This window comes from Schistocerca gregaria, chromosome 3, assembly GCF_023897955.1.
Source record: "Schistocerca gregaria isolate iqSchGreg1 chromosome 3, iqSchGreg1.2, whole genome shotgun sequence".
Classification (NCBI taxonomy): Eukaryota; Metazoa; Arthropoda; class Insecta; order Orthoptera; family Acrididae; genus Schistocerca; species Schistocerca gregaria.
In genome coordinates, this window is record NC_064922.1 from 857,928,480 (window position 1) to 858,072,658 (window position 144,179).

The window sequence follows — 144,179 nt, forward strand, 5'->3', positions numbered from 1 at the left end:
TGGTGGTTCAGCAGGGAGGTGTACTGCAAAAGCTGGAAGACTTTACTATGAAGCTTTTAGTTGATGCTGGATAATCAGAGGGGGGGGGGGGGATGTCATTAATGCAGTTGCCGTCTTCACAAAGATACAGCGTGACTTTTTCCACCGTGTACAAACTCTAGGGATTGATCGACGACAGGATATGGAGCAAGATAGGTCTGATGAAATTATGTTCAGGAATGCGTGGTTTCAATGCTAGAGACCACTTACTTAATCATACTTTGTTACCGAGACTGCGGTCTAGCACGAGCTGTACCACGCAACCACAGTTACAGTATGTGCTGAAAATGGTTTCCATGTGCCTCAACGCATGCGGGTATGCGCCGTAGCATGCTCTGCCTCACACGTTCCCATCGGCCAGGCTGCATCCGAACAGTGACAAAGGCAGTACGAATAGGCTGCTCTAGTGTCTCCACATCTGGAATGGGGATACTTTTGAGATGGCCCCAGAACCAGAAATTGCACAAGTTGAGATACAGTGAATGAGCAGGCCATGCAATTGAACACCCTTGTCCGATCCGTCAACCAGGGAAGACAAGATTGAGATGCGTCCGGGTGTTAAAGGCGAAGTGCGCTGGAGCACCATCATGTAGCAGCCACATAACCCTTCAAATCGTCAACTGCACTTTCTCCAGCAGTGGAGGCAAAGTCACCTACAAGAAACGCCGATAGTTCCGGCCTGTTAGGAGATGTGGAAGGATACCAAAATATGGTCGCCAGTTATCCTGGCCTACACGTTTCGGCTGCACTGACGCTGATTCGCTGTCACCATACCATGGGGGTGCTGCATACCATCCCACATATGACTGTTATGAAAGTTGAAGATACCACTACGCTTAAGCGTGGCCTCATATGCGAATAGGATGAATGAGACAAATCTCGGAATCGTGGTTGTCTCGTGAAGAAACCAGAGACAGAACTGCTCCCGATGTGGAACGTCTGTCGCTAGTAAGTCCTGCACATGCTGTATGTGATAATGGTAGCAACAGTTGTCATGGAGAATGTTCCACACGGACGTCTGCCTTACCACGTACTGGCGGGCCAACTGCTTTCCACAGTGTTTATCACATTTTCCGTCTAGTCTGGTGTGTGAACACTTCTGGTGCGTCCTTCATGATTTCCTACTTCTTGAAACGGGCTTGTCTCAGACAAACGCGAAACACTGTTGCAAACACGGAATGCTGTGGTTGTTGTCGGCGGGGACAAGGCTCCTTATACAACCTCGCTGCACACCGCCCGTTGACATTTGCCTTTCAGTAAGTAAACACCATGTTGGCAAGTTTTCGATTCGAATATGGAACCACTGTGTACAATGCTGTATCACATCCACTACGAGGTGAGTCAGCAAGAGAACTCAATCAGACACAATAGTATCAAGTACAACGGCAGGAGACAGAGCTAGGGCGTGACGTATGAGAAATAGTACCACCCTCTAGGAGGAAACCGTGCATACTGTAGCTATGACTGCATGATACAGCATGTATTACATTGCAGTCTCTGTTAACAAAGTATGATTGAATAAACGGTCGCTAGCATGGAAACCATGCATTTCCGGACATAAGTTGATCAGATCTTTTATGTTCCATATCCTCTTATCGACAAATCCCTAGAATTCGTACATAGTGGAAAAAGCACCCAGTATAGGTAAAACAGGCAGTGCTACTAGTAAGAATGTGTATATGTGTTGAGGCTTTCCTGACAGACTAATTGTAATCCCCTGCCACTCATTTTTTTTTCTTTATTGTATTTCAATACCCCATCGCGGCGGGCTGGCAGCAGCAAATACACTGCTCTTCAGCCAAAGGCATAGAACATACAATAGAAGACATTTAAAAATAACATTAAAGGAGAAAACATGGTGTACATAGATATAAAAAAGGGGGTAACATTATGGAAGACAATAGACAAAAAAGGGCGGCTGTAAAATGGAGATAAAAAACCATAAAAAAGTAGCACACACAGAAAACCACACACTGGGACAGTTAAAAGAATACAAGGCGCAGTATGACCGGAGTATAAAAGTATCGACGGATGGTGTAGCACATAACAACCACTGACAGTAACAATAAGTACAAGGCCAGCACACAATTAAAATCACACCTCTCGATGCACAGAGGAACAGCACCAAACACAACACTGATGTGGCACACTGATGATGATGATAAACATGGAGGATCTGTCAGGTGCAAAGAGATGAGGGAGAAGGGAAGAAGGGAGGAAGGGGAAGAGAGGACGGGAGATAGGTGGGGGCCGCGGAAAAGAGGGCCAGGGAGGGAGGGATGTGGGAGGGAGAGAGGCGAGGATGGGGTGCAGGGTCTCAGGGGGGGGAGGAGGAAAATCCGCTGTGGGAGAAGGAGGGGAGAGGAAAATGGGGGCCCTGGGGAGGGGGAACAAGGCCAGGTTATAGTTGGAAAGAAGGGTATATGTCACAGCAAAGTTCATCAGCCGGGAGGGGAAGGTGCTGGAAAAAGCCCTGATGAAGGAGATGGACGGTGTGGAGGTGGAGAAAGGGAGGGAGACAGCTATAGAGGTGCGGCAACGGGCGGGAGGTGGAGAGGAAGGAGGAAAGCAGTGAATGGGGGGATCAAGCCTGTGGACAGTGTAAAGGATTCGGAGATGTTGCAGGAAAAGGGGGAGGTGGGGGAAGGGAATGAGTTCATACAGGAGCTGTGTGGGGGAAGGAAGGCGGATACAAAAGGCAAGGCGGAGCACATGGCATAAGGATTTGGAGGGCCCCTGTCACTCTTTATGGCTAATCGTTTTGTGGAATATTTCGAGGAGAAAGCACTACAGTCAGCGGTGTTAAAAACAACATGATTCTGGCGGTATGTGGATGACATCTTTGTAATTTGGCCCCAGGGCACTGCATCATTGGATGCATTTTTCAGCTTCTAAATTCCCGTCATTCCAACATCAAGTTTATGGTCAAGCTTGAGAAAAAGAGCGAACTACCGTGTAGAGAGAAGAGGATGGCAGCTAGAGTCATACTGCGTGCCGTACAGCTACGCTTACAGGCCAACAGGTGTCAGCACCCTGCACAATGAAGTGGTGTGCTTAGGTCGTTGGTCCACAGAGTATGAGCCACATCAGATACATACAGCTTATCTGATGAGCTATGCCATCTCTGTACCATATTCTTACAAAATGGATATTCCATATGGTAGTTTTGCCATGCCTTACACATGCTGCATGTTGAACAACATGAGGAGCTGGAAGAAAGTGAAGAACAAAAAGGGCTAGTCGTCTTGCCATGAGCTCGCGGTGTTTCTTTCCCTTATCCACCCCATCCTTTGTTATGCCCTCCCGGTCTGGATATCCACACCTCCTACCTACTAAAAGTCCCTTCAAATCCTTGAACGCCATGTGCTCCGCCTCGCCTATTGCATCCGTCTCCCATTCCCCACGCAGATCCTTTGAGACTTGATTCCTTTCCTCCATTTCCATCTTTTCCTCGAATGGATATGGATCCTTTACATCTCCCGCAAGCTTGATCCTCCACACCCGCCTGTCTTTCCCACCCCAAACCGCTCCCGCACCTGCACTCTTGCATCCCACCTGCTCTCCACCTTCACACGCTCTACACCCTGCCCAAGGTGGCTCTCACCAACTCCTCCTTTCTGATGATGTTTTCGTTCCATCCATATATCCCTCCTATCGAATCTAATCCTCCTCTTCTCTTCCTTCCCCCTTCTCCTCCAGGGCTCCCTCTCTCCTTCCTCACCTTCCTTCCTCCCTCCCCCTCCTCTCTCCTAGGTTCCCACTCCCTCCCCCTCCTCCCTCCCCCTCCTCCCTCCATGGGCTTCCACACCCAACTCTCCCCTCTCCCCTCCCGTCACCCTCTCTTTCTCCCATTGGATTCTTCCACCCTGCCTGTCTCCTCCCCCCCCCCCCCCCCCCTTGTGTTCAGTGTTCTCAAGGCCGAAGATCATCGCCAGTGTTTTGTGCAACAGTGTTTTTCGTCGTTAGTGTGCATCATTGTTCTCTTCGGTGTGGTCCTTCGTTCAGTGAACAACCGACTGACTTCGTTTGTGTGCTCTGTCAACTTTGCTTATGTGCTCTGTCGACTTTGCTTATGCGTCATGTGCGTTCCACCGAACGCCTCCATCACATTCTTATGTATACCTACTGTTTTTAACATTCTTGTCTATCTGTTTTCATGTCTTCCTGTACGATTTCTGTTATTCTATAGGCCGAGGAGCGGCGTCTGTAAGCCACTACCGCCCCCTTTGTATCAAAGGCAATTACAATAAAGGGAAAAAAACATTTAGTGCCTGGCAAAGGATTCATCGATCCATCGATCCATAGTACAGAAATAGCATTTCTCTACTATTCCACTCTAACAGTGCGTGGGAAAAATGAGCACTTAAATCTTTCTATGCGATTTCTGATTTCTCTTATTTTATCATGACGATGATTTCTCGCTATGTAGGTGGGAACCAACAGATTATTTTCGATTCGAAGGAGAAAGTTGGTGATTGACGTTTCATGAGAAGGTCCTTCTGCAACGAAAAACGCCTTTGTTTTAATGACTGTCACTACAATTCCCGTATCATATCCGTGCCACTCCCTCCCCTATTTCGCGATAATACAAAACGAGCTACCCTTCTTTGGACTTTATCGATGTCCTTCGTCAGTCCTATGTGATGCGGGTCCCACACCGCATAGCAGTACTCCAGAAGAAGGCGGACAAGCGTGGTGTAGGCAGTCTCTCTAGTACGCCTGTTACATTTAAGTGTTCTGCCAATAAATCGCAGGCTTTTGTTTACTTTCCCCACAACATTATCTACCTGATCGTTCCAATTTAAGCTACACGTAATTGTAAATCCTAAGTAGTTAGCTGAATTTACAGCCTTCAGATTTGTGTGACTTATGGCGTAACCGAAATTTAGCGGGTGGCTTTTAGTATTCATGTTGATGATGATGAGGTCCCATACTCCGAGGAGTGTAGGGAACGATGCGGGAGACCCGCAGAGCCGACTAGGCAAGATCCTACCGGAGGTGGTTTGCCTTACTCCGACCGTAATGGGGATGAATGATGATGACGAAGACGACACAACAACACCCAGTCATCTCTAGGCAGGGAAGATCCATGACCCGCCGGGAGTCGAACACGGGACCCCATGCGCGAGAAGCGAGAACGCTACCGCAAGACTACGAGCTGCGGACAGTATTCATGTGGATTTTCATTATTTATACCCAAACGCCTTACCGATGTCTTGTCTAAATCAACTTGCAATTGGTTTTGAGCACCTGATGTCTTCAAGAGATGGTAAATGACATCATCATTTTCAAACAATTTAAGACGGCTTCTCAGATTGTCACATAATTTTTTTCTGCAGAGGAGGAGGTGCAGCAGACGGCCTGTAGCACTTCCTTGGGGAACGCCAGAATTACTTCTGTTTACTCTATGACTTTCCGCCAGCGACTGCGAACTATGATCTATCTGACACAAAATCGCGAATTCAGTCGCACAACCAAGACGATTCTCCACATGCACGCAATTTGACTAGAAGTTGCTTGTGAGGAACGGTGTCGAAAGCCTTGCATATTGCATTGAAGTCAGCGCTAAGTTTTCAGCTTCAGTAAAAATCGCCAATATTGAAGATTTTGCGCTCTTTTAAATTTGGCACCCATTTTTTGTTGCTTCCACGACAGATTTGCGACCCACATTTTGTACCACGGATGGGTCAGTATGCAAGAACCCCCCACTCGCACTAAACCTCCAGAAACTTCTCAGTTTAGCCGGCGAATCCGTGGATGGTGGTATAAGAGGCGTGCAGTACAAATGGCCACACTTTCCCATCAGAGTTTTGCAATAATTAATCCAGTCCGTCCTTGAACTGACTTAGCGAGCCGCCATGTATGATTTCTTCCTACCTTTTATGTGGAAATGCTCTCGTAGTTTTTATGTCTCCTTGTAGAACCGTAGCAGCGTCGTCCGATTCTGAACGTGCAGTAGTACTGTATGTGTTTTACTTAATGAAGCGGGAAGAACTTTTTTGTGCAAATAATTTTAACATGGGTGTGTTTATTTAAGAAACACCATAAAATGAACTTGTTCACACTGATTATAAGCTAACTATTAACAGGACGAGAGCTCGGCCTACTGTAAGAGTAGATCGAAAGGCATCCTATCGACGACTGCCGGCTATGGCCCACAATCTGTAACTTGAGCGTACAATCGGTATGGTTCGTATAAGATCGTACATCTTCGGTTGTGCCAAAGTTATTCATTTATTTATTAATATCAACGTTTCCTGGCATTGTAAAATTACTGAAAGATAGTAAGTATGAGCCGTAGTCTCCTCCTAATGTCTGAGAAGAAAGGCAACTTTCGTTAGGAAATATTTATTAATAACAATTACTTAATTCGCGCCAGATTAAATGTACTTTCCCTAAAATCTCTTTGCTGACGTCACGAGCGATTTCTGCGTCGGCACCTCATCCCACTGGCTCTAAGAGCGCCAAATGCCCTACCGCCTCTGTGAACCAGTTGGCAACCTACCGCTCGCTCCTTACTCTGTACGTGCTGCAGCACTGATCCAGCCACTTCACGTATGTGGAACAGCAAAACTGGAAATAAAGCGAAATGCGCTCTTATCTGCAAATAAGGGTTACCTTACAAGTACCGCTTCTTGTTAATTTACTTGGTATAAAACTCTCAATTGCTGTCGACACTATCTCTTTGAATGTGAGTCACATCCGGTCACTTTACCAACCAAAGTATTACATGTTTGCAAATGACATTATTGTCTTTTACATAAATCATAAGCTACCACTCCTATTTTTTCTTCACATGTGATTGCTATTAAGTACATATGCCATCTCTCTCTCTCTGTCTCTCTCTCTCTCTCTCTCTCTCTCTCTCTCTCTCTATGTCTCTCGCCCACATAAAAATACGTTATAACGCTGTATTTTCATTAATTCTTGTATGCAGTAGGGGTTGTCATGCACATACGGTTTCAGTTTAAATTGAAAATTAATTTTATTTTCTATTGGATTCTTCACTCTAATGCTCAAGTTACTAAAGACTTTTGTGGCGCAATACCTCCATTCTTGGATAGAGTAAGTCGTTTCTTTCTCTACTATTATAATTTTGATTGTCACTGTTGTTTCCGAACAGAGTGCTTGTTGAGAACAAACTTCACATTCCACAAAGGAGTAAATGTCTTGTGGGGCTGCTTTCGATATGCCATATCAAAGAGCGTCTGTGTCTTTTTCTGTTACTTTTAGATCATTCAAGATTACAAGCCCTTTGTCAATGTTCAAAGGACCGAATCAATTGCAGCGTGTCACTTCAAAATTGGCGTATTATTCAGGGTGTTGCAGCGTTCATAGTAGGATATTAAAAACACTCCATCAGGTAGTAATTGTAATTTATTTATTACCTCTTATGTCAATTAATAGTTAAAGGTATGCCATTTACTAATGTGTAATTCATTTCTATTTCGTGGATTACTTTTTGAATATGACTCCTACAAGTGATGCCGTCTCTGCACAACACATTCATCTAGGCTGCGGTGGAAGCTTTCCATAACTCGGCGTAACGTATTCCCTGGGACATTGCCTACGGCACTTCTGATGCGATCCTTAAAGTCAGGAATGGTAGCACAACGTGTTCGGAACACTTCTTGCTTCATGTAGCCCCAAAGGCAAAAGTCTGCACATGAAAGGTAAGGCGAGCGACGTGGCCAGGAAATGTCACCAAAACGGGAATTACCCTACCGGGAAATGTCTCTCGCAAGAAATCCATGCAAATTCTTGCTGTATGGGAGGTCGCTCCTTCTTGTTGAAAGCATAATTGTTCCACATGCTCATCGACCATACCGAATTGTGGAAGAACGAAGTCTTGCATCATCTTTAGGTAGCGTTCGCTGGTGAGAGTTACAGCCACACTGCTGTCATCCTCAAAGAAGTAAGGGCCAAGCAACTTCCACACCACACTGTGAAACGAGAACTGTGCAAGGGCTTGAGCTGCATTCATGCGTGTTTACATCACTCCAATAATTCTGTTTATTCACTGAACCACATTACTTGGAATGAGCTTCATCTGACATCAGGATGGTGTGCAACATTTGTGGATTTTGGTGAAGGAGATCAAGGTTAAGCAGAATGTTTCGCGTGAAACCCAATCGCGATGCCTAATTTACTGAACAATCTGCAACTTATGTGGGTGAAAATGGAGATCTTTGTGCAATATTCTCCTGAATGAGCGATCGGACATATGCACAGTTTGCGTATGGCGACGAGCAGATCTTTTTGGGCTACGCAATAGTGCAGCACAAACATTTTCCACGACTTCTGGTGTCCGCACAGTTCTTTCACTTCTTCCCGGTTTGCCGTTGCAAACAAAACCTGTTGCTCGAAATGCACATACCCACCTCACAATGGTCCGTCCATCTGGAACTTTCCCATGACGTCCCAAGTTGAAATGTTGCCGAAATAGATGCTGTGTAGCAATAACAGAGTCGTTGTTCTTGAAATAACTTTCAACAGCAAAGGCAAGATGCTGTGCACTCCACCGCTCCATATCGCTGTCACACTCAAAATGGCAGCTCATTAGTACACGATTGCGGCACGAGCTGGCGCGCATTCCTGCAGTACGTCATTGTACTACGCAAGTAAAATTACGCTATGAACGCTGTCGCACCCTGTACCGTGATATTAAAACACTCAGTCAGACTTCTTGAAAATATGGTTTGCGGTGTAGTTAACATTTACACCTGCATAATTAAAAAATATTAAAAATAGTATATGTGTGCTGTACTCACGTGTCCACCCAGGTGCAGTCGTCTTTGTAACACGATATTTCGGCAGTGTATCTTGCTTACCAAAAACAGTACGAATAGTAGATTCGCCGAGAAAGCTTAATATTAAAAAAAACAGTTCACGTGTGATATAACAAGACAAAAAACAGGTGTACATTGACGAAACAAGTGAACGGTGCTATGTGCTATTTATTGACGGTAAGAATGTTGGCTGTTTACAGATTGTACAAGTTTCCTTAACTACAGATTCAGCAGATATTTTCTAGGTCTCTTATTAGGCACACAGATACTATTCCACACATGTTCCTAGGATACCAGTATACCTTTTTAAACTCTGTTTCCAAACAACAAGATGTCTGAGTGCTTCATGTCCTTCTCATTTCCTCTGAAGAGATCTGGCTTGGTCAGATTTTATGGCTGGGATATCAGTCGTTGTTTGCATGTACGCCATGTAACCGACATATCCAGCCACCATCGTCGCCCCTACAGCCACTGCATATTTATTCTGAAACAAAAACCTTTTGTTACTTGAAACAGGTACTCATTCACTTGCAGAGGCTTAATTCCACCCATTAAAAATAATAGGGAAGATATAATTATTACAAAAACCATTGTTCTGAAGTTACAAAACACCTGTGTGATCTGTCCTCGACCATTGCTCAAGTCTGTGGCACTCATACCAGATAACACTGACAGGGAAATGTAGCGTGTACAAAGAAGGGACAACTGGAATAGCCGCAGGTTTGTCTGCCTAAGAAGAACGTCGTGGATGTTTTGCGAAACCTAAACTGGCACATGCCCAACGAGAGACATCAACTATTTGGGGAACGCCTTGTTACAAAGTTTCAAGTTCCAGTATTAAGTCAGGCATCTAGAAAGCTTTACATAGTACAGATGCAGGAGTAGAAGTTTTGTAGAACACTGGGACAGCATCTTAGGCCAGAGTTACCAGCTATAATTTCTCAAAAAGTATGAAATGAGTGCTAATTTCCCACTAATTTTACTATGTTGCATTACGTCACATTAGTTGTATTTCCTGGATTCCATGGGAAGGTCTCTCTGGGATATGAAAATTAGTCCAAGAACATATATTAATTTCACGGGTAACAAATGAAATAGGTTTTTTTCCCGTGGGCCAGCTGTGAAGTACCAGACTATTGATTTATAGCTGTGATAACCACTGTAAAGATAATATGGATCTGAAGGTGTGGGATTATAGTCATTACTAAGGTATTTTATCAGTCACTCATTACTTCTTTCATCTCTATCAGTGTTTGTTAAAGCGAAAAATCTCGAGTTGCGTCGTGGTTCGAGGTCCATATTAAATTGTATGTCCTCTTTTAATTGTTTGGGAGAGTTGGTTCCACTGTCAGCGTTGTTGTTGTTGTGGTATTCAGTCCAGAGATTGGTTTGATGCAGCTCTCCATGCTACTCTATCCTGTGCAAGCTTCTTCATCTCCCAGTACCTACTGCAACTTACATCCTTCTGAATCTGTTTAGTGTATTCATCTCTTGGTCTCTCTCTACGGTTTTTACCCCCTACACTGCCCTCCGATACTAAATAGATCCATTGATGCATCAGAATATGTCAACCAAGCGATCCCTTCTTCTAGTCAAGATGTGCCACAAATTTCTCTTCTCCCCAATTCCATTCAATACCTCCTTATTAGTTATGAGATCTACCCATCTGATCTTCAGCATTCTTCTGTAGCACTACATTTCGAAAGTCTCTATTTTCTTCTTCTCTAAACTATTTATCGTCCATTTTTCACTTCCATACATGGCTACACTACATACAAATACTTTCAGAACAATTTCCTGACACTTAAATCTATACTCGATATTAACAAATTTCTCTCCTTCAGAAACGCTTTCCTTGCCATTGCCAGTCTACATTTGATATCCTCTCTACTTCGTCCATCATCAGTTATTTTGCTCCCCAAATAGTAAACCTCATTTATTACTTTAATCGTCTCATTTCCTAATCTAATTTCCTCAGCATTACCCGATTTAATTCGGGTACATTCCAGTATCCTCGTTTTGCTTTTGTTGATGTTCATCTTATATCCTCCTTTCAAGACACTGTCCATTCCGTTCAGCTGCTCTTCCAGGTCCTTTGCTGTCTCTGACAGAATTACAATGTCATCGGCGAACCTCAAAGTTTTTATTTCTTATCCATGGATTTTAATTCCTACTCCGAATTTTTCTTTTGTTTCCTTTACTGCTTGCTCAATATACAGATTGAATAACATCGGGGAGAGGCTACAACCCTGTCTCATTTCATTCCCAACCACTGCTTCCCTTTCATGCCCCTCGATTCTTATAATTGCCATCTGGTTTCTGTACACATTGTAAATAGCATTTCGCTCCCTGTATTTTACCCATGCCACCTTCATAATTTGACACAGAGTATTCCATTCAACATTTTCAAAAGCTTTCTCTAAGTCTACAAATGCTAGGAACATAGGTTTGCCTTTCCTTAATCTATTTTCTAAGATAAGTCGTAGGGTCAGTATTGCTTCACGTGTTCCAACATTTCTACGGAATCCAAACTGATCTTCCCAGAGGTCGGCTTCTACCAGTTTTCGATGTGTCTGTAACGAATTCGTGTTGGTATTTTGCAGCCATGGCTTATTAAACTGATAGGACGGTAATTTTCACATCTTTAAATACCTGCTTTCTTTGGGATCGGAATTATTATATTTTTCTTGAGGTCTGAGGGTATTTCGCCTGTCTCATACATCTTGCTCACCAGATGGTAGAGTTTTGTCAGGGCTGGCTCTTCTAAGGCTATCAGTAGTTCTAATGGAATGTTGTCTACTCGCAGGGCCTTGTTTCGACTTAGGTCTTTCAGTGATCTGTCAAATTCTTTACGCTGTATCATATTTTCCATTTCATTTTCATTCTCAACCATTTCCATAATATTTCCCTCAAGAACATCGCCCTTGCATAGACCCTCTACACACTCCTTCCACCTTTCTGCTTTCCCGTCTTTGTTTAGGACTGGTTTTCCATCTGAGCTCTTGATATTCATACAAGTGGCTCTCTTTTCTCCAAAGGTCTCTTTAATTTTCCTGTACGCAGTACATATGTTACCCCTAGTGATATGTGCCTCTACATCCTTACATTTGTCCTCTAGCCATCCCTGCTTAGCCATTTTGCACTTCCTGTCGATCTCATTTTTGAGACGTTTGTATTCCTTTTTGCCTGCTTCATTTACTGCATTTTTGTATCGTCTCCTTTCATCAATTAAATTCAATATCTCATCTGTTACCCAATGATTTCTATTATCCCTCGTCTTTTTACTTACTTGATCCTCTGCTGCTTTCACTATTTCATCTCTCAAAGCTATCCATTCTTCTTCTACTGCATTTCTTTCACCAATTCTTGTCAATCGTTCCCTAACGCTCTCCCTGAAACTCTCTACAACCTCAGAATCTTTCAATTTATCCAGGTCCTATCTCCTTAAATTCCCACCATTTTGCTGTTTCTTCAGTTTTAATCTACAGTTCATAATCAATAGATTGTGGTCGGAGTCCACCATTATATAATCTGTGTGACACCTTTCAGTATCTCCAGGCTTCTTCCATGTATACAGCCTTCTTTCATGATTCTTAAACCAAGTGTCAGCTATGATTAAGTTATGCTCTATACAAAATTCTACCAGGCGGCTTCCTCTTTCATTCCTTAGCCCCATTCAATATTCACCTAAGGTAAGAAAATATAACCTCTAAGATGGTCATGCAGGCTTATCTCACTAGGGATAAGATTGATACTGCCTACAGGAAAATTAAAGAGACCTATGGAGAAAAGAGAACCACTTGTATGAATATCAAGAGCTCAGATGCAAACCCAGTTAAAACCAAAGAAGGTAAAGCAGAAAGGTGGAAGGAGTATATAGAGGGTCTATACAGGGGCAATGTTCTTGAGGACAATGTTATGGAAATGGAAGAGGATGTAAATGAAGATGAAAAGGGAGATACGATACTGCGTGAAGAGTTTGACAGAGCACTGAAAGACCTGAGTCGAAACAAGGCCCCGGGAGTAGACTAAATTCCATTAGAACTACTGACGGCCTTGGGAGTGCCAGTCCTGACAAAACTCTACTATCTGGTGAGCAAGATGTATGAGACAGGCGAAACACCCTCAGACTTCAAGAAGAATATAATAATTCCAATCACAAAGAAAGCAGGTGTTGACTGATGTGAAAATTACCGAACAATCAGTTTAATAAGCCACAGCTGCAAAATACTAACACGAATTCTATACAGACGAATGGAAAAACTAGTAGAAGCCGACCTCGGGGAAGATCAGTTTGGATTCCGTAGAAATACTGGAACACGCGAGGCAATATTGACCTTACGACTTATCTTAGAAGAAAGATTAAGGAAAGGCCAACCTAAGTTTCTAGCATTTGTAGACTTAGATAAAGCTTTTGACAATGTTGACTGGAATACTCTCTTTCAAATTCTAAAGGTAGCAGGGGTAAAATATAGGGAGCGAAAGGCTATTTACAATTTGTACAGAAACCAGATGGCAATTATAATTGTCGAGGGGCATGAAAGAGAAGCAGTGGTTGGGAAGGAAGTGAGACAGGTTTGTAGCCTCTCCGATGTTGTTCAATCTGTATATTGAGCAAGCAGTAAAGGAAACAAAAGAAAAATTCGGAGTAGGTATTAAAATCCATGAAGAAGAAATAAAAACTTTGAGGTTCACCGATGGAATTGTAATTCTGTCAGAGACAGCAAAGGACTTGGAAGAGCAGTTGAATGGAATGGACAGTGTCTTGAAAGGAGGATATAAGATGAACATCAACAAAAGCAAAACGAGGATAATGGAATGTAGTCGAATTAAATCGGGCGATGATGAAGGAATTAGATTAGGAAATGAGACACTTAAAGTAGTAAAGGAGTTTTGCTATTTGTGGGAGCAAAATAACTGATGATGGTCGAAGTAGAGAGGATATAAAATATAGACTGGCAATGGCAAGGAAAGCGTTTCTGAAGAAGAGAAATTTGTTAACATCGAGTATAAATTTAAGTGTCAGGAAGTCATTTCTGAAAGTATTTGTATTGAGTGTAGCCATGTATGGAAGTGAAACATGGACGATAAATAGTTTGGACAAGGAGAGAATAGAAGCTTTCGAAATGTGGTGCTACAGAAGAATGCTGAAGATTAGATGGATAGATCACATAACTAATGAGGAAGTACTGAATAGGATTGGGGAGAAGAGAAGTTTGTGGCACAACTTGACCAGAAGAAGGGATCGGTTGGTAGGACATTTTCTGAGGCATCAAGGGATCACCAATTTAGTATTGGAGGGCACCATGGAGGGTAAAAATCGTAGAGGGAGACCAAGAGATGAATACACTAAGCAGATTCAGAAGGATGTAGGTTGCAGTAGGTACTGGGAGATGAAGAAGCTTGCACAGGATAGAGTAGCATGGAGAGCTGCATCAAACCAGCCTCAGGACTGAAGACCACAACAACAACAACAAGATAGCCATGTCAAATAAAGCACTGTGATGTTGAAACCAAGCTTCAGGTTAATTACAGCTTTAAGGCACTTGAAATGACGTAACATTACGAAATATACAGATGAGCCAAAACATTATGACCACCTGCTCAACAGTGTGTTGGTCCACTTTTCACAGTATAGCAGCGATTCTGCTTAGCATGGATTGTAAACATCCTTGATAGGTTTCCAGGATTGTATGGCACCAGATGTCTAATTACAGGCCACTAATTGCTGCAAATTACGGGACGGTGGTTTGTGGTCACACAGCTGGCGGCCAAAGTGTGTTCCAATGGGTACAGATCAGAGGCATTTACTGGCTAAGACATCAATGGGAGTTCCCTATCATGCTCCTCAAACAACTGCTTCACGATTCTGGCCTTGCAACAATGACAGTTATCCATCTGGAAGAAGTAATCTCCATCAGAGAAGACTTCAGTCATGAAGAGATGCAGGTGGTCCGCAATAGGATTCACGTAGTTCATTCCTATCATGGTGTTTTCAGTACTACCACAGGTCCTATAGAGGCCCCACACAATGTTCCCCATGGCATAATTCTGCTCTCACCGGACTGAATCTGCGGCCTGGTGCACTTTTCAACCAACCATTCGTATGTAAGGACTCAATCACGGACCTGCTGAAGCAATAAATGCGATTCATTCCACAGGCGACAGGTTTCTATCGACGCACAGTGAAAAGGGACCGATGACAGTAGCAGTCTGGTCCCTCTAATCCCACAAACCAACCAACCAACCACAGTGAAAACTCACTGATGCTGTGCGCGCTGCAGTCGTAACTAACGATGTCATTGGGTCAACACAGGAACACCCATGCGGTTTGTGATGTAGCGCTACGTGTTCAACAATGACCTGTGAGCATTGTTCTCCGAAACACTCGTGCTTGCACCAGCAATGTATACTGTTTCAGCACCGGCCGCCACCGGCACTACGAATAAGGCCAAGTCTACGTCGTCTGCGAAGAAGCCGCGCGCCAAGCCTGCGCACCCGCGCACCTCTGAGATGGTGACGGCCGCCATCAAGAGCCTGAAGGAGCGCGGCGGCTCGTCGCTGCAGGCGATCAAGAAGTACATTGTCGCGCACTACAAGCTGGACGCGGAGAAGCTGGCGCCCTTTATCAAGAAGTACCTCAAGTCGGCCGTCGTGGCTGGCGAGCTGGTGCAGACGAAGGGGAAGGGCGCGTCGGGCTCTTTCAAGCTTGCCTGCCCCGGCGGCGGGGCGGCCGAGGGCGGCAAGGCACGTGGTGGCGGTGCGAAGAAGAAGCGCGCCGCTCCGGCCAGCAAGGAGAAGAAGGGCGCCCGTGCGGCCGGCGCAAAGAAGGCTGGCGGCGTGAAGGCGGCGACCGGTCGGAAGGCGGGCGCCGCCAAGAAGGCGTCTGCGGCGTCGGCCGCTCCCGCGGGTGCGAAGAAGGCGGCTGCGGCCAAGCCGGCCAAGGCCAAGTCGCCGTCGAAGGCGAAGAAGGCCGCCAAGGTTCCGACGAAGAAGCCGAAGGCGCCTCGCCCGAAGACGACGCCGTCTAAGGCGAAGGCTTCGCCCAAGAAGAAGAAGTAAAAGAGGGAGGAAAAGGAAAGGGAAGGGAAGGGTTGGCGCTTGACACCGTCGTCTCGTCCCCCAACCCCCGCCCTGTCGCCTAGTGGCGCGCAACAGAGGCTGTCGCCCCCCCCCCCCCCCCCCTCCCTTATGAGCTATGGATCTTGCTGTTGGTGGGGAGGCTTACGTGCCTCAGCAATAAAGATAGCCGTACCGTAGGTGCAACCACAACGGAACGAGTGGCTCCTGAAGAAGGGCATCAGCCTTCTCAGCAATTGCAGGGGCAACAGCATGGAAGGTTGACTGATCTGGCTTTGTAACATTAACCAAAACGTCCTTGCTGCACTGGTACTGCGAACGGCTGGAAGCAAGAGAAAACTACAGCCGTAATTTTTCCCGAGGGCATGCAGCTTTACTGTATGGTTAAAAGATGATGGCGTCCTCCTGGGTAAAATATTCCGGAGGTAAAATAGTCCCCCATTCGGATCTCCGGGCGGGACTACTCAGGAGGACATCATTATGAGGAGAAAGGAAACTGGCGTTCTATGGATCAGAGCGTGGAATGTCAGATCTGTTAATCGAGCAGGTAGGTTAGAAAATTTAAAAAAGGGAATGGATAGGTTAAAGCTAGATATATTACTGAAGTTCGGTGGCAGGAGGAACAAGACTTCTGGACAGGTGAATACAGGGGTATAAATACAAAATCAAATATGGGTAATGCAGGACTAGGTTTAATAATGAATAGGGGTGTGAGTAAGTTACTACGAACAGCATAGTGAATGCATTTTTGTAGCCAAGATAGATACGAAGTGCACGTCTACCACAAAAGTACAAGTTTATATGTCAACTAGCTCCGCAGATGATGGAGAAATTGAAGAAATGTATGATACGATTAAAGAAATTATTGAGATAGTTCAGGGAAAAGAAAATTTAATAGTCATGGGAGACTGGAATTCGATAGCAGGGAAAGGAAGAGAAGGAAAAGTAGTAGGTGAATATGGACTGGGAGTAAGGAATGAAAGAGGAAGCCGCCTGGTAGAAATTTTGTGCAGAGCGTAACTTAATCATAGCTAACACTTGGTTCAAGAATCATGAAATAATATTGTATACATGGAAGAGACCTGGAGATACTGAAAGATTTCAGGTACGTTGTATGGTGGTAAGACAGAGATTTAGGAACCCGGTTTTGAATTGTAAGACATTTCCAGGGGCAGATGTGGAGTCTGACCACAATTTATTGGTTATGAACTGTAGATTAAAACTGAAGAAACTGCAAATAGGTAGGAATTTAAAGAGATGGGACCTGGAAAACTGAAAGAACCAGAGGTTGTACAGTGTTTCAGAGAGAGTATTAGGGAACAAATGACAAATGCAGGCGAAAGAAATACGCTAGAAGAAGAATGGGTAGCTTTGAGAGCTGAAATAGTGACGTCTGCAGAGGATAAAGAAGGTAAAAAGACGAGGGCTAGTAGAAATACTTCGGTAACAGAAGAGATACTGAATTTATTAGATGAAAGGAGAAAATATAAAAACACAGTAAATGAAGTAGGCGAAAAGAAATACAAACGTCTTAAAAATGAGACTGACAGGAAGTGCAAAATGGCTAAGCTAGGATGGCTAGAGGACAAACGTAAGAAGCTACAGACATACATCACTAGGGGTAAGACAGATACTGCCTACAGATATTAAAGGGACCTTTGGAGGAAAGAGAATCACCTGAATGAATATCAAAGGCTCATATGGAAAACCAGTCCTAAGCAAAGATAGGATATTACAATGAAATAATACCCATAGCTTCATACAGGCGTTGATATAAATCTACAGGGACAGTTGAAAATGTGTGTCTCAACCGGGACTCGAAAGCGGGATCTCCTGCTTACATGGCAGATGCTCTATCCATCTGAGCCAACGAGGGCACAGAGAATAGTGCGACTGTAGGGACTTATCTCTGGCACGCCCACCCGTGAGACCCACATTCCCAACTTATTGTCCCGCACTATAGTCATAGTGCCCCGTGCCCATTATACTCATTACTCGCGCACATCGACTGTATAAGCTCACCGTACAAAACTTAACACACCCTATTAATACAGAGCACTGGTCACGTTGGAGCACTGTAAATGGTGTAGACTGGTCCGAGATAATCATCTGAAGCGTCATCGCTCACGGAAGTCATCACAGCGAAGTAATACAAAGGGGGCCCAAAAGTCCGTAAACATCTAAAAATATACTACACTACTGGCCTTTAAAATTGCTCCACCACGAAGATGACGCGCTACCGACACGATATTTAACCGACAGGAAGAAGGTGCTGTGATATGCAAATGATCCACTTTTCAGAGAATTCACACAAGGTTGGCGCCGGTGGCGACACCTACAACGTGCTGACATGAGGAAAGTTTCGGGCACTGTTTGTGTATCCGCACAGAAGAAGATGGTCAAATGCCCAATGAGCCTTAACTATATATATATATATAGGGTGTTTCAAAAATGACTGGTATATTTGAAACAGCAATAAAAACTAAACGAGCAGCGATAGAAATACACCGTTTGTTGCAATATGCTTGGGACAACAGTACATTTTCAGGCAGTCAAACTTTCGAAATTACAGTAGTTCCAATTGTCAACAACAGATGGCGCTGCGGTCTGGGAAACTCTACAGAACGATATTTTCCACATATCCATCATGCGTAGCAATAATATGGCATAGTCTCGGAATGAAATTACCCGAAACCTTTGACAACGTGTCTGGCGGAATGGCTTCACATGCATATGAGATGTACTGCTTCAGCTGTTCAATTGTTTCTGGATTCTGGCGGTACACCTGGACTTTCAAGTGTCCTCACAGAAAGAAGTCACAGGGATTCATTTCTGGCGAATAGGGAGGCCAATCCACGCCGCCTCCTGTATGTTTCAGATAGCCCAAAGCAATCACACGATCATCCAAATATTCATTCAGGAAATTAAAGACTTCGGCCGTGCGATGTGGCCGGGCACCATCTTGCATAAACCACGAGGTGTTCGCAGTGTCGTCTAAGGCAGTTTGTACCGCCACAAATTCACGAAAAATGTCCAGATAGCGTGATGCAGTAATCGTTTCGGATCTGAAAAAGGGGCCAATAATTCCTTTGGAAGAAATGGCGGCCCAGACCAGTACTTTTTGAGGATGCAGGGACGATGGGACTGCAACATGGGGCTTTTCGGTTCCCCATATGCGCCAGTTCTGTTTATTGACGAAGCCGTCCAGGTAAAAATAAGCTTCATCAGTAAACTAGATGCTGCCCACATGCATATCGCCGTCATCAATCCTGTGCACTATATCGTTAGCGAATGTCTCTCGTGCAGCAATGGTAGCGGCGCTGAGGGGTTGCCACATTTGAATTTTGTATGGATAGAGGTGTAACCCGAGGCTGCTGTTGGATCACCTGCTGCACTAGCTGCGCGTTGCCCTCTGTGGTGGCTGTACGCGGTCGCCCTACCTTTCCAGCACGTTCATCCGTCACGTTCCCAGTCTGTTGAAATTTTTCAAACAGATCCTTTATTGTATCGCTTTTCGGTCCTTTGGTTACATTAAACCTCCGTTGAAAACTTTGTCTTGTTGCAACAACACTGTGTTCTAGGCGGTGGAATTCCAACACCAGAAAAATCCTCTGTTCTAAGGAATAAACCATGTTGTCCACAGCACACTTGCACGTTGTGAACAGCACACGCTTACAGCAGAAAGACGACGTACAGAATGGCACACCCACAGACTGTGTTGTCTTCTATATCTTTCACATCACTTGCAGCACCATCTGTTGTTGAAAATTGGAACTACTGTAATTTCGAAAGTTTGTCTGCCTGAAAATGTACTGTTGTCCCAAGCATATTGCAACAATCGGTGTATTTCTAGCGCTGCTCGTTTAGTTTGTATTGCCGTTTCAAATATACCGGTCATTTTTGAAACACCCTGTATACAGGGTGTTACAAAAAGGTACGGCCAAACTTTCAGGAAACATTCCTCACACACAAATAAAGAAAAGATGTTATGTGGAATGAGTCCGGAAACGCTTAATTTCCATGTTAGAGCTCATTTTAGTTTCGGTACTATATACTGTACTTCCTCTATTCACCGCCAGTTGGCCCAATTGAAGGAAGGTAATGTTGACATCGGTGCTTGTGTTGGCATGCGACTCATTGCTCTACAGTACTAGCATCAAGCACATCAGTACGTAGCACCAAAGGGTAGTGTTCATCACGAACGTGGTTTTGCAGTCAGGACAATGTTTACAAATGCGGAGTTGGCAGATGCCCATTTGATGTATGGATTAGTACGGGGCAATAGCCGTGGCGCGGTACGTTGGTATCGACACAGATTTCCAGATCGAAGGTGTCCCGATAGAAAGACGTTCGGCGTCTTAGGGAGCACGGAACATTCCAGCGTATGACTCGCGACTGGGGAAGACCTAGAACGACGAGGACACCTGCAATGGACGAGGCAATTCTTCGTGCAGTTGACGATAACCCTAATGTCAGCGTCAGAGAAGTGGCTGCTGTACAAGGTAACGTTGACCACGTCACTGTATGGATAGTGCTACGGGAGAACCAGTTGTTTCCGTACCATGTACAGCGTGTGCAGGCACTATCAGCAGCTGATTGGCCTCCACGGGTACACTTCTGCGAATGGTTAATCCAACAATGTGTCAATCCTTATTTCAGTGCAGATGTTCTATTTACGGGTTAGGCTTCATTCCAACGTGATCAAATTGTAAATTTTCACAATCAACATGTGTGGGCTGACGAGAATGTGCACGCAATTGTGCAATCACGTCGTCAACACAAATTTTCTGTGAAAGTTTGGGCAGGCATTGTTGGTGATGTCTTGACTGGGCCACATGTTCTTCCACTTACGCTCAATGGAGCAAGTTATCATGGTTTCATACGGGATACTCTACCTGTGCTGCTAGAACATGTGCCTTTACAAGTACGACACAACATGTGGTTCATGCACGATGGGGCTCCTGCTCATTTCAGTCGACGTGTTCGTACGCTTCTCATCAACAGATTAGGTGACCGATGGATTGGTAGAGGCGGATCAATTCCATGGCCTCCACGCTCTCCTGACCTCAAACCTCTTGAGTTTCATTTATGGGGGCATTTGAAAGCCCTTGTCTACGCAACCCCGGTACCAAATGTAAAGACTCTTCGTGCTCGTATTGTGGGCGGCTGTGATACAATACGCCGTTCTCCAGGGCTGCATCAGCGGATCAGGCATTCCGTGGGACGGAGGGTGGATGCATGTATCCTCGCTAACGGAGGACATTTTGAACATTTCCTGTAACAAAGTGTTTGACGTCACAGTGGTACGTTATGTTGATGTGTGTTTCCCTTCCATGATTAATGTGATTTGAAGAGAAGTAATAAAATGAGCTCCAACATGGAAAGTAAGCGTTTCCGGACACATGGACACATAACATATTTTCTTTCTTTGTGTGTGAGGAATGTTTCCTGAAAGTTTGGCCGTACCTTTTTGTAACACCCTGTATATATATGAAGATCGTATCTGTTCTTTGGACATGATACCATCTTCATATATAAAGATAGGAAAGCAGAAAGGTGGAAGGAGTATATAGACAGTCTACGGATAAACTGGTACAAGACGAACTCCGGGAAGATCAGTTTGGATTCCGTAGAAATGTTGGAACACACGAGGCAATACTGACCCTACGACTTACCTTAGAAAATAGATTAAGGAAAGGCAAACCTACGTTTCTAGCATTTGTAGACTTAGCTTTTGACAATGTTGACTGGAATACTCTCTTTATAATTCTGAAGGTGGTAGGGGTAAAATATAGGGATCAGAAGGCTATTTTAAATTTATACAGAAACTAGATGGCAGTTATAAGAGTAGAGTGGCATGAAAGGGAAGCAGTGGTTGAGAAAGGAGTGAGACAGGGTTGTAGCCTATATCTGATGTTGTTCGATCTGTGTACTAAGCAAGCAGTAAAAGAAACAAAAGAAAAATTTGGAGCAGGAATTAAAATACACGGAGAAGAAATAAAAACTTCGAGGTTTGCCGACGACATTATAATTCTTCCAGAGACAGCAAAGGACCTGGAAAAGCAGTTGAACGAAATGGACAGTGTCTTGAAAGGAGGACATAAGATGAACATCAATCAAATCAAAACGGGGATAATGGAGTATGAAGACAGGTGATGCTGAGGGGATTAGATTAGGAAATGGGACACTTAAAGTAGTAGATGAGTTTTGCTATTTAGGGAGTAAAATAACTGATGATGGTCGAAGTAGAGAAGATATAAAATATAGACTGGCTATGGCGTGGAAAGCGTTTCTGAAGGAGAGAAAGCTGTTAACATCGAGAATAGATTTAAGTGTCAGGAAGTCGTTTCTGAAAGTATTTGTATGGAGTGTAGCCATGTATGGAAGTGAAACATTGACGATAAATAGTTTAGACAAGAAGAGGATAGAAGCTTTTGAAATGTGCTGCTACAGAAGAATGCTGAAGATTAGATGGGTAGATCACATAACTTATGAGGCGGTATTAAATAGAATTGTGGAGAAGACAAATTTTGGCACAACTTCACTAGAAGAAGGGATCGGTTGGTAGGACATGAAATTGTGATTATAATTTAACATTAATGTCACACTTCCTATTTATATAATTTCTTTGAAAAAAGTCGACAGGGAATCTTTTGGGGAGCAAAATAACTGATGATGGTCAAAGTAGAGAGGATATAGAATGTAGACTGGCAATGGCAAGGGAAGAGTTTGTGAAGAAGATTTGAGTGTCAGGAAATCTTTTCTGAAAGTATTTGTATCGAGTGTAGCCATGTATGAACTGAAACATGGACGAGAAATAGTTTCGACAATAAGAGTATAAAAGCTTTCGAAATGTGGTGGTACAGAAGAATGCTCAATATTAGATGGATAGATCACGCAAGTAGTGAGGACGTACTGAATAGAATTGGGGAGAAGAGGAAATTGTGCTACAATCTGACTAAAAGATTCCATTTTTAGCCAAAAACTGAGATGGCATGTATGCCACAAATCGAGCGTTTTTCGACGAACTTTGTTGCGCAATCTTCTCTAAAATTCCAAATAAAATGTTTGATTGACGGTCTGATCTGGGGGCAACAAACTCTGAATGGCATCAAAAAAGCAAATGAGCATCGTTTTGATATTTGATGTGACTTGACGACATTTTTTTCGATGGGGTGATAATGACATCTTCCATTGACTTGAGTGTTGCTTTGTTTCTTGGTCGTAACCACAGCACCATGACTTATTACCAGTAATGACCTTTTACAGAAAATCTGGATCAGTTTCAAGCTGTTCTTATGAGGTACGAAATGTTTCAACTCGACGTTCCTATTGATTGTCAGTCAGAACCCGGGGAACAAACTTGGCAGTCACCCATTTCATTCCCAAAGTTTCCGTTAAAATTCGCTGAACAGAGCTCCAAGATAACCCACTGTGTCTGTGTGCACAAGCTCTGAATTTTTTCAATATTTACGTCGATTTGAGGAAGCTGATGGACGCCCAGAACGAGATTTGTCATTCAATCGACATGTCGCCATTTTTAAATTGAGCAAATCACTCCTACACTCGAGTTTTTCTCGTAGCGTCATCTTAGTAAGCTGTTTTCAACATTAAAACAGATCCACCAGCATTTTTACCGAGTAGAGGACAAAATTTCATAGCTGCACGTTGTTCATTTAAACTTCCTGTCATAAAAAACGGAGCAAGAACAAAACAGCTCTAGCAAAAACAGTCACTGCAAATGAAAAGAACAAGCCAGGTCGTCACAGGCGGCACTGAACTGGCAATGAGTTGCGCTCTACGTGCCTAGCGGCAGAAATACCTACTACACAAGCTCTGCCCACGGCAATATTATACCAGTCTTTGTTTTTTTGGGTATCCCATCGTAAATCTAACATGCAAGCCATTGGCTTTTGAATATTTTACTTTGTAAGTCGAAATATTTAATTAAAATATTTTATATTTTGTAAATGAATTATTTCGAAGGTCAATGTTTAATATGATTCCTCTTCCATCTGTAATGAATATCTACGGCTTTCACATCATCTTTGCCAGACACATGATTTAAGTACAATAGGAGTTGCGTTTCAAATTTGGCAAGGGCCATAAATAACACAAAGTTGTAGCTAAAGGAAACAGAAATAATTAATTTACTTGTTGGATACTGAATGGAAGACTTACTTAATTATGTAAACCTGAAATATTAATTTAACATGATGTATCAAATTTGTCAACAGGCCCAGGATCTTTAAGGAAACTGCTCAACACCTTTCTACAATCAACTGTAATCAAGAACAAGAAAAACTGTATGAATGAAAATTTAGTTGTAGTTCTTCTTCTCAATTATTCCTTAATATGTACATAATATTTGACGTTTTATAAGCAAAAGTACTTAGAACTATAAGTCGTTTTATGGTTACCGAAGAATGAGTAAGGCTACAATCTGACATTGAATAAGTTGTTTAAATAACACCAAATGTAGTTCTTATAGCTAATGCTTCTGACTTCCTAAAATAAGAGGGTTGCCCACAAAACAATGCACCACTCTTTTTTCCCAGCCGAAAACAAAGCTAAAAATGCGAAACGTTTCGTGTATAATTTCCTGCGTTAGCGCGCCAAATTTCCGTCACTTCCGACAGATAGTGCAGCTGCAGGACAGTTTAAAAATGGGTTACAAGCAACGTGCGGTCGTTGAATTTCTCACTGCAGAGAAAGAAAATGTGGGGAATATTCACAAACGCTTGTGCAGAGTCTATGGAGCATCTGCTGTCGACAGAAGTACAGCTAGTCGCTGGGCACGGATGGCGAGGTCATCAGAAGGCATTTCGGCGGAGCTCCAGGATTTGAAACCGTCGGGGAGACCATCCACGGCTGTCACACCTGACATGTTGCAGCGAGCTGATGTTATTCAGGAGGCCAGACGCATTACGACTCGGCGTTTGGAGCTGTAACTGTCAAACAGCAAAGGAAGTGAGGATGCAATTATGCGTACTCTTGGATGTTCAGAAGTGCGTGCAAGGTGGGTCCCGCAGTGTCTAACGATGGATCATAAATCGCACAGAGAAAACATGTGTCTTGATTTGTTGCAACGTTTTGAAGCTGAGAGGGAGGCCCTCTTGTCCCTGATTATAACAGGCTATGAAACCTGGATTCACCATTTTGAGCCCAAAACAAAACTACAGTCGATGGAATGGCGCCATTCACACTCACCATAGAAGAAAAAATTCAAAGCAACTGCTTCCACCAGTAGGGTCATGATCACCGTGTTCTGGGACTGTGAAGGTGTGATTGTCATTGATGTGATGCCAAGAGGCAGTACGATTAATTCAGAAGCGTATCCCAACACATTAACGAAACTCAAGACGTGCTTTCAGCGACTTCGGCGTCACAGCAGGAGATGTTTTGCTGTAACAATATAACGCTTGGCCCCGCACAAGTCTGAGGACTGCTAAACACATCGCAAAACGTGGTTGGACAGTGTTACCCCATTCACCCTACAGCCCTGACCTAGCCCCCTCGGACTTCCAATTGTTTGGGCCGTTAAAGGCTGCCATTCGTGGAAGACATTTTGAGGACGATGAGGAGGTGATTCACACATTGAAGCACTGGCTCTGCCACCAGGAGAAGGGTTGTTACCGACAGGGCATACAGGCCCTGGTGTCGCACTGGAGGAAGGCCATAGATATGTGTAAAAATAGGGTGTGTAGATAAAACACCATTCTATCATTACGTTCAGTAAAGAATTGTTGAAGAAAAAATGCTGTGCATTACTTTCTGATAACCTTCCTATTATCCCTGTAATTAAATTTTCCCGGAAAGGTGATTTTGTAACTTATTTGTAACAGTTAATATGCGAAAAACTAATTTTTTAATCATCTACATCAATAATAATGTGCACTACAAACGTAGCTGATCTAAGGCACAATGATATCAGGTTTCCAATAAGGGTTATGATAACAATATAGTCCCAAACATTAAACGCCATGTACTGTTCCATATTTTAAGTTTATGATTTGTAGAGTTTTATGAGAAGTATCAGTTAGTGGGTATGTGCTAAGTCTTGTCAAAGTGTTATGATTATCCATTTTCCTTGCATATTTTATTGAACTTTTAAAGTGTTTCACTAGTTAAGTTTTCGATAAAGAGTTTGGTCGTAGTGGTAGTACTTTTTGTTCCTATAATTCATGTCCAAAAAATAAATTGCTCTTTTAAAATGCAAGTTGATGATTAAGTATGTGTATCAGGAACGTCATAGGAACCAACTCTGTGGTACAGCACTTGTAATTGGTACAAATTCTGAGTGCTTATTGCTATGCGATTGTTATGGAAGTGATACAGATACAGTAAAAACAATGCACCTACTGTATCGACTATTGTATGGTGCTTTAACATTAACTTCAAATCTAGTTTAGAACACTTTAACGAAATTCCGTTATCATTGCAGTTACTAGCAGTTGTATTGAATTGTTAATATTTCTCTTGAGTCGAACCTATCCCTGAAGGTGTTCCTTCATGAGGGAACGTAATGATTGGATGAATAAAGTTTTGTTGTCATTGGAGACATCTGCTAATAAAAACTGGATTACTTTGTCTCTGCACAGTGTAGCATCCAGCTAGAGTCGTTGCCAAGTTGTATCCAGAATTTGTGAAAGAGTTAGTTGTGTTGTTACCATAATTTATCACAGATCCCTTGATCAGATACATATTTCTGGTGTTTGAGAAAGAGAATGAGTCATTACCAACTATAAAACGGGAAGTATAACATTCATAGAACAACTGTGCTATGTCACTTATATCTTTATCAGAATACTAGACACTGGACTCGCATTCGGGAGGACGACGGTTCAATCCCGCGTCTGGCCAGCCTGATTTAGGTTTTCCGTGATTTCCCGAAATCAGTCCAGACAAATGCCGGGATGATTCCTTTGAAAGGGCACGGCCGGCTTCCTTCCCCGTTCTTCCCTAATCCGATGAGACCGATGACCTCACAGTGTGGTCTCTTCCCCCAAACAATCCAATCCAATCCAGAATACTAGAACATATTCTACGTTCAAAAATTATGACCTACATGGAATAAAATAATTTTCGCTGCGGAAATCAACATGTGTTCTGGAAACAACAATCAGGCAAAACTCAAATTGTGCTCTCAGGGGTAGAGGAAACTAAATGGATTAGGTGGCAATAGACTTTAAAAAATTTGGTCAATATCTCATTGCCGCTTTCTAAAGAAAGTGTGTTACTATAGGATATGCAATCGGATTTATGACTGGATTGAAAATTTTCTGAGTCATTAATGTGAATGACACTGAAGCAATATCTTGTTTGATTTGATCTTCTATTTGGTCCTGTAGATTACACATACAAGGAGTATGTAGAAAAAGTCAAAGAAAACAGTGTATATTAACTTTTTTCGAGAAGTTATGTGAGGTTTAAATGTTATTTAGATAATATTTTAGTTATTATCTTAGTACAATTGGTTGAATATCACTCAAGCTCAGAAAAATAACAGAACACCTTGAACGACTAGACACAGGACGTTCATATTTACAGCACGTATACATTAGTATGTTTAGCAGAAACGATTAGCATTTCAGTCACCTTAGTTCAGCATGTGTTCCGTAGCCTAGCAGGCGCAGCGCCAGCTATGGGTTCAAATGGCTCTGAGCACTATGGAACTTAATATTTGAGGTCATCAGTCCCCTACAACTTAGAACTACTTAAACATAACTAACCTAATGACATCACACACATCCATGTCTTAGGCAGGGTTCAAACCTGCGACCGTAGCGGTCACGCGGCTCCAGATTGAAGCGCCTAGAACGGCTCGGGCACAACGGCCGGTATCCGCTATGGGCACTGATAACTTATTCCATGTGTGATTGCAACGGCGCGTATAAGGCGCACATGGCGTCCTATGGTAAAGCCATCCACGCTGCATTCACCTGGTTCCAAAGTTCATCTGTGGTGGTTGACACTGGGTCACAGAACTGCATCTGCCGTTTCACCATATCCCACACATTTTCAATTGGCGACAAGTCTGGTGATCTGGTGGGTCAATGCAAAAACCTCACATTCTATGACACCAAGAAGGCAACAACATGTGGTCGTGGATTGTCTTGCTGAAAAATTGCGTCCGAGGTGTTGTGCAGAAAGGGTATGGGTACAGGTAGCCGGATGTCATTAATGTAGATCACACTGGCCACAGTGCCTTGGGCATACATCAGCTGTGATTTGTTGTTGCACTCAATAGCACCTCAAATCATAAGGCCTTGAGTTGGCGCTATATTTCTTCTGCGAATGCAGTCACTATGATACCGTATCCCCTGTATGCAGGGGACCAAAATGCAGCCATCATTTTTCGAACAAACAGAACCTGGATTCGGCCATTCCTGTCCCCGCTGACGTCATTCCATACACCACTGCCGTCTAGCATGTTTCTACACATTCGTCAAATGAACACTATTGGCCATTAAAATTGCTACACTACGAAGATGACGTGTTACAGACGCGATATTTAACCGACAAGAAGAAGATGCTATGATATAAAACTGATTAACTTTTCAGAGCATTCACACAAGGTTGGAGCCGGTGGTAACACCTACAACGTGCTGACATGAGGAAAGTTTCCAACCGACTTCTCATACACAAACAGCAGTTGACCGGCGTTGCCTGGTGAAACGTTGTTGTGATGCCTCGTGTAAGGAGGACAAATGCGCACCGTCACGTTTCCGACTTTGATAAAGGTCGGATTGTAGCCTATTGCGATTGCGGTTTATAGTATAGCGACAATGCTGCTCGCGTAGATCGAGAGCCAATGACTGTTAGCAGAATATGGAATCGGTGGGTTCAGGAGAGTAATACGGAACGCCGTGCTGGATCCGAACGGCCTCGTATCACTAGCAGTCGAGATGACAGGCATCTTGTCCACATGGTTGTAACGAATCGTGCAGCCACGTCTCGATCCCTGAGTCAACAGATGGGGACGTCTGCAAGACAACAACCATCTGCACGAACAGTTCGACGACGTTTGCAGCAGCAAGGACTATCAGCTCGGAGACCACGGTTGCGGTTACCCTTGAGCGCCTGCGATGGTGTACTCAACGAGGCACCTGGGTGCACGAATGGCAAAACGTTATTTTTTGGGAGGAATCCAGGTTCTGTTTATGGCATCATGATGGTCGAATCCGTGTTTGGCGACATCGCGGTGAACGCACATTGGAAGCGTGTTTTCGTCATCGCCCTACTGGCGTTTCACCCGGCGTGATGGTATGGGGTGCCATTGGTTACACGTCTCGGTCACTTCTTGTTCGCATTGACGGCATTGACGGCACTTTGAACAGTGGAAGATGTGTTACGACCCGTGGCTCTACCCTTCATTCGATTCCTGTGAAACCCTACATTTCAGCAGGATAATGCACGACCGCATGTTGCAGGTCCTGTACGGGTCCTTCTGGATACAGAAAATGTTCGACTTCTGCCGTGGCCAACACACCCTCCAGATTTCTCACCAACTGAAAACATCTGGTCAATGGTGGCCGAACAACTGGCTCGTCACAATACGCCAGTCATTACTCTTAACGAACTGTGGTATCGTGTAGAAGCTGCATGGGCAGCTGTACCTGTACACGCCATCCAAGCTCTGTTTGACTCAATGCCCAGGCTTCTAAAGGCCGTTAGTACGGCCAGAGGTGGTTCTCAGGATCTATGCACCCAAATTGCGTGAAAATTTTATCACATGTCAGTTCCAGTATAATATATTTGTCCAATGAATACCCGTTTCTTCCAGTATAATATATTTGTCCAATGAATACCCGTTTCTTCTTGGTGTAGCGATTTTAATGGCCAGTAGTGTAGGTGGAGAAGTGGACGACATGCATGTAACTAATGCCGTAATAAACGGCGACTTACTGTCACCCCTGAGGATGAACGATGTGTTCCACTGTTGCGCCAGAGTCGAGGAGGACGCAGGTCTGTCCTGCAATGCCATTTGGATGAGGTGTCGACAATTGGTTTTGGGGTTACAGTACAACATCTCCAGGCGCATGTTTGGCTCTGGATGACCACATATCTTCTATCCGTCTCTGTGCAAGCACAACACATTTTATGATAAGTCATACGCAGAGACCAGCAGAACGAAACAGGCGTTTCGAAGGTAAATGTAACGAAGACCGCGAAGTAAACGTGTAATCAAAACACGTCCGGAGGATAGAAAAACTCCTCTAAGGTATTTCCAACAACACAGATTACAAACATAGGCGAGCACCTCTGACGTGTTCTCCCTGTCGATGCTTGTAGGGCTAGGTGGGCATTCCGAACCACCATACTGAAACACTGATACTGGAAATCAATATGTCCAACACAAAGGTGCCCGATATGGTGAGTACGGTGAAAGGAGCAGCTTCAGTTTAGCGGACGCCCATGTTTTAGACTTTCTACGGAAGAGATGTATTGATTTACGGTATCAGTGTGAACACACAAGACTCACTGAGGAGCCTGCAGATGGTATACTGTAAAACCGAAACCGGTTGCGTAAGAATGAAACCAGTAAATACAACTGACTGTGTTACTCTCATTACATATAAGGTGCTGTGACAGCTGCTGTTCCCTGATCCACCAGAAGATGGGCGCTGAACGAAGTTTCTACAGGGGTTCATCGATTTGCTCGCTCCGCATTCGTTCATCTGGATACTTAGAAATTTTATATGAGGTGTTTTTATTAATTTTCTGATAGTTTGCGTCAGAGATGGCCAAGATTTCGGCTCACATTTTCCCCACCGCCATGCCACTACCTCTGAGCGCTAGGAGGGTGAAGAGGGGAAAACAGCGAACACGCCTCGTTTAAATGGCAGTGCGGTTGCACTGCGTGCGACTTGGTTTTATATTTCGCATTTTTCAACAACACAGATCGAAAACAAAACAAGTTTCCACTATTAGTTAATTACTTTTGGAGCGCTGAAGAAAGAATATATTTTTTATCTGCTAGAAATTTCGGAATACGGTTGCCATATAATCGTGACTTTTTTTAGTTTCATAATCGACAAAAGGTCTTTCACACAAATATGTCGATCGAAATAGTGTGAAATTTTTGAAATCACATTATGGAGACTTGGAAATTCCACCTCAGGAAATCAATGTAGACGTCCTGGACAGTTTTAACTTAAAAAGGTTTGTCATTAAAATTGGAATTATCTTGCAGGTCAGTCAGTCAGATCTGCACATGGACAGGGGCGCTTTCAACTGCAACGGCAAACGGTCTGGCAAAGGAGCTCGAAAAACATGGTATCGAAAACAGCTCTAAAACAACTGTAAGATTGGTAACCTTCTCGAAACTGTTGTATAACTATCCTCGTAATACACATAAGACCACAATGAATTCTTCAAACCACGCACTTCCCTTACTGTCAATGAGCTAAGAGTACTGGACTGTCTTTGACAGAATGTGTCCCTTCTACGACGCCGATTTCTTTTTAAATACATCCCCATCAAAATAAAAAGAAATACCTCGCAATGATTCACTGTGCGCAATGTATTGAACTATATGAAATAAAATCGTCACAACTTCTGAATGGTTTGCGTTAGGACTTTCAAACTGCACTGTTGGCCGCGGGGCATGACGGGAATTTGTATACGCATATGGTTTGGTTTAGCGACGAAGACCACTTTTATTTGGATGGCTTCCTCAGTAAGCAAAATTGGCGCATTTGGGGGACTGAGAACCAGCTTTTCGCGGCCGAGAAGTCTCTTCACCTTCAATGGTTGACAGTGTGGTGTGCAATGTCCAGTCACGGAATAATCGGTGCGATATTCCTTGATGGCAAGGTGACTACCGAACGGTACGTGAAGGTTTTGGAAGATGACTTCATCCCCATTATCCAGAGTGACCCTGATTTCGACAAGAAATGGGGTTCATGCAACACGGAGCTTGACGCCATGCAGGAGAATGTCTGATGTCCTGGAGGAGCACTTAAGGTATCGCATTCTGGCTCTGAGGTACACAGAGGCCACTGGCATGGGCCTCGATTGGCTGCAAAATTCCCCGGATCTCAACATATGCAATTTCTTTTTGTGGGGCTATATTAAAGATAAGGTGTAGAGCAGTAACTCCAAAACCATTGCTGAGCTGAAAACAGCCATTCAGGAGGACAACGGCAGCATAGATGTTCCGACGCCGGCCGCGGTGGCCGAGCGGTTGTAGGTGCTTCAGTCCGCAACCGTTTGACTGCTACGGTCGCAGGTTCGATTTCTGCCTCAGGCATGGATGTGTGTGATGTCCTTAGGTTGGTTAGGTTTAAGTAGTTCTAAGTTCTAGGAGACTGATAACCTCAAAAAATGGCTCTGAGCACTATGGGACTTAACTTCTGAGGTCATCAGTCCCCTAGAACTTAGAACTACTTAAACCTAACTAACCTAAGAACATCACACACATCCATGCCCGAGGCAGGATTCGAACCTGCGACCGTAGCGGTCGCGCTTCCAGACTGTAGCGCCTAGAATCGCTCGGTCAGCCCGGCCGGCACTGATGACCTCAGAGTCCCATAGTGCTCAGAGCCATTTAAACCATTTTTGATGTTCCGACACTTCAGTGGGTGATGCAGAATCTCGCTATTCGTCTGCTCCACATCATCGCCAATGTTGGCACGCATATCAAACATGTCATAACCTACATCCGAATATCTGTAGTGAAGTTTACATGTTGAATAAAGTGTGTACACGCCATAGTTTGTAATTAATTTCCTTTTCTCATGTAGTTCAATAATTGTCACCCTGTACATTCAAGTCCACTTCAAACGCAAGATTTCCAATCAATCCCAGATGTTCTAATTTTTGTTCCTGCAGTCCTTTTTCCTTCATAAATCCAACAATAGCGAGTGCGGAATCGAAAAATCGTTCCACATATGCTCCTTGATTTAACCAAAGTACTTTGTGGTAACTTACGAAGTCTCAATACGCTTCGCTCAATTCCACTAAAAACTGATGCAGCTCACAATGGAATAATCGGTGCGTCTACAAAACTTTTACTGTTTGCACCACCAATTTCTTCAAGTGCTCTATGCCTGCAAATTTAACACAAAGTTAACAAACCCAACACAAATTCTTTCTGCATGATACTGCAATGCCGTTTCATAGCAAATTAGAAGTAACTGTCGCTTATGCAAAATTGAGAATTCTCGTCCCTCTCTTTTGTAATTCCCATTCATTTTAAAGGATTGTGCCGATAGATTGCTGGCTGCCTCATTTTGTGCAAACAACTACTGGACCAGTGAACGTCCTTCATGCCACGAAAAAGTTACAAAAGGTAAACAGTACTGACACCACGATTCCGTCGAACTCAAGAGAGTTGCGCCGAACGAAGAATGCCGCACCGCAATGTCAAATGAACTGTCTCGCTGCTCCGGGTACTTCCGAGAAGGGCCTTGGCTCGCCCGACTACCAGAGGACTTATGCTATCCACGTTTGTGGTGATTTTGTTTTCCTATTTGTCTCACTTTTTGTGTTTTTACATTGCTATTTTTTTTCATAATACATACACTTTGCATTTCTGGTGACAGATGTTAAGGATTCAAAATATTACTTGTAATTTAACTTTTAAGTTTATATCACCCTTCTATTGTACACGAGGGTTCCCCTCTTTCACGCATGACATTCTAATCTCAGTAGCTAACCACTCTTTCCTCCCTCTTGAGGTTAGTTTGATTTTAATTAGTATTTGGGGGAGTCATGCTTTAAAGTGTCCGAGAAATAAGTTCAGGGATTGAAATTCTCTTCTAGTATGTCTACCTGGCAAACTTCCTCCCATTCTTACTATTATAAACTATTTCTAACCATACTGCCACGCGGGATTAGACGAGCGGTCTAAGGCGCTGCAATCGTGGACTGTGCGGCTGGTCCCGGCAGAGGTTCGAGTCCTCCCTCGGGTATGGGTGTGTGTGTGTTTGTCCTTAGTATAATTTAGGTTAAGTAGTGTGTAAGCTTAGGTACTGGTGACCTTAGCACTTAAGTCCCATAAGATTTCACACGCATTTGAGCATTTTTTCTAACCATACTCGGAGATTCAGATTTTATTTCTCTAACGTGTTTAACTTGGGTGTGGCCATTTAGTGTTTTCTTCTGGGAAGTTTTAGGGTTGTCATTTCACTGCCATGGTCGGACAGACCATCTATTGCTGCCCTTATTTTTATTTCACTTTAACATGTTGAGTCCATGAACAGGTTATCAATACTAGTCGTGCTGCGACCATCTAATTTAGGTGCGAATGACGCCTTAAGGAGCAAGTTGAAAGCGTACAATATTATTTACAAAATATTAATCACTGTTCTTACTTGAAAGAAAGTTAATGTGAAAATCTCCACAAACAATAAACATGCTTTGTTCCTATAAAATTTGTGAAAAACTGTTTCCAGCTGGAAAAGAAACATTGGAATATTTCCTGCAAATGCCCTGTAAACTGTTATAATTAAGAGGGCTCAGTTTACAGGTCTAATTTGACAGTACGGCATTCAAAATTTTCGGGCGTGCAGCTGGTCGTCGCTTTCTATAATGCACGACGTTTCGTCTGGACACTTGCAGATATCTTGAGGTGAGCTGTCGAAGCCTTCAACGACTCACCTGAAGACGTCTGCCGGGTTTGCAGAAGAAAAATCGTGCGTGGTAGAAAACGACGACCAACTGAAATCACGAAGTGTCATCGAGTTTTGAATACGCCGGGAAAATTTCATGGCTAATGTTCAAAATGTCGTCTAGTGCACTATTGAGTTGAATCTACCAACTTTTACCTCTTGAGTGCTGTGGACGTAATTGATCCTAATCTTTTTCTTAAATTTTCCCTATGGCAATAAGCACCAGTTCCATAACTATTTAAATGTATCTGATTAGTTTATGTAGCTTCCATACGACGTTTAGTTAATCAAATCACATCAGTAGTTGTTGCTGCTACGTCAGCTGCTTTATGAAGAGTAAGCAAAAGTTTTCCTTTTTATTTAAAAGTCTTATTATACAGGGTGATTCAAAAAGAATACCACAACTTTAGGAATTTAAAACTCTGCAACGACAAAAGGCAGAGCTAAGCACTATCTGTCGGCGAATTAAGGGACCTATAAAGTTTCATTTAGTTGTACATTTGTTCGCTTGAGGCGCTGTTGACTAGGCGTCAGCGTCAGTTGATACTAAGATGGCGACCGCTCAACAGAAAGCTTTTTGTGTTATTGAGTACGGCAGAAGTGAATCGAGGACAGTTGTTCAGCGTGCATTTCGAACGAAGTATGGTGTTAAACCTCCTGATAGGTGGTGTATTAAACGTTGGTATAAACAGTTTACAGAGAATGGATGTTTGTGCAAAGGGAAAAGTTCTGGACGGCCGAGAACGAGTGATCAAAATGTAGCACGCATCCAGCAAGCATTTGTTCGCAGCCCAGGAAAATCGACTCACAGAGCTAGCAGAGAGCTGCAAATTCCACAATCAACTTTATGGAGAGTCCTACGAAAAAGGTTAGTTATGAAACCTTATCGTCTGAAATTGGTTCAAGCACTGTCTGCAGCTGATAAGACTAAAAGAATCGATTTCTGTGATTTTATCCTTGCTCAAATGGAAACAGATGAATCTTTCGTTTCAAAGATTGTGTTTAGTGATGAAGCAACTTTCCACACTAACGGGAAAGTCAACCGTCACAATGTCTGTATATGGGGCACTGAGAATCCGCTGGAAACAACTCAGTATGAACGTGACTCGCCTAAGGTGAACATTTTCTGTGCCATTTCAGCCAATAAAGTTTTTGGTCCCTTTTTCTTCGAAGGTGCTACTGTAACTGGACTACAGTATCTGGAGATGTTAGAGAATTGGCTGTTCCCTCAGCTCGAACAAGAAGCACAACAATTCATATTTCAGCAGGATGGAGCGCCACCACATTGGCACTTATCTGTCCGTAACTACCTGAACGTCAACTACCCGAGGCGATGGATCGGCTGCCAGGCAGCCCGTGACAGAGCACTTCATCACTGGCCTCCAAGAAGCCCTGATCTTACCCCCTACGATTTTCTCTTATGGAGGTATGTTAAGGATATGGTGTTTCGGCCACCCCTCCCAGCCATCATTGATGATTTGAAACGAGAAATAACAGCAGTTATCCAAACTGTTATGCCTGATATGCTACAGATAGTGTGGAACGAGTTGGAGTATCGGGTTGATATTGCTCGAGTGTCTGGAGGGGGCCATATTGAACATCTCTGAACTTGTTTTTGAGTGAAAAAAAAACCTTTTTAAATACTCTTTGTAATTATGTATAACAGAAGGTTATATTATGTTTCTTTCATTAAATACACATTTTTAAAGTTGTGGTATTCTTTTTGAATCACCCTGTATTCTGGTGAATTATTTTTTTTAAAAAATATAGATTATCTATCGAGTTATTGATATTTTCCTTACTTTTAGGTTTTATAATACCGAAATTATTTTTAGAACTATTGATTTGTTCTTGACTTTTATATTTGATTGCGGCAAAGTTTTTATCAAAACGGGTTATATTTTCAGAATCAATTCTGACTCTGCATGAAGTGCGCTCTGATTTGAAAGTTCGTGGCAGACTGAAACCGTGCGCTGGACCGTATCTTTAACTTGGGACCTTTGGCTCTCGGAACCAAGTGCTGCACCAACTCACGATCCGTCCCCACAGCTTTACTTCTACCAGTACCTCATCTCCTGCCTCCCAAACTTCACAATTCTCCTGCATGCCTTGCGGGACTAGCACTCTTGGAAGAATGGACATTGCGGAAACATTCTGGAAACAATACCCTACGCTGTAGCTAAGCCAAGTCTTCTCAATATCCTTTCATACATAAGTGCTAGTCCCGCAAGGTACGAAGGTGAGTCAAATGAAAACCTTAAATTTGTAATAACAAATCGACATTTCGCGCCATTATCCTGTAAGTTGGTAAGCGTTCTACAAACAGCGTGGAGAATGGCCTGTAGGTGGTAGCATAGTGCAGATGATCACATACCGTCGTAGTATCAGTATAAAGATGGCCGCCCCACTTGCGATTTGCACCAGGAAAGAAAAGCGTTTTGTTATTTGGTTTTTGCTTAGTGAAGGTGTGAAACATATTGAAATTCATCGACGAATGAAAGTTCAGTACGATGACGCATGTTTGTCACAGCAGCAAGTCAAGAAATGGAGTAGGAAGTTCGCAAATGGTGTGACTTCAGTGGAAGTGCTCCTCGTCCAACGAGTTGTGACTCCACAGAACACTGCATCAGTTGAAGCCATAGTGAAGGAAAACCGCAGAGTAACGCAGCATGTTTACATATTAGTCATGGGTCACCACACCACATTATGCATGATGTGCTCCAGTTTCACAAAGTGTCTGCAAGATGTGTGGCAGGGCAGCTGACTCCTAAAATGAAAGAATGACATGTTGATGCTTGTGAAGAACTTCTTCGGCGCTCTGAACGAGAAGGTGATGGCTTCCTTGCAAGAATCGTTACTGGGGACGAAACCTGGGTTCACTTCCACCATCTGGAAATGAAGAGAGCGAGCAAGGAATGGCGCCATTCCTCATCACCAAAACCAAGGAAGTTTCGAACAGAACCATCAGCAGGGAAGGTTATGCTGACTCTCTTTTGGGACGAAAAAGGCATCATTTTGGAGCATTAAATGCGTAGAGGGTCACTGTCACCAGTGCCTCATATACAGATCTCCTAAAAAATCATCTGCAGCCTACAATCAAATCAAAGAGACATGGATTGCGTCAGCGGGTGTCCTTTTGCAGCATGACAATACAAGGCCCACACTGCACGTACAACAGGTGCAACAATCAGAGACCTTCATTTTGAGCGTCTTCCTCATTCACCATACTCACCAGACCTTGCCCCAAGTGATTTACATGTGTTTGGACCACTCAGAGACACAGTGGGAGGAAAGAAGTTCTGTTCTGATGAAGAGGTACACCACGTGGTGTATGAGTGGTTGCGCGGACTACAAAAATAATTTTTTTCTAAAGGAATTTATGCAATTCTTAAGCGCTGGTGGACTTGCATAGAGCGTGGGGGAGATTGTGTTGAAAAGTAACACTTATGCGCAATAAATAATATTTAAAAAATTATTTATGGTTTTCATTTGACTCACCCTCGTATGTAGGAGAACTTTCGTGAAGTTTGGAAGATAGGAGATGAGGTACTGGCGGAAGTAAAGCAGTGAATGCTCAGTTGCTCTTGGATAGCTCATTCGGTAGAACACATGTCCGTAGAAGGCAAAAATTCCTGTTTCGAGTCACGTTTCGGCACAAAGATAGAAAAGTTTGTCTGAGGGAGTTGCTGCAGCGTATACGCAGCTTAGCATGACTTCGATGCTTGTATATAGGCACTGGCATGTGGACAAGGGATTAGTGTGACATCTACATCTACATGACTACTCTGCAATTCACATTTAAGTGCTTGGCAGAGGGTTCATCGAACCACAATCATACTATCTCTCTACTATTCCACTCCCGAACAGCGAGCGGGAAAAACGAACACCTAAACCTTTCTGTTCGAGCTCTGATTTCTCTTATTTTATTTTGATGATCATTCCTACCTATGTAGGTTGGGCTCAACAAAATATTTTCGCATTCGGAAGAGAAAGTTGGTGACTGAAATTTCGTAAAAAGGTCTCGCCGCGACGAAAAACGTCTATGCTGTAATGACTTCCATCCCAACTCGTGTATCATATCTGCCACACTCTCTCCCCTATAACGTGATAATACAAAACGAGCTGCCCTTTTTTGCACCCTTTCGATGTCCTCCGTCAATCCCACCTGGTAAGGATCCCACACCGCGCAGCAATATTCTAACAGAGGACGAACGAGTGTAGTGTAAGCTGTCTCTTTAGTGGACTTGTTGCATCTTCTAAGTGTCCTGCCAATGAAACGCAACCTTTGGCTCGCCTTCCCGACAATATTATCTATGTGGTCCTTCCAACTGAAGTTGTTCGTAATTTTAACACCCAGGTACTTAGTTGAATTGACAGCCTTGAGAATTGTACTATTTATCGAGTAATCGAATTCCAACGGATTTCTTTTGGAACTCATGTGGATCATCTCACACTTTTCGTTATTTAGCGTCAACTGCCACCTGACACACCATACAGCAATCTTTTCTAAATCGCTTTGCAACTGATACTGGTCTTCGGATGACCTTACTAGACGGTAAATTACAGCATCATCTGCGAACAGTCTAAGAGAACTGCTCAGATTGTCACCCAGGTCATTTACATAGATCAGGTACAGTAGAGGTCCCAGGACGCTTCCTTGGGGAACACCTGATATCACTTCAGTTTTACTCGATGATTTGCCGTCTATTACTACGAACTGCGACCTTCTGACAGGAAATCACGAATCCAGTCGCACAACTGAGACGATACCCCATAGCTCCGCAGCTTGATTAGAAGTCGCTCGTGAGGAACGGTGTCAAAAGCTTTCCGGAAATCTAGAAATACGGAATCAACTTGAGATCCCCTGTCGATAGCGGCCATTACTTCGTCCGAATAAAGAGCTAGCTGCGTTGCACAAGAGCGATGTTTTCTGAAGCCATGCTGATTACGTGTCAATAGATCGTTCCCTTCGAGGTGATTCATAATGTTTGAATACAGTATATGCTCCAAAACCCTACTGCAAACCGACGTCAATGATATCGGTCTGTAGTTAAATGGATTACTCCAACTACTCTTCTTGAACACTGGTGCGACCTGCGCAATTTTCCAATCTGTAGGTACAGATCTATCGGTGAGCGAGCGGTTGTATATGAGTGCTAAGTAGGGATCTATAGTATCAGCGTAATCTGAAAGGAACCTAATCGGTATACAATCTGGACCTGAAGACTTGCCCGTATCAAGCGATTTGAGTTGCTTCGCAACCCCTAAGGTATCTACTTCTAAGAGACTCATGCTAGCAGATGTTCGTGTTTCAAATTCTGGAATATTCCATTCGTCTTCCCTGGTGAAGGAATTTCGGAAAACTGCGTTCAATAACTCCGCTTTAGCGGCACAGTCGTCGATAACAGTACCATCGGCACTGCGCAGCGAAGGTATTGACTGCGTCTTGCCGCTTGTGTACTTTACATACGACCAGAATTTCTTCGGATTTTCTACCAAATTTCGAGACAATGTTTCGTTGTGGAACCTATTAAAGGCATCTCGCATCGAAGTACGTGCCAAATTTCGCGCGTCTGTAAATTTTAGCCCATCTTCGGGATTTCGCGTTCTTCCGAACATCGCATGCTTTTTCCGTTGCCTCTGCAACAGAGTTCGGACCTTTTTTGTGTACCACGGGGGATCCGTTCCATCTCTTACCAATTTATGAGGTATGAATATCTCAATTGCTGTTTCTACTATATCTTTGAATTTGAGCCACATCTCGTCTACATTCGCATAGTCAGTTCGGAAGGAATGGAAATTGTCTTTTAGGAAGGCTTCTAGTGGCACTTTATCCGCTTTTTTAAATAAAATTATTTTGCGTTTGTTTCTGATGGATTTGGAAGAAATGGTATTGAGCCTAGCTACAACGACCTTGTGATCACTAATCCCTGTATCAGTCATGATGCTCTCTATCAGCTCTGGATTGTTTGTGGCTAAGAGGTCAAGTGTGTTTTCGCAGCCATTTACAATTCGCGTGGGTTCGTGGACTAACTGCTCGAAATAATTTTCGGAGAAAGCATTTAGGACAATCTCGGAAGACGTTTTCTGCCTACCACCGGTTTTGAACAAGTATTTTTGCCAACATACCGAGGGTAGGTTGAAGTCCCCACCAACTATAACCGTATGAGTGGGGTATTTATTTGTTACGAGACTCAAACTTTATCTGAACTGTTCCGCAACTGTACGTGCACGTGCACGTGCCCATCGACCTGGGACCGGACCGCAGCGATGGTGAAGGAATTTCGGAAAACTGCATTCAATAACTCCGCTTTAGCAGCACAGTCGTCGATAACAGTACCATCGGCACTGCGCAGCGAAGGTATTGACTGCGTCTTGCCGCTTGTGTACTTTACATACGACCAGAATTTCTTCGGATTTTCTACCAAATTTCGAAATAATTTTCGGAGAAAGCATTTAGGACAATCTCGGAAGACGTTTTCTGTCTACCACCGGTTTTGAACAAGTATTTTTGCCAACATACCGAGGGTAGGTTGAAGTCCCCACCAACTATAACCGTATGAGTGGGGGTATTTATTTGTTACGAGACTCAAACTTTCTCTGAACTGTTCTGCAACTGTATCATCGGAGTCTGGGGGTCGGTAGAAGGAGCCAATTATTAACTTAATTCGGCTGTTAAGTATAACCTCCACCCACTCCAATTCGCACGGAGTATCTACTTCGACTTCATTACAAGATAAACCACTACTGACAGACACAAACACTCCACCACCAATTCTGCCTAATCTATCTTTCCTGAACACCGTCTGAGACTTCGTAAAAATTTCTGCAGAACTTATTTCAGGCTTTAGCCAGCTTTCTGTACCTATAACGATATCAGCTTCTGTGCTTTCTATTAGCGCTTGAAGCTCAGGAAATTTTCCAGCGCAACTACAACAATTTACAACTATAATTCCGACTGTTCCTTGATCCAAGCACGTCTGTAATTGCCAAGCACCCTTTGACATTGCAGCCCATCCCGCACTTTCCCGAGGCCTTCTAACCTAAAAAACCGCCCAGTCCACGCCACACAGCCTCCGCTACCCGTGTAGCCGCCAGCTGAGTGTAGTGAACTCCTGACCTATTCAGCGGAACCCGAAACCCCACCACCCTATGGCGCAAGTCAAGGAATCTGCAGCCAATACGGTCGCAAAACCGTCTGTGCCTCTGATTCAGACCCTCCACCCGGCTCTGCACCAAAGGTCCGCAGTCGGTTCTGTCAACGATGCTGCAGATGGTGAGCTCTGCCTTCATCTCGTAAGCAAGACCGGCAGCCTTCACCAAATCAGATAGCCGCTGGAATCCAGAGAGAATTTCCTCAGATCCAAAGCGACACACGTCATTAGTGCCGACATGTGCCACCACCTCCAGCTGGCTGCACCCTGTGTTCTTCATGGCATTCGGAAGGACCTTTTCCACATCAGGAATGACTCCTCCCGGAATGCACACGGAGTGCACACTGGATTTCTTCCCCTCCTTAGCCGCCGTATCCCTAAGGGGCCCCATTACGCGCCTAACATTGGAGCTCCCAACTACCAGTAAGCCCACCCTCTGCGATTGCCCGGACCTTGAAGGCTGAGAATGATCCTCTGAAACAGGGCAGGCAGCTCCATCTGGCTCAGCCAGAGACAGTGCCTGAAACCGGTTTGTCAGACGCACCGGGGAGGCTTTCTGATCAGCCTCCGGGGACGCCTTTCGCTGCCTGCCACGCCTTGGAACGACCTCCCAATCAACCACAGGCGAGGGCTCAGCCCCACTGCGGGCAGCAACCGGGGCAACCACAGCAGCAGACCGATCTGGGGACAGACGGGACGAGGTTGACATCCCCGTGATACCCAAGTCCGGCTCTCCACAGTGGTGCCCATTGGCAACAGCCTCAAGCTGCGCGACCGAAGTCAGCGCCGATTGCAGCTGTGAGCGAAGGGATGCCAAGTCAGCCCTCATCCGAACACAGCAATCGCAGTCCCTGTCCATTCTAATCGATGTTGAACAACAGTTACTGAAACACGAGTCCGTGCCTAGATAACGCAAGCGAAACACGAAAAGAATGTATCAACTAACGTGTACAAATGCCTAACGACTGCGCTACAATCTGCTGAATTTACGATTACAGTAACTAAAACTCGAAATTGCACCTCCTATACGAAACTCACACACAATTTAAATAAGAATCTACGAAGTAAACATTAAAGCGCGATGCTACAACTGTCAAATACTATAATACGCCCGAAATATATGAATTAAACAATGCAAGTACCCAAAAACACGCAAAGAAATTAATTAAACTATCTAACAAATAAGTAAGCTAGGGTTATACGACTTGCTGCTGCCGCTGCTTATCCAACGGCGGCAGGGAGCACAATGGCTGTGACCAACCGACACTGGCTGTTCAAAACAAAAACAGAAGACAGACGACTACGCGAATTTACACTATTCAGGTACTAAGGCGCGATGCTACAACCCTCAAATACTATAATACGCCCGAAATATATGAATTAAACAATGCAAGTACCCAAAAACACGCAAAGAAATTAATTAAACTATCTAACAAACAAGTGTCTTTCCGATGTGGGTGTGTACTCGTAAATGCGTAAACTATTGCGACGTCATTACCACATGCTTCCAAACAGGACCAACGTGCTGTTATTCTTTACTTGGCTGCTAAAGGACAGACATCGTTATATATCCGTCGGAGAATGAAGATGGTGGTGGTGGTGGTTAGTGTTTAACGTCCCGTCGACAACGAGGTCATTAGAGACGGAGCGCAAGCTCGGGTAAGGAAAGGATTGGGAAGGAAATCGGCCGTGCCCTTTCAAAGGAACCATCCCGTCATTTGCCTGAAACGATTTAGGGAAATCACGGAAAACCTAAATCAGGATGGCCGGAGAGGGAGAATGAAGAATGCGTACGCAATTAAGGCGAAACGTCCGGGAAAATTGCGACAAAGGTTGTTGCTATTTCATGATAACGCCCATCCCCATGTCGCCAATATCGTACCGCAAACATCAACTAATATAGGAGACACACTACCTCCCACACTATAGTCCTGATCGCTTCCCAACCTATTAACACGCCTTCGGTCCCTTAAAGAAGGGCTTAAACAAGCTGTGAAGGGTCGAAGGTTGCTGTGGGACGAGAATGTGCAACAGGCAATTACAGACCTCTTCACCCAGTCGCGCACGGTGTTTTACCTAACGGGTATCTTCAACCGCGTCAGTGGAATCTAAAACGTAGCCTAACGGGCGCCCCGAGGGGTGGAAGGGACCCCCCCCCCCCATCACCTAAATGAAATTAGATACATTAGATACGACCTATCTGTCCTATCTGTCATACAGAGTAATTGAAAGATATTTTGATTTTCGATCATACGATGAAAAAGGAATACGCGCTATCGGGTTAAAAAGGTCTTGGGAGAAATTTAAGCTATTGATATATCGATAGCGTTAGGCTATCACCCATCCATAGTTAAGCCAACCCCAGCTACCGTACATTGTTGGCTTTACTTGAGCTCATTTGTTATTTTGTTAGTCAGTTTGTAACACCATTATCGATTTACGTAGTATATACAGTGTAATTATGCGTATGTAACTATGAAGTTATTGTTCTGTACTAGTTAAGATCTTTGAATGGTCAGAGGGAAAGTGGACGTACATGATGTATACAGGGTGTTACAAAAAGGTACGGCCAAACTATCGGGAAACATTCCTCACACACAAAGAAAGAAAATATGTTATGTGGACATGTGTCCGGAAACGCTTACTTTCCATGTCAGAGCTCATTTTATTACTTCTCTTCAAATCACATTAATCGTGGAATGGAAACACACAGCAACAGAACGTACCAGCGTGACTTCAAACACTTTGTTACAGGAAATGTTCAAAACGTCCTCCGTTAGCGAGGATACATGCATCCACCCTCCGTCCCACGGAATGCCTGATGCGCTGATGCAGCCCTGGAGAACGGCGTATTGTATCACAGCCGCCCACAATACGAGCACGAAGAGTCTCTACATATGGTACCGGGGTTGCGTAGACAACAGCTTTCAAATGCCCCCATAAATGAAAGTCAAGAGGGTTGAGGTCAGAAGATCGTGGAGGCCATGGAATTGGTCCGCCTCTACCAATCCATCGGTCACCGAATCTGTTGTTGAGAAACGTACGAACACTTCGACTGAAATGTGCAGGAGCTCCATCGTGCATGAACCACATGTTGTGTCGTACTTGTAAAGGCACATGTTCTAGCAGCACAGGTAGAGTATCCCGTATGAAATCATGGCGGTGAATCGAGGAAGTACAGTTCATACGGACGAAACTAAAATGAGCTCTAATATGGATATAAGCGTTTCTGGACACACGTCCACATAACATCTTTTCTTTATTTGTGTGTGAGAAATGTTTCCTGAAAGTTTGGCCGTACCTTTTTGTAACATCCTGAATATCGTAAAGATTTAATAATGTTTAAAAATAATGAAACTTTATAAAATATGTATGTTCGTAAAAGAGAAATTATACTTTGAATTCTGGTTCATACATAGGGTAGTTGGATTATACAATGGAAAAGATGTTGGGATCCACCTACGCTACGGAAGGGGCTTGACGCGCAATAAAAGGTGGATTTGGCGGTCAATCTGGCCGGCAAGAGAGAGAGCACTGTACGCAGTCAGTGGCCAGCAGTTTTATAGTCAACACCGTTGGTGCCAAGTTAGGCATTCGGAAGCCGATTTGTGTTGAAATTGCCTCGGATGTGGTTTCGGCTGTAATATGGTGCTCTTGTATTACGGAATGGCTCTAAAATGATTAATACGTAGCCAAGAAGAAATTTGAAAAGAGCCTTAAACAGCAAGAGTTGACACAAAATAGCCGCCAAGTGCTTGCCAACACTATTGCGCCACTGCTCCGCCAACTTCAGGAAATCTGATATGTATCTTAGTATGGACCAGTATGTTGGTGCGTGTACTTATTCAATAATAATTCAAGTGATAAAAAGTGTGTGTGAACCTTGGAATTGTCCTGATCATAAACGGTTTTAGGGTCCTGTCCTAAAAGTACAAAAGACTGAGTATCGAGTTTCTGAATAACCATTGAACTGTTTCTAATTTGAATGTGACAACATTTCAGTATTAAAGTGTATAAATGTTGCTAGTTAAACCCACCTGCTTCACAGGTAATGAAAAAGGCACATAATTTGACTTCCAGGAAATTTGATTTTTCTGTGACTATTATCATGAACTAATTTATGAAGTTTTATTTGAGAATAACATTTGAGTAAATTGCTATATAGTATTGAAATATAAACAAATTAAGTAGTTTAGAAATCCACATTAGTGTAATGCAGTTTGTCTCTGAAATAGTTACAGAATTTGCCTGTAGAGTAAATGACAGTTTATGGATCCCACTACGTTCTTTTCTATTATGAGAAATTTAAAGTAAATATTGCTGTTGCTACAGAAATCTGAAGTATTTTGATAAATGAGAAAGGGTAAGAAAGTGTCTGTACATTGTTATTTATCTGTATTTGTGGTGTTAATTAAACCATGACTATTTCCACGCCCAATTTTATTCTCGTGATGTCTTTGATAATGTTTTAGTGCTGAATTAATTAATGATTGAGATAGTAATTATTTTCAATAGGAGTAAAATGCCATTTATCTTTCTGTGATTGCCAATTTATGCAAATGATAACTACTGCCATACACTGTTCAGTTCGTCTGGTAGTCGTGAGAGTTCGTTGCACTTTACAAAGAGAATATGAATGAAAATCCCTTTCGCAAAATTATATTTAGATTCTTTGAACATAACGTTTCAAATTAGGCTGGTGACCGTTTATTATTTCATACACGAAAACTTTCACTACTTTCTTTATTTCCTAAATTAAAGTCTTTCAGCTTTCTATTAATTGCCATAGCAACGAAATTTATCTTCGATACCCTCTGTCCATTACGTTAAAACACGGTCAAACAATTCAAAATTCCTCACAGAGGGAACGTTTATTGTATGTTAAGGTCATATTTGGCACAAAGTACGTACAGGTGTTACAAGTTCAGTTCTTAATTGTAGTTAAATTTAATGTAAATGCTGCCGTTTATTGCTTGTGTGCTGTTGTGTTGGTTTCTAATTATGAATAACTTTGTAACAAGTAAGGAGAGGATAATCCATTCTGACTCGTCCGCTAACGTTATGGTAGGTTAAAAATATTTACACACTACTAAATAGCCTTACTACCTATCTATATCAGTATAATGTTATCACTGCCATCGTTATTTAGAGATTGACAGGACTTTGGGGTTGCAATATTACAGAGCTGTAAACATCATTACAAATAACATCAAATTAAAATCAGTGCATAAAAATACACTTGAATTTGCCTGTGCCGCCCAAAAATCTCATTCATCAACAAAAATATCGCTCAAACTGCGATGATTGCATTTCTCTCAGTAGAAGCCCAAATAGCACAATATCGATCAATTCGGTCGGTTCAGTTTTTACATGTTGGTATCGCACTTTCAGGCACTGTAGCACAACAAACCGAGAAGAAAAATACTTTTCCCGGATAAATCTTTAATACGCTGAAGCATTGAAACTGCATATTTGCGGAATAAGAAAGCGTAAATAGGAAATCCACCAAATAGGCACTATAGCTTCGGAAACTGTGAAATCGCGCGCACACACAAAGTAAAATACGAGTACATACAGTACGGAAATAAGTAGAGCCATGGCTTCATACGTAATTTTGGTTCTGCTTTTTTTCCGTCAGAGACGTTGTTAAGCAGGGGTGTAAGACGACATCTGATATTGCGGCGAATGAAGCAGTGACATCGCTACTGTTGTTTGAGACGAATATAGGGCTGTTTTAATTCGAATATGTCGCGATTCCATATCGCGATTTCCGAGGGGGAGATACGGCTTGGACCTAACAACAGAACTTAATCCTAGAACATTAAAAGGAGGGTCACTGCTACATTGTTATTATGCCATCGTAAATTTCAATACTCCATATTTAATTCAATACAATTTATAGTTTATGTACTAATTAATTACAATATCTCTATTGGTTAAGATGAACTTGTCGCCGTTCAGCGCCCCAGTACGGGCGCCGTGTCGCTGTGAGGTCAGCTGCTGACACCTGCTGCACCGGCGGCTGGGAAGCCGTCAGTCGCGATGTCCGCTAGGTCCTGTCATGGACGGACCACACACTGTGGGGCCAGGTTTCCGTGAAGTACGGGCGTCAGTCCCCGGCGGCGCCTGTGACCAAGACCGCGCTGCGGCCGGTCCTGCTGGACGTTCTCACTGTAGCTAGTCAGCCATGGTGCCGACCGAACTCGGGCCGACCTCCAGAGCTGAAGTTGACATCTGGCGGCGAACGAATGTTTCCTACGAGCTGGAACAGACTTCCGGAATCGTCAGCTACGAAGATTGAACATTCGGACACGGACCACGCCCGTCCTCAGATCCAAACTGCTTCCTAATAGCTTCTGTCTGTTGCTGCCTGCGCTCCTCTATTTATATCCGGCAGGAGGATGGTTTTCACCTTCGGTGGTAGCTTTTTGTTATGACTCCCGCGGTATATTGCAGCCTAACTTAGCGTGCTGGCCTCACTTCCTCTTACTCACCACTCTCCAGGCTTCGCTCGGCGCTCGGACTGTGTGTGTCCTTGGGTCAGCCTGTTGGTAGCCTGCTGCTGTCAGCAAGGCTATCTGTGCCTGCCTACTTCGCAACGACTTGGTCGCTGGTGTGCCTCTGTTTTGGCATTCTCTAATGGGTGAAGCAATGCTTACTATATGTGGCCGCAACGGATGGTTTCCAGCACCAGAGTGCCTGAACTTCATACACTCCTGGAAATGGAAAAAAGAACACATTGACACCGGTGTGTCAGACCCACCATACTTGCTCCGGACACTGCGAGAGGGCTGTACAAGCAATGATCACACGCACGGCACAACGGACACACCAGGAACCGCGGTGTTGGCCGTCGAATGGCGCTAGCTGCACAGCATTTGTGCACCGCCGCCGTCAGTGTCAGCCAGTTTGCCGCGGCATACGGAGCTCCATTGCAGTCTTTAACACAGGTAGCATGCCGCGACTGTGTGGACGTGAACCGTATGTGCAGTTGACGAACTTTGAGCGAGGGCGTATAGTGGGCATGCGGGAGGCCGGGTGGACGTACCGCCGAATTGCTCAACACGTGGGGCGTGAGGTCTCCACAGTACATCGATGTTGTCGCCAGTGGTCGGCGGAAGGTGCACGTGCCCGTCGACCTGGGACCGGACCGCAGCGATGCACGGATGCACGCCAAGACCGTAGGATCCTACGCAGTGATGTAGGGGACCGCACCGCCACTTCCCAGCAAATTAGGGACACTGTTGCTCCTGGGGTATCGGCGAGGACCATTCGCAACCATCTCCATGAAGCTGGGCTACGGTCCCACACACCGTTAGGCCGTCTACCGCTCACGCCCCAAATCGTGCAGCCCGCCTCCAGTGGTGTCGCGACAGGCGTGAATGGAGGGACGAATGGAGACGTGTCGTCTTCAGCGATGAGAGTCGCTTCTGCCTTGGTGCCAATGATGGTCGTATGCGTGTTTGGTGCCGTGCAGCTGAGCGCCACAATCAGGACTGCATACGACCGAGGCACACAGGGCCAACACCCGGCATCATGGTGTGGGGAGCGATCTCCTACACTGGCCGTACACCTCTGGTGATCGTCGAGGGGACACTGAATAGTGCACGGTACATCCAAACCGTCATCGAACCCATCGTTCCACCATTACTAGACCGGCAAGGGAACTTGCTGTTCCAACAGGACAATGCACGTCCGCATGTATCCCGTGCCACCCAACGTGCTCTAGAAGGTGTAAGTCAACTACCCTGGCCAGCAAGATCTCCGGATCTGTCCCCCATTGAACATGTTTGGGACTGGATGAAGCGTCGTCTCACACGGTCTGCACGTCCAGCATGACCGCTGGTCCAACTGAGGCGCCAGGTGGAAATGGCATGGCAAGCCGTTCCACAGGACTACATCCAGCATCTCTACGATCGTCTCCATGGGAGAATAGCAGCCTGCATTGCTGCGAAAGGTGGATATACACTGTACTAGTGCCGACGTTGTGCATGCTCTGTTGCCTATGTCTATGTGCCTGTGGTTCTGTCAGTGTGATCATGTGATGTATCTGACCCCAGGAATGTGTCAATAAAGTTTCCCCTTCCTGTGACAATGAATTCACGGTGTTCTTATTTCAATTTCCAGGAGTGTAGATGCGAAAGATCGTTCCGTTCACACACAGAACATGGCCAGAATGTGACGGGACGTCAGAGGTGCCATCCCACGATATAGAAGAAAGACCAAACATTTCGCGGGTTCAAAAAATGTTTCAAATGGCTCTGAGCACTATGGGAGTTAACATCTGTGGTCATCAGTCCCCTAGAACTTAGAACTACTTAAACCTAACTAACCTAAGGACATCACACCCATCCATGCTCGAGGCAGGATTCGAACCTGCGACCGTAGCAGTCGCGCGGTTCCGGACTGCGCGCCTAGAACCGCTAGACCACCGCGGCCGGCTATTTCGCGGGTTACCTAGTTGAGTATCGAGGACATAGCCGGAAAGAAATATTACGTCACCTTTTTTTTGTTGAAGCGGGTAAACTTTACCTGTCCAGCTGAATTGTAATGCAATAATTCTTATGAAGAAGGCTGCACGCACGACTAGTGACTGCAAACCCGTGCCTTTTTGGGAAACCGGCGCCATCCATTTCCTCAACATTACAGGTATGTCACAACATCGCTTTACCTGGCACCGTATATTTAGTACATTACACTGAAATTGCTACTTCATGTTTCATTCTCAAAATTTTTTCCTCGTTTGTGTGTTAGCGCATTGAAAATGTGATGATACGAGATGGCTGATTACTTAAGCGTGATGTGCTCCCATTCTGTGTTCTGATTGGATGGGGAGGTCAAGTCTCCTGTGCCCAGGTTGTGTAACAAAAGCACGTCGTACAGCGCAAAATCGACTTCACATTTTCCGAAGCTATCGAGCCGTATTTGGTTGATTTCAGTGCTACAGCCCATTATTTATCTACCCAAGAGACGTCCTTTTTTCTCGGTTTGCTGTGTTACAGTACCTGAAAGTGCAATACCGATATGTGAAAATTCCATTATTTGGTCACCCGGGAGCTACTCAGTTATGAAAACCAGGTCCGATACGGAATGATGGGGAGGGGTTTGTGGAGAGTGGTAGGGCTAAAGCTCGTTCGTTTCTAAAAGACTTTTTCAGGAGTTGCTTGAATTCGTTCGAGTCTACTGCACCCTGCAGCCACCTTTCTCGTTTTCCTGTAGAATCCATTTGCGCTCTTGTAATACTATAGTGACTGAAGCTTTTTAAAATGTTCTGTGATTATCTTCAACTGTAATATTTTTAAGTAGCAGAAACAATGAGATAAAAAAAATATTTAGTTACTACTGCAACAGTACTTATTTTGATTTGGGGAATAGTTATTTTTTCTCGGGCAGACAGTACTCAATTTTAAGGTTAGTTTGAATAGGATTTCGAAAATATGCGTAGTTCACAGATATTTACATTGGAAGATGACTAGCAATCGTCATTTTGTACTATATGTCTGCGCTTAAAGATGGCTCATTCGACTCTTCAAGTTCTACTACAAGTACGATGCTCGACTGTGAAGTGTCTTATTCGTTATGTCCTTCGAACAGTGAATCCAACCGACACAGCTTTAATGTGTTTGTAAATAATCGTCATGCAAACGACAAAGTGTGTCGTACATATTATTATGGATAGATACTAACTCATTTATGAAGTCGCATAGTTTAGAAGTTTAGTTATAATCAACGTGTGAATAAAAGTTAAGATTGTAAAGCTGTAGCTCAAAGTATTTGTGTATACTGTTTTGCACAATTTTGTCATGTGATGACATGGTTGGAGACCATAATTTGTGGCTGGTTGCTGTCTCAACACCATCCACATTTGTATTCTGTTTTGTTTTGTAAACAAATAATCCTTCGCCGTAGTGGCCAGCATGACAAACCCTCCTCATGTGGGCGACACACCTACTGTCAGGTGGTGGGAGAACCAGACCAGAGAGCGCACAACCTCGTAACGCCTGACTCTGAGGTAGCGGTTCCAAGCTGGGAACGGCGACAACGGCCTGGCGTGCGGTGTGATGATGACGCAGCGGTCGGTCGACCGTCGCGTGGCCTTCAGAGCTTGGCCACGGGTTTCCTTTTCTTTTATAAATACACTACTGGCCATTAAAATTACTACACCACGAAGATGACGTGCTACAGACAGGAAAAAGATGGTGTGATATGCAAATGATTAGCTTTTCAGAGCATTCACACAAGGTTGGCAGCGGTGGCAGCACCTACAACGTGCTGACAAGAGGAAAGTTTCCAACCGATTTCTCATACACAAACAGCAGTTGACCGTCGTTGCCTGGTGAAACGTTGTTGTGATGCCTCGTGTAAGGAGGAGAGATGCGTACCGTCACGTTTCCGACTTTGATAAAGGTCGGATTGTAGCCTATCGCGATTTCGGTTTCTCTCATTGCGACAATGCTGCTCACGTTGGTCGAGATCCAATGACTGTTAGCAGAATATCGAATCTGTGGGTTCAGGAGGGTAATACGGAACGCCGTGCTGGATCCCAACGGCCTCGTATCACTAGCAGTCGAGATGACAGGCATCTTGTCTACATGGTTGTAACGAATCGTGCAGCCACGTCTCGATCCCTGAGTCAACGGATGGGGACGTTTGCAAGACAACAACCATCTGCACGAACAGTTCGACGACGTTTGCAGCAGCAAGGACTATCAGCTCGGAGACCATGGCTGCGGTTACACTTGACGCTGCATCACAGACACGAGCGCCTGCCATGGTGTACTCAACGAGGAACCTGGGTGCACGAATGGCAAAACGTCATTTTTTGGGATAAATACAGGTTCTGTTTATGGCATCATGATGGTCGAATCCGTGTTTGGCGACAACACGGTGAATCCACATTAGACGCGTGTATTCGTCATCGCCATACTGGCGTATCACCCAGCATGATGATATGGGGTGCCAGTGGTTACACGTCTCGGTCACCTCTTGTTCGTATTGACGGCACTTTGAACAGTGAACGTTACATTTCAGATGTGTTACGACCCGTGGCTCTACCCTTCATTCGATCCCTGCGAAACCCTACATTTCAGCAGGATAATGCACGACCGCATATTGCAGGTCCTGTAAGGGCCTTTCTGGATACCGAAAATGTTGGACTGCTGCCCTGGGCAGCACATTCTCCAGATCTCTCACCAATTGAAAACGTCTGGTCAATGGTGGCCGAGCAACTAACTCGTCACAATACGACAGTCACTACCATTGATGAACTGTGCTATCGTGTTGAAGCTGCATGGGCAGCTGTACCTGTACACGCCATCCAAACTCTGTTTGACTCAATGCCCAGGCGTAGCAGGGCCGTTATTACGGCCAGAGCTAGTTGTTCTGGGTACTGATTTCTCAGGATCTATGCACCCAAATCGAGTGAAAATGTAATCACATGTCAGTTCTGGTATAATATATTTGTCGAATGAATACCCGTTTATCATCTGCATTTCTTCTTGGTGCGGCAATTTTGATGGCCAATAGTGTAAATTTGATTGTCACAGTTTCAAGTTGACTATCAAAATAATCATTTGAAAAGAAGTTCTTGATAACTTAAGAAAACTGAAAAACATGAAAAATATTTTAAATAAAACCTGAGACTGAACTGAGGAACTTGGGATGCTCTGACGTGCTGAAGGAATTCTGACTTGGTTTCAAATAAGTTGTAATTTTAAATGCAAGAATATAGCAGGGAAAAACAGCTACTGTTTAGAGAGCTTTGAGCCCCATTAACTTTATAAGCTATTCAACCCAATGTTAATATTCTTCTGTTCTGCGATAGTGAACCTCATGTTAGAATACCGAGTTCTGTTTTGATAGCAAAGAGGCAATACATTATGCTAGAGTTTTAATTAGTTTGGCAATAAAGCTCAAGTTATATTGGCAAATAAAGAAACAATGGAAAATTCAGGCTGGAATAACGACAATACCATGAAAAGAATATGTAAAATGGTGGACCATTGATAGTGACCGGGTCAAATATCTCACGAAATAAGCATCAAACGAAAAAACTACAAAGAACGAAACTCGCCTAGCTTGAAGGGGGAAACCAGATGGCGCTATGGTTGGCCCGCTAGATGGCGCTGCCATATGTCAAACGGATATCAACTGAATTTTTAAAAAATAGAAACCCCCATTTTTTATTACATATTCGTGTAGTACGTAAAGAAATATGAATGTTTTAGTTGGACCACTTTTTTCGCTTTGTGATAGATAGCGCTGTAATAGTCACAAACTTATAAGTACGTGGTATCATGTAAGATTCTGCCAGTGCGAACGGTATTTGCTTCGTGATACATTATCCGTGTTAAAATGGACCGCTTACCAACTGCGGAAAAGGTCGATGTCTTGTGATGTATGGCTATTGTGATCAAAATGCCCAACGGGCGTGTGCTATGTATGCTGCTCGGTATCCTGAACGACATCATCCAAATGTCCGGACCGTTCGCCCGATAATTATGTTATTTAAGGATCAGGATGTGTTCAGCCACATGTGAACCGCCATCCACGACCTGCAACAAATGATGATGCCCAAGTAGGTGTTTCAGCTGCTGTCACGGCTAATCCGCATATCAGTAGCAGACAAATTGCGCTTGAATCGGGAATCTCAAAAACGTCGGTGTCGAGAATGCTTCATCAACATCGATTGCACCCGCACCATATTTCTATTCACCAGGAATTGCATGGCTACGACTTTGAACGTCGTGTACAGATCTGCCACTGGGCACAAGAGAAATTACAAGTCGATGGCAGATTTTTTTCACACGTTCTATTTAGCGACGAAGCGTCATTCACCAACAGTGGTAACGTAAACTGGCATAATATTCACTGTAGGGCAACGGAAAATCCACGATGGCTGTGACAAGCGGAACATCAGTGACCTTGGCGGGTTCTACATCTACATCCATACTCCGCAAGCCAACTGACGGTGTGTGGCGGAGGGTACTCTGAGTAAATGTATGGCGCGGCATTATGGGAGGAAGGATAATTGGCCCTCATTTTATCGATGGCCCTCATTTTATCGATTTCCTACGTAATGTTCTACCGATGTCACTACAAGATGTTTCACTGCATGACAGCATGGCGATGTACTTCCAACATGATGGATGTATGGATGTCCGGCACATCGCTCGCGTGCGGTTGAAGCGGTATTGAATAGCATATTTCATGACAGTTGGATTGGTCGTCGAAGCACCATACCATGGCCTGCACGTTCACCGGGTCTGACGTCCCCGGATTTCTTTCTGTGGGGAAAGTTGAAGGATATTTGCTATCGTGATCCACCGACAATGCCTGACAACATGCGTCAGCGCATTGTCCATGCATGTGCGAACATTACTGAAGGCGAACTACTCGCTGTTGACAGGAATGTCGTGATACGTATTGCCAAATGCATTGAGGTTGACGGACATCATTTTGACCATTTAGTGCATTAATGCGGTATTTACAGGTAATCACGCTGTAACATCATGCGTTCTCAGAAATGACAAGTTCACAAAGGTACATGTATCACATTGGAACAACCGAAATAAAATGTTCAAACGTACCTACGTTCTGTATTTTAATTTAAAAAACCTACCTGTTACCAACTGTTCGTCTAAAAGTGTGAGCCATATTTTCGTGACTATTACAACGCCATCTATCACAAAGCGAAAAAAGTGGTCCAACTAAAACATTCATATTGCTTTACGTAATACACGAATATGTAATAAAAAATGGGAGTTTCTATTTTAAAAAACGCAGTTGATATCCGTTTGACCTATGGCAGCGCCATCTAGCGGGCCAACTATAGCGCCACCTGGTTTCCCCCTTCAAGCTAGACAAGTTTCGTTCTTTATAGTTTTTTCGTTTGACGCTTATTTCGTGAGATATTTGACCCGGTCACGATCAATGGACCACCCTTTATATACCTATGGTGTTTCAAAAAGGACTTAACAGCTTCACAAATTTATATAAATTTACTGAAAGAAGGTATAGGTCTGGCTGTAGTGTTATTTTGTAGGGAAACACATCAAGTGTGTTTATCTTAAACTAAAGATTAGGTCTGTGGCTTCCATTGGTTATCCTACAGACACCCCATCGAAAGTCAGTTTCTCCCCAAACTCGCTATAGCATTGCAGGTGTAACTTTCTCAGTGGCGGCGGAAGTTCTTTCTGGAGGTTCAGACAGAGAAGCCAGCACAGGAGGTACAAACGTGACATCCAGTGGTGTCGGGTCTGCTGAACGTGGGGGCCATGCAATTGGCGTATCACGGCCAATCCATTGAGCTGGAAAGCGGTCACTGAGAAAATCCCGGACGTCAGCCAGATAGTGGGGTGGTGCACCACTTTGCATGAAGTAAACATTTCGTTCTTGGTCATCGTCATCAATCTGTGGTAACGGAAACTTTTGTAACGTTGTTTCACTTGCTCACCGACGTCGTCAGATGTGTTTCGACGACATGATGATTCCCCACGTCTTAATGAGCACCCTGATTCTACAAAATATTTACGCCATTCATAAATTGTAGGCCTACTAGGAGGATCTTCAGCGTACTTGGTACGGAAATTACGCTGCTTTCCCCGACTGCGATTCTTCAAACCAAAACACACAGGTTCAGTGAAAGGAGCCATCTTTAACACAACTGCCGCTAGCGCTCCTTACGGCGCGATTCGGTACTAGCCAAGTACGCGAGACAAAACTTGATGTATTTCCCTGCACATTGACACTTCAGTTACCTCTCTAGATACTAATTAATTTATATGATTTTTCAAAGTTGGAAAGTCCTTTTCGAAACATCCTGTATGCTTATGTATTACTGAGAGTACATGTTATACTCCTTTAAGAAAAGCTTTTCTTGCTTCATTTTATAGACCAAATACTATTTGTATGAAGGCCATCCCAAAGCAAACTATGCAGAATAAATGAAAAACTCGAGCCTTTTTAAGGACATCTTTAACAAATGGTAACTCCTTTTCCTTTTACAAAATCCTGGCTAAGTCTTTGGTGGGACAACTGCCTCAATATTCACAGCGATTTTTCCTGATTGACTTACCGAATATAGACTGTACGGCATTCGAACAGAAACTTTTTCATCGCCCTTTGTACATAAATAACATAGCAGATTGTATTTGCGGCGATAGCAGACTTTTCATAGATGCTGCAATGGTGTCGGAGGGAAAGAACAGCAGTAATATCACGTTATATCTTCGACAATTGCCAGCTTAGTAAAAAAAAAAAAAAAAAAAAAAAAAAAAAAAAAAAAAAAAAAAAAAAAAAAAAAAAGACTGCTGACTAGCTCTTAATGGGAAAGATGCAATGTTGTGCACTTCACAAAACGTAAAATCTAACTATCCTTTGATTGTTTTACGGGTCTAATGACTCACAACTAGAGGCACTATTTGGTAATGTTAATGAAATGATACGACCTTATAGGCACCGCTGTAGATAAAGCAAATCGCTGACTACGATTCTTGGGCGGTATTGTGAAACTGTAGTCTGCCTACAAAAGATACTGCGTGTAGATAGTTGTACGGCTTACACTTAAACAATGGTATCTCACTGGACTAGCAGGGAACATTGGGGCAAAACAAGAAGGGGGACGCAAATGGTCACAGCCAGTTCTAAGTGGCGAGAAACAGTTACAGAACTGTTGAGAAATCTCAACTGGTAGATGTACATCTCGACTCTGAACTCTTCACGAAGTGTCTTTCAGGGTAGAAACGTCGGATGTTCGTCAGCTACGTAGGTATTCGTTCTGCTGAAATCGCGAAGATAAAACTGGGCAAATCACAGCCCACTCAGAGGCCTACAAGCATTCATTCTCCTCCCGATCCGTCCGTGAACGGCACTGGAAGACACGTAACATACGAGGCAGTAAGCACTGCTCTCTGCCACGCACTTAGCAGTCATTGGGGGAAACACATGCAGACATAGATACAATGATAAGGGACACGTTAAATATTATTTAATCTATTCACATTTGATTGAGTTTCGTATCTACGAAATGTGTGACAGGAAGATTAACATAGGCCAAAACGTCCTGCCGGTACTGTTTCTGGTTGGAAAGCCATCTATTTAAATATTCTTAATCCTATTTGTGCAATAGAGATGGAACATTTTTCTGACTTTAACCAGCGGCTTGGTGGACAAAAATTGTAGGGGAACAGAGAGATGGGAATGTATACAGCCAATAACTGAGGGATTTAGGTGTAAGTGCCACTCTGGGGTGAAGAGATTTGTGCAGGAGAAGTGGTCTTAGTGCACCGCATCGAACCAGTAACAAGGTTACTGATCAAAAATAGTAGTGTGTTAGTATGTTATGGTCAAAAAGACATCGTTGAAAATTTTACGAGAGTCTTTGTAAAAAATATAGTCTAATATCTATATATGTGTGAAATGTTTACTGGCTGCACATATACGAGAGAATACAAACCCAAGAGTTCAGCGGCCTACCGTCATGTGCTACTAGTGCTGGCACTTAGCTGAGGGCTAGGCAGATTATCATTCCTGCAAAGGGCAGTACCGTGGCTGGCTAATTACGGTTACAACTGATAACTGCTTTGCCTAAAAAATAGACATTTGAGGAAAACGGAGACTGAATTACGTACAATTAATGTAAACAACAAATATCAATGAGTACTAGTGGTAGTAAAAATACTTACAGGTCTAGTTTGACAAGGAGGGGACAGATAGTCAATCGGACGTGGCCTTATAGTGGGAACCATCTCAGCATTTGCCTGAAGTAATCTGAGGACACCACAGAAGACCTGAATCAGTAACGCTGTATGAATACTGGAGCCTCCAACTTTGACCTTAACATAAACACCCGCGCCTCCTGTCGCATATGACACCCGACTCCAAGTGTAGGGTAAGTTAATAAAGGAATAAGTATAGTTATTCATTAACTGTTGGCACAACACATTTTAATTCATTAATGTTATTACATGTTATTCCTGAAACGCAATCAGTGGGGAGGATCACCTTGCTTGTTCTTCACCTTCAAACCTCGGCACAAGATAGGAAACTGCGACTCGCATGTCTTTCTACGCATTCATTCGCGATCTGTATTTTGTATTGATAATTGACAATGCTGAAAAACGTTATCTCAGGTAATTCGAATGCTCCAAAAGGTGTCAAAATTCGTAGGTCCTTGTTACCTACTTGCGGATACTCCTGCTCCATCAAGCTCCAAATTTCATGTCGTGATGCGGAAACGAGCTTCGATTTCAATCTTGAGTCTGAAGAAATATCGATAAATAGCACTTGTTTTTCAGTGGTAAGTGCTGATAGGAGTTTTGTATTGAAAGTATTTTTGATCCAGTAGAGTTGCTCACCTTGTTCTGCCTGGTACTTCAGAAAGTGAGCTCTGTTACATAACCCACAAACAGAGACTTCAGTTCTTGACTCAACTGAAAGTCATTATCTTCTAAAGCCGGGTGAAGAGTATGATGTATTTCTTTACGTCCAATTTGTTCTTGCATAGTAGCAGTTTCTTTATGACGTGATAGGATTTCACAGAAGTAATGTTCTATGTTCTTGACAAAGATGATTGTGTCTCAGGCATTTTTTTTGGTAGATATTTCTAATGCTTTTAATACTGTTGATCATAAGATTCTGCAAATTAAGCTAGAAGCATTGGGAATAAGAGGAATGATTAATGATTGGTTCTGATCATACCTCGCAGATAGGATACGAAGAATGGATTTAACATATATTGTACCTCAAATACGTCTTAAGTTTTAATAAATCAATTATTAGAGGCAATCTGAACAAGGGAAATCTGTTTAAGACAGTGCTGCCTCAATCGGTTTGTCTCTAGTGCACAATACTGTTTTGCAAAGACGTTATTTAATAATGTAAAAGAGCAGTGCTACACTGTTAATTCATTCGTCGCTCTCAGTCGCTGCACACACTATACACGCATTATTCCATAATGTAACATTACACACACTATCGGCGGATGTCAGGATCATAGCGACGATGTCTGGCATCCATTTTGCGTAACGTAACTTCCAATTTCCTAACCTGAAAAGCTGAGTCAGCATCGCCTATAATAAGTGAGATGTTGAGCTCAGAAGGTGGATAAGGTATTAGTATTATAGATTGCATTGCTTGGGGAGTAGGCTTTTCCACAAAATAAACCAAAAGCTAGGAAGAAGCATAGTGTGAAAAGGGTATGTGAAATGCTTTATGTTTCTTTATCGTTATTATGATTCGAATGTCTGAAATTTTCCACCGAACCCCTATAAAGTGTTATCTAAGTAATCTTCACTGAAGATGTACTAACTAAACTGCTTTTTAAGTGAATTTATTTTAGTAATCACTCTGATCTTCGTGGACAATTTATTGTAGAGTTTTATTTCTCGAATATACTGTTTGTAGTTTTATGTTGATTATTTCTTAGTCAATGTAATTTCAGTCGTGGATAGAGCTGTTTGTGCACTATTATCAATGTTATTTTTGATGTGTACAACCTTTTGGTAGTTCAAACTCCAATGTTTTGAACTGATATTTTCAATGAGCTGGATTACTATTTTTGGTTATTATTGTTCTTACCCGTATCTTTATTTCGAAAACTATGTTCATATTTTGTGTATTGTGCATTTCTTCCGCCATAGCTAAGAATTAAGCGTACAGAAGAACTATGTATGTAACTAGAAGACAGTGGCTAAAACAAATTGATGGGAGGATGACAGATCTCTAAGGGCATAACATGCTGATGAAATAGTGTTTGCATCTGTCTTTTTGTATTCAACTGACAATCAATGTTCAGCCCTAGAAATTTTGCTATGTATGGAGATGTCATCTACATTTAATTTAACAGTGTTACTTGCCCTCTTCAAATTGAAATATATGGTATTTATTTTCTTTATGTTCAATGTCACTTTGTTGCATTTGGTCGACCATAAACTTCCTTGATGGTTTCTTTTGCTTTCTATGCAGTGAGTTCTCTTGTTTTCTTTGTGACTGTAATATTGCTGTAAATAGCAAAGAGAATTTTTTCCCCTTGACTAATGCTACTGGGAATACATTGATATATCAGAAACAGTATTGGATCCTAAAATGCTACCACGAGGAACTCTTATGTTAATGTATTTTGTCTCTAATAATTGATTTATTAAAACTTAAGACGTATTTGAGGTACAATGTATGTTAAATCCATTCTTCATATCCTATCTGCGAGGCATGATCAGAACCAATCATTAATCATTCCTCTTATTCCCAATGCTTCTAGCTTAATTTGCAGAATCTTATGATCAACAGTATTAGAAGCATTACAAATATCTACAAAAAAAATGCCTGAGACACAATCATCTTCGTCAAGAGCATAGAACATTACTTCTGTGAAATCCTATCACGTCATAAAGAAACTGCTACTGTTCAATAACAAATTGGACGTAAAGAAATACATCATACTCTTCACCCGACTTTAGAAGATAACGACATTCAGTTGAGTCAAGAATTGAAGTCTATGTTTGTGGATTATTTAACTGAGCTCACTTTCTGAAGCACTAGGCAGAACAAGTTGAGCAACTCTACTGGATCAAAAATACTTTCAATACAGAACTTCCATCAACACTTACCACTGAAAAACAAGAGCAATTTATCGACATTTCTTCACACTCAAGATTGAAATCGATGTTCGTTTCCGCATCACCGCATGGGATTTGGAGCTTGGTGGAGCAGGAGCATCCACAAGTAGGTAACAAGAAGCTACGAATTTTGACACCTTTTGGAGCATTCGAATTACCTGAGATAACGTTTTTCAGCATTGTCAATCATCAATACAAAATACAGATCGCGAATGAATGTGTAGAAAGACATGAGAGTCGCAGTTTCCAATCGCGTCCGAGATTTGAAGGTGAAGAAGAAGCACGGTGATCCTCTACATTGATTGCGTTCCAGGAATAAGATATAATAACATTAATGAATTAAAATGTGTTGTGCTAACAGTTAATGAATAACTATACTTATTCATTTATTAACTTACCCTACACTTGGAGTCGGATGTCATATACGACGGGAGGAGCGAGTGTTTATGCTCAGGTCAGAGAAACCGTGTACCCAAAAAATGTGAAAACTACTGCCCTAACTAATCACATCTAGTTCCTGTATTTGCCATACCATCCGCCACGTCTCCGACAGCTGGAAACTAGCTCCGGAAGAGTCACTACTACAGCCCTTCTTTATTGTTGTCAACTTTCCTCACGTTTGAACCAATAATGAAGTTTAGCCCACGCATGTACTGATTTGATTTGATTCACATTGGTGCCATTCATTTAACTTCAGAGACTTTAATTAAATTCATATATATTTCTTACGGCGGATTAGAATCTTAAAAGAAGTCCAAATCTATGCAAAGCAGCCTGAAATCTAGCTAACGAAAACATTATTCTTAATTTTTTAAAGCCCGATAATTTTGCGACTACTTTAATAAATTTATAAAAAAACTGTAGGTGAAGTCCCATACCTGAGTGTGAATCATCTTGCTACCTTAACAAGTAAACCCACTGAAGAACGGAAAACTGGAAGAAAGTGCAGTATAATGTCCTAGTGAAAAGAGTGAACGAAGGGAGTGCAGATATTTATGGGATGTCCCGTATCGTCCTTAAGAAAACTACCAATGAAATAGCTGACCCAGTAGCCACGACAGTGAACAATTTCGTAGCGACAGGAAACTTCTTGGACTTCTTGAAAGTGGCACACACGCTACCAATTTACAAAATGGGAGAGCTACGTTTAGTGTCAAGTTACTGGCCAATCTCCATCATTCCAGCCCTAGGTCAAGTAATGAAATCTCATATGGAAAACAAGCATCTAGATTACTCTGAGGAAAACAAGTTCTTGCATGATGAACAACACGGTTTTCGAAAAAGGAAGTCCTGAGCTACCGCTGAACTGGATTTATCAACAAAAGTAAATCTGGTATTCTAGGAGAGAGAGTCCGCAGCACTCACATTGTGTGATTTTAGCGCAGAATTTAAGTGCCATCCACAATATGTTACTCACAACGTTGAAATACTATGATGTGGGAGGTGCTATAGTAATTGCTCTTCAGTTACTTAGAAAACACATGGCAGGTTGTTTCAGTCCAAGGAGTAACATCTCAGGAGCATGGCGTGCCACGAGGTTCCGACGTAAACCATTTACTCATTTGTTGTAAATAATCTAAGCCAAAACGTTCGCAGAGTTCAAAATGGTTCAAATGACTCTGAGCACTATGCGACTTAACTTCTGAGGTCATCAGTCGCCTAGAACTTAGCACTAATTAAACCTAACTAAGCTAAGGATATCACACACATCCATGCCCGAGGCAGGATTTGAACCTGCGGCCGTAGCGGTTGCTCGGTTCCAGACTGTAGCGCCTAGAACCGCACGGTCACTCCGGCCGGCTGTTAGCAGTGTCTACTACAGTTTAGCGACGACACCTCTCTTATGGCCAAAGGAAACAATTCTACCCAGGAAGTTCTGGAGTCTGCTGTGCTATTCGGAAACAGCAGACAAGCAGTTGTTAGCACCTCAATTAGACAATGAATTGACATCACTTATTGCCAGTAACTAGGACGCAGAGGAATTATGAGCAAAGTTGAAAAACATTGTAAATCTTGGGCTGGAGAACAATGTGTGTTTTAAGTGGATTAAGGGCGGAAAAAAACACCATCGCTTAACAACGAATTCGGAAAATGCTGAGGAGCCAGGCTGTTGCATTCGCGGTTCAAAAGAGAAAGCGCAAAATTACGACAGTAACTTAGTATTTGATTTTCCCGAGAACCAGAGAAAATTATGGTCCTATGTAAAACCACTGAACGGGCCTGTGGTTTTCATGTAGTCACTTGTTAAACAATCTGGTGAGTCAGCTGAAAATAGCACAACGAAAACCGGTTTTAAATTCCGGGTTTAAGAAATGGATCACGGAGAAGAATCGTACAAACATACCGTCGTTTGAGCAACGAACAGACTCCCGTACAGACAGTACAGTAATAAACATTCCTGGGGTATATAACCAACTGAAAAAATTGAAAACAAGTAGGTTGGCAAATCTGGACGGAATCCCAATTCGATTTTATAAAGAGTACGGCATTGGCCCATCATTTAGCTTGTATTTATCGCGAATACTCTCCCACCTCGACGTCCTAAGCGACTCCAAAAAAGCGTAGATGACTCCAATATATAAGAAAGGTAAATGAATGGACCCGCGAAATTACAGACCAATATCCCTAACGTCAGCTTGTTGCAGAATCCATGAACGTATTCTCAGTTCTAAAAAAAAAAAAAAAATACAAATTTCCTTGAAACCGAGAAGCTTTTGCCCACGAATTAAAAAGATTTTAGAAACCGTCACTCGTGCCAAACTCAGCTTGCCCTTTTCTCACATAATATACTACGAGTTTTGGATGAAGGGCAACAGGCAGATTCCATATTTCTAGATTTCCGGAAAGCACGTGAACCGTGCAGTCTGTTAACGAGGATAGCAGCACATGGTGTAGGTTCCCAGATATGTGAGTGACTCTCAAGTAGAAGAACCCAGTATGTTGTCCGTGACGGCGAGTGTTCGTGAGAGACACAGTATGTTGTTCATTGTTGAGCATTGAAGGCTATAAAATTGGGAATAGCGACTGTTTACAGCCACTTTCTGTTATGGTGCCTTCTCCACACCAAGGGAAACCAAGTTACAGGCAGGAACTGGAGTGATACACAGAAGCACAACACTTGGGAGAAGAGATTATAAACTGACAAAGCTGTCGACTGACGAAAAAAGATATAGCTTCACGAAGATTGTTCTGAGAGTGTTCAGTTCACTATCTTTGGAAGTGCAGATCTTATCGCTGGAGAAGTTCAAGAAAAATATTACAGGAAACCTAAAACTACTCCCGCTATACTCAATACAGGAATTTTTTGACTCTGATGGCTGTGAATGAATCTACCATGCCTTTTTGCAAGCTTAGTAAATCAGTTCAAGACATATTTGTTGATCGAAAATGTGTTATATTTTAAAATGTTTCATTTGTTTAAATTAATCGTAATGTCGCATTTTACTTTATTTATGCTCAGTAATACTGTGAATTTGGCGCAGTGTGTTCAGACACCGCTGATGAATGACGCAGACGCTGTAAAAGCAGCAATAATAAATGGTTAGCCACGTAGGGAGCCGCGTGGTCTAGGGCGTCTTGTGACGGTCCACCGCCCCCCCCCCCCTCCACCCCTCCACCCCCCTCGTCGTTGGTTCGAAGTTCGAGTCCTCCAGGCACTGGTATGGGTGCGCGTGTTGTCCATAGCGTAAGTTAATTTAAGTTAGATTAGGTAGTGTGTAAGCTTAGGGACCGATGACCTAAGCAGTTTAGTCCCATAAGATCTTATTACAAATTTTTATTTAATAAATGGTTACTAAGCCATGGTATTTCTCCAGCTCTGGTTGTAGTGTTGGGAGATCATATATGGAAACGTCAGTGACAAGTGAAAGGTTGTGACAGGCATGGAAGTATACTCAGGTAGTCTCCCTGCCGCCGTTGGATAAGCAGCTGCAGCAGCAAGTCGTATAACCCTGGCTTACTTATTTGTTAGATAGTTTAATTAATTTCTTTGTGTGTTTTTGGGTACTTGCATTGTTTAATTCATATATTTCGGGCGTATTATAGTATTTGAGGGTTGTAGCATCGCGCCTTAGTACCTGAATAGTGTAAATTCGCGTAGTCGTCTGTCTTCTGTTTTTGTTTTGAACAGCCAGTGTCGGTTGGTCACAGCCATTGTGCTCCCTGCCGCCGTTGGATAAGCAGCTGCAGCAGCAAGTCGTATAACCCTAGCTTACTTATTTGTTAGATAGTTTAATTAATTTCTTTGCGTGTTTTTGGGTACTTGCATAGTTTAATTCATATATTTCGGGCGTATTATAGTATTTGACAGTTGTAGCATCGTGCTTTAGTGTTTACTTGGTAGATTATTATTTAAATTGCGTCTGAGTTTCTTATAGGAGGTGCAATTTCGAGTTTTAGTTACTGTAATCGTAAATTCAGTAGATTGTAGGGCAGTCGTTAGGCATTTGTACAGGTTAGTTGATACATTCTTTGCGTGTTTCGCTTGCGTTATCTAGGCACGGAGTCGTGTTTCAGTAACTGTTGTTCAACATCGATTAGAATGGACAGGGACTGCGATTGCTGTGTTCGGATGAGGGCTGACTTGGCATCCCTTCGCTCACAGCTGCAATCGGCGCTGACTTCGGTCGCGCAGCTTAAAGCTGTTGCCAATGGGCACCACTGTGGGGAGCCGGACTTGGGTATCACGGGGATGTCAACCTCGTCCCGTCTGTTCCCAGATCGGTCTGCCGCTGTGGTTGGCCCGGTTGCTGCCCGCAGTGGGGCTGAGCCCTCGCCTGTGGTTGATTGGGAGGTCGTTCCAAGGCGTGGCAGGCAGCGAAAGGCGTCCCCGGAGGCTGATCAGAAAGCCTCCCCGGTGCATCTGACAAACCGGTTTCAGGCACTGTCTCTGGCTGAGCCAGATGCAGCTGCCTGCCCTGTTTCAGAGGATCATTCTCAGCCTTCAAGGTCTGGGCAATCGCAGAGGGTGGGCTTACTGGTAGTTGGGAGCTCCAATGTGAGGCGCGTAATGGGGCCCCTTAGGGATACGGCGGCTAAGGAGGGGAAGAAATCCAGTGTGCACTCCGTGTGCATTCCGGGAGGAGTCATTCCTGATGTGGAAAGGGTCCTTCCGGATGCCATTAAGAGCACAGGGTGCAGCCAGCTGCAGGTGGTGGCACATGTCGGCACTAATGACGTGTGTCGCTTTGGATCTGAGGAAATTCTCTCTAGATTCCAGTGGCTATCTGATTTGGTGAAGGCTGCCGGTCTTGCTTACGAGATGAAGGCAGAGCTCACCATCTGCAGCATCGTTGACAGAACCGACTGCGGACCTTTGGTGCAGAGCCGGGTGGAGGGTCTGAATCAGAGGCTCAGACGGTTTTGTGACCGTGTTGGCTGCAGATTCCTTGACTTGCGCCATAGGGTGGTGGGGTTTCGGGTTCCGCTGAATAGGTTAGGAGTTCACTACACTCAGCTGGCGGCTACACGGGTAGCGGAGGCTGTCTGGCGTGGACTGGGCGGTTTTTTTAGATTAGAAGGCCTCGGGAAAGTACGGGATGGGCTACAATGTCAAAGGGTGCATGGCAATTACAGACGTGCTTGGATCAAGTAACAGTCGGAATTATAGTTGTAAATTGTTGTAGTTGCGCTGGAAAAGTCCCTGAGCTTCAAGCGCTAATAGAAAGCACAGAAGCTGATATCGTTATAGGTACAGAAAGCTGGCTAAAGCCTGAAATAAGTTCTGCAGAAATTTTTACGAAGTCTCAGACGGTGTTCAGGAAAGATAGATTAGGCAGAATTGGTGGTGGAGTGTTTGTGTCTGTCAGTAGAGGTTTATCTTGTAGTGAAGTCGAAGTAGATACTCCGTGCGAATTGGTATGGGTGGAGGTTATACTTAACAGCCGAATTAAGTTAATAATTGGCTCCTTCTACCGACCCCCAGACTCCGATGATACAGTTGCGGAACAGTTCAGAGAAAGTTTGAGTCTCGTAACAAATAAATACCCCACTCATACGTTTATAGTTGGTGGGGACTTCAACCTACCCTCGGTATGTTGGCAAAAATACTTGTTCAAAACCGGTGGTAGGCAGAAAACGTCTTCCGAGATTGTCCTAAATGCTTTCTCCGAAAATTATTTCGAGCAGTTAGTCCACGAACCCACGCGAATTGTAAATGGTTGCGAAAACACACTTGACCTCTTGGCCACAAACAATCCAGAGCTGATAGAGAGCATCATGACTGATACGGGGATTAGTGATCACAAGGTCGTTGTAGCTAGGCTCAATACCATTTCTTCCAAATCCATCAGAAACAAACGCAAAATAATTTTATTTAAAAAAGCGGATAAAGTGTCACTAGAAGCCTTCCTAAAAGACAATTTCCATTCCTTCCGAACTGACTATGCGAATGTAGACGAGATGTGGCTCAAATTCAAAGATATAGTAGCAACAGCAATTGAGAGATTCATACCTCATAAATTGGTAAGAGATGGAACGGATCCCCCGTGGTACAGAAAAAAGTTCCGAACGCTGTTGCAGAGGCAACGGAAAAAGCATGCGAAGTTCAGAAGAACGCGAAATCCCGAAGATGGGCTACAATTTACAGACGCGCGAAATTTGGCACGTACTTCGATGCGAGATGCCTTCTATAGGTTCCACAACGAAACATTGTCTCGAAATTTAGTAGAAAATGGGAAGAAATTCTGGTCGTATGTAAAGTACACAAGCGGCAAGACGCAGTCAATACCTTCGCTGCACAGTGCCGATGGTACTGTTACCGACGACTGTGCCGCTAAAGCGGAGTTATTGAACGCAGTTTTTCGAAATTCCTTCACCAGGGAAGACGAATGGAATATTCCAGAATTTGAAACACGAACATCTGCTAGCATGAGTCTCTTAGAAGTAGATACCTTAGAGGTTGCGAAGCAACTCAAATCGCTTGATACAGGCAAGTCTTCAGGTCCACATTGTATACCGATTAGGTTCCTTTCAGATTACGCTGATACTATAGCTCCCTACTTAGCACTCATATACAACCGCTCGCTCACCGATAGATCTGTACCTACAGATTGGAAAATTGCGCAGGTCGCACCAGTGTTCAAGAAGGACAGTAGGAGTAATCCATTTAACTACAGACCTATATCATTGACGTCGGTTTGCAGTAGGGTTTTGGAGCATATACTGTATTCAAACATTATGAATCACCTCGAAAGGAACGATCTATTGACACGTAATCAGCATGGCTTCAGAAAACATCGCTCTTGTGCAACGCAGCTAGCTCTTTATTCGCACGAAGTAATGGCCGCTATCGACAGGGGATCTCAAGTTGATTCCGTATTTCTAGATTTCCGGAAAGCTTTTGACACCGTTCCTCACAAGCGACTTCTAATCAATATGCTGAGCTATGGGGTATCGTCTCAGTTGTGCGACTGGATTCGTGATTTCCTGTCAGGAAGGTCGCAGTTCGTATTAATAGACGGCAAATCATCGAGTAAAACTGAAGTGATATCAGGTGTTCCCCAGGGAAGCGTCCTGGGACCTCTGCTGTTCCTGATCTATATAAATGACCTGGGTGACAATCTGAGCAGTTCTCTTAGATTGTTCGCAGATGATGCTGTAATTTACCGTCTAGTAAGGTCATCCGAAGACCAGTATCAGTTGCATAGCGATTTAGAAAAGATTGCTGTATGGTGTGTTAGGTGGCAGTTGACGCTAAATAACGAAAAGTGTGAGATGATCCACATGAGTTCCAAAAGAAATCCGTTGGAATTCGATTACTCGATAAATAGTACAATTCTCAAGGCTGTCAATTCAACTAAGTACCTGGGAGTTAAATTTACGAACAACTTCAGTTGGAAGGACCACTTAGATAATATTGTCGGGAAGGCGAGCCAGAGGTTGCGTTTCATTGGCAGGACACTTAGAAGATGCAACAAGTCCATTACACTACACTCGTTCGTCCTCTGTTAGAATATTGCTGCGCGGTGTGGGATCCTTACCAGGTGGGATTGACGGAGGACATCGAAAGGGTGCAAAAAAGGGCAGCTCGTTTTGTATTATCACGTTATAGGGGAGAGAGTGTGGCAGATATGATACATGAGTTGGGATGGAAGTCATTACAGCATAGACGTTTTTCGTCGCGGCGAGACCTTTTTACGAAATTTCAGTCACCATCTTTCTCTTCCGAATGCGAAAATATTTTGTTGAGCCCAACCTACATAGGTAGGAATGATCATCAAAATAAAATAAGAGAAATCAGAGCTCGATCAGAAAGGTGTAGGTGTTCGTTTTTCCCGCTTGCTGTTCGGGAGTGGAATAGTAGAGAGATGGTATGATTGTGGTTCGATGAACCCTCTGCCAAGCACTTAAATGTGAATTGCAGAGTAGTCATGTAGATGTAGATGGTTAAGGCGAATGCTCGCGAAAGCAAGATATCTGCGTTCCAGACTAAGTGAGCCATGAATTTTCTTCTGTCACAGCGTACTCATTGGAATGCAGTTCCAGGGGAAAGAGTAAATTGCGATACCAGTGTCTTAGCGAACATCCCACAAACGTAGTAAACAAAATTAGGTCGAAAACATCATATCATTGGCGATACTTTGACCTAAAATAAACACAAACACTATTGATTACGGGGGTTTACTATTTCCATCAATCACTTATAAATAAGACAAAGATTTCTTGGAAATAAAACGAATCACGTATCTTAAAAACAAGTTCTCCACCTCTAAGAACTATTACGACACACACTACGAACTTCCAAGTTATTTATCGTATTTATCGTAAATAAATCGTAGCTACTGTCGGAAAATACAGTTTAAGTATAAAGCTCAAGTGGAGAGTGCGGTACACAATTCCAAATATTTGAAATTATCAGTAGTAAGTCAAAATGACTATCACAAGAAGAGCTGTAACTGCTTACAAGATAGAAAAAGAAATCAGTGTTGTGAAAAAGTTGTACCACAGTAGCCGAGAGCTCAGTACACCAAAAATTAAATACGTATGCAAAAGGAAGCGACACTGCTGTTGAAAGATTCAGTTTAGCTTTGTAGCTCAAAAGATACTGCGACAGGAAGCTGGAATCTATGTATCATGAGTAAATCGAAACCAATATCATAAAAAGAATGTTATTTATCGGAAGCAAAACGAACTGAGTGTCGAAAAAAACCACTACAGCTTTAGTGAGGACCACAGCGAACAGCAGGAATTTAAAATAAATGTTTATCTTAAAGAAAAATACAGATAATTCAAGAAAATACTATTTCTCGTACAAAAATGAGATCCAGAATGTATTTTACATCTAAACAAATATAAATATGTTTATAAACAGTGCTACGAAATACAGTTCAAAATGCGAACCAAGAAGTAACGTCACATCGGCTGTTACCATTTGCCACTGGTCAAAGATGACAGTTATCGCAAATTCCTGAACGGGTTTGGCTGCTATCATTGCATCTTCGCTGAGGACATTTTCACTGATAGGCCTACTATTTCATTTTAGCGAATTTAATTCAGTTCATCGAAGCCTTCCTCCGATTAGTTCAGCCGTTGCTAATTTCGGAAAGAACTCGCAAAGACAACACCACCACAGTTAAAATACGTTTCTGTGTAGACAAAAATGTTATCTCATCCTTCCATCGCTTGTTGGTAGAACAACACAATTACAATGAAAACCTCATTACCGTGTATGTTCTACGTTGTATAAAAACTGAAACTGCGTGACATATTCCGGGCGGGTTTTATAACATAACAGAAAAATATATGGCCAGAATTTAGAGCATATTGCATGCATATGGGTAAGTGCCGTACCATCAGTTGTGGAAAATATAAAGGAGGCATGAATTAACTCTTACTCAGCTCTGCGGCGCCACTCTTACATAATACAGCTCATGCCAAGCTTAGAGCTGACACGAGTAAGTAATATAATACTTACGGGATTGCTGAACATTTGTGATTTCATTTTGCTATAAAATGGCGTTGCAGGCGGCGGTTTGCTGGTGGGAGCCACGCGCCGCTTCGGTGCTGGCTTTTCAACTGGAGGCTTTTCCGCCGGCTCTTTTTCTACTGCTTTTTTCTCTTCTGGTTCCTTTTCAATCTCTGATGACATGATGTGTGGTTGAAGTACTGTGTTGGGTGGGATGTACTGAAGTTTAATTCACACGGAAATTTCCATCTGAATCAACGACTGTAACAACCGAATGTAGCTTCATCTTTGACGAACAGAGATTGTATACGTATGCTTCTAATTATGCCTTAGAAGTGATCACCACGAGATTGGTATATTTAAGTAAGTTGTTTACTGACAAATACTACATTTTCATGGAGCCTCCAAGTCAGGCTTCCATGAACCGGTTTCTCAATCTCGCTTCTCGATCGCCGTGTAAACACTCCTAAATCGATCACGGAAATGCAACTTTAGCTGGCGCATTTTTCTTCCATAATCGATATTCACTTCCAAATAAACGCTTTAGTTGTCAGACTTCTATTTAACGGGAATGTAGATGCAGACATCAACAGCAGAACCGGAAAAGCTTTCCAGTATTCCAATGAATGCGATCGATACGGCAACGGTGTTTGAGGCATATTTTGAAGATGAGTTATCGGGACCACGCTTCAAATGAATTGCTACGAAGTGGTAGTTCAGACACTCTGCATAAAACCGTTGCTGAAAAAAGACGGAAGGTTTCAGGGCACGTTCTCCGCCGAAAGATTGAAGAATCTCCATATCAGCTCAGGTGTGGAACCAAATCGATGGATACAGAAGTAGAGGAAATCCTCGGAACACCTGGAAACGAACTTTTACAAAGTATCTTCAGTCCATGGTCATGAAGTGGGAGGAAGTTGACAACGCTGCAGCTGATAGAGTTCGCCGCAAGAAATTTATTGTCCGATATGCTACCTATCATTTGAGGAACTACACACATAAAAAAAAGTTTTGCATCACAACGATTTCGAGAGTTCCGGAACAACATAAACATATTTTCCACCCTTTCTATTGCTCATGAAAACCACAAATTGCATGTTGTACCACCATACAGCGAGGCCTTCAGAGGTGGTGGTCCAGACTGCTGTACACGCCGGAACCTCAAATACCCAGTAGCAAGTCCTCTTGTATTGATGCACGCCCCTATTCGTCGTAGCATACTATCCACAAGTTCATCAAGGTACAGATTGTCCCACTCCTCAACGGCGATTCGGCATAGATCCCTCAGAGTGGTTGGTGGGTCATATCATCCATAAACAGCCCCTTTCAATCTATGCCAGGCATGTTCGATAGGGTTCATGTCTGGAGAACATGCTGGCCACTCTAGTCGAGCGATGTCGTTATCCTGAAGGAATTCATTCACAAGATGCACACAATGGGTGCGCGAATTGTAGTCCATGAAGACGAATGCCCCGCCAATATGCTGCCGATGTGGTTGTACTATCCGTCGGAGGATGGCATTCACGTATCGTACAGTCGTTACTGCGCCTTCCATGACCACCATCGGCGTACGTCGGTCATCATGAATCATCAAACAGAAAACACAATTTACAACACTTATTTACAATGATCACATTACTGGACCGAATTTGCAAGGAAGTCAGGCTGTAATAATACGCATATTATTTGACATTATTAGTAAAATATACATATCAGTTAGTTCTACTAAGAAATTCGTCAATGGAGCAGAAGGAGCTGGTTTACACTAAATCTTTTGATGCCTGTTAAGCTGGACTTTATTAGTAATTAAACATTTTATGGCTACTGGTAAGTTATTGAAAATGTGTGTTCCTGAATAATTTTTGGAGCAAAATAAGTGCGTTTAAATCTTTGTGAAGATTGTTCTAAATTATAGTACTGATTTCAAGAACAGAGCTGTTATTTGGAAAAGAGATAAATTTTTAATGAGAAATTTAATCAAGGAATAAATATATTGGGAAGCAGTAGTTAACATTCCTAATTCCCTAAACAGGCCTCTGAAGGATGTTGTTGAGTCCACATCACAAATAAATCTTATTTTACGTTTTTGGATTCAGAAAACTTCAGCTTCGCTTCATGAGTAACCCCAAAAAATGATATCCTATGACATTATGGAATGAAAGTGAGCTTAGTACGCCAGATTTTTTATTTTTATACCACCTACGTCTGACAACACAAAGATTTGGTTAGGCGCTTCAGCAGTTTTGTAGTGTGCTCCTCCCAGATGAATTTATTAACAAGCTGCAGTCGCAAGAATGTAACACTGTCCACGTCTTCTATCTGTTCGTCGTCATATTTCAGGCACATACTAGTGGGAAACGTCTTAAAAGTTCTGAACTGCATGCACTGTGTTTTTTCAAAGTTTGATGAGAAAGAAATAGCTAGGAACCATCCATTAATGTCCATGAAAACTTAATTAGCCGATTTTTCTGAGATTATACTTGATTTTCTGTTTATTGCAATGTTTGTATCATCTGTAAAAAAACCATATTTGGCATTAGCTAATGTTACTGATGAAAGATCAATAATAGACACAAGAAAAAGTAAGCGCCACATGAAGGAACCTTCGGGGACACTACATGTGATTAGTTCTCAGTTGGATGATGCCTCACACTTTTATACATGTATCTTTGGTCCTGTCACAGATATAGGATTGGAACCATTTTCCAGCATTTCCTGTTAGAGTGTAATATTCTAATTTGCTTAAAAGGATATTGTGATGTGTGATGAAAAAGCATTCATTAATTGTGGGCGTGGGAATACGAATGTGTCTTTACTCATCCTGGAGTTTTATTGCCATTCTAAGTCTCCAAAACGCTGGATTACAGTGAGCACGTCGCACTTTTTTCACAGAGCACAGGATTTAGGTAGATTAATAAGACAGTTTCAAGCGCACTGGCATGGCATGGATAAGATTGTTGAACATCTATTCTTGTTCAATCTCCTCTTTTTCTCCTTAGGAGCTCACTGACATCCGTAAGAAAACCGCATATGTTCTTTCTTAAGAATAATGCCAATTACTGGAACTTCGCTTCTTCGAGGAGACGGAATCGGACTGTTGATTTACAGACAGAATTCTTCTATGACAACCGACACTCGGAAAACCGAGCCGGCCGGTGTGGCCGAGCGGTTCTAGGCGCTTCAGTTTGGAACGCGCGACCGCTACGGCCGCAGCTTCGAATTCTGCCGCGGGCATGGATGAATAATAAAAGGTGTGACGTTCTCCACGCCAGTACTAAAAAGGATCCGTTACATTTCTGTTACGCGATATGTAATACAGATTTAAAGGTTGTTGGTTCAATGAAATACCTAAAGATTACAATTACGAACAGTTTAAACCGAAACCCCGATGTAGAAAATGTCAAAGGTGTATCAGAGACCGCATTTCATAGGCAGAAAACACAGAAAATGCAACAATTCTGCTAAAAAAAACTGCTTACATAACGTTTGTCCGTCCTCTTCTGGAGTGTTTCTGCGGGGTATGGGATCCCTACCAGATAGAACTGAAGGAGAACACTGAAACAGTTCCAAAGAAGAGAATCTCGTTTTGTATTGTTGCGAATGGATATTATGTGCGAGCTGGGGTGGCGGTCATTAAAACATAGACGTTTATCGTTACTGCGAGATATTTTCACGAAATTACAGTCATCACCTTTGACCTCCGAGTGACCTTTGACCCCCAACCTAGATAGGGGAATATTAGAGAAATCAGCTCGCACGGAAAGAATTAGATGTTCATATTTCCCACGCCCAATTCGAGAGTGGAACGCTCGAGAAAGAGTCTCAAAGTGGTTCTGTGAACGCCCTGCCAAGCAGCTGGTTATCAATTTCTGGCTAGTGATGCTGATGTAGTGAACATTCGAATGCGCAGAACCGAATTCTTCCCCGTGGCAAATATCGCGCCCCTAGTCACACGGCGTAGGTAACCTTCGTTGATTCTGAACATCACGTCTGTGCTGCCGGTATCATTTGGCATACAGCTGGAAACAGCCCTGACGGCTGTCCAGCGACTGGAAGCTGTTAAGCAGTGGGTATACTGGACGAAGCACCGAAATCATGTGCCAAAGATAACAAAATGTGCCTCAAATAAAGTACTCTTTCGTAGATAATGTCTCCTCTTCAGGAGACAGCCTGTTATACAGGTAGCTGACTGAGTTTGAGGTACACACAAAGTTCCTTTTACATAGGGCGACTCTCCAACCAGTCCAGATAATGACAGCTGTACAAGGCCCCGAAATGTTAATGTACATGAGCCACTAACTGTTCATCGACTTGATTGTAAGTGAAGAGTCAAGGGTAGCCCCAGGGACCGTGCACCTGGAGACATGGAGCAGGGACAGCTCTGGTACTACATCCATACTCCCAGGGACTAGGGAAACCTCAGCATACTACAGCACATCCGTACTTCTTACCAGCACGTTTGAGTTGCCGTCTCCAATTGGAGCTGAGAATTAGTCATTGCGATACACTTCATCTGTGGTGTTTCGTGTCTGGGGGCAGCAAATGCAAAAGGTTAGGAGTCGGTTCATCGCCAACTGTTCACAAGTACGCGAATAATTGTAACCTTTAGAGAAATGGCAGGAACAGGTGGGAAGGACCAACTTGTGCTCTCAGTGTGCATGTGTGTGGCCCTTATTTAGTATGTTGGAAATACGGTTCTGGCAGCCATTGAGGAACCAGGCTGAAACCAACTGCATACTATGGCATACTTTGGAGCAAACAATATCTATCATCCGGGCTCCAAAATTCTACTTGGGAAATTCCAGCGATGTGGAGAGAACGTGGCGAACACCGCTCTTGTTCATGACGTTTCATCGAAGGTCACTGCATTCTCCAGAGAATTAATCTTGGTTCCCTCGGTCCGAGTCGACTGGAGGGCGTGAACCAAAGTCTTTAAAGTTTCTGTAACGAACTAAACTGCGATTTTGTGAACTTGTGCCTCAGGGTTGAGAACTGTAGTACCCTCCTAAGAAGTTCATTGGTACACTACACACCAGAGGCTGTTATACAGGCAGCTGAGTGAGTTTGAGCTGCACACAAAGTTCCTTTTACACAGGGTGACTCTACAACCAGTTCAGATAATGACAGCTGTTCAAGGCCCCGAAGTGTTAATGTAAAACCCAAAGAAATACGCCCCTCCCAACATATTTTTGACATATATATATAAGTAAAAATAAACAGTTTTTATACATTTCACTGATGGAGCTGAATGTGGAAATGGTGACAGACCGCAACTGGCCGTTAATGTAGTACGTCAATTGATAAAGTACATTCGTACAGAAGTTTCTAACAGCGTACGGTGGACATAAAAATGGTTTTAGCATTCAGAAATTACGCTGAGGCTGTGGATCCACTCAAGGCAAAACTACTGAAACTCGGAAGCATGTGCAACAAAATTCCATAGTTTGACGTGCTTCTAAAAGACAATGGATACCACACAATACTAAGTACAAAAAGCTGTCTAAACCTGAAACTGAGAAAGATGAGATTTTTTGGGTAAATCTGTACCTATGTGGAATGCATAGGCTAATGTGAAATGGAGGTAATGTAGTAATCGCAGTACACTAGACACTGAAATCCACCAACATAGAAATTTGAAACTGCATGTGAAATGGTTTGGTCAAGACAATATCACACAACTGGATTTTTCTATAGAGTACCAGATTTAGACACCGATATAAGTTTAGCGTAAACTTTACCTATGTTCCCCAATTGTTCAGTCAACATTGCACGAGGCTTTTTTAATCGTCCAAAACCTTGACAATATAGACGTTACAAGACGTACACAACGGTTTGAATCAATTCAGAATTTGATTCAACTATCAACTGCCCACTTTATTTTCACAAGTCCGTCTTGATCACACAGATTTCTTAAACTTTATTACCGGTTTCGGCATATTGCCATTCTCAGATCTGTTATAAAGAAAAATATTGTGTAAGCGACAGGTTCAATAAGTTAAGGCTAAATCTAACAAGTCTTAGTGATACATAAAATATAAAATTATGAAATGTTTATAGCCACGTATAGCAGCCATACATACGATTAAAATATTCTGATGTAAATCATCGTCAAGTTAACCATGTGAGTACATGGTACCTGCTGGTAAGACTCAGGTTGCGTCTGGTATTTATAAAACAGACTAATGCCTTCAGTGCGCGCTTTAGCTAGAGTGCATATTAAACCAATGTCACCAATGTGATGATTAAATTGCGGCATGCACAGTTATTAGTTATTTTTTAATTTCTTCCCATAGCAAAACGAGCGTCTCACGATAAAACAGAACTGATGTGAAATTGGATTCATACGCAAAATACCATAAAAAGTGCAAATACTAATATGATAGAGTTTCCGGAGCGGGAAGGAGCGCCTGGTCCCCGGTACGAATTCGCCCGGCGGACTTGTGTCGAGGTCCGGTGAGCCGGCCAGCCTGTGGATGGTTTTTAGGCGGTTTTCCATCTGCCTCGGCGAATGCGCGCTGGTTCCCCTTATTCCGCCCCAGCTGCACCATGTCGGCAATTTCTGCGCAAACAAGTTCTCCACGTACGAGTCCATCATCATTACTCTATAACGCAAACGTAGGGGTCACACTCGTCTGGTGTGAGACGTTCCCTAGGGGGTCCACCGGGGGCCGAACCGCACAATAACACTGGGTTCGTTGTGGGGCGGCGGAGGGGTGAAGTGGACTGCGGTAGTCGTCGTGGGGTTGTGGACCACTGCGGCTGCGGTGGGGACGGAGCCTCTCCGTCGTTTCTAGGTCCCCAGTTAACATACAGCATACATACAACATACAATGTACTTGCCTGACTAGGTAAAACATACAACCTGTATAAGCCAGTATAAAAAGTGTAACAATAAAATAAAATATCTAAAAAATCTTCCAGCCTGACATAAGTTACGAAAAACGTAATTGTAGTACAGTTAATAAAACATTAACCATACCTTAGAAGTCAAATATTCCATAGTCGATATTACATCCAGTGTGTGGTCTCGATGGCGACATGTCGTAGTATCCTAGTTTTCCTGTGGTGGAGCTTACGGAGGAGGGCCCAGTCTCCTCGTCGTCGGCGGACGGCCCACGTCAATCCGCTGGGTTCCTCTACGCTACTCAACGCTACTCACGAGGGAACCTCTCCATCCCACCCCACTCAGATTTAGTTATAAGTTGGCACAGATCAATCGAGAAAACAGGAAGAAGTTGTGTGGAACTATGAAAAAAATAAGCAAAATATACAAACTGAGTAGTTCTTGTGCAACATATGCAACATCGAGGATCGTGTGAGCTCAGGAGCGCCGTGGTCCCGTCGTTAGCGTGAGCAGATGCGGAACGAGAGGTCCTTGGTTCAAGTATTACCTCGAGTGAAAAGTTAACTTTCTTTATTTTTGAAAAGTTTTGATCTGTCCGTTCATTCATTGACGTCTCTGTTCACAGTAATAATTTTAGTGTCTGTGTTTTGCGACCGCACCGCAAAAACGTGCGATTAGTAGACGAAAGGACGTGCCTCTCCAATGGGAACCGAAAACATTTGATCACAAGGTCATAGGTCAACCGATTCCTCCACAGGAAAACACGTCTGATATATTGTATATGACACTGGTGTCGGCATGTGAGTCACATGACAGGAATATGTTGTCGACCCACCTAACTTGTACACTTGGTGAATGGGTAAAAAGATTTTTCTACATTGCCCGATTTAGGTTTTCTTGTGGATGTGATTTTGCTCTGTTTATGCCCTCAATGTAGAAATGAGTGTAGCTCAACAGCAAAACCACACACATGGTAGGTAGCCAACTTAATGCAACAATGGGTATTAAATCAGGCACAATCAGGCCAACTCCTACAATGTGGCTGTCCGTTCTCCTAACCTGCGCCGAGAACACGCCCTGGTTAAGGAATTTCAAAAAATCATGACCAACCCTCAATTACAAATCCATGAAGATACTCACGACGTCCAAGGAAACCGACTCCGGTCTAGGCATCCTCCACTAAAGACCGCACAGGCTCTGCACCAAGCCAACTTTAAAATAAATGACCGATGGAAAGAGGAATGGGAGAGCAGAACAGCAGTAAACTGCCACAGTATGCCATGCATCTTTAGTAAACCGAAAGGATTTTATTGCCCTCGCAAAGTTTGGTCAACTCTTAATCGCATCAGAACCAACTGTGGGAGATGCGCCGACTCCTTACACAGATGGGGTAAACTTCCTTCGGCCGCTTGCGACTGTGACGCTGATTAGTGGTGTCCTTATATACAAACTGTTATTTATTGTTCTGTTTATACATATGTGATTGTAATTTTTACTGTGATGTTATGAGCCATACGCTAAATAAATAAATAAATTGTGGTTGTGATAATCACTCCCAAAAGAGTGATCGCATCGGACGGACGAACGGACAGATAATAATTGTCTGAAAATAAAAAATTAAACTTTTCACTCGAGGGAAGACTTGAACCAAGGACCTGTCGTTCCACCACTGCTCACGTTAACCACGGGACCACGGCACTCCTGAACTCACACTATTGTAAGGTGTCAGGCAAATCCAACACCTTCCATGAAAACCCTGACATGATAAGCAAATCCAGTAGTATGTCACATAGCTCCGAATAAATCGTGACATTAAATTAACCAAAGTAATACGAGTAACGAGTGAGCAAATGGAATACCACAGACTAACACAAGAATGCCTAAATGCATGTCGTTCCTTCCCACCGTGAGACAGACGCAGTTCCGAGGGGAGAAACGAGAACAGAAGCCGAGAGCAGAACCGTGTTAACCTAGAAGGCCTTACGATAAGGGTCGGACTGGACACCCACGTCGCCAGCTAACCATTAGGACGACACCACCCGCAAGTTTTAGCGTGAGACTTTTTCGCGTCTTTGTTACGTCAAGGACCTCCCGCCAGCCCATGTTAAAAGCTAGAGCCCTCCAGAAAAACGTTATAGATCTTACGATAACACAAAAATGGACACACCACCCGCAAGTTTTAGCGTGAGACTTTTTCGCGTCTCTATTATATTAGGACCACTCCCCAGCCCATGTTCAAAGATAGAGCCCTCCAGAAGAACAATATAGATCTTACGATAACGCTAAAAGGACCACACCAGCTGCAGGTTTTAATGTGAGACTTTATCTCGTCTCTGTTACGTTGCAAACTTTAAAAACATTGCCCCACCACGAAAAGTATAACGTTTCTCATTGGATGGACAGAATTTTTATAGGCGGAGCTTAAGGTTAACATTGAGACCTTTATTGGTCAGATGAAAACACAGCCAGATAGTTTTTTTAAACCAACTTCGGTAAATTGTAGTAAGGAGAAGTTAGGAGAAAAAGGTTAGTTCCCAGACGGCGAGCTGGATGGCTGCTGCGCCGGCCGCTGCCGCCCTGACGCTGCCTAAACACCGAAAAGGTAATGAACGCACGCGATGCCGCATTTTTTAGCGCATAAGGTTTCACTCAGAACTGCAGAAGTCTCATCTGTTATACCCCGTTTTTGCGTAATACTAGTGTCGATCGTAAATTAAAGCTCATGGTGTTCACATTTGCCACTTGAAGTAAAAATCTGAAACGCGATGATTTCTCTGTTATATAATTATTGAGAAGCCACAACAGCCACTGTAATTCACGACAAGTTAGATAAGTAATTGAAGATAATTGAGGGTCACTGTAGACCATTTTGATAGTTTTCTCTTTTGTGAAACTTAATTTAAACCTAGAGTATAGATGTGATATGGCATAGGTCATCCTTCGATCCATTGTAGAACTTGGAAACCCACTCAGAGAATATTCGTTCACATTTTTGTTTCTACCATCCTGTATTAAAACACTTCCTTTTATCAATAGTGTAATTTATAAACAATGTTTTGTGAGTAGAATAAAATTTCCAATGGTAAACTTAACTGCTTTTTCGACGTTATTTTACCAGATAACTAAAAATAGGAAATCATTGAACCCCTTCCACTAAATTTAGTTAGTATTAAGATTCTTTTACAGGGAGTGCAATGGAGCTGACGCTGAGATCATTAAGTATTTGGTTATAGCATCTCTAGTTTCACTGAACTCTTCTGAATTCTACATGTCATGTGCGGTCTGGCGTCTCCTTACCAGCAACAGGTCCCAGGTTCAAACTAGTCAATTCCCTAAAAAACACGCTCAGAGCGTCGTTGCGCGAAAGTGGTAGGGAGACACGATATAGAACTAACAGACACCACTATGAATGTTAGACTATCCTTGATGTTGCCTGTCTTCGCATGGACTACTCAGTTTGTATATTTTGCTTATCTTTTTCATATTTCCACACAACTTCTTCCTGTTTTCTCGATTGATCTGTGTTCAGTTTTTCAAGGCCTATCCACTGTGCCAACTTATAACTAAATCTGAGGGGGTGCGATGCGGAGGTTCCCTCGTCATAGACCTATTAGTTTGAATAGCGGATTGGCGTGTGCCGGCCGCCGACGACGAAGAGACTGGGCCTTCCTCCGTAAGCTCCACCACAGGAAAACAAAGAAACTACGACATGTCGCCATCGAGATCTGTGTGATCAAGACGGACTTGTGAAAATAAAGTGCAAAAATTATTGCGGACTCATTTATAGACTTTATGTCTTCAATCAACAGGTAAACAGTGGCATTAATCCTAACGGTTCCACCCTATTACTCGGCCTTTAAAAAGACTTTTTTCGTGAGAAAACCTCCAAGCCTCAAGGAATAAACAAACTGGAATTATGGCACCAAAACTAACTGTCACACACGCCAATATCTACAGAAACTTCATAAAGCAGCAGAAGAAGAAAATAATGCTTATAGTTGGTGACCTGAAGAAAAAAATAAGACTAACTCAAGTTAAAGGAAAGACAGTTCAGTAAATGCGAGTACATTCCAATTTGAATCCTCAGTGGTCTCCATCAACAGCACGGGACCATCATTAAATAAAATAACTCTTACTAACGGAACCTGTAAACAACTAGACAGAAACCGATAAACAAGAGGTGATAATAGACACACAGAACATAGAACTGATTTTCTTAATTTTAGGTAATAAATATAACAATTGACTGACAGCAAGAACTGTCACGTTTTAACCTGTAAGGTAAACCAGTCTTAGAATGCAGTGTTTGCGTGATATGTGCCACGTTCAAGCTCACCGATCAACCTTGAAGACACGAATTTTAAAACTTATACTTGTGATGGCCATGCATCATTGCCTGTAGCGTGTTACCAATCAAGAACCGCATTTAACTACACTTCTCTTTACACAACAGAAATGAACTTAGTGACGACCTAGAATATCCGCACATCAAATAACACAATTGGCGATAGACAACTTAATGAATGAATGAATACAGAAGTTCACTCAAAAGAAGGTAGATCGCGTAACTCTAGCGAACAACCTAATCACACACCACGACAACTAAATTTTCGGCCTGTTGCAGATTAATCTTGAAAAGAACGATGAATAACATCTACTGACACTTGTAATAAGGCGAAGTGATCGCTACAGCCAACAATCTATTCATTTCGCCACAATTCGGCACTAAGAAACCAGGTTGGTGAGTTGTTCACACAAACACTTGAAGTTCGCCAAGAAAGCTGCTCACAGTTAATTTCAAGCAGTGTCAGTTAGCTAAGGCGCCATCCTTCCAACAGTTGAGAGGTCAGCCTCTTTCAAACACTAACCACCGCAGCGACAAATACTGGTCTGTCACGGTTGCCGCAATTCCGCTATATGCAGTCGTGGTCCAAAGTAAACACGTTCACCAAGTATTCTCCCCTTAGGTCACACAGCGCAACCCGTTCTTCATTATTTCCTTTCCTTGTTACGGCGTTTAATGGTGAGAGTTGCGGGTGGCGAGTTGGAAGTGGTGTACTCCGAATCTTTTCTTGCAAGGATTTGGATTGTAACACCTATTTTTGACATATTTTATATCTCTATCGATATTTCGGTGTGAATTTGTATTATTGGTTATGTGTAATGTTGCATCTGTTATGGAAATTCTTTGACTATGTATGTATGTTTCAGTTATGTTAAACTTTTGAACGATGTTGTTTAAATTATGTGTGTGAATTTAATTAATTACTGAAACGATTGTTTTAGAATGTACTGTAAATGACTTTGTCCATAGTTAGGGAACATAGGGTTGAATGTAAAAGATGTGGGGAAACCCTGCAGCAACGGAAGTACCCTGGCAGAGTGGAAAAGCTGTGGTAGGTGCGCAAGTGGCAACTCGTCCTTTGTGACGGGTAAGGGGTCGGGCCTGAGCAGTGCTGTGGCTAACACCTCGCTAGCAGTAGTGGACCATTGTGGCTCATATTCCTCGAGTTTTGAGGCCAGGAGAGCTTAAGAGCAGTATTTTGGTGATACCATTATCATGGCATGGTTTTTGGCCCTATAGATATAATTCCGACGCCAAGACGTTATGTAACAGGGCGAGATCAACAGTACTGCTTTGATTGCATCCCTGCCTGGTTAAAAGCCACTGCAAATTACGCCACCAGTGCCACCATACTTCTACTAAGTTGTTTATATGTGGCATTCTGTAAATGGACGAGGTATTTGTGAAATTTGGTTGATTTTAATAATAATCGTGGTGTTACTGAAAACTCTATCTTATACCCGTGATTATCCCAAATCACAAACCTGGACAGGAATCCTATCCTAGCGAATTTCTTTCCGAGTGTCCTAATTTATTATGAGAAAGTGGTTGAACTTGAATTTAATGTTGTGTTGTCATTTTCACGTCCAATTACATTTTGAGTAGGTCAAAAGGCTGCTTATTAAACCACATTTGTTATTTAAAGAGTTATAGTTTGTTGTGCTTTAATTACTGAATAATTAATGATAAGAATACTTACCATTTCTCATACATACTGGTGTAGTTTTGTTAATGAACATGGTTCTTGAAACCACGAAAGTTTAAAGGCCCTCATGTGCTGGGCTAGTTAGTTAATGAAGCAATGCAAAAGCTCCTTCAGAGCATTCTGTTTGGTTGATTCAATCCGAGTTTAAGAAATAACTATTTACTGTGTTATCATTTCTAATGAAAGTTGGTTAATGTACAAGCATAGAACTCTGTACTAAGCGATGAAGCTATAGAAAATGATCATTAGCAGACCCTCTGATTTCAATTCAGGATCATTTCAAGCTTTTCCCTGTTCAGCATTGCTAATGGTTTCAGGTGTGTATCTAATTGGTTTTATAAACTGTTACACCTAACTCATTTAGGATACGTGTTGTTGAGAGGCATGTGTTAGTGGTTACTATCTCTTTGGCCACTTGTTTGTTAGTAGGACATGTATCAGCAAGGTTAGGTTACTGTGTGGTAATAGTAACAGATGTAAGGAAAAAGTTCAGTGTGTGTGCCAAGGAAGGTTAGGTTAGCCTTAGCACTACCTTCTGCTTTATAATTTTGCTTGACACAAGAATGCCTAACTAGGCTGCCTACCAGTTTTAATATGTGATGTTACAACTTGCTTGTTTGCTGGGAGAACGTCTGTTCCTGACCCACCGTTTTCTGCTGGTTATACTTTGCTGGAGTGTTTCGGAATCGAATGCTAGATTTATTGTTCTGTTTCCATTAGGTTATCTCATGGACACAAATTTCAAAAATTACTCGCAGAGGTATAACGTTAGCGTCCATTCCCGTTTTAAGGCAGTCGGTAGTAGCTACACGGCTTTTAATTATTGACATATGTTAAAAGACATCTTTCTGTCTACAGTCAGTTACATTTAAAATATCTAAAAGCGACACCAGTGTTCGAGCACGTAGCCCATAGTCGGTGGCATCTGACAGAGAAGACAAACAAACAAATGTATGTGTATCGATATCGATACTATGATTACACAGACTCGGTTATAGTTAAATTTTAAATATTCGCTGTGTTTTATGTTTTTCGGATCCACACCAATACTAACATTTTGGAGATTTTATGACTGACACCCACGTTGTTTCATATGGTTGAGCATAATATGTAAGTAACCTTTAGTTTATACGCTATACAAATGTCATTAAGTCTTAGATAGCGATATGTATAAATTTGATAGTTTGTAATTTGTATCACATGCCACTGACGATGGACTGTCTGAGCAAATGTTGTTGTTGTGGTCTTCAGTCCTGAGAATGGTTTGGTGCAGCTGTACATGCTACTCTATCCTGTGCAAGCTTCTTCATCTCCCAGTACCTACTGCAACCTACATCCTTCTGAATCTACTTAGTGTACCACCTTTATAATCTATATCCCTGAGCCTTAGTGTATTGATCTCTTGGTCTCCCTCTACGATTTTTACCCTCCACGCTGCCCTCCAACGCAAAATTGGTGATTCCTTGATGCCTCAGAACATGTCCTACGAACCGATCCCTTCTTCTGGTCAAGTTGTGCCACAAACTTCTCTTCTCCCCAATCCTATTCAATACTTTCTCATTAGTTATGTGATCCACCCATCTAATCTTCACCATTCTTCTGTAGCACCACATTTCGAAAGATTCTATTCTCTTCTTGTCCAAACTATTTATCGTCCATGTTTCACTTCCATACATGGCTACACTCCATACATATACTTTCAGAAACGACTTCCTGACACTTAAATCTATGCTCGATGTTAACAAATTTCTCTTCTTCAGAAACGCTTTCCTTGCCATTGCCAGTCTACGTTTTATATCCTCTCTACTTCGACCAGCATCAGTTATTTTCCTCCCCAAATAGCAAAACTCCATTACTACTTTCAGTGTCTCATTTCCTAATCTAATTCCTTCAGCATCACCCGACTTAATTCGACTACATTCCATTATTATCGTTTTGATTTTGTTGAAGTTCATTTTATATCCTCGTTTCAAGACACTATCCACTCCGTTCAACTGCTCTTCCAAGTCCTTTGCTGTCTCTGACAGAATTACGATGTCATCGGTGAGCCTCAACATTTTTATTTCTTCTCCATGGCTTTTAATACCTACTCCGAATTTTTCTTTTGTTTCCTTCACTGCTTGCTCGATATACAGATTGAATAACATCGAGGAGAGACTACAACCCTGTCTCACTCCCTTCCCAACCACTGCTTCCCTTTCGTGTCCCTCGACTCTTATAACTGCCATCTGGTTTCTGTACAAATTGTTAATAGCTTTTCGCTCCCTATATTTTACTCCTGCCACCTTCAGAATTTGAAAGAGATTATTCCAGTCAACATTGTCAAAAACTTTCCCTAAGTCTACAAATGCTAGAAACCTAGGCTGGCTCTTCCTTAATGTAGCTTCTAAGATAAGTCGTAGGGTCAGTATTGCCTCACGTGTTCCAACATTTCTACGGAATCCAAACTGATCTTCCCCGAGGTCGGCTTCTACCAGTTTTTCCATTTGTCTGTAAAGAATAAGCGTTAGTATTTTGCAGCAATGACTTATTAAACTGATAGTTCGGTAATTTTCACATCTGTCAACACCTGTTTTCTTTGGGATTGGAATTTTTATATTCTTCTTGAAGCCTGAGGGAATTTCGCCTGTCTCATACATCTTGCTCACCAGATAGTAGAGTTTTGTCAGGAATGGCTCTCCAAAGGCTGTCAGTAGTTCCAATGGAATGTTGTCTACTCCCGGGGCCTTGTTTCGACTCAGGTCTTTCAGTGCTCTGTCAAACTCTTCATGCAGTATCTTATCTCCCATTTCGTCTTCATCTACATCCTCTACCATTTCCATAATATTGTCCTCAAGTACATCGCCCTTGTAAAGACCCTCTATATATTCCTTCGACCTTTCTGCTTCCCTTCTTTGCTTAGAACTGGGTTTCCATCTGAGCTCTTGATGTTCATACAAGTGGTTCTCTTATCTCCAAAGGTCTCTTTAATTTTCCTGTAGGCAGTATCTATCTTACCCCTAGTGAGATAAGCCTCTACATCCTCACATTTGTCCTCTAGCCATCCCTGCTTAGCCATTTTGCACTTACTGTCGATCTCATTTTTGAGACGTTTGAATTCCTTTTTGCCTGCTTCATTTACTGCATTTTTATATTTTCTCCTTTCATCAATTAAATTCAATATTTCTTCTGTTACCCAAGGATTTCTAGCAGCCCTCGTCTTTTTACCTACTTTATCCTCTGCTGCCTTCACTACTTCATCCCTCAGAGCTACACATTCTTCTTCTACTGTGTTTCTTTCCCCCACTGCTGTCAATTGTTCCCTTATGCTCTCCTTGAAACTCTGTACAACCTCTGGTTCTTTCAGTTTATCCAGGTCCCATCTCCTTAAATTCCCACCATTTTGTAATTTTTTCAGTTTTAATCTACAAATCATAACCAATAGATTGTGGTCAGAGTCCACATCTGCCCCTGGAAATGTCTTACAAATTAAAACCTGGTTCCTAAATCTCCGTCTTACCATTATATAATCTATCTGAAATCTGTCAGTATCTCCAGGCTTCTTCCATGTATACAGCCTTCTTTTATGATGCTTGAACCAAGTGTTAGCTATGATTAAGTTGTGCTCTGTGCAGAATTCTACCTGGCGGCTTCCTCTTTCATTTGTTTTCCCCAATCCATATTCACCTACTACGTTTCCTTCTCTGCCTTTTCCTACTACCGAATACCAGTCACCCATGACTATTCAGTTATCATCACCCTTCACTATCTGAATAATTTCTTTTATTTCATCATGCATTTCTTCAATTTCTTCGTCATCTGCAGAGCAAGTTGGCATATAATCTTGTACTATTGTAGTAGGTGTGGGCTTCGTATCTATCTTGGCTACAATAATGCTTTTACTATGCTGTTTGTAGTAGCTTACCCGCATTCCTATTTTTCTATTCATTATTAAACCTACTCCTGCATTACCCCTATTTGATTTTGTGTTTATAACCCTGTAGTCACCTGATCAGAAGTCTTGTTCCTCCTGCCACCGAACTTCACTGATTCCCACGATATCTAACTTTAACCTATCCATTTCCCTTTTTAAATTTTCGAACCTACCTGCCCGATTAAGTGATCTGACATTCCACGCTCCGATCCGTAGAACGCCAGTTTTATTTCTCCTGATAACGACATCCTCTGAGCAAATAGCGGTCAGGTAATAAAATATTTTATGTGTAGCTTGTGGTACTCAGCAAGACGTCTCTTAACAAGTACACTGTAAGAAGGGGAAAAAACAGGGCGCAGCAAGAACGAGCTATCCGAATGGGGCGAAAATTGGCAGGTGCGATATACAAGTATAGATAAATTTATGACTGAAATTTCAGAAAAACTGGATGATTTATTCAAGAGAAGCAGCTTCACCAGCTGAACAAGTCAGTAATGCGTTGATCCATTTCTAGTCCTTATGTAAGCAGTTATTCGGTTTGATATTGTTTGGCAGGGTTATTGGATGTGCTCTTGAGGGACGTTGTGCCAAATCCTGAATTAGAATATCAGGCCGTCAAAACACCGAGCTGGTTGGAGGTCTCTGCACATAATGTTCCAAATGTTCTTAGTTTGGGAGAGATCTGGTGACCTTGATTGGAGTGATATGGTGATCTTGGTGGCCAAGGTAGAGTTTGGCAAGCACGAAGAAACTAATAGGAACAGTCGCCTTGTGCGGGCGGGAACTGTCCTGGTGACATTTAATACCAGGACTGTCCAGGATGTCTACAGATACATCTTCACTAGCGTTGAAGTAGGACATATCACTGAAGATAATGCCACTCCAGTAAATGAGATTGCAGGCTGAATATCTGTCTCGAGACACTCCAGAGTGTTGTGGGGGTACCAACCAGACTGTCACCTGCCATACAGCCCGACATAAAGGAGTGATGGTCTGAGGTGCCATTTCACTTCATAGTAGGTCCCCTATGGTTGTCATCTGCGGTATACTTACAACACAGCGGCACGTTGGCACTCTTCTATGTACTGTTTTGCTGCCCTTCATGGCAAGCCATCCCGGGCTTACATTTCAGCAAGATAATGCCCGTTTGCACATGGAGAGATTTTCTTCTGCTTATGTGCGGACTTGCCAAACTGTACTTCAGCCAGCAGGAATGCTGGGTCTCCTCCCAATTAAGAACTTTTGGAGGATTGCACTCAGGGCACTCCAACCAGCTCGAGATTTTGATAATCTAATGGGCAATTGGACATAATTTGGTACAGATCTACATCTACATCTACGTGATTACTTTGCTATTCACAATAAAGTGCCTGGAAGAGGGTTCAATGAACCACCTTCATGCTGTCTCTCTACCGTTCCACTCTTGAACGGCACGCGGGAAACACGAGCACTTAAATTTTTCCGTGCGAGCCCTGCTTTCTCTTATTTTATCGTGATGATCATTTCTTCCTATCTAGGTGGGCGTCAATAGAATGTTTTCGCAATCGGAGGAGAAAACTGGTGATTGAAATTTCATGAGAAGATCCCGTCGCAACGAAAAACATCTTTGTTTTAATGATTGCCACTCCATTTCACATATCACTCCCCTGTTTCGCGATAATACAAAACGAGCTGCCCTTCTTTGTACTTTTTCGATGTCATCCGTCAGTCCCACCTGATGCGGATCCCACACCGCACAGCAATACTCCAGAGTAGGGCGGACAAGCGTAGTGTAAGCTGTCTCTTTGGTAGACCTGTTGCACCTTCTAAGTGCAGTCTTTGGTTTGCTCTACCCACAATACTATCTATGTGATCGTTCCAGTTTAGGTTATTTGTAATTGTAATTCGTAAATATTTAGTTGAGTTTAAAGCCCTCAGATTTGTGTGCCTTATCGCGTTATCGAAATTTAGCTGATTTCTTCTAGTACTCATGTGAATAATTTCGCATTTTTCTTTATTCAGGGTCAATTGCCACTTTTTGCACCATGGAGATATCTTACCTAATCATTTTGTAAGTCGTTTTGATCATTTGATGGCTTTACAAGACGATAAATGATATCATCATCTGCAAACAATCTAAGACGGCTACTCAGATGGTCTACTATGTCGTTAATATAGATCAGGAACAATAGAGGTCGTATAACACTTCCTTGGGGAACGCCGGATATTACTTCTGTTTAACACTATGACTTTCCGTCTATTACTGTGACCTTTCTGACAGGAAATCACGAATCCAGTCGCACAACTGAGGCGATACTCCCTAGGCACGCAGTTTGATTAGAAGACACTTGTGAGGAACGGTGTCGAAAGCCTTCTGGAAATCTAAAAATATGGAATCAATTTGACATCCCCTGTCGATAGCACTTATTAATTCACGAGTATAAAGAACTAGTTGTGTTTCACTAGAACGATATTTTCTGAATCCGTGCTGACTATCTGTCAATAAATCGTTTTCTTCGAGATACTTCATAACGTTCGAATACAGTATATGTTCTAAAACCCTTCTGCAAATCGACGTTAGTGATATAGGCCTGTAATTCAGCGGATTACTCCTACTTCCCTTTTTGGGTATTGGTGTGGCTTGAGCAATTTTCCAGTCTTTAGGTACGTATCTTTCTGTGAGCAAGTGCTTGTATATAATTGCTAAAACGGAGCTATTTTATCAGCTTACTCTGAGAGGAACCTGACTGGTATACAATCTGATCTGGGCCTTGTCTTTATTAAGTGATTTAAGCTGCTTTGTTACACAGAGGATATATACTTATATGTGCCTGAGGAGGTCATCCAACAACTTTCTCAATCGATACCAAGGCAAATAACAGCTTGTAACAGGGGCCAGAGGTGGACCAAGGCATTATAGACTTGCTGAATCTGTGAAGCTCTTTCCCTTGCATAAATCATCAATTTCTTCCGAAACTGTCAGCATTTGTTTGTCTATAATGTCCATTACAGCTACTGATTTCGCTCCCATTCGGATAATTCCTTCGAGATTTTTTTTTTTTTTTTTTTTTGTCCTAGAGTGTACAAGATGAGGAGCACCAAGCATAGAAGATTATTGACGTCAGGAGTAGTGAGATGTTTAAACTTGCCTCGCGAATCAGAGCGAGGCTGGCGGCCCACTAATGAGACTAATTTTACGTGTGCACAATTTCAGAGAATAAAGCCGGGTCCGCCAACAAATCCTCGGAGCAGTACGCCGTGTGGCCCATGCCGTACGGCGAACACCGCCAGGAACGCTGAGACTTTCTCGCTGCCGCCGCGGGTGGACCTCACGGTAGTTACGACGCTCGGACGAAAGTAGCTTTCCAATGGGCGCTCCTAGTTTCTCCTCTCGATTTCTCCCACATTAACTCTTGCGGCTGTTGTCGCAGATGACGACAGGGCAGTCTCGAACAGAATTGTTAAGGCCTTCGTGTTCACTTGTTGACAAATTGCCTGTTGACATCTTCCTCGGGTTCCTCGGTCGACGTTTGTCTGATGGTTTTTCTGACATTTCGCCATCCTCCATTGGTGGCAGTGGACTGCAGTCGAGTTCCCGACCGCAGACTGTACTCTGAAGAACCAAAGAAACTGGTACACCTGCATAATACCGTGTAGTGCTGCCACACGACGTGGCATGTATTTCACTAACGTCTGAAGTAGTGCTGGAGGGAACTTGTAACACTTATATTGATTAGACGTAGGTTTACATTATGTAACTGTATAACTGTAATTATGAAGTGTGTGTTCTTTGTTAGTTAAGGTCATTTATTTGTGACAGGAAAATTTAGAGTTTAGTAATGTGTGTATAGAAAAAGCTAAATGATGTTTAAAATAATGAAATTTAATAATACCTGTATGTTTTGAAGCTAAACTTTGTATTTTGGAAGCTAGTTCACGCTTAAGGCGTTTATGTTTGTAATATGTAAAAGACGTAGGGGAGTCCCTCTGCAACGGAAGTGGCTAGACGCAATGTAAAAGGTGACTTTGACGGTTGAACTTGACGGTTACTTGGTGGGAACGATACGCAGTTAGTGTCTAGCCGTTGACAGTATACATCGACGGTGCCAAGGGAAGAAATCGGGTGCCGTTTTGAAAGGAATTTTGCCTCAGATGTGGATTTGGCTGTTACACGGTACTCTCGGCAATGGCTATAACACATTAAAAATCCGCCGCCAAGAAGGTGTTGTACAGAGCGTTCAAACATCAAGAGCCGAGAGTAGTTAGCCAACACGTCGCTTGCCACCACTACTTCGCCACTGCTCCACCAACTACATGCAGACGGATATGTATCAGAGCATGGACCAGTTAATTTGTGCGAGTGATTTTAATAATAATCCAAGTGCTATAAACCTGTGTTTAGAACCATAACTTTTATCCTGATCGTGAATTTACCGGAATCCCCTCCTAAGTGTTCTGAAAACTGAGTATCCTGTTTCAAATGAACTATTGATTTATTTATGTTTGGTAAACCTGCGTCACAGGCGATGAAAAAAGGAAAATAAGTTATATTTATTTGAAACTTAATTCAACTCTAATTACTATCATGAACGAATTTTTGAAGTTAATTGAGCATCAGTTAGATTAGATTAGATTAGATTTACTTTGATTCCATTTGATCCGTAGTGAGGAGGTCCTCCAGGATCTCGAACATGTCTGAGAAACAATAGTACATGACAAATATTTTCAATTAAAACAAATAAGCTAATGTACCATTCCAAAGGTCCCAGGTGGAATGATCATCATTTTTTAATGAACGCTATATCAAAGAGTCATTTTACAAATACTAATGCACTGAATTTAAAATAAAACAGTATTTTTATTTATTTATAAGGTAATAAACGTGTAATACAATACTATAATACTTATTTCCAATGAACACATTACTGCACTGAAATGGTGCAGAAGTTAGATTGTACTTACACACACACACACACACACAAACACACACACATACGCATATTTACAATGAATACATTACTGCACTGAAATTGCGCACAAGTTATATTGCACTTATATGTATATATATATATAGGGTGGTCCATTGATCGTGACCGGGCTAAATATCTCGCGAAATAAGCGTCAAAGGAAAAAACTACAAAGAACGGAACTCGTCTAGCTTGAACGGGGAAACCAGATGGCACTATGGTTGGCCCGCTAGATGGCGCTGCCATAGGACAAACGTATATCAACTGCGTTTTTTAAAATAGGAAGCCCCATTTTTTATTACACATTCATGTAGTAAGTAAATAAATACGAATGTTTTAGTTGGACCACTTTCTTCGCTTTGTGATAGATGGCGCTGTAATAGTCGCAAACATATGACTCACAATTTTAGACGAAAAGTTGGTAACAGGTAGGTTTCTTAAATTAAAATACAGAACGTAGGTAAGCTTGAACATGTTATTTCGGTTGTTCCAGTGTGATGCATGTACCTCTGTGAACTTATCATTTCTGAGAACGCATGCTGTTACGGTGAGATTCCCTGTAAATACCACATTAATGCAATAAATGCTCAAAATGATGTCCGTCAACCTCAATGCATTTGGCAATACATGTAACGACATTCCTGTCAACAGCGAGTAGTTCGCCTTCAGTAATGTTCGCACATGCATGGACAATGCGCTGACGCATGTTGTCAGGCGTTGTCGGTGGACACGATAGCAAATATCCTTCAACTTTCCCCACAGAAAGAAATCTGGGGACGTCAGATCCGGTGAACATACGGGCCATGGTATAGTGCTTCGACGACCAATCCACCTGTCGTGAAATATGATATTCAATACCGTTTCAATCGCACGCGAGCTATGTGCCAGACATCCGTCATGTTGGAAGTACATCGCCGTTCTGTCATGCAGTGAAACATCTTGTAGTAACATCGGTAGAACATTACGTAGGAAATCAGCATACATTGCACCATTTAGATTGCCATCGATAAAAGGGGGGGGCCAATTATCCTTTCTCCCATAATGCCGCACCATACATTAACCCGCCAAGGTCGCTGATGTTCCACTTGTCGCAGCCATCGTAGTTTTTCCGTTGTCCAATAGTGCATATTATGCCGGTTTAAGTTACCGCTGTTGGTGAATGATGCCTCGTCGCTAACTAGAACGCGTGCAAAAAATCTGTCATCGTCCCGTAATTTCTCTTGTGCCCAGTGGCAGAACTGTACGTTCAAAGTCGTCGCCATGCAATTCCTGGTGCATAGAAATATGGTACGGGTGCAGTCGATGTTGATGTAGTATTCTCAACACCGACGTTTTTGAGATTCCCGATTCTCGCGCAATTTGTCTGCCAATGTTGTGTGGATTAGCCGCGACAGCAGCTAAAATACCTACTTGGGCATCATCATTTGTTGCAGGCCGTGGTTACGGTTCACGTGTGGCTGAACAATTCCTGTTTCCTTAAATAACGTAACTATCCGGCGAACGGTCCGGACACTTGTGTGATGTCGTCCAGGATACCGAGCAGCATACATAGCACACGCCCGTTGGGTATTTTGATCACAATATCCATACATCAACACGATATCGACCTTCTCCGCAATTGGTAAACGGTCCATTTTAACACGGGTAATGTATCACGAAGCAAATACCGTCCGCACTGGCGGAATGTAACGTGATACCACGTACTTATACGTTTGTGACTATTACTGCGCCATCTATCACAAAGCGAAAAAAGTGACCCAACTAAAACATTCATATTTTTTTACGTACTACAGGAATATGTAATAAAAAATGGAGTTGCTATTTAAAAAAACGCAGTTGATATCCGTTTGACCTAAGGCAGCGCCGTCTAGCGGGCCAACCATAGCGCCATCTTGCTTCCCCCTTCAAGCTAGACGAGTTTCGTTCTTTGTAGTTTTTTCGTTTGATGCTTATTTAGTGAGATATTTGGCCCGGTCACTATCAATGGACCACACACACACACACACACATACACACACACACGTACACACACACAGACATATCGGTTGGGTTTACTGAGAGATTCATCAATGGAGTAGAAGGAGTTGGCCACCATTAAATCATTTAGGCTTGTCTTAAACTGAATTTCATTAGTTGTTAAGCTTTTTATGGCTGCTGGTAAGTTACTGAAAATGTGTGTTCCTGAATAGTGCACACCTTTTTGTACAAGACTAAGTGACTTTAAATCCTTGTGAAGATTATTCTTATTTCTAGTGCTGACTCCATGAATTGTGCTGTTGGTTTAAAAAAGTGATATTTTTTAATGACAAATTTCATTAAGAAATAAATATATAGGGAAGCACTAGTTACTATCCCTATTTCCCTAAACAGGCTTCTGCAGGATGTTCTTGAGTTCACACCAGATAAAACTCTTACTGCACGTTTTTGTGCCCAGAAAACTTTAGCTTGGCTTCACTAATTACCCCAGGCTTCTGCAGGATGTTCTTGAGTTCACACCACATATAACTCTTACTGCACGTTTTTGTGCCCAGAAAACTATAGATTGGCTTGACGAATTACCCCAAAAAATAATCCCATATGACATTATGGAATGAAAGTAAGCATAGTATGCCAGCTTTTTCATTTTTATATCCCCTATGTCTGACACAATTCGCATTGCAAATAGAAATTTGTTAAGACGCTTCAGCAGTTCTGTGGTGTGCTCCTCCCAGTTGAATTTATTATCAAGCTGTGATGCCAAGACTTTAATGCTGTCCACTTCTTCTATCTGCTTGTCATCGTATGTTAGGCATATACCCGTGGGACACCCCTTACAAGTTCTGAACTGCATGTAGTGTGTTTTTTCAAAGTTTAGTGACAAAGAATTGGCTAGGAACCAATGATAAGTATCCGCAAATATTTTATTAGCTAATCTTTCTAAGACTACACTTGATTTGCTATTTATTACAATGTTTGTATCATCGGCAAACAAAAAGAACTTGGCTTCTGGTAATGTTACTGATGAAAGGTCATTGACATACACAAGAAAAAGTAAGGCCCAAAATGGAACCTTGTGGGACCCCACATGTAATTAGTTCCCAGTTGGATGATGACTGATAGCTTGATACATGTTTCTTTCCTAATAACACCCTTTGTTTCCTGCCAGAGATATAAGAATTGAACCATCTTGCAGCATTTCCTGTTACACTATAATATTCTATTTTATTTAAAAGGATATTGTGATTTACACAGTCAAATGCCTTTGACAGACCACAAAATATACCAGTTGCCCGCAATTTTTTGTCTAATGAATTAAACACATTTTCACTGTAAGTGCAGATAGCCTTCTCAATATCAGAACCCTTTAGAAATCCAAACTGTGACTTTGACACTATGTTATTTGAGATATGATGGTTATAAAGCTGATTGTACATTAATTTTTCTAAAATTTTTGAGAATGCTGGCAACAGTGAAATTGGGCAGAAATTTGATGGTATTTCTTTATCACCCTTCTTAAACAGTTGCTTAACTTCAGCATATTTCAGCCATTCTGGAAATATTCCACTGATAAAAGACTGATTACACAGATAGCTTAATATGTTACTTAGCTCAGAATCACATTCTGTAATTAACTTTGTTGATATTTCATCATACCCACTAGACGTTCTTGATTTTAAAAAATTTGTGATGGACATTATTTCTGCTGGGGTAGTCAGGGTCAAATTCATATTATGGAAGTTACTTGAAATGTCTGGTCTGAGGTATCCCATAGCAGCATCTACCGTACCTGACAACCCCATCTTCTCAGTAATAGTTATAAAATGTTTGTTAAAAAGTTCTGTCAGCAATCTATCATTTACTCTTAATGCTATTTGTTCCTCTTCATGTCTGGTTCTACCGGTCTCCTCCTTCACTATATCCCATATTGTCTTTATTTTTTAATTGATATGACTATCTTTTCCTTGTAATATATTTGCTTTGATGACCATATTACAGTCTTTAATATTTTGCAATATTTTTTGTAATGTGCTATAGCATCAACATCAGAACTGTTTCGGATTGACAGATACAGTTTTCTTTTTGTTTTACAAGATACCCTTATTCCTTGAGTAATCCATGGCTTCTATGTAAACTTTGCTCTAACCTTGGTTATTTTTGGGGGAAAACAGTGTTTGAATAAGGTAAGCACTTTATTAGCAAAAGTGTTATATTTTCCATTCATGCCATGAACACTGTGAACATCAGTCCAGTGAATTTCTCTGAGGAGTGTCCTAAAATAATCAATTTTTGGCTTATTGATTACCCTCTTGAGGTCAGTTTTAACAGATTTTATATCCTGGTCAGTGTTAACATTTAACAGAAGGAACTGCATGTCATGATCTGAAAGGTAATTGACTATTGGTTTTGTAATATAATTTTGTTCATTGGACTTTTCTATGAAGATATTATCAATGGCTGTTTGTGAGCCATTGTCTACCCTAGTGGGGAACTTTACAATGGGAATTAAGTTGAATGATAGTGTTACTAACTCAAATAAGTTCTTAATGGGAGAGTCTTTAAGGAAATCTACATTTAAATCACCAGCAACCACTATGTCTTTGTTTTTGGTTGTTAAATGGGCCAGTACAGCTTCAAGGTGGTTTACGAACAAATAAAGTTACCTGTAGGTGCTCGATATACATTTAATATTATGAAGGATTTTTTGTGAAATTCTACTTCTGTTGCACATGCTTCCATGTGCTGTTCTAGTCAAAATTTATGAATGTCTATGTTCTTAAATTTGTGACAGTTCCTGATGAATGTGGCAACTCCTCCTTTCTCCATTTGTGATTTACAAAAGTGAGATGCTAACCTAAACCCTGTAATACTTAAAAGTTATATACCAGTTGTCACATGATGTTCAGAGAGGCAGATTATGTCAGCTTGGTTTAAAGACTCTAATTTATCTATGCAGATAGTTAATTCATTAATTTTATTTCACAGTCCTTGAATATTTTGATGCAATAAAGATAGCTAACATTTCACATTGATTGAGTTGAAATAGGTTAGAGTTAAAATATCTGCTGACTGTTGAAAATACTTAACCAATAGCTGTTTATGCTGATGTAATAAGCTATAATTATGTTTTTTGGTTTCTTTCTCAAACGGAAGGTTTGTCTCTGTTCTAACCTCTCTTAAAATTTGGCTTCTTTCTGTCCTCCCTGCCCTAAAAAAGGGGTCTTTTCTGAACCCTATAACCACTGGTATTTTACCACTCATGACAGCGCCTCCCACCTTTAACTTTCCTGCTATTTCCCCAGCCAATTTACTCTTCCCCTTCCTGTTTAGGTGAAGGCCGTACATAGTATAATCCCACCGATTGAAAGAATCAACAGGAACCAAACCAATGTGTGACCTGCTCCAGACATAAGCAGCCATTCCAGCTCCAAATTAACTCTCTGACAGAAGAGTTCAAATGAGGTCTGTCACGGCGCCCAGGAACAGATACAAACTCAACACTAGTATGCTTCGAAGCTGATGCAATCTTTTCCAGGCCACACTCTATACTGTACCGTCAATACTGTTACCTGCCCCACCCACTATAACCACAGTGTCTTCCTTACTGAAATCTTTGCAAAGTGATCCTAAATGCTCTGTCACCTGCTCCAGACCAGCATCAGGCTTAAAAAAATTGCTGACCTGGTACTCTGATCCAAGTTCATCCTGCAAAAGTTGGCCAACACCTCTTCTATGGGAACTACCTAACAACAACACTTTCTTTCTCTTTACTGATTTTCCTACATTCTTACTTTTCAATTTACTGCTGAAAGTTTGTTGTGCCCTGTCTACACCTGGAACTGCTTGAGGCTCACTAGCTTCTAAATGAAGCAACAGGTCAAATCTATTTTCCACATTCACCATGAAGCTGTCAGACAAAGTTCTAGGCCTGTTCCTACTGTTGCCTGTTGCCACTTCCCACCTCTCTTTACCCCTCTCCCTTCTTGACCTGTCAAGATCTCCCCTGGACTTGTCTAACTCACGCCGAAGAGCGTCAATTTTCCTCTCCTGTTCTAGTATCTTCCTATCTCTACTACAAATCCTACAAAACCACAGACGAGTCTCCTTTACTTCCCCTATTCTCACTCCACTACAGTCACCCACATGGAAAAAACTACAGTACCCATCACATCAAAACCCCAACCTAACAATCCTACGGCAAGTCAAGCACTTTTTGGTCATGATAAACGTAATAGTTTATTAAGAATAAGTCAGTTAAATTACAGATAAACACGAAAATATGGTTCCACAAATGTGGCCTACAGGCAACTGTGTGTAAACAAAAACAACAGTGCAAAGTTCCTGAATCAACAACTTAAATTTTATGGTACTTTCCGGAAATGCTAGTTAAATAATGAAGAGGTAGTATAATTTAAATTGGTGGAGAGAGCAAGGAACAACTAAACGAAATTCTATAGATTTGCTGCGACAAAACGTAAACAGAAAATTCGACTTTACGATCTTTTCGCGTTTTTTGCTATATTACGTAAAGAAAAATGAAACCTTTAGTGGTACAATTAAAGGCACGCTAATACACCTATTTACCACGTAATCAGTACTAAACTATATGTTTTATGATCTAAAATGACTTATCTTTACGAGAACACCAAAACTCGTGCTAGTCGCCTGGCTGCAGGATTGCCAACTCTCCAACTTGCAGTGTTGAATAATTTGCCTTGAAAAGAATAAAGCCATAAACTATTCCAAGTGAAGGTAAGAATTAAATTTAGTTGAACTGAATTTTGCTACTGAAATAATTATGGAGTTTGACTAGTGACACAATATCAGTTTATAGGTCCCCACCACATACTTCTCATATTAGAAAGATAATTGGAATATTATTGCTACTAAAGAAATTGTGACATTATTTTTTATTTAATTTTATTACTGGTTGTTACATGTCAGTTTAGTTCGAAGCCCCTCTATGTCCAACTTTTGTTCGGTGCTTACTACAGTAACACCTCAGTCACGTAATGATCGTGATTGTAGCTGTTATTATTATTAGTTGGGAACAATTTTGCTTTTTACGGTTTGTGCATTATTGGTAACTACTGCTTCACAGAGCATAGATTGCCCTGTGTCCGTTTGTATCCTGTGTGCTATTCAAAGGGAATCTTAATGAAAGTCAGTTCAACAACTAATATTCAATTTTCTTAAACATATATTTCGAAATTCATGTGCCTAATTGGGCTGGCGACCGTTCATTTTTTCATTCGTACACGAAATTTACTACTTTCAATAAAACACCAAAGTTTAAAGCCTGTTTAGCTTTTCTGTTAGTTACAATAGATTGAAAATCACTGCCCAGTACCTGCATCCACTAGACACACGCACGGTCAAAACTCAAACCCTCCCAGAGGGTAACATTAGCTTTAGTAAAGGCAGCGTAGTGTTGTAATATGCGCCGTGTGATAGGACGTTCGTAAGTTCTTTTCGCTACAATATTGTTCACAACATAAATTTTGGATGAAAACAATTGTAAGAAGAGTATTGAATGTCAAGCGGCGCGAACTTGCAACAGACCAGGAAACATAATTAACAGAAAATTTCACAGGCATTTAAAATACAAAATATAAAGTACTGCCAAAATTAAAATCGGTCCTAAGACGACTGCAGGTCAGAACAAGCGAGACGAGAAAGTAGCCAGTGTACTGGATGGCAGCAGTTCACTAGGCGGGAATACAGATGACGCCACGGGACAGCAACTGGCTTACGTGGAGTACCATACGCACCTAAATAATCAAATTAAGATGATGAGCTCGCCCCAAATAAAACGAGGTAGGAAAGACGAAGCCACTGAAGACAGTGGTTATGTTAACGACTCGGTGGATATGTTCAATTAATCGAAAGTCGAAAGTGAAACGAGCGAAGCACGAGATAGAATCTGAGTATGAAGACACCTTAGAACAAGAAAGCGAAAAACCACTGAATATGACCCACTTGTTAAAGATGTTCTCTGCACAAATTGCTGCACAAAGTAATAATATTAACAAAAAAAAAATTATAGCATGAAGTAGTAATATTAACATACAAATTACAGCACAAGGTAGTTACATTAACAACCAACTTAAAATACAGGTAGATGTAATTAAAGCACAAGATCAGCAAATTGAAATGCAAGAGATTAAAATCAGTAAACAGAGCGAAGAAGTAAACTCAAAAGTAGGTGTGGTGAGCAATGCAATCAGGGGCTTATAACTGAGATAGCCAGTATCAGTAACAATGTCAACAATATGTAGGGACAGATAAGTAACATCAACGATAGATTCTATACCGAAATAATGAAAATACATTTGGTGGTAACAAAAGCTGATGAAATGTTTTTGGTCTCAAAGCCAAATTAATAAAAAGATTTAACAACGAAATTTCCCAATTGAAGCAAATGGTGAATGATTCTGAAAAAGAACTGAGTTAACATGTGACAACCCGTGAAAAGAAGTGTGGAAAGGACACTTCCCAGATTCAAGGTAAAGTGAGCGACCTTGAACGCAAGATAAGAGAAAAACCGAATTATGTCGCCGACAGAGTAATTTGTAGCAAATTACTAAAGGACGAAGAACGATTCGATCCGGCAAAAAGACATAATCGATGGCATCCCTTAGATTTTTTGAAAAACTGTAAAAGGTTTTTCCTGATTATGTAACGGATCAGGAAAAGATCAATGTGGTTATTAGTGCCTTGGCAGGTCACGCAAAATGATGGCGATTAAATTTGGATACGGTACAAATGCCATTTGAAGAATTAAAACAAAAATTTATGGAAGAATACTGGTCAGAACAAAAACTAGGCTGCCTATGGCGAGAACTTACCATGGCAAGGTTGTACGACAACAGAGGCAGAAACTCAACGAAAGACTTTGCGAAATCTGGTATCAAAAATTGGCACATTTGAGAAACAGAAGAATGGACTCCGAAATAGTGTCGGAACTATGGAAAAAGCTCCCGGAAGATTCGAAACGTTTTGTAGGAAGCATTCACAAAAAATTCTCGTCGTTTTTGGAAAGAGTAGAAGAGGAGGATCACTGGAGAGGGAACCATGATTATCGCCAAAATAATAACATCAGGAGTAGAGATAATTACGAGAATAATGAGCAAAATGAGAACCAATGTTACTGCATGAATATGATGCAAAGAGGTAGAGGAAGATGTCATGGTAACAAGTTGTCGGGTTCAGCTAAACTGGTGGCTGTCCGACCATTGCTTAAGGTGATTCAGAAGAATGAAGACCTTCAATTGAGCAACAATAACTTTTTGCGAGCGCGTATCTGACGACGCCCGGCATGCATGGACCGATGGGAGTTACAAAATTTTGCTTCCGGCCACTACAGAAGGATCCTTAATCCTCGGAAAACTTCCGTAGTTAGGAGAGAAAACAGTACTTGTCCACATAAGCCAGGAGGCACGGAACTACTCACTAACTCAAAAAACAAGGAATAAGAATAATAAACAGAACGTATATAAAAGCTAGAAAACACAGCGCCTCTAGAGGCTGGGCGCGGAACTACACAATCGTCGTGTACAGTAATTACGACCGCACAGCACTGCACTGACACTCACACACACACACACACACACACACACACACACACACACACATCGACGAGCTTGAATTAGTGCGCGGCAGCGTCGCTACATGAGCCCCCCGGGCGGAAGCGGAGCGTTGGCGTCGAGATACCGCGCCGGAAAGTGCACCCGACGTCCAGAACGGGTCGTCCACGTCGGAGGAGGAGGAACAGCGTCGGAGGCGGATGTTGTGCTGCGTTGGGCGGCGGATGCTGAAGAGCCGGCGCCGGAGATGTGGCGTCAGTGTGTGGAACAGCGGTAGGTGGATTCCTACGACGAGTTGCCGCTAGTGGGGTGGCAGGAAAAACACACGCAGGTTTAACCCGATTCAAGGAAACAGTCGTGGTTTTGCCGTTCGCTAGGATATCCATGGTTTGGGCACTGCGCCGTAGCACTTCATATGGGCCAGAATAAGGAGCTTGTAGAGGCGGTTTAACGTCCTCAGCGCGGAGCATGACGTGACGACACTGTTCCAGGTCCTGGTGCACGAAAGTGGCCGGCTTGCCATGACGTGTGGCTTTCGGATGGCGAATCTTGATACATGGTCCCTCAAGCGTCGCAAGAAATCCGGCTGGCCAGTGGCAACTGTCTCTGTGGCATCAGCGTCTACAAAGTCACCGGGAAGGCGCAGTGTTCCTCCATAAACCAGTTCTGCCGCTGACGACCCCAGGTCTGGTTCGAAAGTCGTCCGTAAGCCTAACAAGACCACTGGTAGTGCGGTTGTCCAGGTTTCTTCGTGGCACATCGGCACGGCCTTCAAACAACGGTGCCAGCGTTCGATCATTCCGTTGCTTGCTGGGTGATAACTAGTGGTCTTATGGTGGGTGTAACCACAGAACTTGGCCAGCTGTGAGAACAGGTCTGATTCAAATTGCCGTCCGCGGTCAGTGGTAATATGTAGTGGGCACCCAAATCTTGCCAACCAAGTCATAGCAAAAGCGGAAGCTAATGTGTCTGCTGTGATATTATCCACCGGCACTGCCTCCGGCCAACGTGTAAAACGGTTGATCATTGTAAACAGGTACCTTTGTCCGTTCGAAGGTGGAAGTGGTCCCACTACATCCAAATGAACGAGGGCAAAGCGGGCGGTAGTACCAGGAAAATCGCCGATCGGTGCATGTACATGGCGGTTAATCTTGCAGCGTTGTCACTGAAGACAACATCGGACCCACTCGCGGCAGTCTTTTTGCATGCCCAGCTACACGAAACGTTGCGATACTAGGCGGAATGTCGGGCGTACCCCTGGATGCCACAATCCATGTACTGTAACAAAGCTTGTCTTCTAAAAGCAGGCGTCAGAAAGGGGCGAGGTCGGCCGCGAGAAACGTCGCAGTATAGCTGTGTATCTTCCCCCGGAACATCAACGAGTTTCAGTTGCAATGCGGAAGCTGTATCTGTAACATAGGCAAGGAGTTCTTCGTCGTCTCTCTGTGCCTGTGCCAGTGCAGGAAAGTCTACGGTACTGGAAACACTGCTGATCCGTGATAGGCAATCCGCAACAATGTTGTCGATCCCAGAAATATGTCTAATGTCGGTAGTAAACTGGGCCACGAACTCGAGGTGATGAAATTGACGGGGGGAGCAGTTGACACTATTCCGACGGAAGGCGAACGTGAGTGGCTTGTGGTCTGTATATATCGTGAAAGTTCGCGCTTCCACTTGGGGGCGGAAATATTTCACTACTTGGTATACCGCCAGGACCTCACGGTCATATGTGTTCCATTTTGTCTGTGCAGGCGAAAGCTTGTGGGCCAGTGGCTGCCATGCGTTGTCTGACCATTGTTGTAACGCGGCTCCGATCGCCGTCTGGCTCGCGTCTACGACGATTGCTAATGGCACGTCAAGCCGTGGGTGTGCGAGAAGCGCCGCGTCGGCCATGCTCTTCTTCGTTGCCTCGAACTCAGAACACATGTCCTCTGTCCACTGTATAAGAGTCTTTCTATTTACTTTAGGGCCTGATAATGCCGCCGTCAAAGGTTCCTGCAGCTCCGCAGCGTGAGAAAGGTGTCGACGATAAAAATTGAGCATCCCCAAAAAACGACGTAATTCTTTGATCGTAGTTGGTCGGGGTAGCTGCAAGATAGCGTCCACCTTCTCGGACAGAGGAAGAGAGCCTTCAGCAGAAATCTTATGGCCAAGAAATGTCAACTCCAACTGCCCAAAAACACACTTGTCCACGTTCAAGACGACACCGTAACGCTCCAATCGCTCGAAAATCTCTCGCAGATGTTGTCGGTGTTGTTCATGGTCAGCAGAGAGCACTAACACACCGTCCAGGTAGACGAAACAGAACGGCAGCCCCTGGAGAACGGAGTCTATAAACCTTTGCCAAGTCTGAGCGGCATTGCGTAAACCGAAGGTCATAAATTTGCTTTCAAATAAACCGAAAGGCCTTATTATTGCAGTCTTTGGAATGTCGTCATTGGCCACCGGAATCTGTGTGTACGCTTTAGCGCAGTCCAGAACTGTGAACACCGTGGCACCATGTAAAGCGTGATTATAATTCCTCAGTAACGGAACGGGATATCTGTCCGGCACTGTTCGCGCGTTAAGCGCGCGGTAGTCACCGCATGGGCGCCAACCTCCACCCTTCTTCGGAACAAGATGTAATGCAGAGGACCACGGGCTCTTAGATGGCCACATTATGCCCTCGCGAATCATGGCGTCAAATTCTGCCTTCGCTATCTTCAATCGATCCGGAGCGAGACGCCTAGGTCGGCATGCTACTGGGGGACCATCAGTCGTTTGAATGTGATGCACCGTGTCATGTGGTATGAACCTGGGAGGGCCGGGAGGCCTGGTCAAGTTCGGATAGTTAAGCAGTAATTCAGTGTACTCACCCTCCGTAGCACGGACCAACTTGGCACTGTGCGTTGCGGTGTTGCGACGGAAACCCGTGGCTGCTAAGCCAGTGACGCTGTCCACCAAGCGTGCGTTCGCGACGTCCGGCAGCAGGTGGTAGCGCGCCAGGAGGTCAGCCCCGACGATCGCCTCCGTGACGTCAGCCACTGTAAAATTCCACTCGTACGCGCGACGTAGGCCGAGATTGAGCTCCATCCTCTGTGTGCCATATGTTGCGATGGAAGAATTGCTGGCAGCCGTTAGACGGAAGGCAGTTGGCGGCCGGCAACGATGTATGGCTGTTCGTGGTATGATACTCAGGTCCGACCCAGTGTCAATTAGAAACTTTACGCCGGAACTCCTATCGGTAATGAACAGGCGCTTGGAGGATAACTGGCAGTCAGTTGCGCCTATTGTCGACCGCCGGTGGCGTCTGGGTGCGAGCATGGCGATGTGCACTTCCTTGCCTGATCGCCGAATCGTCGGTGGTACCAGCACAACGGTACCTCGCCTTGCGGAGTGGTAGTACTGCCGGAAGATCTGCTTCTCTATCGCCGCCATCTGTATCGGCTTCTTCTATTATTGTCGTCGTCACGTGCCACTAGCGCACTGACCTGGGCGCACAGAAGCTCAACCTTGGCCGCGAGTGAATAGTGGTCGGCTCGTCCTACAGACAGTTGTCCAACGCCGCGACTGCGCTGATCGGAGCCAGTGTGATCGCGTCCTGAATCCGGTCAGCTAGCTGGGCCACTTCATCAAGGTCCTTGTCCGTTTGTGAGGCGATTATGGCTTTTATTTGCGGCGGCAACCTACTGCTCCACAGCGTTCTGAGCAGACTGTCTGGCACAGTAACGGTGTTAACTTTGCTGCGTAGATGTCTCAGGTATTGAGAAGACTTCCTGTCGCCAGTTTCTTCCTGTGTCAGAACCTGACGTATCCAGTCCACTTGTGACGCGGCCACCAGTCGAATCAACTCTGATTTTAGCCTGGCATAAGCTCCAGCCTCGGGCGGTGCTGTGATTATGTCCTGCACCTCGGCTGCATAATGTTGGTCGAGTTGGCTCACAATCAGCGCAAATTTAGTTACTTCGACCGTTATTCCAGCGCAGCTAAAACTTGCCTCTGCTTGCGCGAACCAGAGTACCGGGTTGTCGGGTCAAAACGGCGGCAAACGGATTGCAATCCTGGGAACGGCCTGCTGTTCGGTCATTATGTGCTCGTTACTTACGTAGCTCACGCCTGCTTCTTCCTAATCACGTCGGTTTCTGCTTGAATCACGTCGGGGTCACCAGTTGTCAGGTTCAGCTAAACTGGTGGCTGTCCGACCTTTGCTTGAGGTGATTCAGAAGAATGAAGACCTTCAATTGAGCAACAATAACTTTATTGCGAGCGCGTATCTGACGGCGTCCGGCATGCATGGACCGATCGGAGCTACAAAATTTTGCTTCCGGCCTCTACAGAGGGATCCTTAATCCTCGGAAAACTTCCGTAGTTAGGTGAGAAAACAGTACTTGGCCACATAAGCCAGGAACTACTCACTGACTCAAAATACAAGGAATAAGAATAATAAGCAGAACGTATATAAAAGCTAGAAAACACAGCGCCTCTAGAGGCTGGGCGCGGAACTACACAATCGTCGTGTACAGTAATTACGACCGCACAGCACTGCACTCACACACACACACACACACACACACCGACGAGCTTGAATTAGCGCGCGGCAGCGTCGCTACAACGTCTTTTCACGGTAGAGTGTTTGTACCGCAAAATTATCAAAACCGAAATGACGCGGAAAATTAAGGCCCGCGCGTTTTACGGGCCAGATTCACTCGGACAGGTATTACGGTCCCAAACTAAAGAAATCATACTGGGTAAAGCAAAGTGAATTTAAGACACGAGCAAACGGCAGGGCTGTGTCACAAGGCATAGCGCGCGGAACTACAGGAGCGAACATGAATGAGTCACGTACAGGAGAATAGGCTGCAGGTGGTAGCGTGCAAACTAAGCCACAGCGTGCGCTGAATTTGGCGGAATGATCAGCTGGCTATCATGCGCCTGTAGTAGTGGCAGTAGGAAGAGATGACATTGCAAGGGAATTCAGTGGACCTGTTTCGGTGGGAAATATCACCGAAATGAAAAGAGAATTGGACATGTTAATAGGTAAAAGGGAAAAAAGAGACAATTTGTGTGAGAGGGAGTCTTCAGGGATCGCAGAACGGCCTGATGATTTCTGTTACATTCCAAAGCAATATGAGCAGGAAAATTTTGAAAAAGGTTATTCGGCCAGAGATTAAATAAAAGGGAGAAACGAAAGTGGAAACGTCGTTAAGATGACGTTGTCCAAAAATGAAAATGAGGTGGAAGTAGTTAAAGCCGTGCAAGGTGCACGAGCAGCAATTTTAGAGGAAGAGGTTGGTAAGAGAAACGGAGGCGCCATGCACAGCACGTGGGCTGCCGATGTTAGGGAAATTGGTGCTAAAAATATAAAAACGGTCGGTATAAATAGAGATCTGAAGGAAGATGAAATACTCAGTAGTGAAGAAGTGATTCTGGCTGACAAAAAACTCGTACAAGTAAATATTTTTGATAATGATTAGAATATAGATTCAGGTGAATATATGCAAACCACTGAAATGCAAGACGAATATTTTAAGTATGAAGTTAATGTTTACATCATCCCAAAAATGGTTCAAATGGCTCTGACTACCATAGCAGTCGCGCGGTTCCAGACTGTAGCGCCTAGAACCGCTCGGCCAGTCAGGCTGGAACATCATCCAAAGTGATAATGAAGAAACGCTTGTGGCTGAAAATGAAATAGAAATTTTAGGAAAGGATCGGAAAATTGAAATTGAGAAAACTATTCAAAGGTCACAAGAAGAGCTGGATCGTTGTCTTAGAGTAGCGTTCATGCCAGAATCAGGTAGTGAACGTGAAATAAGTGATAGTTCAGACGAAGAAAACGTAGAAATAGAGAAAAGGGAACCAGGTATGTATGAGAAAAGCAAAATGAAGTCTTTTCCAAACAAAATCCGGCAGTAGATACCGTACCGAAAAAGAAAGAGCCACCTGATGATGCGATATGGTGGCAAGGGTTAACAACGGTTGTGATAGATGTAGAAATCAAGAAAATGAAGAAGCCACCAGACATAGGTGATTGGCTAGTAAATAACAGCTTACTGCTACCACAATCATAAGGGATAGAGCAGGTTTACTGCAGACTTCAAAAATGTTATGAATACCGTACACCATGAAACTAGAGGATTTACACCTAAGGAAATTTTACTTAATTATAAGAGCAAAAGTATAATTGAAGAAGCGTTACAATTTCCACCCTATGTAGAACTAGATCTGAAAGAGAAAAAAGACATACTAAGAAAAAGAATGAAAGAAAAAGCGGAAGCAAGATCTGAAAGGCACGACAAGGGCCTTAAAGTGACCAAATTCAAAATTGGTGATTTGTTCTCGTAAAAACTCACGAGAAATCTAGTGATATATATATATATATATATATATATATATATATATATATATATATATATATATATATATATATATATATATATATATATGGTTCCTTTGAAGTACAAGGGACTCCACACACCAATGCCTATTATCTTGTTTAATCTAAGCCAAAGAAACCATTGGTTGTTCAGAACACTGTAGATTTAAAACCTTATGTCTACAGAAATGAGTGGTAAGGCGCAAACTGAAAAAGTGTATATGTATTTAATCAAATAGTATTTTGCTCCGTATATTCTTGATATTGTATTGCTAATTGTTGCTATATTGAAAAATGTTTTGTTATCATACTACTGATGCATGTCTATAAGTTTCAGATTCGATATGACATAGTGCATAATACATTTAAACTCCAGGCTATAAAATTATATAAAGCACTTCGTCTCAGGCCACAAGTGGCCCATCGGGACCATCCAACCGCCGTGTCATCCTCAGGTGAGGATGCGGATAGGAGGGGCGTGTTGTCAGCACACCACTCTCCCGGTCGTTATGATGGTTTTCTTTGACCGGAGCCGCTACTATTCGGTCGAGTAGCTCCTCAATTGGCACCATGAGGCTGAGTGCACCCCGAAAAATGGCAACAGCGCATCGCGACTGGATGGTCACCCATCCAAGCGCCGGCCACGCCCTACAGTGCTTAACTTCGGGGATCTCACGGGAACCGGTGTATCCACTGCGGCAAGGCCGTTGCCACAAAATTATATAAGGACTGCTATAATTCAATATGATCAGGAGGGACTGCCAAAAGTGTCCACAGGCAGATAAAGTGTTGATGTTGAAAATAACAAAGGACTGCCAACAGTGTATATAGGCAGACAAATGGTGAAAATTTGATATTGTATATCGAATATTGTGTTTTCTTAATGAACTGCATGTGTATTTCCAGCAGAGAAAACATAATTTCTAAATGTTCACTCAGTGACAAAAAGGTTTAGATTAACCATATGCAATGAAAACTGTGTATGTAAGCAGTGTGTAAACTTCATTTTTTTGGGCGAATAATTGATGAAACAATGTTTTACATGAACAGTAATGTGATGTGTTTGTTGTGTAATGTATTTTCAATAAATTCTTTTCTGTCGTCCAACACTGTTTTGAAGTGTTATTGATGTTTCATTGAACTATCCCTGTGGCGAAACCTCATCGAAACATGGGGCATGTGTGACACGTATATTGATTAGAAGTGGGTTTATATTATGTACATTTCTGGCCATTAAAATTGATACACCAAGAAGACATGTAGATGATAAACGGGTATTCATTGGACAAATATATTATACTAGAACTAACATTTGATAACATTTTCACGCAATTTGGGTGCATAGATCCTGGAAATCAGTATCCAGAACAACCACCTCTGGCCGTAATAACGGCCTTGATAAGCCAGGGCATTGAGTCAAACAGAGCTTGGAGGGCGTATACACGTGCAGGTGCCCATGCAGCTCCAACTCGATACCACAATTCATCAAGAGTAGTGACTGGCGTATTGTGACGAGCCAGTTGCTCGGCCACCATTGACCAGACGTTTTCAGTTGGTAAGAGATTTGGAGAATGTGCTGGTCAGGGCAGCAGCCGAACATTTTCTGTATGCATAAAGGCCCGTACAGGACCTGCAACATGCGGTCGTGCATTATCGTGCTGAAATGTATGGTTTCGCAGGGATCGAATGAAGGGTAGAGACACGGGTCGTAACACATCTGAAATGAAACGTCCACTGTTCAAAGTGCCGTCAATGCGAACAAGAGGTGACCGAGACGTGTGACCAGTGGCACCCCATACCATCACGCCGGGTGATAGGCCAATATGGCGATGACGAATACACGCTTCCAATGTGCGTTCACCACGATGTCGCCAAACACGGATGCGACCATCATGATGCTGTAAACAGATCCTGGATTCATCGCAAAAAATGACGTTTTGCCATTCGTGCACCCAGGTTCGCCGTTGAGTACACCATTTCGTCGTTGAGTACACCATCGCAGGCGCTCCTGTCTGTGATGCAGCGTCAAGGGTAACCGGAGCCATGGTCTCCGAGCTGATAGTCCATGCTGCTGCAAACGTGTCGAATTGTTCGTGAAGATGGTTGTTGTCTTGCAAACGTCCCGATCTGGTGATTCAGGTATCTAGACGTGGCTGCACGATCCGTTATAGCCAAGCGGATAAGATGCCTGTCATCTCGACTGCTAGTGATACGAGGCGGTTGGGATCCAGCACGGTGTTTCGTATAACCCTCGTGAACCTACCGATTCCATATTCTGGTAACAGTCATTGGATCTCGACCAACGCGAGCAGCAATGTCGCGATACGATGAACCGCAATAGCGATAGGCTACAATCCGACTTTTATCAAAGTCGGAAACGTGATGGTACGCATTTCTCCTCCTTACACGAGGCATCACAACAACGTTTCACCAGGCAACGCCGGTCAACTGCTGTTTGTGTATGAGAAATCGGTTGGAAACTTTCCTCATGTCAGCACGTAGTTGGTGTAGCCACCGGCGCCAACCTAGTGTGAATGCTCTGAAAAGCTAATCATTTACCTATCACAGCATCGTATTCCTGTCGGTTAAATTTCCCGTCTGTAGCACGTAATCTTCGTGGTGTAGCAATTTTAATGGCCAGTAGTGTAACTGTGTAACTGTATTTATGAAAGCTGTGTTGTTCGTCAGTTAACGTCATTGATTTGTGACAGGAAATGTTGAGTTCTGTAACGTGTATATAGAAAAAGTTAAATGATGTTTAAAATAATGAAATTTTATAATATGTGTATTTTTAGAAGATAAACTTCGTAAATTGGAAGATGGTTCATGCTTAGGGCTTTTGTTTTTGTAATGTGTAAAAGACGGAAGTGGTTAGGCGCAATGTAAAAGGTGACTTTGGCGGTTGAACTGGACGGCTACTTGGTGGGAACGATACGCAGTCAGTGGCTAGCCGGTGACAGTACAATCGACGGTGCCAAGAGAGGCAATCGGAAGCCGCTTTGAATGGAATTCTGCCTCGCATGTGGATTTTACTGTTACACGGTACTCGAGGCAATAAGGAATGGCTCTAAAACATTAAAAATCCGCCGCCAAGAAGGTATTGTACAGAGCGTTCAAACATCAAGAGCCGTGAGTACAGTTAGCCACCACGTCGCTTGCCACCACTACTTCGCCACTGCTCCAACTACATGAAAACAGATATGTATCAGAGCATGGGCCAGTTAATTTGTGCGAAGGATTTTAATAATAATCCAAGTGCTATAAACCTGTGTTTAGAACCCTAACTTTTAACCCGTTTGTGAACCTATGCAGGATCCCCTCCTAAGTGTGTAGAAAACCGAGTATACTGTTTCAAATGAAGTAGTGACTTATTTATGTTTGTTAAACCTGCGTCACAGGCAATGAAAAAAGGAAAATAAGTTATACTCATTTGAATTTGAATTTAACTCTCATTACTGTCATTAACGAATTTTTGATGTTAATTGAGCATCAGTGTTGAATAATTTGCCTTGTAAACACTAAAGCCATAAGCTATTCCAAGTGAGGCTAAGATTTAAATTTAGTTGATTGAATTTTGCTACTGAAATAATCATGGAGTTTGTCTAATGACACAATATCAGTTTACAGGTCCCCACCACATACTTCTCATATTAGAAAGATAACTGGAATATTATTGCTCTTAAAGAAATCTGATATATAGTATAATTGTGATATTATTTTTCCAAATTTTATTACTGGTAGTTACATGTCAGTTTGGTTCGAAGCCCTGTATGTCCAACTTTAGTTCGGCGCTTCCTGCAGTAACACCTCAGTACTGAGTCACGTAATGATCGTGATTGTAGCTGTTATTATTATTAGTTGGGAACAATTTTGCTTTTTATGATTACTGGTTTGTGTGTTATTGGTAATTACTGCTACCCACAGCACAGACTGCCCTGTGTCCATTTGTATCCTGTGTGCTATTCAAAGAGAAATGAATGAAAATGAGTACAGCAACTAATATTCAATTTTCTTAAACATATATTTCGAAATTCATGTGCCTAATTGGGCGTTCACTTTTTATTAGTACACGAAATATACTACTTTCATTAAGCCCCATAGTTTAAAGCCTGTTTAGCTTTTCTGTTAATTACAATATATTCAAATGTTTCAAATGGCTCTGAGCACTATGGGACTTAACATCTGAGGTCATCAGTCCCCTAGAACTTAGAACTACTTAAACCCAACTAACCTAAGGACATCACACACATCCATGCCCAAGGAAGGATTAAAACCTGCGACCGTAGCGGTCGCGTGGTTCTGGACTGAAGCTCCTAGAACCGCTCGGCCACAGCGTTCGGCCTACAATATATCAAAATTACTGTGCGATACCTTCATTCATTATACACACGCACTGTCAAAACTCACAGTCCCCCAAGTTTTATAAACTGACACCACAACTCCTACAGGACTGTCCATAAATCCGTAAGAGTACGAGGGGGTGGAGATCTTTTCTGAACAGCATATTGCAAGGCATCCCAGATATGCTCAAAAATGTTTGGTGACAAGCAGAAGTGTTTTAAGTCAGAAGTGTGTTCCTGGGGCCATTCTCCTGCTGAAATTGCCAATGTCCGACGAAATGCACAATTGACATGAATGGATACAGGTGATCAGGCAGGATGCTTTCGCATGTGTCACCTGACAGATTCGTATCTATACGTATCAGAGATACGATATCAGTCTAACTTCACACCCGCTACACCATTACTTAGCCTCCACCAGCTTGAACTGTTCCGTACTGACATGCAGAGTTCATGGATTCCTGAGGCTGTCTCCATACCCGCACACCTCCATACGCTCGATACAATTGAAAACTAGACTTGTTCGACCAGACGAGATCTTTCTAGTCATCAACAGTCCAATATCGGTGTTGACGGGCGCAGGCGAGGCGTAAAGCTTTGTGTCGTGCAGTCATCAAGGGTACACAAGTGTGCATTCGGCTTCGAAAGCCCATATCCATGTCGTTTCGTTGAATGGTTCGCACGCTGACACTTGTTGACGGCGCAGGATGGAAATCTGGAACAATTTACGGAAGGGTTGCACTTCCGTCATATCTAACGATTCTCTTTAGTCGTCGTTGGTCCCGTTCTTGCAGGATCCTTTTCCGGCCGCAGCGATGTCTCAGATTTGATATTTTTCCGGATTCCTGATATTTGTTATACACTCGTAAAATGGTCGTACGGGAAAATCCCTAGTTGATGGTTATCTCGGAGATGCTGTGTCCCATCTCTCGTGCGTCGACTATAACAGCACGTTCAAACTTACTTAAACCTTGATAACCTGCTGTTGTAGCAGCAGTAACCGTTCTAACAACTTCACCAGACACTTCTTGTCTCATATAGGCATTGCCGAGCGCAGCGTCGTGTTCTGCACGTTTACATATCTGTGTATTTGAATACGTGTGCCTATACCAGTTTCTTTGGCGCTTTAGTGTATGTATGTTGAGCGGCAATGTCCGAGGGCTTTTCCGTCCTCTGCGGTTCTCCCCTTGCTACCTGCAACAGTTCTTCTCTGCAGCATGGTAATCCTGAATCCGTTCACCTTGAGGATTTCTTGTTCTCACTGAAGCTATTATCAAATTTGTGTTTTTCTATAGCTTCCCTGAAGAAGCGGGATTCCTTTCGTCTCCTTGACTTCTATGTCACCATCTATGGCCGTCCTATCGCTTTCACCCCCACCCTTAAGTAACTTGGCGTCACCCTTGACCGTCGCCTCTCCTGGACCCCCAAATCTTCGGACAATCCAAGCCAAGGCATGCTCCCGACTCCATCTCCTCAATCTTCTTTCTGGCCACACATGGGGTCTGGACTCATCCACCATCCTCCACACCTACAAATCCCTCATCCGCCCTATCCTCTCCTACGCCCACCCTGCCTGGATCTCTGCACCTCCTACAAATCCCTTCAAATCCTCGAACGCCATGCTCTCTGCCTCGCCTATCGTGTCTGTCTCCCCTCCCCCACACAGATCCTGTACGACCTCATTCCGTTCCCACACCTCCTCCTTTTCCTAAAAACGGATACAGATCCTCTACACCTCCCATAAACTAGATCCCCCTCACCCACTTGTCTCTCCCATCCTCTCCCAGCCCCGTCCGCTGCTGCTCCTGTATTCCCACGTCCCACCTGCTCTCCATCTCTCCTCTCTCCTTACCCCCTCCCAAGGTGGCTTCCACCAGCTTCCCCTGCCTGATGAGGCTCCTATCAACTTTGATCCTCCTCTTCCACTTCCTGTGTTTTTTCCTCAGGGCACCCTCCCTCCCTTCTCTCCCTCCTCCCTTCCTTCCCCCTCCTCCCCTGGGCTTCCCCTACTACCGTACCTTCTTTCCTCCCCCCATACCATCTGCCACTGCCATATCCGCTCTGCCCTCTCCCTCCTCCCCCACCTTTTTCCCCTTTTGGGAGGTCCCTGGACTCGCACACGTTAAGTGTTTTGTGTGTGTACTGTCGTGTTTGTGCTTCAGTGTTTTCGCCGCCCATGCTCCATCGTTCACATGTGTCATCTCCATCATCAGTGTTCGTGTACAGCGTTAACAGTTTCTTCATGTGTGATCGGCTTCGTGTTTTTTCGTTACTGTGTGGAATGTTTTTTGTCCCCAGTTATGTTATGTTCATTCTGTGTCTCCTTTGTTTTTCTCTTGTACTACCTGTGGCTGAAGAGCAGCGTATTGCTGCCACTGCCAGCCCACCTTGTGTAAGGTGTGAAATAATAAAGAAAGAAAAAAAAAAAAAGAAGTGGGTGTAATAGCTCTAGAACTTCCGTGTCGGCCAATTTCACTATGTGACCTCACACAGTGCATGGTCCGCCACTGCCATTTTCCCTACCTGCCCCAGCCTGCATTGACGCTTATGTTCGGTGATCCTGGTGCTGATTGATCGTCCAATCATTCCAACATAGTTTTACAAATGCAAATGACATGCGATACATTCTCGAGGAAATTGACCTACTTGCAATGTCGAATACACCCCATACCATGCACATGTGGAAAAGCCGCAAAAGCCTGTGTTCCAATGATAGGACAATCAGTCAGCACCAGGATCACTGACGATAAGTGGCACTGCAGGTTGGGGCAGGTAGAGAAATCCATCGTGACAGAGCACGCACTGCGTGAGGACGACCCCATAGTGCAATTGGCTGACGCGGAAGTTCTGGGGCTATCACACCTTCTTGTTCAGAGAAGCTACAGAAAGGCACAAATATGGCAAGACTTCAAAAGAAAGAGAAAAGCCTCAAGGTGAACGGGTTCTGCATTCCCGTGCTGCGGAGAACGACAGCTGCAGGTGGTAGGGGAGAACCGTAGTGGAAATGACAGCGGAGAAGCCTTCGGACGTTGGCTAGGTAGATATAATCTGCGGCCGCGAGCTCGTTATCATCCCACTACCGACACTGGAGGGTACAGCTTGGAAGGTGCCTCTTACGTGAGGAAGACAGTTTTACCAGTTTTAATAAATTATTGTCTGTCATTGATGTATTCACGATAGTTAGGAAGTGCTGTAGTCCGTAGCCGGCCATGAATCGGAGAGCATTTCCCACGCTGGCTGGCTAGGTGACGAAGTGACCGTATGTCGCTCGTAGTGGGGTGGAGCAAGGCGCTGGACCGTGGCAACAAGCGTTTTAGCCTGGGAAATATACATGAAGGGAAGTACCGCCATCTTGGCGCTAAAGTCACTGATTTTGTTGGTTTATATTTAATAATTAAAGTCATTTATGACAACATGAATGCTAGGAGGGGCCTCTGGATGTTTAAAACTATTTATCATAATTTTGCCTCGTTAAAATTCAAACCCATTCATTAACAAATGCATATCTTAGTAAGTACGAACTTGATCGGAAATCCACGATCTGTGACGAAACTAGTAAGAGATACGGAGTGCGCGCCAAAGTCGGCAGCCGGCGTTAAGAGCTCTTCCTGTCTTGTTCGATGGTAGTCATGCGCTCGGTTACGAGTAGTATGTGACATGAGTGTTTCATTTTGATGTAATAGGAATAAAAGTGATATTACTGCATTCTGAATGTTAATTTCGAGTAAATAGATACCCCAAAGTTGACTGACAGATAATTAGCTTCCACTGACAGAGACATGCAATGCGCCAGTGAAGAATCTGGACGGGACGACATTTACGAGAGCTGCACCGCGCACAGGTAGGAGGAAACCCGACGACACGACCCACCGAGGCGGATCAAGGAAGGTCCGACTTACACTCGCAAATTCCGGGTGGAAATGCTGACCAGTTATACTGTACGTCACATATACCACCCCCTAGGGACTCGCGGCTAAGCTGAGTAATAACAGTATCAGTTTAGAAGCGAGGGGATCTTGCAAGCTACGAAAATGCCAGACACTCGTGCTGGCGAAACGCCAGAAAAATTATCAAACAAACGTCAGCTGAAGAGCCCAAGACCGAGGCCAACAGGCAATGTGTCAGTTTCGAACAAGTTGCGGAATTCTGATGCCGAGTGCAAAAAGACAGAAGAGTTAATTGTGACAGTTAATTCTAACAGGTGTGCCATCTGAAAATTGTAACTGAAGACGGCAATAAGTGGGAAAGTCTCCAGGAAGCGTTTCACCAGCAGTGGTTGTGGATTACGAGTGGGAGCTGGGGTTGCATGCATAATGGGGCGATCGGGTTGCGTGTTTGGGATGTGCGGGCCTCGCGCTAAACGCCTCACGGTGTAGCCGCCCAGTGGGCGCGGAGCCGTGTAGCGAGCTGTGTGGTTCAGACATCAGACACTGGACGTTAGACGATGCCGGCCGGTATTCCGGCAGGCGTGGCGCTTTGTGCTGGGCGCGCCTTTGTGGCGAACAATGCGCCTGGCGCGCCTACCCCGCTGGAGCTCGATTGTCCTCCAGGAGGGAGGGAGGGAGGGAGAGAGGGAGGAAGGAAGGAAGAAAGGAGCCGCCTTGGCTGCCTGCTTCCCATCCCCTGCTGGTCGATCCCGCGCCTACACAACGGGTCAGCGTCGGCCAATACTACAGACACCAAACTGTACGCCAGCCTGTTTGTCTGCTTCCCGCAAAGCTGTACTCGCACGGTGGCTTTCGTGGCTGACATATTTCCTAGAGGCCGCAGCAATTGTATTTGTATTTCTTTATTGGGCCTGTAAATCGTGCTTAGGTACATATTTTGCACAAAAGATGTAGTACAAGTCAGGTTGATACAGTATATACAACATCATACACATTATTATTTTGAAAAGATAAATAATTAAAAATTATTCAATACATGTCTAATATTGATGACAAAATTAATATAATGAAATAAAATGATGGATTAGTTAAGAATATTTGAGCAGTTACACTATACTTTTCTGGCGCTCTAAGAAATCGGAAACACAATAGAAGCAGTGGTCAAGCAAGTACTCTTTCAGTTTCACTTTAAACTTTTGTAAATTTTGCATCTGCTTCAAATAGGATGATATGTGATTGTACAGCATTATGCCAGTACGATACACTCCTTCTCTTACAAATGTTTGTACCTAATGTATTGATATACAAATAATGCTTCTGCCTAGTATCACGAGGATGGTAATCAGTGATACTTGAAGACATTCCATCTTTTAACTTTTGTGAAACTTACCATTTAATACACATATGATAAGCAAGGAAGAGGCAGTATATTGGGATTTTTAAATATTGGTCTACAGGAGTCTCTGTACTTAGCAAGGTTTATTATTCTAACAATATTTTTCTGTAGCCTAAATGTTTTGTTTGTACCTATGGAGTTCCCCAAAAATTAATGCTGTACATCAGCAGTGACTGAATACTGTCATACTGCCATTGTACATTGTGATCACTGACACACGGCTTGTATTTTGTGCGAGGATTTTTACTGCATACATAAGTGTGTTTAACTTTTTATTTTCATGATTAAGATGTGTCTCCCATTTTAGGTTTTGTTGAATATGTATAACTAAAAACTTTGTGTCGCTCACAGATGAGACAGATTTTCCATAAATTTTAAAAATCAGTCTTGCAGTATGTAGTGTCTGTGAACTGTGGAAATTTACTATCACTGTTTTTTCATCACTTACTATTAGCTTGCTTGTTCTGAACCATTGTGTTAAATTTTGTATTATACCTGTAGCTGTTTTTTGTAGGCTTTACTCATCACATGATTTGATTAGGATATTTGTGTCATCTCCAAAAAGTACTGTTGCCCCTTTAGTTATTTTTTCTGACAAATCATTTGAAACGTCCCCTTTGAACAATTGTACAAGATTGTGATTAAACTGACACACAATATATTTAATGCAACGCAATCTGACTTTCAATAATCCCTACAAAAGAATGGCCCTGACTAACATTAACCTGTACCTTTCACAAATCACTTACCTCACCAAAAATCTTCGTTACTCGAACTACTGCAATACAGTGAGCACCACTATTGCCAACTAAATAAAAGATTAAAACTACTGAAGGCACTAACTACTGATAGGCATAGTTAGCAAATGAAAGATTTTGATAGAGTACAAACAATGTATTTACCTTAATAGTCAATATATATATATATATATATATCAGTTCATGACATCCATTCTTACAAAATTCAAAACTCCGCCATCTCTCTCCCCACGTCCACCACTGCTGGCGGCTCACCTCCAACTGCGCAACGCTACGCACTGTTAACAGCCAACTGCACAACGCTACAATGCCAATCTACCACTGACTGCACACAGCACATCCAATGATTTTTCATACAGAGCGCTATGTGGCGTTACCAATAAAAAAACCTAAACAGCCTAATTACATAGCCCCCATGCTCCCCACAAAAAAATTTACAAATTGTTTTGGGCAGTGGCCAATACAGATTTGAAAAATTTTTTCATTATTACAATAACAAAGAAATGAACTACACACACTTATCGATACAATGTTGGTCAAGAGCTAAAATTTTCTCACAGTCCATAAAGACAGTCCTGATCTTTCGTCACAGCAAAATAGCAGTGTTTTTGCTCAATGTCTGAGCAGTAGAAGAAAATGCACACGGAAGTAGTGGATTTCCATGCAGTCTTTCCGTTGGAAGGACAACACTACCTCTTGATATGCTGACAGGTAATGGGCCACAACAGAGCAAACCCACAGCAGAGTCAGTCGAAGTTTTGAAGAATATTGGTAAGTTGCTCATCACAGAGCAGACCCACTGTAGTCCTAGTAGAGATTATGGTATTGGTGGGCCACCAGAGGTGCAGACCCACTGCAGTCCTTGTAGAAATAATGGTATTGGTGAGTCACAAAGGTGTAGACCCACTGTAGTCCTTGTAGAGATGGCTAGCAGCCAACTGTTGCGACTGTGCAGGTGCACAATCACCATCGAAGAGTCTTGCAGACAATGTCGCATGTCCTTGAACCACTACTTGTGCACTCACAAAGTTTTTTTTTTCTAATTGTGCTTAGAACCAGCAATGCTGTTAACCAGTCCCTTGCTGAATTAGTAACACACATGTAAATACAATCAGTCCCTACTCCTCACATATTGTCCATATAGTATGACCAACAGAAACGCGTGCAGTGAAATGTAATTTACAAGTTACTTAATTTGATGAACTGGTGTCAATTACAATTTTATAACATGAGAATACAATAACAAAGGTACAAAATATATCATTAAACAACATAAAAATACAGATAACATTTCTAGTAATAGGGGCTTTACAAAAGAATAGAAATAAACATATACATTAGTGTTACAGGAATTATGACATAAGTAAATAAATAAAAGATCAGAATAACTTTAGAAACATCAATTTCACACATGAGCATTAAAACAAAACATAACAAATAATGTCTAAACATCTTTACGAAGTAAACAACATATTATCATAAAAATTCTACAATGTAACTCTCATCAGATAAACACATAAAGACAGGAAGAACACAAATACCCAAGGGTACACAAACACATAATAGTGGGATAACACAAGAGGAACGGGCAGCGTTTGTTTTCAATGTAACATTTGGCAGTCCAACCCAAAACTTCATTCCATAGATCGTCCCTCTTATTTCAACATTTGCTCCAGAAAAAAAAACAAAAAAAACTATCCGAGCATGCTTTCTGTATTCTGTTCACATCCTCTTTCAAAAATTGTTTTTCTCCACTGTACACTACTTTCTTGGCCAAACCATTTTCTTATAGCTTCTCAATGCATTTCTTCCAATTCATGATAGTTAGTTTCTTATATGGCCTACCCCATCTTTAGCTAACTTAAATCTACTGAGCTCAGATGCTAAACTAAGGGACGAGGCAATGCAGCAGCACAAAATAATTAATACAAACAGCAATGAAAAAATAGAAATTGGCAAAGTAAGCTACAGTAAATCTAAATTACCAAGCAATGCAACATTACAACTAATATGAGCCAATGTGCAGCAACAAGAAAAATAAATCAGTAATAAAATTGGCTTAACCTAGTAATACAAAGTGACATTCAGTAGCACTATGCATGGCAAACAGCAGCAGCAAGTGCTATAACTTATAACTAAACATGACAAAGCTTAAGCAGAAAAAATATTACGCTAAAGACAACAAAGCAGATAAGGGAAATGTATATTCACATCTTAATGTCTATATAATTAAAGTGGCGCACCACAAAAACTTATTCCATGAAATAAATTACCAAGTACTTGAAAAGAAAATTATATATGCAGTTCCTGTGAAGGGAAATGTCTTTTTGTGCTCCCTCATTTTTTGGAAGTATATCACATTATTATTATATACTGGATCTGTAGACAGAAAATATTTATATTAGTACATCTATAAAATTTTATTTTAACCAATGCTGCAGTGCAACTAGAAACAAGATATTAAACAAAATGAACAAATATGTACAAAGGAAGGCATGAGACATCATTCATTAGCCATATGGCATTTCATAAGGTAGTAAAAAATTTTCTCAATTCTCGTAGAAAGACGCTTGTCATAATCAGGTGTGCATATGTAAGTATCTTTCCAAGTAATGAGCGTGTCGTATTTGCGATGCTTTCTACAAAGGAATGTCAATAGCGAGATAATGCCCTCTTTTTTTTTCCACCTCATGGCTTTCTTTTGTCAGACGACTACCTCTCAGCTGGGCTCCCAAAACGCATTACATTAAGGTCATTTACCTTTCTTACTGAAATATTTACGACAGCAGTTTCCACTACAGTGACAGTCTCATATAAAAAATTTCACAGGTCAAGAATTTGCGTTACAAATCTGTAGAAACAAAATCCTTTAAATATAATAGTGTCGAAAGAATTTTCGCCAGCATAGTGATACATTCAGGCATATACACACATTTCATAACTCTTAAAGTACGATTCTAGGTTTCCAACATCCTTTGTCACAAACCAGAGTCCCTAACCACTACTCATTATTCCTTACCTTATTACACATATACATATTCGTCGACACTTCTTCAATATTTCATTATAACAGATACGTAGCATAACCAAATAACTCTTATAGCATCAGCTTAAAACATACCTCAGCAGCATAATTCACATCGTCGTCGTAATAATAACATCATAACACCTCAGTCAAATCTCAAAAACGTCATTGCTTTCTGCAATAATTTCAAAACCTAAAAAAAATTCTTTGCTCATGTCAAAAGTGTCATCTACCTCAAACGTACTTTAAAAATCATCATACCAAATACATCATTCAAAGCTCTCATAGTATCACATAGGTTCCAAAAAAATATGAACATTTCACAAAGTGCAGACAAAATACAATTTCATAAGTGTGAAGTTATCCCGATGTATGATTGTATAAACATGTGTCACTGACGTAGTAAAATAAATGTTTGTCTCTCTCAGTTAAATGATCACATAGCTGTGTAATTTATGTGTTAGAGAAATATGGTACCGATGTGTAAAGTTGTATAAGCAAATACCATATTAGCTAGGGCTCCTTGTGCTTGCCACACACATGGTAGACAAAGTAAGCGTGTACCCCCATGAGGATTAATGTAATTATACCCTCAGGTGTTACAGATTACAGCAATGGAATGAAATGTGTCAGGTAATACCTTTATATCATTGTAATTAAAAAATCTTTAAAAATAAATGTTTTAAGTACAAAATTAATCACTCAAATACGTGTCCTGTAGCGCTAAGTGTGCGTCTTGCTGTAAGATAATTCTGTGGAAGTGTCGTAGTTATCGTCCTCTGTAAGCAAAGTTCTGCTGAAGTCAATGAACTCACCTCATCATAAACAAATGTGAAATGCTTTGCATATAGATATCTTAGTTATTACGCTTATTGCCGTGATGAAGTAAGTACTGTACTGTAACGTATTGTTGTGCTACAGAAAAGGCAGTCTCTTTGTAGCTATACCAAAAAAGTTACTACTAAAAGATGTTTTCCTTTCCAGAAGAATTCAGAAAAACTGTGCAGAAATAAAACAGATACACCGCAAAAGCACAATGTAAATTGTGTCACACATTGGTAGCGTCGTGATATAATCGTGTAGCTGTCAAAGAATCCAAACACTAAGTCATCTTTAATCTCACAGAAAGTACTTCAAATAAAGAATGTCTTTTCAAGTAAACCAAAATGTTGCATTAAAATCTCATTAGCAGTATATGTTCTAAGTATGTAAGCCTGATAGTCGTTACGTAATCGTGCAGCTAACAAGGAAGAATGTACAAATAACAATACTGTGTCGTCTGTTCACTATAACAATGCATTCGTAATTTCTGTTTAAAAATGTTCTCTACGTTCTAGACTGGATAGTTAACTTCAAAACATTTTGCATGTTAACAGTTTCTCAGTGTGACAAAGCATACTAGAAATGTGAAGTGAAATGTTTTATGCCAAAGACAAAGTTAAAAAGCAGATTATCTTTCAATTAACGGTTTTACATGTGAAATGTGGTGTAAACCTTTACTCTTCCCAGTATGTAGAGTTTCAACTTCAACGAAATTATCATGTGGTTACGTCAGTAAAGAGCACTGGAATTTTTCTCAAGGTTAGCTTATGTTATTTTTCTCTGAGCCAGCCGGCGCACGTGGCTGCCTGCGGTGCGAGTCATTGTCTGTTTCTTTGTTGGCGCGCGTCGTTATTGGGATTAGGAGACTTAACTTCTACAAATTCACCTTGACGAGAAGGCACTGCCCTGTTTGAATCTCGCCAGTTCTGATGAAATTCAGGTCTGTCGCTATGATTATATCGTCTGTCGTCATGTCGGTAGCTCCTGTAGTTTCTTTCTTGTCGGTTAAGTGGTGGAGAATTTCTCCCTGAATTGTAACTGCGCGCTGGACCGTTGCATCTAAAGTTATTCTGTCTCCCTTGATAATAGTTATTTTGGTTCCCATATTGTCTGTTTCTCTGATTGTCTCTGTGATGGTCATTACCTCGGAGAGGTGATCTTTCCCTGTAATTATTACTACTCTGCCAACGGTTGTCATACGGGTGGTGTCTGTTTTGGTCACGATTTACGTTGTAAGAATAGCCTTGTCGTGTATTATTTCTGTCATCGCGCAACTGTGACAGATGTGACCTGTAATTGTTGTATTCCTGTTTTCGCGTTCCGCGATTGTCAGTGTCAATTTCCAGTTCTTGTAACAGTTCCTGAAAAGCTTCAATGTCGTCTTTGCAACGTCCTGCTAAAATAATCCGTCGTAAATGTTCAGGTAATTTGATTAAGCAAATTCGGATGAGTCCTGAGGGGCTGTATGGGTTTGAAAGATACTGATTCTTATGTAACATGTCTTCGAAATATTTGACAAGACTGGAGAATTCAGATTGTTCGAAATGTTTCACCACTATGATGCTATGTTTTACTCGGTCTTGTGTAGCTTGAGACCAATATGCTGAGAGGAAGGCGTGGTAAAATTCTCCTTCACTGTGACAATCGTGAATGACCGATCGCATTCTTACAGCTGGTTCATTCTCTAAGTAGCCACACATAAAACCTAATCTGTGTTCTAATGACCAGTTGGGAGGAAAACAATGAAAGAATTGATGAAGCCACGCTTGTGGATGAATGTCGTTGCCAGAATTCTTAAATATTTTGAATTTACGTGTAGTAATGAACAGCTTATAGTCAAAATCATCATGTCGGCGAGTCGCATGACGGTCATTGTTAGGTCGTTTCGGCGGTTCCATCTCAAAATTCGGTGTACCTTGCCAATTTCGTTCATAATTTGCCAAGTGACCTGTGATATTATTTTGTGGCTGTTCCGTATTTTTATGTCCCTCTTCCCGTATTGGAGTGCGAGTGTCCTCTGAAATATGTAATTCTTGTATTACCTGTGTCAGCTGATCTTGTACTTCCCAGATTTCTCTTTGGTGTTGCATATTAATTTGATTCTGATTTTGTTTGAATTTCCTAATTTGTTTGCACTCTTCTGTGTCCTTCATATCATCATCTACCATTGCAGGTAAGTTAGTGAACTGATTCGAAAGTTCGGCTACTTTCTCCGATAGTGTACTTATTTCCTCAGTGTGTTTTTCTGAACCAAATTTCATAGTGTCCATTTGTGTTGAAATCGTATCTACTGTGTCCTTTAAGTTTTCCTGAGTTTTGGTAAGTTGCGTAACCAAATCGGTAGATGCAACTGGGTCAATTTTAGCTTGCAAGGTCTCATGATTTTCATGAACAATAGTTTGCAGTTCTTTTATGGCTGATTCGTGATTCTGTAATGTATTTTCATGTCGCGAAAAAATAGGTTGGAAATGCTCACAAATTTGTGTTTTTACGTCATAACAGACTTTTTGACATTTCCATTCGATTTTATGCAACTCTGTAGTTAAATCTTCACGTGTTTGTTCAAGCGTATGTTCCACTGAGTCTAACTTTTGAAGCTTTTGTTCCATTGTGTCTAACTTTTGAAGATTTTGTTCCTTCGTGTCTAACTTTTTAAGCTTTTGCTGTGTTTGTCTCTGATTTTGTTCCATTGTGTCTAACTGTTGCTGTGTTTGTCTCTGATTTTGTTTCATTTGTTGCATTAATTGCAATAATAATGTATTAGCGTCTGGAATCTGTTCCTCTATGCTTTTCGGCAGTGCATTTGCACCGGCAACATTCACATTTTTACAAGCAGAAAATGTGTCTTGACTTATTTGAGAAAACGGTGAGGACGCAAAACCTGAATGTACAGTATTTGCAAGATTGTGTCCTGTCATTTCGGATTCCTGACGCGAGCTGTTGCCGACCGATCGATCGATAATGCTTCCCTGTGCACTAATTGTTTCACTGCCTACACCATTATTTGCAGCCCGCTCCATTTCCCTATGCACAATTACCAAATTACTACTTTGAACATTAGTTAATTCATTACACGATGGCGCTAACACACTGCTTTCGTCTTCACTGTCATTTCTCAGTTTACTTTGAAGCCTAGTATTACGTTTTTCACACGCCATTATTGTCACAATATTTCACACGACAACACAGAAAAGCACAATTTGAAGAGCAAAATAACAAAACACATTAACATAGCACTGAAAATAATATCTAGTTAATTGCGAACGCAGCTCCGAAATACTTGTTGCAAATCTACATGCATGCCACAACTGTTTTGCTGTACAACAATGAGAAACTACAACTACAAAGGAGATTCTCTCTACAATTACGCGCTAGCAATAAACAAAAGCTACACTAATTACACAAACAACAAGAAAAAAATCACAAGATTCCAGTGAGGTACCCTCGGCTAAGGGTCGACATATGAAACGTCCGCTTTGAACAATTATACAAGATTGTGCTTAAACTGACACACAATATTTTTAGCGCAACGCAATCTGACTTTCAATTATCCCTACAAAAGAATGGCCCTGTCTAACATTAACCTATACCTTTCACAAATCACTTACCTCACAAAAATCTTCATTACTCGAACTATTGCAATACAGAAGGAGAGCCCCTACTGCCAACTAAATAAAAGATTCAAACTACTGAAGGCACTAACTACTGATAGGCATAGTTAGCAAATGAAAGATTTTGATAGAGAACAAACAATGTATTTACCTTAATAGTCATAATATATATAGCAGTTCATGACATCCATTCTTACAAATTTCAAAACTCCGCCATCTCTCTCCCCACGTCCACCACCGCTGGCGGCTCACCTCCAACTGCGCAACGCTACGTGCTGTTAACAGCCAACTGCCCAACGCTACAATGGCGAGTATTACAACAATGCCAACCAGCCACTGACTGCACACAGCACAGCCAGTGATTTTTCATACAGACCGCTATGTGGCGTTACCAATAAAAAAACCTAAACAGCCTACTTACACATTAACATAAAGCACCGAACGTATTGATGCACAGTGCAGCCAAAAGACTAACGGAACGACAAAATCTACACGACATATACAGTGTCCGACAAAAAAATGTTAAACAGCCAGAACAGATGGTCGGATGTCAGCGCAACTTTGAACATGTACACACCAATGGCGAGTATATAAATGAATGTAATTGCGGTTTTCTGTGACATGTGGAATGGTCACACAGTGCATTGGTGTAGTTCGAGCTTAGCTTTATTACTGTGCCTTGTAGGGTATATGGAGAGTGTGAACAGAGTCAGATGTTGTCACCACTGTTAAGAACACAGAGGTGCCACATACGTGAGACAGCATTCTAAACACCTCATGAAGAGGTGTTGTTCTATCAAGAAAGGGCGAGAGATTCATTTAACCTCAGTGTTATGTGATATTCACTGGTATTAAGGAAAACGTGGAAGGGAGGACCCACCAATGTAATTTTCTTTTCACACAACCTGTTTACTTAACAATATATTATCATAGATTTGTTTTCTTTACCAATTAACAGATTTATGAAATGATTAAGCTCTTACAAGAGAAATGAAAACAAGAACAACATGACAACAATTACAACGGCCCAGACCTGCATCCCGCCCATTATTGGATGAAACAGCGGTGTTTACTACCGCGCTGTACATATAAGTAATATTGATGACAAGAGTGTTTCAGTTACTCAAACAAATGACGTATTTTTTTAATTTGGAAACTGTATGTTGAAAGGTTTCTTGGTTAAGACGTACACCTATGCTTAAAGGTTAGACAAATCAGAAAACAATTATGACGATGATAAGGCTTGCTTCACAGAGGGCAGCCGCCCAGAGTGGCCGAGCGGTTCTAGGCGCAACAGTCTGGAACCGCACGACCGCTACGGTCGCAGGTTCGAATCCTGCCTCGGGCATGGATGTGTGTGATGTGCTTAGGTTAGTTAGGTTTAAGTAGTTCTAAGTTCTAGGGGACTGATGACTTCAGAAGTTAAGTCCCTTAGTGCTCAGAGCCATATGAACCATTTCAAAACGGGCAACCTTTTCATTTCAATCAGCAACCAAGGTGTGACTGGTTCCAAACCTGTCTCTTTCGATAATCTTGTTCTGACTAAAGCCCTGGTGACAGTTGCCTGTTAATATGTCAAAAGTTAAATTGCTTCTCAGTTAAGAATGGCGCTCTGAAGAACGTTTTAAAATATTACGTATGAGCACTTATTACAAGAGAACTCACTCGGCAGAACCACAAGATCCATTTAAAAAATACACCAGTAATGACCAAGTCATCCAAAGACAGATTCAGATTATCTCAAATACAATTACAATCAAGAAATTGAACCAGTTAACACCTAAATGTAAGCACAAGACCCCTGTTGTTTAACGACAACCTGTACCTTGGTACAATTTTCCCGACTGTATTTCCGACCAGGAGCTGATTCATTAAAACGTTAATGTCGGGTATGAAATAGAGAGGAATGGCAATATAATATCAGAACAAATTTTCAAACGACAACTAGTGTCTAGTACAATACTACGGTCTGTATTTACACCCAAAGAACCGACCGAATAAAACTCTGAGGGTCGGATGCAAACCAGAAAATACTTAGGAGGTCGGGTAGACAATGACATCAATCATCACGAGGATTACAGAATCCCAAAAACCATCATCATCATCATCCTCTTCGCTCTGTGGAACAGGGGTCACGATAAGAGGATATACGTCTCAACTTATCCATAGACTATCTTGATTCTTTGTGAACTGGAAGCATCAGTTTTCGGAAAAGTGATCCGTTAAGCATGTTTTGTCGTGAAATTATTCCAACGCGCAAAATCTTCAGCTACGTTAACGATGTTTCTGTCTTGAGTGAGATTCATACGAAGAAATGCCACTGTGGCTTCACGCCATGAACATGGTGTTCGGAATACTGTGTTTCGAAAGTTGCTACGATCGGTATCATCCAAAGGACTGCACCAAATCTTCCTGAAGTATAAACATACGAATAAAACATAAGAATTAATATAAGAATTGATATATGGATGAAATATCAGAATATGAGAGTTTAAATAGGTTGTAACCCGTCAACATATCATGCACACATATATTAATAATAAATGTGTGCTACTTATTTGTGAAATCTAGTCGTAATTTTACAATTAATATAATTCCCCTGTATCCCCTAATTTTATAAGAAATGTTCGTGTAGTACCCTTCTACAATATGGGTAGATAAATAAAAACAATAAAAATAAAATAAATAAAGGGAGCAATCGGGTTTTGAACACGGGGAGCAAAATTAAGAAGCCGCGGCATTAACCACTCTGCCACCACTTCTCCTCCGAATGTGGCATGGTAAAAGGCACATATAGTATCTCGAAAATACCTCGAAAACTTTGACCGTCGTTTTCTCAGAAACGGTCGATTATCTGTGGATAAGCTGAAACGTTTGGTTAATTCGACTTATCTTCCACTCAGAGGAAGTCCTTCGAAATCGCGTGATGGGACTTGCCGTATTCTCCTCGTCAGTATGGAATTGGACGGCTGCTGGTACAAGGACCATATTGTACAGCTGTCGGTAGAAGGACCACATTGCGCTTGCACGTAGAGGCGAGCCGACAACATCCGCGGCTGCCGTGATTAACTGTCAATGAGTTTGTTTCTCTGATCCCGATGCAGTCGACTGAGAAAAGAAAGGCTATCGTGTAGAAACTCTCCTCCCGAACAGGCCACGAAGGCCCAAAGGTACCGACCGGCCTTCGTGTCATCCTCAGCCCACAGGCGTCACTGGATTCGGATATGGAGGGGCATGTGGTCAGTACACCGCTCTCCCTGCCGTATGTCAGTTTACGAGACCGGAGCCGCTACTTTTCAATCAAGTAGCTCCTCAGTTTGCCTCACAAGGGCTGGGTGCACCCCGCTTGCCAACAGCGCTCGACAGACCTGATGGTCACCCATCCAAGTGCTAGCCCAGCCCGATAGCGCTTAACTTCGGTGATCTGACGGGAACCGGTGTTACCACTGCGGCAAGGCCGTTGGCAACGTGTAGAAGGGGCTGAAGCAAATCGGGAGAAACGCGGAGAAGGCTGGACTTGTACAAGTAAGATTACAGTGGAGATTTGTAAGAAGCCAGTCTCGACACGGAAAACCAGATCACGAACAGCGTTCAGGGTTGAAAGTGAGTCGGGTGCTGTGCTGGACAGATAGTTCCTTCAGCCGTCGGCACATGGACCGTGCTCTCGAACGTCAACGTTGAGCATGGTGCGTTCAACGTGCTAGTGAATGCTCACAAGGGGGACTCCCCATCGCACGCCCCTCAGATTTAATGCTAAGAGGAACCATTAGACTGCCCGTCAAAAACTGAACACAGATCAATCATGAAAACAGGTGTACTGGATTGTCAAAAAGAAAGCGAAGTAGAAACAGTGAACGGTCCAAGAACAAGAAGTGCAATATAGAGCAGCCAGGAAGAGAAATGGCGTCCTCCACACCTCTACACATGCTTGACCGACGACATTATTTTTCATCGAAGCAGCGCGGAGGTGACGATGTGCTCCACTCCGCTTAGATGATAAGTAACGTCGTCGGTTAAGCAATATTTTAACTGGCATTAGGATCTAAGAGCAATATGCAATCGCTTGCGTACATTTCTGCGTGTCAACTTGCATGCCACTACGTATGTGGCTTCCAACCACTGTTACAGCTCTCAGATAGTCTCCTGCTGGATGGCACATATCGATATGACCGCTCCGTCTCCAAAGGGAACCTCTAGCGTCACCTGACCGCCGTCTCTGCTGCCATACGGTCTACGAGTTTACGAAAAATGTCCACAAATGGCTATGATGTTCTCACAGCAGGTTATGATTGGATTTCTCTTTTACATATACACTTTATCACAGATTGACGTAATGCTGGGTATAGCAGTTACTTTACAAAATATAAGACACCTATTTCTTCATCTTTTATTACATTTCATGTGATCATTTTATATATACTTTAGTTTAAAAACCCATTGACGTGCTGTATGCCTGATTGGCTATCACTGATGTAATGGGTGTACAGTGGGTGGAGCATCTAGTATTTAAGCAACAGCTGCATCACTCTCCTTAGCAGTTAGCGTTGGTGGAGGTGTAGCACCAGCTCCGTTCACAAGCCACCATCTACCATCATGAGTATAATTTCTTCTTTTGTTATTTGTTATGTAAGATGTATTTTGTATATTACTACATCCCTCGAATTCTATCGTATGTACATATTTCAGTGTGGGTCTGAAGATGGTCTAAAACAGACCAAAACTGGTAACCTTATATTTTTAAAAAAATTTATTGCAGTAGGAAACATAATAGTTTATCTCATAAGCTGAAACAAATTAACGCAACAGTTTCACAATAGCACGTTTCTCTGTGCTTTGTCAAAACATTTTTGAAGTTCCGTTTGTAACAGTAAACTCGTTTGCTGTGACACAAACTAGTGCTACCCTCTGGGAGGATTTTGAGTCTTGAGTGTGCGTGTATCTAACGGTTAAAATATCGGACAGTAATTTCGACTATAAATAGAAAACTAAACAGGCTTTACTTTGGGGTAATGAAAGTAGAAAAGTTCATACAAATGAAACAATAAACGGTCGCCAGCCTAATTAGGAATATTAATTTAAAAAATTATGTTCAAGGAAATTGAATATTAGTAGTTGTACTGACTTTGTTTAAAATTTCCTTTGAATAGTACACTGGATACATTCGACTACAGGGCGATCTAAGTTGTGGGCACGAGTAGTTACCATTAATCCACAAGCCAGTAATCATATAAAACAAGATAGTGCCCCACTTATAATAATATCATTTACAATCACTATCATTACCTGATTCAGTATTGAGATGTTACTACAGGAAACACTGAACTAAAGTTGGGCATTAAAAGATTTCGGACTTATGTGATATACAAATACCACAAACAAAATTAAATAATACTACATTTACACTTTTTATACTCCCATTTAAGGAAAAGTATCAATTTATTTAGTAGCAACAATATTCCATATATCTTTCTAATATGAAAAGAATATGGTGGGGACCCATAAACTGATACTGTCTCTCTAGGCAAACTCTATGATTGTTTCAGAAGCAAAGTTCAATTCCTCCAAAATTAATTAGATTAGATTTACATTCATTCCAATTGATCCATAGTGAGGAGGTCCTCCAGGATGTGGAACATGTCAGAAAAACAACAATACATGACAAATATTTACAACTAAAACAAATAAGCTAATGTACCATTCCACAGGTCCCAATCGAAATGATCGTCATGTTTTAATGAACAATATATGAAAGAGTCATTTTACAAACACTAATGCACGGAATTTAAAACTAAAAATTGTTTTTATTTACTTATTTACAATGAACACATTACTGCACTGAAATGGAGCAGAAGTTAAGTTAGATTGTACTTACAAACACACACAGACACACAGACTCTCTCTATCTCTCTCTCTCTCTCTCTCTCTCTCTCTCTCTCTCTCTCTCTCTCTCTCTCTCTCTCACACACACACACACATTTACAATGAATACATTACTGCACTGAAATTGTGCATTAAGTTATATATACAGGGTGTTACAAAATGTTACGGCTAAACTTTCAGGAAACATTCCTCACACACAAATAAAGAATATATGTTACTTGGAAATGTGTCCGGAATTTAATTTCCATGTTAGAGCTCATTTTAGTTTCGTCAGTATGTACTGTACTTCCTCGATTCACCGCCAGTTGGCCCAATTGAAGGAAGGTAATGTTGACTTCGGTGCTTGTGTTGACATGCGACTCATTGCTCTACAGTACTAGCATCAAGCACATCAGTACGTAGCATCAAAGGTTAGTGTTCATCACGAACGTGGTGTTCCAGTCAGTGCAATGTTTACAAATGCGGAGTTGGCAGATGTCCATTTGATGTATGGATTAGCACGGGGCAATAGCCGTGGCGGGTTACGTTTGTATCTAGACAGATTTCCAGAACGAAGGTGTCCCGACAGGAAGACGTTCGAAGCAATTGATCGGCGTCTTAGGGAGCACGGAACATTCCAGCCTATGACTCGCGACTGGGGAAGATCTAGAACGACGAGGACACCTACAATGGACGAGGCAATTCTTCGTGCAGTTGATGTCAGCGTCAGAGAAGTTGCTGCTGTACAAAGTAACGTTGACCACGTCACTGTATGGAGAGTGCTACGGGAGAATCAGTTGTTTGCGTACCGTGTACAGCGTGTGCAGGCACTACCGGCAGCTGATTGGCCTCCACGGGTACACTTCTGCGAATGGTTCATCCAACAATGTGTCAATCCTCATTACAGTGCAAATGTTCTCTTTACGGATGAGGCTTCATTCCAACGTGATCAAATTGTAAATTTTCACAATCGACATGTGTGGGCTGGCGCAATTGTGAAATCACGTCATCAACACAGATTTTCTGTGAACGTTTGGGTAGGCATAGTTGGTGATGTCTTGATTGGGCCCCATGTTCTTCCACCTACGCTCAATGGAGCACCTTATCATGATTTCATACGGGATACTCTACCTGTGCTGCTAGAACATGTGCCTTTACAAATACGACACAACATCTGGTTCATGCACGATGGAGCTCCTGCACATTTCAGTCGAAGTGTTCGTACGCTTCTCAACAACAGATTCGGTGACCGATGGATTGGTGGAGGCGGACCAATTCCATGGCCTCCACGCTCTCCTGACCTCAACCCTCTTGACTTTCATTTATGGGGGCATTTGAAAACTCTTGTGTACGCAATCCCGTTATCAAGTGTAGAGACTCTTCGTGCTCGTATTGTGGACGGCTGTGATACAATACGCCATTCTCCAGGGCTGCATCAGCGCATCAGGGATTTCATGCGACGGAGGGTGGATGCATGTATCATCGCTAACGGAGGACATTTTGAACATTTCCTGTAACAAAGTGTTTGAAGTCACGCTGGTACATTCTGTTGCTGTGTGTTTCCATTCCATGGTTAATGTGATTTGAAGAGAAGTAATAAAATGAGCTCTAACATGGAAAGTAAGCGTTTCCGGACACATGTCCACATAACATATTTTCTTTCATTGTGTGTGAGGAATGTTTCCTGAAAGTTTGGCCGCACCATTTTGTATTACTGAGAAATTCATCAATGGAGTAGAAGGAGCTGGCCACCAATAAATCGTTTAGGCTTCTATTAAACTTAATTTCATCGATTGTTTAGCTTTTTATGGCTTGGCAAGTTATTGAAAATATGTGTTCCTGAATAATGCACACCTTTTTGTGCAAGACTAAGTGTCTTTAAATCCTTGTGAAGATTATTCTCATTTCTAGTATTGATTCGATGAATTGAGCTGTTGGTTTGAAAAAGTGATATATTTTTAATGATAAATTTCATTAAAGAATAAATATATTCGGAAGGAGTAGTTAGTATCCCTAGTTCCCTAAACAGGCTTCTGCAGAATGTTCATGAGTTCACACGACATGTAACTTTTACTGCACGTTATTGTGGTCAAGATAGAGACGAAGCCCACGCCTACTACAGTAGTACAAGTTTATATGCCAACTAGCTCTGCAGATGATGAAGAAATTGATGAAATATATGAGGAGATAAAAGAAATTATTCAGATACTGAAGAGAGACGAAAATTTAATAGTCATGGGTGACTGGAATTCGTGTGTAGGAAACGGGAGAGAAGGAAACTTAGTAGGTGAATATGGATTGTGGCTAAGAAATGAAAGAGGAAGCTGTCTGGTAGAATTTTGCACAGAGCATAACTTAATAATAGCTAACACTTGGTTCAAGAATCATAAAATAAGGTTGTATACATGGTAGAATCCCGGAGATACTAAAAGGTACCAGATAGATTATATAATTGTAAGACAGAGATTTAGGAACCAGGTTCTAAATTGTAAGACATTTCCAGGGGCAGATGTGGACTCTGACCACAATCTATTGGTTATTAACTTCAGATTAAAATAGAGAAACTGCAAAAGGTGGGAATTTAAGAAGATGGGACCTGGATAAACTGACTAAACGAGAGGTTGTACAGTGTTTCAGGGAGAGCGTAAGGGAACAATTGATAGCAATGGGGGAAAGAAGTACAGTAGAAGACGAATGGGTAGCTCTGAGGGATGACGTAGTGAAGGCAGCAGAGGAACAAGTAGGTAAAAATACGAGGGATAGTAAAAATCCTTGGGTAACAGAAGAAATATTTAATTTAATTGTTGAAAGGAGAAAATATAAAAAAACAGTAAATGAAGTAGGCAAAAAGGAATAGAAACGTCTCAAAAATGAGATCGACAGGAAGTGCAAAATGGCTAGAGGACAAATGTAAGGATGTAGAGGCTTATCTTACTAGTGTTAAGATAGATATTGCCTACAGGAAAATTAAAGAGACCTTTGGAGAAAAGAGAATGACTTGTACGAATATCAAGAGGTCAAATGGAAAGAAGGAAAAGCAGAAAGATGGAAGGGGAACATAGAGGGCCTATACAAGGGCGGAGTACTTGAGGGCAATATTATAGAAATGGAAGAGAATGTAGATGAAGATTAAATGGAAGATACGATACTGCGTGAAGAGTTTGACAGAGCACTGACAGACCTGAGCCGAAACAAGGCCCCGGTAGTAGACAACATTCCATTAGAACTACTACGGCCTTGGGAGAGCCAGTCCTAACAAACCTCTACCATATGGTGAGGAAGATGTATGAGACAGGCGAAGTACCCTCAGACTTCAAGGAGAATATAATACTTCTAATCCCAAAGAAAGCAGGTGTTGACAGATATGAAAATTACCGAACTATCAGTTTAATAAGTCACAGCTGCAAAATACTAACACAAATTCTTTACAGACGAATGGAAAAACTGGTAGAAGCCAACATCGGGGAAGATCAGTTTGGATTCCGTAGAAATATTGGAACACCTAGGCATTACTGACCTTACGACTTATCTTAGAAGACAGATTAAGGAAAGGCAAACCTACGTTTCTAGCATTTGTAGACTTAGAGAAAGCTTTTGACAATGTTGACTGGAATACTCTCTTTCAAATTCTAAAGGTGGCAGGGGTAAAATACAGGGAGCGAAAGGCTATTTACAATTTGTACAGTAACCAGATGGCAGTTATAAGAGTCGAGGGTCATGAAAGGGAAGCTGTGGTTGGGAAGGGAGTTAGACAGGGTTGTAGCCTCTCCCCAATGTTATTCAATCTGTATATTGATCAAGCAGTAAAGGAAACAAAAGAAAAATTTGGAGTAGGTATTAAAATCCATGGAGAAGAAATAAAAACTTTGAGGTTCGCTGATGACATTATAATTCTGTCAGAGACAGCAAAGGACTTGGAAGAGCAGTTGAACGGAATGGACAGTGTGTTGAAAGGAAGTAAGTATTTGTATGGAGTGTAGCCATGTATGGAAGTGAAGCATGGACGATAAATAGTTTGGACAGGGAGAGAATGGAAGCTTTCGAAATGTGGTGCTACAGAAGAATTCTGAAGATTAGATGGGTAGATCGAATAGAATTGGGGAGACGAGGAGTTTGTGGCACAACTTGACGAGAAGAAGGGACCGGTTGGTAGGACATGTTCTGAGGCATCAAGCGATCACCAATTTAGTACTGGAGGGCAGCATGGAGGGTAAAAATCGTAGAGGGATACCAAGAGATGAATACACTAACCAGGTTCAGAAGGATGTAGCTTGCAGTAGGTACTGTATGATGAAGAAACTTGCACAGGATAGGGTAGCATGGAGAGCTGTATCAAACCAGTCTCAGGACTGAAGACCACCACAACAACAACATCCCCTTCTAACATTCTGCGGGTTGTCTGTTGTTCTAAGTCGTGTCTCCATACCACTTAGGTGTAACGCCGCTCCCTGCATGATATTACGGAACTGACGAGTTTGAACCTGGGACCTGTTGCTGGTAAGGAGACGCAAGACCACACATGGCATGTAGAATTCAGAAGAGTTCAGTGAGACTAGCGATGGTATAACCAAGTACTTAATGATTTCAGCGTCAGCTCCGCTGCACTCCCTGTAAAAGAATTTTAATACTAACTAAATTTAGTGTAAGGGGTTCAAGGCTTTCCTATTTTTAGTTATCTGGTAAAATAACGTCGAAAAAGCAGTTAAGTTTACCATTGGAAATTTTATTCTACTCACAAAACAGCGTTTCTAAATTGCACTATTGATAAAAGGAAATGTTTTAATACAGGATCATGAGAACCAACTGCGTTCAACAAAAATGTGAACAAATATTCCCTGAATGGGTTTCCAAGTTCTACAATGGATCGAAGAATGACCTATGCCATATCACATCTATAATCTAGGTTTAAATTAAGTTTCACAAAAGAGAAAACTATCAAAATGGTCTACAGTGACCCTCAATTATCTTTAATTACTTATTTAACTTGTCGTGAATTACAGAGGCTGATGTGGCTTCTCAATCACTATATAACAGAAAAATCATTGTGTTTCAGATTTTTACTTCAAGTGGAAAATATAAACACTATGAGCTTCAATTGACGATCGACACTAGTATTACGCAAAAAGGGGGTGTTACAGATGAGACTTCTGCAGTTCTGAGTGAAGCTTTATGCCCTCAAAAATGCGGCATCGCGTGCGTTCATTACCTTGTCGGTGTTTAGGCAGCGTCAGGGCGACAGCGGCCGGCGCAGCAGCTATCCAGCTCGCCGTCTCGGAACTAACCTTTTTCTCCTAACATCTCCTTACTACAATTCACCGAAGTTGGTTAAAAAAAAAACTATCTGGCTGTGTTTTCATCTGACCAATAAGGGTCTCAATGTTAACCTTAAGCTCCGCCTACAAAAATTCTGTCTATCCAATGAGAAACGTTATACTTTTCATGGTGGGGCAATGTTTTAAAGTTTGCAATGTAACAGAGACGCGAAAAAGTCTCACACTAAAACATACGGCTGGGGTGGCCCCTTTTTGTGTTATCGTAAGATCTATACTGTTCTTCTGGAGGGCTATAGCTTTCAACATGGACTGGGGGTGGTCCTGAAGTAACAGAGACGCAAAAAGTCTCATGCTAATGCTCTAGCTTTTAACATGGACTGGGGGGTGGTCCTAACGGTTGGCTGGCTACGTGGGTGTCCGTCCCTTATCGTAGGGCCTCCTAACTTAACATGGTTCTACTCTCGGCTTCTGCTCTCGTTTCTCCCCTCGGAACTGCGTCTGTCTCTCGGTGGGAAGGTATGACATGCATTTAGGCATTCTTGTGTTAGTCTGTGGTATTCCATTTGCTCACTCGTTACTCGTATTACTTTGGTTAATTTAATGTCACGATTTATTCGGAGCTATGTGACATACTACTGGATTTGCTTATAATGTCAGGGTTTTCATGGAAGCTGTTGGATTTGCCTGACACCTTACATATCACCACCCTTCGAACTTAATTTTTGCACTGAAGTTAGGCAGTGATTGAATCGTTGTCTAAGTCAGTCAAAAATTATTCCTTTATCTTAATTTTGTTGCCTACTGTTCAGCCACATTATTTGGGCTCTATACTAGTTTGTATTACTAATTTATATTTTTATATTCTTCCACATTATTCCAAAAAATAGCAAGAGAAGAATATTTTTATGCTATTGTTAATTTTTAATTATTTTCTTTCTTTATTTAATTGTGAAGTTTGTTTTTTGAGAAATTTGTTATCGAAAGTGAGGAGTCTTTCACATCCATTTTCTTAGAAATATATTTTTTTATATATGTAGTAATTAAGTAAAATATATTCCTAACACATTTTCTAAATATTATGTACAAGTAAGACAAAGAAATATACATACACAAGTATTGAGATATTATCCTAACAAAAGGTAAAAATGTTAAAAAAGGGAAATCATCCAACAGGATAATTTTTTATTCTTTGTTTTTATAAGGAGAATATAAGTTAAATATAGTTATTCTTTTATTTTTATGAGGAGAAAATAAGTGGCATATAGTTTTAGTGTTTATTATGCTTTACTTTTGTTCTTTATATACTGTCCATTTCAGAACTAATTACTTATTTTTATCGATAGTCTTTTACATAAGTCCATAGTCAATGACTGTTATTTTGTAGTTTATTAGCTGTCTGGTGTGCTTAACTTATTTAGTTTTTCACATGTTTCTTTTGCACAATTCCTACATCACATAATTTGATTTCACACATTCACACAATCCTATGAATGTTTAAGCATGAGGTTGGTGAATGTTTTTGCACGAAGGTGGTGGACTTGAGCGAGATGGATGTGGTCAAGTATTTGATGTACTGCTTCGTTCGTCGTTCCTTGTTGGCTTTGCAAGTGTGTGTTGCTGTTGTGGAGGTTCCATAATGGAGTGGAGCTGCGAGTGCAGAATCTCGTGATTTACTGGCTTTGTATGTGTGAAAGTCATCGTTATGTGTCGCTGAAATCGGTCGTTTTTCGTTCTAATACTTCACAGATGACTAGTTTACAATAGGATAGGGATTTGGGAAGGTATGTCGTCTTTTCTTCACCCATCTTCGTTCTTGGTCTGAATCTTTCGAATCTTCAACTTCTGATCTTCCTGCTTTTTCTCTGCTTCTTACTTGCTTCTTGGTTCTTCTCTGGGCAGGATTTGGAAATATTTATTGATATCTAGTCGCTTTGAAGTTCTCCTCTTAGTAACAGTTTGATAAATTGTTTGGGCATGTCATTTTTACTTTGTGGAAGTTTTCTTCAGTTTCGTGCATCAGCGTGCTGTTTAATAGCAGTAGTGTGGCTTTTACACATTTTTTTTCCAGTGGTGGCTTGCCCAAGCCGTCTTCTCATCAGGCCGTTTTTTGCTCGCTCCGCTGAGTGGGCGTTCGGAGACCCTACTGGGGTTCAGCATCCCGTCACGTCTCTGCAGGGGTCCGCCACTGTGCGGCTCCATGTTCTGTCCCAGCAGGGTTCCACCTAGCAGGCAGATTTATTGCCCACTTTCGATACAAGGGCCTTCTGTTGGTCTTGCTGTCCTTTCCTTTCCCTCAATGCTTCTGCCTTGTAGGAATCGTGTCTTGCTAATCACGTCATTTTCTTTCTTGATACATCTCTCCTTGCAACTAGTGGGTCGTTGCATCTCGTCCTTGCTGGAGTTTTTACAATGGTTCTTACAAAAAGTTTTACTTATAATCATCTAACATATGTCTAGTACCTACATAGTTTTATGCCTTCTTAAAAGCTTTACAAATTCTGGCGCCCTTTCCATGTTACAATTCTAAGACATTTTGAGTCTTAACAAGAATCCTCAAATTCGTTTTTTATTTTTGTGTAGTGTCATGGTGTATAGCATTTTATGACTACCTACACTTTATCACTTCACCTTAATCTATGGTACTATTGGTGTTATTTTTGTTTTTGTTTTACTACCTGCGCTTTACCACTCCACCTTAATCTATGGTAGTATTGGTGTTATTTTTGTTTTTGTTTTTATTGCAACTACTTTCTTTTTCCCACCTTCCTCTCTCTTCATTCTTCTTTCTGCTGTCGATCTTAGATGTTATCTGCAACATAGTCTTGAAATATTGTGCTGATTATTTACCAGTAATACACACCTGCAAATGGAAAAAAGAACACATTGACACCGGTGTGTCAGACCCACCATACTTGCTCCGGACACTGCGAGAGGGCTGTACAAGCAATGATCACACGCACGGCACAGTGGACACACCAGGAACCACGGTGTTGGCCGTCGAATGGCGCTAGCTGCGCAGCATTTGTGCACCGCCCCCGTCAGTGTCAGCCAGTTTGCCATGGCATACGGAACTCCATCGCAGTCTTTAACACTGGAAGCATGCCGCGACAGCGTGGACGTGAACCGTATGTGCAGTTGACGGACTTTGAGCGAGGGCATATAGTGGGCATGCGGGAGGCCGGGTGGACGTACCGCCGAATTGCTCAACATGTGGGGTGTGAGGTCTCCACAGTACATCGATGTTGTCGTCAGTGGTCGGCGGAAGGTGCACGTGCCCGTCGACCTGGGACCGGACTGCAGCGATGCACAGATGCACGCCAGGACCGTAGGATCCTACGCAGTGCCGTAGGGGACCGCACCGCCACTTCCCAGCAAATTAGGGACACTGTTGCTCCTAGGGTATCGGCGAGGACCATTCGCAACCGTCTCCATGAAGCTGGGCTACGGTCCCGCACACCGTTAGGCCGTCTTCCGCTCACGCCCCAACATCGTGCAGCCCGCCTCCAGTGGTGTCGCGACAGGCGTGAATGGAGGGACGAATGGAGACGTGTCGTCTTCAGCGATGAGAGTCCCTTCTACCTTGGTGCCAATGATGGTCGTATGCGTGTTTGGCGCCGTGCAGGTGAGCGCCACAATGGGGACTGCATACGACCGAGGCACACAGGTAAAACACCCGGCATCATGGTGTGGGGAGCGATCTCCTACACTGGCCGTACACCTCTGGTGATCATCGAGGGGAAACTGAATAGTGCATGCTACATCCAAACCGTCATCGAACCCATCTTTCTACCATTCCTAGACCGGCAAGGGAACTTGCTGTTCCAACAGGACAATGCACGTCCGCATGTATCCCGTGCCACCCAACGTGCTCTAGAAGGTGTAAGTCAACTACCCTGGCCAGCAAGATCTCCGGATCTGTCCCCCATTGAGCATGTTTGGGACTGGATGAAGCGTCGTCTCACGCGGTCTTCACGTCCAGCACGAGCGCTGGTCCAACTGAGGCACCAGGTGGAAATGGCATGGCAAGCCGTTCCACAGGACTACATCCAGCATCTCTACGATCGTCTCCATGGGAGAATAGCAGCCTGCATTGCTGCGAAAGGTGGATATACACTGTACTAGTGCCGACATTGTGCATGCTCTGTTGCCTGTGTCTATGTGCCTGTGGTTCTCTCAGTGTGATCATGTGATGTATCTGACCCCAGGAATGTGTCAATAAAGTTTCCCCTTCCTGGGACAATGAATTCACGGTGTTCTTATTTCAATTTCCAGGAGTGTAAAATTAGTCTTCAAACTTGTACTGAAAGTGTTTAATACTGCCAGTCTTAGGTAAAAATACCTCTGCTTTATCTTGTAAAATACCCTCTAATTCTCTTTTACTGTTTTCCAAAATGCCTTGAACTTCTTGCAAGTTTTCGTCGATTTCTTTATGGACTTCTAACATGAGTTGCGGCGATTCCCCCTTTTGTGCATACCATTCTAATTCTTCATCCTCTTTATCTCACATCATTCTTAATTGTTTGTTTATAACTGGTATTTCTTCTAATTTTAGCTTTTGCTCAAAGAGAAATGTGTCATTCCCAAATGTTACGTTACCTTTCCCCATATCTATTATCGCTCATCTCCCATTTAAAAAATCTGCACCTATAATCAAATCTACAGTTAGTTTAGATATAATCACGAACTTGGCTTCGATCTTTTGTTCTTGACACGAAAGAGTTAACCTTGTTTGTCTCGTAACTTTCGCAGCATTGTTTCTAATAGGACCTTGTAACATTACAGGACATACTGACTGGGAGTTGTCAGTTGCCAGTTCAGTTCGGATATGCAGTGCGGTTAACTCGGAGAGTCAGTTGTTGAGTCTGTGAAGTCTGTCAGTTCTGTTTGCAAATAAACGTCTGTAATGAAGAATTACTTGTTGTCGTCAATATGATCTCAAGACCTTTTGCACGAAGCAGACACCTCCTAATGCAACGTTTTAATTTGGTGTTGAGGAGCTGAAATGTTATAATTTGGTGCAGAAAGTCCTGGGATGTTATAATTTGGTTGAGGAAGCTGAGATGTTATAATTTGGTTGAGGAAGCTGGGATGTTTTAATTTGGTGGAGGAGCTGGGATGTTTTAATTTGGTAGAGGAAGCAGAGGATATGACGACCACCCAGTGACTCTTCAAAATAAAATACGTCTCTTCTGGGATCACAAGAAGAAAATACGTCTGTTTTGGGACCACAAGAAGAGGATATACGACGGAGCAGTCATTCTTCAGAAGTAAATACGTCGATTCTGGGGTCACAAGAAGAGGAGTGAATCAACCGAGCGAAACCATCCTGGAATTGAAGAAATTTCGCAAAACACGGAAACCAACGACCGCCGAGGGACACTAAGATAAGTACCTGCTTCCTAAAATAATGGAAAAAGACGCAGATTTCAGTATTAACAGCGGTGTAGCGAGTACACCTATTAGGGAAAGTGCTTCTGACAGTGTAGGAATGTTGGAAATGTTAAAACAAATGTTTTCAGAGTTAAACTCGAAGATGGACGATTCTCGTGCCGAATTACGTCAACAAATTGAACAGACACAACAACAGATGGACAGGTCGATTTCGAAGGCTGTGTGTGATTTAAAATCAGAAATAAATTCAAATACAGAACAGATTGCTCACACTAATCAGGTTCTCGAAGAATGGCGAATTACTTTTGAGTCAAACCAAAAAGAACTTAGTTGTCGTGTGGACATGGTTGAGAGCAAAATTTCTGTCCTTGAAACTGATTTAAGTAACGAAATTTCAAATAACCAGTCAAAACTTAAAAAAGTTGTTGATTTTGTAAATGAGGAAAATTCTCAATTGAGAAATGAATTTGACCAGACAAAACGATTTTTTGAAAGCGAAATTGAATCTTTCAAATCTGATTCTGACAAAAAGGTCACAGAAATTTGTAGTAGAGTAGGTAATGTCGAAAAAACTGTAGACAGAAAATTTGTAGAAATACAAGAAACTATGTTGCAAAAAGGTTTTAGTAATAGTTGTAATGGGGTATGGGGAGATTTTCCCATTAAAACTTATCCCAGTGACAAGAAAATACACCCAAAAGACTTCATGCAATTCTGCAAGGAGCAGTTCACGTCCATAATGACAGATAGTGTTAAGGTAAAATTTGTAAAGAAATTACTTGATGGTGAGGCGCTTTCGTGGGCCAATCAGAATTGTTCCGCGGAAATGTCCTTTGAAGATTTCGAAAAATGTTTTCTAACCAAATTTTGGTCTGAAACTGAGCAATCTCGAATCAAAAGTGAATTCTTGAATGGTCCTAGTTATAGAGAATCTTATGGGTCAATGA

At 42.4% G+C, this 144,179-nt stretch overlaps 1 protein-coding gene and 1 pseudogene across 1 annotated transcript; both read right to left on the bottom strand.

The window, feature by feature from the left end:
* Positions 1-8,978: 8,978 nt before the first annotated feature.
* LOC126354886 (uncharacterized) lies at positions 8,979-71,489 on the bottom strand. Its single transcript, XM_050004931.1, has 2 exons — positions 71,209-71,489; positions 8,979-9,312 (listed from the first exon to the last, which is right to left on the bottom strand). Exons 1-2 carry the CDS (start codon positions 71,380-71,382, stop codon positions 9,184-9,186), a joined length of 303 nt encoding a protein of 100 aa, XP_049860888.1. The 5' UTR covers positions 71,383-71,489; the 3' UTR covers positions 8,979-9,183.
* A 58,567-nt stretch (positions 71,490-130,056) lies between these two features.
* Positions 130,057-130,174, bottom strand: LOC126356575 (5S ribosomal RNA; annotated as a pseudogene).
* Between the last annotated feature and the right edge of the window lie 14,005 nt (positions 130,175-144,179).

Excerpts from the sequence above, each read along its gene's own strand:
- LOC126354886 (XM_050004931.1), bottom strand. The coding sequence starts at position 71,382 with ATGTCATCAGAGATTGAAAAGGAACCAGAAGAGAAAAAAGCAGTAGAA. Across the intron at positions 9,313-71,208 it reads CACAAATGTTCAGCAATCCC|AATAAATATGCAGTGGCTGT; the intron begins GTAAGTATTATA and ends TTTTTGTTTCAG.